Source organism: Mustela putorius, unplaced genomic scaffold (genome assembly GCF_011764305.1).
Source record: "Mustela putorius furo isolate JIRA1106 unplaced genomic scaffold, ASM1176430v1.1 tig00003853_pilon_pilon_pilon, whole genome shotgun sequence".
NCBI classification, from domain to species: domain Eukaryota; kingdom Metazoa; phylum Chordata; class Mammalia; order Carnivora; family Mustelidae; genus Mustela; species Mustela putorius.
In genome coordinates this window covers 2,082,915-2,219,160 of record NW_025422005.1, presented here as the reverse complement: position 1 = coordinate 2,219,160, position 136,246 = coordinate 2,082,915, and the positions used below count along the sequence as shown (strand labels likewise).

General features: G+C 58.9%; 6 protein-coding genes and 3 long non-coding RNA genes across 31 annotated transcripts; 4 read left to right on the top strand and 5 right to left on the bottom strand.

The window, feature by feature from the left end:
- Window positions 1-53,453: 53,453 nt before the first annotated feature.
- On the bottom strand, window positions 53,454-57,249 carry LOC101677261. The gene is made up of 3 exons (XR_001182166.2): window positions 57,023-57,249; window positions 55,437-56,450; window positions 53,454-54,833 (listed from the first exon to the last, which is right to left on the bottom strand). It is a non-coding gene; the product is annotated as an uncharacterized LOC101677261 (long non-coding RNA).
- A 6-nt stretch (window positions 57,250-57,255) lies between these two features.
- CUNH1orf174 (chromosome unknown C1orf174 homolog) lies at window positions 57,256-65,072 on the top strand. The gene is made up of 4 exons (XM_004768704.3): window positions 57,256-57,384; window positions 62,678-62,788; window positions 63,639-64,115; window positions 64,494-65,072. Exons 1-4 carry the CDS (start codon window positions 57,370-57,372, stop codon window positions 64,602-64,604), a joined length of 714 nt encoding a protein of 237 aa, XP_004768761.1. The 5' UTR covers window positions 57,256-57,369; the 3' UTR covers window positions 64,605-65,072.
- A 2,026-nt stretch (window positions 65,073-67,098) lies between these two features.
- DFFB (DNA fragmentation factor subunit beta) lies at window positions 67,099-79,888 on the bottom strand. 7 transcript variants are annotated; one of them, XR_006601628.1, is made up of 8 exons: window positions 79,756-79,888; window positions 78,793-78,919; window positions 75,040-75,228; window positions 74,183-74,262; window positions 73,736-73,906; window positions 71,922-72,022; window positions 69,636-69,728; window positions 68,226-68,360 (listed from the first exon to the last, which is right to left on the bottom strand). XR_006601628.1 is itself a non-coding variant. In XM_045063616.1 (8 exons), exons 1-7 carry the CDS (start codon window positions 79,876-79,878, stop codon window positions 69,660-69,662), a joined length of 930 nt encoding a protein of 309 aa, XP_044919551.1. In that variant the 5' UTR covers window positions 79,879-79,888; the 3' UTR covers window positions 68,226-68,360; window positions 69,636-69,659. The 7 variants fall into 7 exon arrangements, 4 of the variants coding, with proteins under 4 accessions (XP_044919548.1, XP_044919551.1, XP_044919550.1 ...); XM_045063616.1 differs by having other exon boundaries at window positions 69,636-69,798; XR_006601626.1 differs by lacking the exon at window positions 69,636-69,728 and adding an exon at window positions 68,452-68,736 and having other exon boundaries at window positions 68,229-68,360.
- Window positions 68,936-72,361, top strand: LOC123387290. Its single transcript, XR_006601634.1, has 2 exons — window positions 68,936-69,170; window positions 71,421-72,361. It is a non-coding gene; the product is annotated as an uncharacterized LOC123387290 (long non-coding RNA).
- Window positions 79,889-80,355: 467 nt separating the features above from the next.
- CEP104 (centrosomal protein 104) lies at window positions 80,356-114,501 on the top strand. Of its 5 annotated transcripts, none has more exons than XM_045063608.1 (22): window positions 80,357-80,570; window positions 84,327-84,452; window positions 87,045-87,218; window positions 87,570-87,708; window positions 88,926-88,988; window positions 89,482-89,558; window positions 91,932-92,100; window positions 92,529-92,684; window positions 93,636-93,857; window positions 95,548-95,745; window positions 96,285-96,452; window positions 97,033-97,206; window positions 98,351-98,527; window positions 101,544-101,789; window positions 102,204-102,311; window positions 106,083-106,119; window positions 106,508-106,574; window positions 107,001-107,109; window positions 108,648-108,786; window positions 108,953-109,020; window positions 111,028-111,118; window positions 112,020-114,501. In XM_045063608.1, the coding sequence occupies exons 2-22, from the start codon at window positions 84,340-84,342 to the stop codon at window positions 112,130-112,132; spliced, it is 2,808 nt and encodes a 935-aa protein (XP_044919543.1). In that variant the 5' UTR covers window positions 80,357-80,570; window positions 84,327-84,339; the 3' UTR covers window positions 112,133-114,501. The 5 variants fall into 5 exon arrangements, with proteins under 5 accessions (XP_044919545.1, XP_044919543.1, XP_044919542.1 ...); XM_045063607.1 differs by having other exon boundaries at window positions 112,017-114,501; XM_045063611.1 differs by having other exon boundaries at window positions 80,358-80,570; window positions 101,583-101,789.
- LOC106007426 lies at window positions 114,497-120,424 on the bottom strand. 6 transcript variants are annotated; one of them, XR_006601630.1, is made up of 3 exons: window positions 120,336-120,424; window positions 116,291-117,249; window positions 114,497-115,682 (listed from the first exon to the last, which is right to left on the bottom strand). It is a non-coding gene; the product is annotated as an uncharacterized LOC106007426 (long non-coding RNA). The 6 variants fall into 6 exon arrangements; XR_006601633.1 differs by having other exon boundaries at window positions 116,291-117,279; window positions 120,336-120,383; XR_006601632.1 differs by lacking the exon at window positions 120,336-120,424 and having other exon boundaries at window positions 116,291-116,402; window positions 116,946-117,600.
- A 14-nt stretch (window positions 120,425-120,438) lies between these two features.
- On the top strand, window positions 120,439-130,964 carry LRRC47 (leucine rich repeat containing 47). Its single transcript, XM_045063612.1, has 7 exons — window positions 120,439-121,077; window positions 126,069-126,527; window positions 127,183-127,299; window positions 127,954-128,069; window positions 128,592-128,694; window positions 128,951-129,040; window positions 129,159-130,964. Exons 1-7 carry the CDS (start codon window positions 120,454-120,456, stop codon window positions 129,405-129,407), a joined length of 1,758 nt encoding a protein of 585 aa, XP_044919547.1. The 5' UTR covers window positions 120,439-120,453; the 3' UTR covers window positions 129,408-130,964.
- On the bottom strand, window positions 121,282-123,173 carry LOC106007425. Its single transcript, XM_013064666.2, has 2 exons — window positions 123,040-123,173; window positions 121,282-122,732 (listed from the first exon to the last, which is right to left on the bottom strand). Exons 1-2 carry the CDS (start codon window positions 123,087-123,089, stop codon window positions 121,373-121,375), a joined length of 1,410 nt encoding a protein of 469 aa, XP_012920120.1. The 5' UTR covers window positions 123,090-123,173; the 3' UTR covers window positions 121,282-121,372.
- Window positions 130,965-132,780: 1,816 nt separating the features above from the next.
- Window positions 132,781-135,831, bottom strand: SMIM1 (small integral membrane protein 1 (Vel blood group)). 8 transcript variants are annotated; one of them, XM_045063624.1, is made up of 5 exons: window positions 135,737-135,831; window positions 135,286-135,469; window positions 134,869-134,941; window positions 133,611-133,864; window positions 132,781-133,349 (listed from the first exon to the last, which is right to left on the bottom strand). In XM_045063624.1, exons 4-5 carry the CDS (start codon window positions 133,718-133,720, stop codon window positions 133,223-133,225), a joined length of 237 nt encoding a protein of 78 aa, XP_044919559.1. In that variant the 5' UTR covers window positions 133,721-133,864; window positions 134,869-134,941; window positions 135,286-135,469; window positions 135,737-135,831; the 3' UTR covers window positions 132,781-133,222. The 8 variants fall into 8 exon arrangements, with proteins under 8 accessions (XP_044919559.1, XP_044919557.1, XP_044919558.1 ...); XM_045063622.1 differs by having other exon boundaries at window positions 133,611-133,729; XM_045063623.1 differs by having other exon boundaries at window positions 135,312-135,469.
- Window positions 135,832-136,246: the final 415 nt, after the last annotated feature.

Here is a 136,246-nt window from a genome sequence, read left to right as displayed (position 1 = left end):
CATCTCCTTCACCCCTCTAACCCCATCCACAAGGACAGATGCACGCACGGATGCACGGATGGACGGATGGATGGTTGGACGGACGGATGGATGGATGGATGGACGGATGGATGGATGGATGGACGGATGGATGGTTGGACGGACGGATGGATGGATGGATGGATGGACAGACGGATGGATGGATGGACGGACGGACGGATGGATGGATGGATGGACGGATGGATGGATGGATGGACGGATGGACGGATGGATGGTTGGATGGACGGATGGATGGATGGATGGACGGATGGATGGATGGATGGACGGATGGATGGATGGATGGTTGGACGGACGGATGGATGGGTGGATGGATGGATGGATGGATGGGTGGGTGGATGTCCAGGGATCTCCTCACGTACCACACTGCCCTTGAAACACAAACTTGTTTAAATAAAATACTGTAGCTGTTACACATGGAGAGCAAAGCAGCGAGCGAAAACGCCCTCTCACCATGAAGACATGGCTTGCTCAAGAAGGACACACCAGAGAAGGAAGCACACAGGGCAAACCCCTAGTCCTCTGTGAGCCTCAGATGCCCACAGGGATGTTCCCAGGGGACTTGATGGGCTGTAAAGTCCAGTCATTTAATGATCAAATTAAACAAGATTTCATTTTCCAAAACCAGAGGCTCAAAAAGGCTGTCACTCCAGTTCCCTGAAATGCTAGGATTTGGCCTCTGGGTCCCGTTATCCCTGTAGACTGTGTAGTTCGGGAACCTTGCCAGCGCCACTCCAGAGCAAGAAGCAACTGGACTGAGGTTGGTTCAGGGAGCGGCTCTCCTCCAGGAGGTCCGCTGGGGGCTTAGCCTCCAGACATGAGGGGACCCCAAAATGCAGGGTCACACACCTGACCAAGGCCTCCACCAGCCTGGATGGACGTGGCTCTTGGTTCTCGTTAGGGCCAAGTCCCTGCTGAGAGCAGGTCCTCTACCTTCCTGGACTAACGCCTCGTTGATAGCCCTCAGGGGAGAAGGGACTTCATTACACCAGATTAATAAAACGTAAGTACGGGCTCTGAAATCCGAGAACAGCTGGTTTACATGCTAAAGAGGCCGCAAGGAGGAAGGCCCAGGATCTCCCGTCCCACCCAGTGCCACCGGGGCCTGGCGGCTCACTGCACGGGAGTCGTGCTCTTTCGGTGGGACGTATACCCCACAGGTAGCCCTCGCCTTGTGGAACAGATTCATTTCTAGCAACGAAGATTGGTTGGGTGAATCTGATTTCCTTTTGACTTTGATACTAACAATACAAACAGGACATGTTCCCACAGAGAGGGAAAAGCATGAACTATTAGGGCTGGCGAAGCAGCATGGTCTTTGCCTAGCCAGGGGGGGCGGTGGGAGTGGGTGGGGGCTACAGGACATGCCCCTGCAAGGAGAGACTCTGCTTCCCAGCAGAACCAAGGCCAGAGCCAGCCTGGGCCCGGCACCTTGCGCCCAGGGAGTCCTCAGGACGTATTGATGGACTGCAACGGGCACAGGTCCCAGCGCGCACAGCTAACCAACCTTGCCCTCCTCACCCCCGTGGAGGTTGGCTGCACCCTTTGCTGACCCCCATGCCCACTCTACCCCGACTCTTAAAACCCTCCCACTGTGACTTCGGAGCCCATAGCCAGTCATGGCCGGAATGCCCCATATCCTCAGACTATTGTCTGGAGACCCCTCATGCTCTTGCTCTGTGGGGTCTTGGCCCTCCCCTGCAGTCCCTGCTCCCGCCGACACCCTCTGAGCACACACCTGGAGGTAGGGGAGGTGGCCTCCTTGCTTTTCACTCTGGCTTTCTGAAGATACCAGTTAGTTTGGCTGCGTAGCAAGTGACCCCAAAGCCTCATGGCGCTAGAACTAACACGTGTGTTCTTTCTTGGGATTCTGTGCCTGGCGAACTTGGTGGTCTAAGCTCTTCCTGGCTGATCGCCGCAGGGCTCCCTCGAAGGTCTGTAGCTGGCTAGCACCTGGATCGCCCGGCGTGGCCTCCTCACCCGTCTGATGTCCGGCAGACTGTCTGCCGGCTCCTTGGTTCTCCTCCTGCTACCGCACCTCGTCTTCCAGAGGCTGACCCGGGCTTGTGCCGGTGGTGGCCTCAGGTCTGTGGGCACAGAGAGAAGACTCATCTAGAAATGGTATTTCTAGCCATTGCTGCTAAGTCACATGGCCAAGCCCAGTGTCTGTATGGAGACCCCACCGAGAGCATGGATTCAGGGAGAGGAATTCCTGGAGTCTCTTTTACGAGCAGCCTGGCCCAGAGACCCTGTTCCCTCCTTCTGGGTCGAAACCATCCTCTTCAAGTACCGTGTCCTCGTTAAAGGCAAAGGCTGCCCCCTGACCTTTCTGGACTCTGCATCATGCGGCTCAGAGAGGATGTAGAAAACAGACCGTGAAGACACCTCACTGGAATTTACACCGAGTGGACCCCTAACCCCTGACAGTGTCTCCCGCGGGGGCCTGTCACACCACCCCCTGCCCACTCCGCTGGGATGACCGCTGTCCAAATCGCTACAAAAGTCATTGCAATCCAGGGGGAACCTGCAGACACGCCTGCCACCTCCCTGCGTGGGTGGCTGCACTCCCTCCCACCTCCTCTCCGGTCACCGCGGACGTCCCCTCCAACGCCAGCCCTCCTCGGTCTGCACACTCCTCTCCTGCCCCCATCAGACGTTCAGCAAAACTTTCTCCTCTTCTGCACCATCACTGACTCCTCTCCGCTGTGTTATTCCCGACAATACGGGAAATTTTCTGGGCATCCTTTTCCCCAGCTCGGAAAACTGACAAGCACACAGAGAGAAAGCTCGCCTTCCACTCCACGTGCCCGTCTGCTCCCCTCCACCGAGGAGGGCCACCGGAGCTGTCCGCCCTCAGCCTCTCCACCTCCCCTGCCTTCCTGTCCAGAGCCCACCACCTCCAGCCACGCCTCCACCACAGCTGCCCCAGTGCTGGCGATCGGGTACCTGCACCCTGTGGGTCAGCCATCAACTCCCGGTCCTGGCGCTCTGTGACTCGTCAGCAGAACGTGACCCCACCCATGGCCCCCACCAGCCCGGCATGTTCTCCTCACCTGGCCACCAGGACGCCAACCCTTCCTGCTTCCCAGTGCTTCTCTGCTCTGCTCCAGACCACCACGTGTGGCCGCACAGGTTGTGCACTGCACAACTCCAGGGGCATAATGTGCTCGGCAACATGGATGCCCTGCCTTTGCCCGCTCCCTCCTGTCCCAACGTTGGAGGACCCCGGTTTTCATTCTTGGAGCGCTCCTTGTCTCTCCTCACCCTCACTCTGAGGGTGGCCTTGTGCAATCTCATGCCTGCCCTCAGGACCCCAAATATGTATCCTCAGGCCTTGATCTTCCCCAAATGCTTTCCTGCCAATTGTCCAGTAACTGTACTTGGATGTTAAGCAAGAATTTTGTCTTTCACATATCCAAAACCAAATTCCTCATCCTTATCCCCAAAACGGGTCCTTTGACCGTCTCCCCATCGCGGCCACTGGCGACTCCATCTCTCAGCAATGCCAGCCCAAACAGTGAAGTAAGATGATGTCACTCTCTCTGCTCCAAACCCTCACGTGGCTTCCTGGCTCACTCGGAGGAAGAGCCTGGCTCACCAAAACCACCCTTGAGCACCTGGCCTCCACGCCGCTCCTTGAACTGGGCGGACACAGTCCTGTCTCAGGGCCTTTGCACCTGCTGTGTCCTCTTCCTGGAATGCCGTCTCCCCACGTGTCAGCATGGCTCCTTCCTCGCCTCCTTCTGGTCTTCCTTTATCCACACTTTGACAGAAAGGCCCCGCTCAGATGCCTCGTTTTAAGCTGCAGCTCACCTCCTTACCTGCTTTTGCGCTCCAGCTTCTGCGCAGGGCTCACCGTGGAACAGGAGCATAGATCTACCTTCTCAACAGCTGTTCTTCCCCCGCCGGAATGTCAACTCCACGAAGGCAGGGACTTGTCTATTTTGCTAATCGCTGCGTCCTAGACAGCAGTGTCTGGCACACACAGTAGCACTCAGTAACTTCTAAACGAACGGAGAAATGAATGTTTGAGTGAACCGTCCGGCTTCGAGGACGCACCATCGCCAGCTGGCACAGTTCGCTGGCTCCACCTCCCGGGTTTGTCTCCTCTTGTAACCCTGGGCTCAGCCAGCCAGCCTGACCACCGAGGGCATCAGACGCTCAGCCCCACCCAGCTCCCAGTGTGGGTCCTGGAGTGTTTGCCAGCAGCCGGGCAAGGGCACCGAGCCGTAAAGAAGCCCTAGAAGCACTCCTGCCCTGCCCTGGGTGTCTAGGCCAAGGGGAGGCGTGCGTGTGCAGACATGTGCGTGCACTCTTGTACACATATGTGCGTGTGGGTGTGCGCAGGTGCCTGTGTGCACGCCATGTGTGCATGTGTCGGATGTTAAGAGGCAGCCTGCCCCTTACTCATTCCTAGCTTCACACTGTCCTCATGCCACGTCACAGTCCTGAGGGAAAAGGGCATCCTGGTTGTCCCCATCCTGGGATGGATCTATAAGGTACCTTGTCCTCTGGAGCAATGAGAAAAGAGTCTGCTGCCCTCCCTGGCCATGCTCCCTGGCATAAGAACCACTTCCCACACTGGCCACACTGGGCTGTGGGTATGGTGCCTGATGCCCACTCTGGCCACACTCTCTGCCGCAGGACCCACTTCCTGCTCTGCCCACCTCCAGCTGTAGGATCCACATTCTACTCAACACACACTTCTGGTCCAGTGAGCAGGTCTTCCTCGTGACGTCCTCTCTTTGAAGACAAATGCTTGCTTACCTCACTGCTGATGGTGGCCTCCTCCATCAGAGTCCCCACTCGCCCCAATTGCTCACTGCATGCCAGAGCGGGAGCCCTCCTGCCCCCCTGAGACAGAAATAACAACACGCCTGATGGGCTTCTGGGCAGCAAAGCTTGGTTCACTCTGTCCTTTTGCCTTTCTTTTAAAGTCTGAATAAAAATGCTTCCCAGCTCTGTGTTTAACCTAGAGCCAATCCTGGCCCTCAATGAGCAGGAGTTTCCCAGCATTTCTGAGATAATGGCAGTGGGTGCTCGGGCCCCACAGCAACTGATTCCCCAGGACATCACAAGTTGTGGATTGCTATGTGTTCAGTCCCCGAGTCTCCCCTGGATTCTGTGGGGAAGTGGTTCCCAGAAATGTGCTAGGAATCTCAAACGTCTGGTCAGCATGGGGGGTGGTGAGGGGGTCTCTGAACTGAGGTGAGAGAGACATTCTCTGCAAAAGGACTTGTTCTGGACAGTAGAGTTGAGAATGTGTCATTGGTTAAGTCCCTGATACTTCAGCAGTCTGCTTATATCCATAGAGCCTTGGTCCCAAATACCACTGACCCTCCGCATGATCTTAGGTGAGCACTTCACCTCCATGTGCTTCAGTTTCCCCATCTGTGTGATAGGGCGGCAGGAATTGCCACCTACCCTATAAGCTATTGTGAGGAATTAATGCATTAATGCATATAAAGTATTTCAAACTGGGGGCGCCTGGGTGGCTCTGTGGGTTAAAGCCTCTGCCTTCGGCTCAGGTCATGATCCCAGGGTCCTGGGGTCAAGACCCACATCAGGGGTCCCTGCTCCGTGTGGAGCCTGCTTCCCCTTCTCTCTCTGCCTGCCTCTCTGTCTACTTGTGATCTCTGTCTGTCAAATAAATAAATAAAATATTTTTTTAAAAAAGTATTTCAGGGCACCTGAGTGGCTCAGTTGGTTAAGCAACTGCCTTCAGCTCAGGTCATGATCCCGGAGTTCCGTGATCGAGTCCCGCATCGGGCTCCCAGCTTCATGGGGAGTCTGCTTCTCCCTCTGACCTTCTCCCCTCTTGTGCTCTCTCTCACTGTCTCTCTCTCTCTCTCTCTCTCTCAAATAAATAAATTCTTTTAAAAAAGGTATTTCAAACTGTCCTTAGAGCATATAAGCTTTTATAACTATTATTTCAGAAATGCAGGGGTTGGATCAGGTACCAGGTGAACACATTTTCCAACTGGTCTGGAGCCCAGATATACTATTCTCAGTTCTCATGAGCCAGTCACCAGGACTTTCAACCCAAACCTCTACAAGATACTGACCAGCAGGAAAAGGGAGATGCTGCCAAGAGCTGGCTCCTTTTTGATCTTTATTTAAAGGGGATTAGGAAATCCTGCAGTATTGAAAAAACCTACAGTGGGGCTACTGTAAGGATAGAACTTCTAAAGCAGACAGATCAAAGAGGCAGTAGCTCCTGGTGCTTCCAACATCTGAAGCCATCCTCATAATCACTCCTCAGGCTGCCTCGAGGTCAGCGGATGACTGCGTGGTTCATCGTCCCCAAACCCGTGGACTTTCCCAGTGATGAAACCACAGAGTTTGGCTTTCTCCCTACAATTAGGAAAAGGGAAAGGAACAAACTTTCACTGAGCACTCAGTTGTGTGCCCCATACGAGGCCAGCATGTTGCCTGTGTCACCTCATTAATCCCTATGACAACCCTATGAGGTGAAGAGTATTGTGCCCTTGATTCAAATGAGGAAGCCAGTGCTCAGAGAGACTTAATAACTTGCTCAAGGTCACACTACTTGACTAATGGCCGGCCAAGACCATTCCAGGGTTGCCCCCAGCACACACTTTCTTCCCACTGCCCACTGCGGAAATAGCCTTCGATCCTGAGCTCTGAGGAAACTGAAAAACAGATTGGGAATTATTTACATTCTTAAACTCCATATCCCTCATTTTTCCTCACTGGGTCCCAGGGGCTTGAGAGCCAAGAAGCAATGACCGGCTACCCCTGCATTTAATGATGTGCTCAGGATGTCCCACCCCAGCGACCACCTGCTCACAAGTTTTCCCTCTGCCTGCACATCCCTCTGTCTTCACATCCACCCGCACCCTGGGTGTTCAGTCCCCTCATAATGGGTCTTCTGCAGGTAACAAGGTCAAAGCTACTGCACAGTTTTCATAGAGCCACATGCAGCCTTTAGCAGGTGCTCCAGGGCCCCTCACTCATGAAAGGTGAACATTATGTCTCTTTTATAGCTCGTAGACCTATAACTCAAGGGTGCTGCAGGCAGAAGGAAAAACCTGGGCAGACTTCAGAAGTGGAAGAAAAAGTAATACCCTTTATTGGTGAGCCGTTAAAACTCTCCCACAGGGGAACACTTTGTTTTTGGTGAACCAGCTGATGTTTGTCTCCAGGAGCCCAAACTGAGAAAAATGGAGCAGCCACTACTTATCCCAGCCAGAGATTACAGTGTCCTGACCTGACACCCCCTGAGGTTCTAGAAGACTACTCGACCAAAATACAAAAAAAAAAAAAAAAAAAAAAAACCAGAATCGACATGATGTTTTCTCCACTCACAGATGCAACAGCTGGTTGTCTGATTTTTCCCCGCCACAAACAAGAGTTGACAAACAAGTCACAGACAGACTCCCAGCTGGTGTACTGCCCTCTGCTCTCCTGGCACAGATGCTGTGTGCCACCATTAGTGTAAATCCATAGGGATTTTAGAGGTTAGGCTGAAGTGACAAGACCATAGGTAAAGGAAATAACATTTCTGAGGCAAATGCACAGTGTACGGCAGGCAAGGCATAGTGCATCGTCAGACTGATGACGTAGGCAAATGTTTTGGAAGCATTTTGGATCCAAATCTACTTGTCAGGAGTAGCAGACCCTGGTGGTGTTCCACAACTTAGCTCCTCAGCACACCTGACTTCAGCACTGTGGGTGTGGACAGATCCCCTGTCTCCCCCAGACTTGTACCCCTCAGCATGCCTGACTTCAGCACTGTGGGTGTGGACAGATCCCCTGTCTCCTCCAGACTTGTACCCCTCAGCATGCCTGACTTCAGCACTGTGGGTGTGGACAGATCCCCTGTCTCCCCCAGACTTGTACCCCTCAGCATGCCTGACTTCAGCACTGTGGGTGTGGACAGATCCCCTGTCTCCCCCAGACTTGTACCCCTCAGCATGCCTGACTTCAGCACTGTGGGTGTGGACAGATCCCCTGTCTCCCCCAGACTTGTACCCCTCAGCATGCCTGACTTCAGCACTGGGGGTGTGGACAGTTCCCCCATGTCTCCAACAGACCCGTTTGCACCAGGGCTCTCTGCCCTGGCTTCAGCACAGCCCATGGTGTGGGGAAGATCACCCTTTTTAAGGCAACCTTAAAAAAATTCCGATGAGAGTGGATGGATAAATGGCCCTGTCTCACTCTCTTCAGAGGCACAATAACAAAAGGCATTCTGCACGACGCTTACAGGGTCCCCAGTGGGATGGAAGGTCAGCTGAACACAACGGTAATGATTTTCGTAGCAAATTCTTTCATCGGATTTTCCTTCTGCCCTGTTTCATTCCCACTATCCCTGCTCCTACTCCTTGGGATCACTTCTCCATTAAAGCTCTCATACCCTTTCTGAGGACTCCAAACCAAACTTAGAAAGCTGACCCTCAGAATGGAATCCTGGAATTTGATTACTCCCTTGTAAGACAGCAACAAGGACCCCGTTTGAAGGTGACAAATGAGTGATGACAATTCCTGGTAGGCAGTAGCACCACAGCTATGAACACCCTCACCTGTAGAGCGTTGAATAAGCTACAGGTGGCAGCACTGGCTTATACAGTAACTAGCCCTGGTAGTGTGTGGAAGCAATGGTAGTTGTAAGGCTGGGAGTTTGCTGGCTTTTGTTAACTGCTTTAGACTTGATGAAAGAAAAGGACAAGCTCAGGTCAGCCAACTGTCAGCTCAGGGTATGCCAACTGTCAGCTCAGGGTATGCCATCAGAGACAGAAAGCCTCCATGACTGCATTTAAAGTGACCTTCACCCCCGTAGCAAGAGGACAGATGGGATTCAAGACCAGGCATGTAATTACTCTGAAGGTCAGAAAACTATAAGGGACTGAATGTGTAGCCTTGAGAGGTTTCTAAGGTCCTGGGCTGATGGAGTGGAACACTGAGCCAAGGGCGGAGATATTTGGATGACTGCAACTAAGAATCTTTTCCTTTGTACTGTTCTTACTCATTTTCCCCATTCCCCTAAACCCATCTCTAGCGACTACAAATCTGTTCTCTGTATCTATGAGCTTGTTTTGCTTTTTAGACTCCACATATAAGAGAGATCATATGATATTTGTCTTTCTCTGTATGACTTGTTTCACTTACATAATGCCCTTGAGATCCATCTATGTTGTTGCAAATGGCAATATTTCATTCTTTTATGGCTGAGTAATATTCCATCATATATATATATATACACCACATCTTCTTTATCCATTCATCCATCAATGGACACTTGGGTTGCTTCCACATCTTGGCTATTAAAACTAATGCTACAATGAACAGATAGGTGCATATATCTTTACTATGTATTGCTTTTATTTTCTTCTGATAAATAGCCAGCAGTGGGATTGCTGGGTCATACAGTGGTTTTTGTTTTCAATTTTGGGGGAACCCCCAGAGTTTTCCATGGTGGCTGCACCAATTTACACTCTCACGATGCACAGTGTTTCTTTTTTTCATAGCCTGACCAGCACTTGTTACTCCTTGTCTTTTTTTTTTTTATCATAGCCATCCTAAGAGGTATGAGGTGACATCTCATTGCAATTTAGATTTGCATTCCCCTGACGATGAGTGATGTTAAGCATCACTGTTGGTCATCTGCATGTCATCATTGGAAAAATGTCTACTCAGAACTGCCCACTTTTTAATCAGATTGTTTGAGTTATTAAGTTGTACTAATTTGTTATAAATTTTGGAATTCGTCCCTTATCAGAAATATGATTTGAAAATCTTTTGTCTCATTCAGTAAGTTGATTTTTCATTTTGTTATGGTTTCCTTTGTTGTGCATAAGCTTTTTAGTTTGATGTATTCCCATTTCTTTATTTTTGCTTTTGTTGCTTTTGCTCTTGGTGCCAAATTTCTTAAATCATCACCAAGACCAACATCAAAGGGTGGATTTTCTGTTTTCTTCTAGGAGTTTCATGGTTTCATGTCTTATGTTCCAGTCTTTAACGCACTTGGAGTTCATTTTTTTGTGTGGTGGAAGATGATAATGGAATTTCATTCTTTTGCATGTGACTTTTCAGTTTTCCCAACACCGTTTACTGAAGATAAATTTTCCCCACTATATATTCTTGGCTCCTTTATCGTAAATTAATTGACTATATACGCATGGGTTTATTTGATGTAAATGAGGTATTAAAGTCCATACTGTATTGCACTGTTGTTTATTTCCCCGTTAGGTCTGTTAATATCTGCTTTACATATTCATTGAGCACATTGTTGAGCACACGTAGGTTTACAAGTGTCACATCTTCTTGTCGAATTGATCATCATCCGAATCTCACACCCTTCTCTGCTTCTCATTACAGTCTCTGCTTTAAAGCCTATTTTTTCTGAGGTAAGTGTAACTATATCCAGCTCTCCTTTGGGTTCCATTTGCGTGGAATATCTTTGTTCATCCTTTCACTTTCAGTTGGTGTATGTCGTGACATCTAAAGTGAGTCTTGCAGGCAGCATACAGATGAGTCTTTTTTTTTTTTAATCGATTCAGCCACTCTATGTCTTTTGCTTGGAGCATTCAGTCCATTTACACTTAAAGTAATTGATAAGCATGTACTTACTGCCATTTGATAATTGTTTATTAGCAGGTTTTGTTTTGTTTTGTTTTTTTAGTTCCTATCCGTTCCTTTCTTTTTATTTGCTCTTTTTCTGTGTGGTTTGATGACTGTCCCCCCCCCCCCCTTTTTTTTTTTTTTTTTTTTTGAGAAACAGAGAGAGAGCACACGCATGCACAAGTGGGAGGGGGCAGAGGGAGAGAGAGAGACTCTTAAGCAGGTTCCATGATCAGTGTGGAGCCTGATGCTGAGCTTAATCTCAGACCCCTGAGATCTCAACCTGAGATGAAATCAGGAGTCAAACATTCAACCAACTGAGCCACTCAGGCACCCTCGATGACTTTAATGGTATGCTTATATTCCTTTCTCTTTATCATTTGTGTACTTACTACAGGTTTTTGTGTTGTGGTTACCAGACGCTTGCATATAATAATTTAAATCTATAATAGTGTATTTGAAGTTGATAAGGACTTAAGTTTGACCCCATTATATGTCTTTTTATCTTACCTTAACTAATTATTGTAATTTTAGTTACAAACAAAAGTTAGTACTCTTGTCTTTTAATCTTCATGCTAGCTTTATAAGTGATTAATCCACTGTCCTTATTATATATTTCCCTTTCCACTGAAATTTATTCTTTCATATATTTTGTTGTTACTAATTAGCACCTTTTCTTTTTAACTTAATGAAATCCCTTTAATATTTCTTATAAAGGGGGCACCTGGGTGGTTCGTTGGTTAAGCCTCTGCCTCCAGCTCAGGTCATGATCTCAGGGTCCTGGGATTGAGCCCCACATCTTCTCAATGGGGAGCCTGCTTCCTCCTCTCTCTCTACCTGCTGCTCTGCCTATTTGTGATCTCTGTCTCTCAGTCAAATAAATAAATTATATTTTTTAAAAGTATTTCTTATAATGCTGGGTTGGTGGTGATGAACTCCTTTAGCTTTTGCTTGTCTGGATAAACATGTATCTCTCCTTAAATTCTACCTGGTAACCTTGCCAGGTTAGAGTATTCTTTTTACTTTAAAACTTTTTTTAAGATTTTATTTATTTATTTGACAGAGAGAGATCACAAGCAGGCAGAGAGGCAGGCAGAGAGAGAGGAGGAAGCAGGCTCCCCACTGAGCAGAGAGCCCGACGTGGGGCTCAATCCCAGGCCCCTGGTATCATGACCTGAGCTGAAGGCAAAAGCTTTTACCCACTGAGCCACCAGACACCCCCAGATAGAGCATTCTTGGTTGGAAGTTTATTCTTTCAGCACTTTGATTATATCATGTCACTTTCTTCTGGCCTGCAAAGTTTCGGCTGAAAAATCTGCTAGTAGCCTTATAGGGGTTACCTTGTATGTAACAAGTTGTTTTTCTCTTGTTTCTTTTAATATTATGTCTTTGTCTCTAATTTTGGACTTAGTGTGGGTCTCTTTGGGTTCTTCTCATTAGAACTCTCTGGCTTTCTGGATATAGATGTTTATTTCCTTTCTTAGGTTAGGGAAGTTTGCAGCCATTATTTCTTCAAATAAAATTTCTACCCCTTTTTCTCTCTTTTCTCCTTCTGGAAGCCCTATGATACAAATGTAGATAGTCTGTGTGACGTTGTCCTGAAAGTCCCTTAAATGATCTTCACTTTTTTTTTTTTTTCATTCTTTTTTCTTTCTGTTGCTCTGCTTGGGTAAGTTCTGCTGCCTTGTCTTCAAATTCACTGATTCTTTATTCTGCTTCATCTAGTCTGATGTCAAACATCTCTAGTACATTTTTCATCTCAGTTATTGTCTTTAGTTCTGCAGCTTCTATTTGGTACTTTCTAATATTTTCCATTTGTTTGCTGAAGTTCTCACCATGCCCAACCATTCTTTTTGGCAGGCAGCGAGCATTTTTATGACCATTATTTTGAACTTTTATCAGGCAAATTACTTATCTCCATTCCATTCAGGTCTTTTCTGAAATTTTTTCTTGTTCTTTCATTTGGAACATATTCCTCTGTTCCTTACTTTGCTTGACTCTCTATGTTAGTTTCTAAGCAATAGATGACAAACCTCCTTTCCCAGTCATGAAGGAGTGGCTTCATGTAGGAGAAGAAGCTTGTCATTCAATCCTGCCCCAGCTCTTTGTTGTCTGTCAAATCTCTGTGATTGTCTAAATAGCCTATTATATTTTTAGCAGCTCCCAGTAGCTGAGGATATGCCAAGACCTGTTAGGATCTCAGTACCTGGATCCAGGCTATTTGGAGGCCAGACCATTTGGTAGCAATTTTTTTAAAATGTGTAAATATGTATAGTCCTGTGGGATCAAAAGTGTAAACCCGACCAGGCACACCAAGGCCAGGTGATGCCCCCCTGGGCAGCAGCCACAAGAACAGGGACAGCAGACATAAAAGCGAGGGCACCAGGTGCATGTGAACTCCTTTCCAGGAGGCACTGGTGCTCTGGAGCACAGCAGAGGGAGAATGAAGGTAACACCCACATTCTGAGGCATCTGGAGAGAATAACAGTCAGCCCCTAAATATCTGTTTAATTAGAAGACTGCCCTTCATGCCACAGCCAGGATAACTAGCTATTCCAAGCCTCCTTCACAGAAAGACAGATCAGGATCTGTTGCCTCTTACTGTGTCCTGGGGGTCATAGCTCTTTAATAAGAGTTCTTTCTCCATTTGTTGCAGTCCTGTGGGACCCACAAGTATAAGTCCCACTGGCCACCATAACCAGGTGCCGTAGAGGTGTCTGCTGGCAGCACCTGCAAAAATCAGGGCACCAGAGGTCTGAGATCTGTTCTGGGTGACACCGATTATTCCAGTCCCATGGAATGACAACACAAGTTCCCCTGCCCCCCCCCCCAGCATTAGGCAGTCAAGAGAAGCCCCCTGGGCAGTGTCTGCAATGACTGGGGCAGCAGCACATGTAAAGGGTCCCTTCCAGGAGGTAATGATGCTCTGGAGCATGGGGAGGGGAAAGTGTGAAGGTGGTGCCCACCAGCCCTGTCCCCAGAGAGAAAGGTGGCACCCACCAGCCCTGTCCCCAGAGAGTGTTCCAGTAGAACACTGCTAGACACACGTGTTACTTTAGATGCCTCCCCTCAGATCCACATTTTAATGTAAGCAGGTGACCCTCATCCACTTCAAGTCTGGGTGTGATTGGCTGCCCCTGACAGAGGAGGCTTCATGTAGATTATACTCTCCTTGGATAGGCCACATGTGGATATGTGCCTGGTCCAGGAATGATCTCTTTTCATTAATTGGCATTGATTGTCAGTGATTTAAAACACAGAAATACATTAAAATCATGACAATTCTCGATTTCTGCCATTTGCTGGGGATAAAGTTCTTGGATTACCTCGGTTTGTCTCAGCTTACAAAGTCCCCCATGAAGGGGCACCTGGGTGGCTCCGTGGGTTAAAGCCTCTGCCTTCAACTCAGGTCATGATCTCAGGGTCCTGGGATCAAGTCCCACATGGGGCTCTCTGCTCAGCAGGGAGCCTGCTTCCTCCTCTCTCTCTGCCTGCCTCTCTGCCTACTTGGGATCTCTGTCTGTCAAATAAATAAATAAAATATTCAAAAACAAAAACAAACAAACAAAAACAACGTCCCCCATGAAGAGGTTCCTCCTAACTTCTGTGACCACATATCCCCATCCCAACACTACATGTCCAGTCCAGTCACTCCATTCTTAGGAGACCCACGCTCCCTCTCACCTTCTGGCCAAAGCCCCAGGACTTAGCCATCTGGAGGAAGACTATCTCACCTGAGTCTATTCCTAATTATTCTTCAGCTTCCCTGATGCCCCCTCTGCCAGGATGTGCTGGGTATCCCTCCTAGATGTTCCCATGCTTAGCCCACATATCATAATTATGACACTATTTTGATGTGATCTACTGACTTGTGCACATAAACCACAGTACTATAAGCTTTATGAAAATGAAGACTGTGTCTCACCTACTCCTATAACCCCAGAATCTAGCACTTTTTAGGGCACATGGCTGGTGCTCAGTAAATAACCGTTAGGAAGAGGTTGGTCCAAAAGACTCATACCTACAAGTGTCATTATAGTCAGCTCAAGAATGTGCTACTTTCCTACAGATGTTACAACAAAGCACCACAAGCTGACTAGCTTGAAACAAAAGAAATTAATGCTCTCATAATTCTGGCAGCCTGAAGTCCAAATCCAGGTGTCAGCAGATGCTCCATCTGAGGCTCTGGACAGATCCTTCCTTACCTTTTCCTGGACTGGCCGTCAATCTTTGGCGTTCCTTGGCTTGCAGCTTCATCACCCCGATCTCTGCCTCTGTCATCAGATGACCTTCTCCTTGTGTCTCTGTCTTTTCATAGTGTTTTCCTCTTCTTATGAGGACACCAGTTGCTGTGAACTGAATTGTCTCCCCAATATTCCTATTTATTATCACAACCACATTCCTGATGAATAACAGAGGCTCAGAAAGTTTTGGGAACGCCCTCTCTTGGTCATTTTGGGGCTGCTGTAACAAAATACCACAGACCAGGCAACTGGAGTCTGAGCTGGGGACAGCGGCAGATCCAGTATCCAGTGACAGCCTGCGTCCTGGTTTGCAAATGGCTGTCTTCTTGCTGTGTCCTCACATGGTGAAGAGCAGAACAGAAAGCAACCTCTCTACTGAAAGAGACATGAACCTCACCCCTGAGGGCTCCACCTTCCCGACTCAATCAACTCTCAAAGGCCCCCCCTCCTACAAACATTAAGATTTTAACATGTGAACTGGGGGGTGGGGTGGCACACATTCAGTCCATAGCACAACCCCTAAACCACCCTGCCCCAGGGGGACAGCGAGGGCACCTGGTCTATCACAGGTGAACAGCAACCCCCAGGCCAGTCATTGCACATCAGCTGAGGCCCGCCAGGAAGATTGACAGTGTTAAATTTCTGAATACTTTTAATGTATGCCAAAAGAACATATTCTTTTCCCATTTTTTCTTAAGGAAGGCAGCAAGATACAGCAAAAGCACCCCCAGCGAGGGCTCTGAAATGGGAGCATTTGCTGTGTGGCTTTGAGTGACATGTGTGTGCTCTCCGTGCCTGAGCGGTCAGACCTGTGAACCCAGCCTCACTACTCAGCAACCTGTGAAGAGCCACACGTGCACACATTTCTGCAGCCTGGGGCACTCGTGGCCTGAGAGACACTCTTCTCTTGGTCACCGCACAAGCCACCAGCTTCCTTGGAGTATCACCCTAGCTCAGACTGCTCCAGGAGGCGGTGGGAGGGTTAGAGGGAGTCTGCAGGGGGTGGAGCCTGCTCACTCTGCCCAGGAGGAGCTCATGTTAAGGCTTCAGGGATTTTAGGAGGCAGTTGTTCAAACATAGCCATATTACAAATTAAAGTATGCAAATTCACAACTCAAACAAAGGTAATAAGGACTCAAGATCCCTCACTCCCTGATGAGGGTACCACATGCCACTATTTTCTGTGCCCTGAGGTTACCGTGTGTTTTCCTGGGGACACTCCAGGGCCGTGCCTCACTGTCCGCCTCCTCCCAGCTCTGCTTCTCCCGATGTACCCCCAGGGGAGCTGCCGCTGAACCATGGCAGAATTTACACCATGGGAAGCAGCCGTCACTATAAATCAAGGCTTGATTTATCAGTGCCAAGGAGGCAGATCAAACTTGAAAGTGTGTTCTGGGTGCAGTCATTGGATACACAGCAGAGAACACAAACCATGCAAAAATATCCTCCCAATATTTGAAAACCATCATCTAGTTCAGCTAAGGAGTCACCCACATCGTCGAAAAACTGTCCATGTCCAGACACGCAGCTCTGTCCTTTTACTTGTCTTACTCACCAGCATAAACAGAAGTGCGAGCTCACATTCATGGCAGAGCCACGCTCGTTCATCAATGGCAGGCACTGGCTGACTGAAAGATGCAAGAGCTTGGCAAAAATCAACAAGAGCAATCTGTGAGAATCAATTGACCATATGGAATTTACAGTAAAGAGTATTGTATATTTTATTAGTACTTGTAAATTGTGTGCTGTGTATCCTCTTTGTCAGTAAAAACACACATCCACTTGTATGCACAGGTGTGCATACATTTTGTCAGAGAGCTAATTGTTGTACGTCATCAGCACACCTCTGACTCCGAGCACGGCCAACCTTGACCTTCTGGACCCTTACGCCTTCATTCTCTGTGGTCAACAACTCAGCTCTGGTCCTAGAAATGTTGCAGTCACTGGCCTCAACCACGTGGGGTTGCAGGACCCAATGCCAGAACCCGAGTCTCTATGAGGCTGGCTGAAGGCTCTGGGCCCCATGGTGGGGGGCAGGATCTGTCGTTTGGGACCAGTCACCAGGAGGAACCCTCATTTCTGCATGAAGCTGTATCACCGTCCATCTGTGGACCCGCCTGCTTCTAGCGGTAGGCAGGCAGACAGGTGGGAATAGGCTGACACACCTGCAGCCCAGAGATGCTCCTTTCAAGCTGATGTGCCTTGACAAAGACTCTCTCTTTGCCCAAACTCTTGTCTGCCTCCCCCAAGTCTGTATGACTCGACCTCAACCATCCCTGCAGAGCCTGCCTCGTCCAGTCGTAGCAGGAATCCTGCAACATCAGCTTGGAGGGAACTCCTACCCTGGATATCTGGATATCTGATAGGGTTCCCACACCCCACCATCCCCAGGGGATATCTGGACACCTTTGCCTGTCGTCAGCAGAAGCCTGTCTGGTCTGTTTCACCAGAACATCCTCACTCCTGAAGTCCCTCTCGGTAATTTCCATGCACTGCCCTGGCCTGTCCCCACGTGCCCTCGCTGTCCTCAGAGTTGAGACCAGTTCTCCCCTGAGCTCTCCTTTCCCTACTGCAGAGATCAGGAATAAAATCTGATGTTACCACCCGCACTGCCGCCCGGGGCAGCCTCCCCCAGGGCCCCACGTGAGTGTCCAGCTGGACATGCTGGACCCAGTGGTGGGCTTTCCTGACAAGAGAATTTGGCTTTTTTAAAATTTTGGTACAGTATACATAAAATTTACCAGCATAATTATTTGTAAATGCACAACTCAGGTGCATGAAGCCCGTTCAGGCTCTTCCGCAACCATCCCCACCACCATCTCCAGACTGAAACTCTGTCCCCACTGAACACCAAGCCCTGCTGCAGGTCCAGCACCTACCCTTCCACCTCCTAACTTTATGGATCCGACCACCCTGGGGTCCTCACAAAGTGGGGTCATGCTTCGGGGACTGGCTTTTGTCACCAAGACTGGTGTCCTCCAGGTCCATCCATGTTATAGCAGGTGTCGGCTCTTCCTGCTTTTTAGGTTGAACGATACGCTGCCGTGTGGCTCTACCCTGGTTTGTGTGTCTGCTCACTGCCAGCGAACCCTTGGGTTGTTTCCACAGTTTGGCTGTTACGAGTAACACTGCTATGGACACACGTGTACAGACACCTGCTCAAGTCCCTGCTTTTAATTATTTGCGGAATGATAAGGGCCAGAAGTGGAAATGCCGGATCATACGGTAACTTTGTTTTTAATGTTGTGAGAAGCCGCCACACTGTTTTCCACAGCGGCTGCACCAGTTAGCATTCCCACCAATAGTGCAAGGCCCCTGTTCCTCCACATCCTTGCCAACGTGTCTTGTTTTCTGTGGTTTTGGGAAGGGAGCCATCCCAATGAGGGGGGCAATCTTTCATCATGCTCATTTGCATTTCCATGATGATTAGTGACATGAAGCATCTTCTCATATGTCTGTTGGCCAACTGTATGTCTTCTTTGGAGGAAAGTCTATTCAAGTCCCTTGCCCGTCTTCTGAATAGGATTGTTTGGGGTTTTGGTGTTGAGTTGTAGGAGTTCTTTATATATACTGTATATTAACCCCTTCTCAGATCTGTGATTTGCAAATATTTTCTCCCCCTCTAGGTGTTGTCCTTTTACTCTGTCAACAGCATCCCTTGATGCACAGAAGGATTTTTACTTTGAAACAGTCCAGGAAATTTGGCTTTGAATTTCAAACCACAGCTAATTTCAACTACTATGGCCTGCCCCATAGTAGGTTCTGGTGCCCAAAGAAAGAGCCAATGTTGTCTGCAGTCAGCAGGGTGGACAGACTGGCAAAGAGACAATAACAAACTGTCATGCCTCAGTTATGGCACCCAACACAATGTGCTCTAGAAAACACACACACACACACACACACACACACGTGCACACAAACACAGCCTCATAGCTAAGGAAACACCTGGGTCCTTGCATAACCAAAGTGACCCTAGGACTGTCAGCCAGCAAAGGGTGTCTCTCTCAGCCCCCCTAAGAAACAAAAGTCACCATGGAGAGCCCAGCAGACCCAAGGAGGCCGCAGGAATGAGAGGAATGTGCTGGGTACTCCCGTCTTCACCCCCAGGACTGCACCCCCAGAACCTCACTGAGGCCTCGTGATCTGCTGGGGACGTGACCACCGTCGGGCTCATGACTTGCCCCCCCACACCCCAGGCCCATCTGTGGAAGGGAATAATGATCCATTTGTATTCATAAAACTATTGCCGAGAAGATTAATTAAAAGGCGAGGGTATTTTTAACCATCTGTACTAATTTAGGGGAAGAATTTAGAAATATAATTGTATTATCTGTAACTGAGGAATTCACAGATCCCTCTTGGAATCAGAATATTAATGTGTCTCTCAAAGAGACTCAGCAACATGAGCAAATCACGGCTGCCATTCCTCCTAAATTAGCCCAATTAAAGAAGGATAATTTTAAATGTTTGGCTTCAGGGGCAGGGGGTGGGGGAGTGGAGTCACACAAAAGCAAGAAGACCAGGCTTTCTCCCCCAAGTCTGAGGAAGCCACATCTTGGACACAAAGCTGAAGGTGGGCCCCATGGCCACTGCCCTGGTCCCCAAGGGCTGGGATTCAAGCCCAAGAAGGTGGGAATGGATGTTCTCCTGTAAATAATGCAGCAGAGAAATCATAACAGCCTTGGGGATGCGAGGGATGTGTTCAGAGATGCAGCCCAGGGCCAGCTGAGTGGGTCCTCAGAGCTTGGAGTTGGTGACCCTAAGCCTCTGTCCCCATGGGGCCCACGGAAAGCACCAGCCCTCAGTGTGGCTAAACTAGTCATGTATTGAAAGACACAAAGGAATAAAGCCCCAGGGCACGTTTGAACAAGAGGGCAATTGGGAAGGTTTTTGCTGGGTGGTGGTGCCTGGGGACAGGGAATGGTCCTTCCGCAGACGCCAGGCTGTGCCGCCATGCTTGGACTCACACTGGCAGGGGAGCCAAGCTGGCGGACTCCGCTGGGCCGTGGGGAGGCCAGAACTTTCACACCAGGTCAGAGGCCGCACAGGAGCACAGGCGCTCCCGGCCGCAGAAGGGCTAAGGAGACGGACGGGATTTCCCGTGTGCCACGGCCTGGGGGCGAGGAGGGTGAGGAGGGCGAGGAGCTGACTCGGACGGCACACGCCCCACCAAGCTCCTCCTGCAGACTTCCTGAGCATCCTCCCAAGGCCTTCAGGATTCAGCGGCTTCGCTGAATTTCCTCACACACGTTCACATACCTGCTGTCAGTTAGCTGCTCACCAAGGGATGCTGTACCAGGGGGGGTAGCGTGATCTACAAGTACATATGCATGAGCACACGTGCCCTTGCATGCAATCATGCGTGGGTGTGCACACACCTGAATGCACACGTGGCCATGTGCCCATGTGCTTGCACACGTGCCCTTTCTTGCACATGTGTGGGTTGTGTGCACGCATGCAGATACACATGTGGGTTCATGAGTGCATACATGTGCACACGTGCCCTTGCATGTGCACACGCATGAATGTGCTCATGTGTGCAAACACACGTGTGTGTCCATGTGTCCGCGTGCTTGCACACATGCCCTTGCATGCACACATATGTGGGTGTGTGCACACATGCAGATACACATGTGGGTACATGAGTACACACACATGCACATGTGCCCTTGCATGCACACACATAAATGTGCTCGTGTGTGCAAACACACTTCTGGGTCCATGCGTGACATGCATGCACATGTGCCCTTGCCCACACACGTGTATGGGTGTGCACAGGCATGTGTGGGTACACGAGTGCACACACGTGCACGTGTATACACACAGGCTTTGCAACAAGGGTTCAAATCTTGGTGCTGACCCGTACTAGCAATGTGACTTTGGGGAAGCTTTGGAACCCTTGCTGAGCATCCATTGAGAGGGTAAAATCCCAGGCCACAGGGTTGGTAGAAACGTGGATTCTAGTGGCCGATTTGTTTCAAGAAAGCACAGCTGACAGTCAGGACCCTGACTCCGCGTGCCCCACCCCACCACTCTCATACGCCCTGAAATGGGGGAGGCGTCCTCGGAGTGTGCGAGCAGGGACTCGTCCTCCTAAAGGACCAGGGAGATGGTTGCTCGGGTGCAACAAAGCAGGCAGAATGGCTTACAGCCAGCCACGCGTGCTGGCGGCGCTCTCCCGGCATCGGCGCATGCCCGGCCCCGCCAAGGTGGACCTTCTGCAGGTGTCCGCAGGCAAGCGTCGCGCACAGAAAACGAAAGGACAGCTGCGTCCAAGAGGCTCTGCGAGACACTGGGCGGGGGGCGAGCTGGACCCACACCTGCCCCTCCTGGTGCACCAGGGGACAACAGGGTCCAAGTGTCCCCCCACCACTGAGCAGTAAACCCCCCCACACTCCACCGCAAACAGCCACTTGTCCGTTACCGTGTCCCCCACCCCATCCGGCTCAGCCCAGGACTTGCAGCTGTGGCTTCCAGAGTGAATGCATGTTTTTCGTCAAATGGGACCAACATGTGTGCACTGAGCGCCTACTGAATACAAGGCCCTAGGTCATGCCGAGGTCAGGGAGAACTGAGCTAAGTGAGGTTTCAGGGCCGAGCACAGCTCCTCAGCCCGTCGGAGACAAAGCGAAGGAATTCCAGGGGGCAGGGACTGAATACACTGGGGAGAAGCTGGGCAGCGAGAGTCCCTGGGCCCCCGCAGACGTGCGGTAGAGAAGGCTGGTGGAGCTGCTGTCATGTCACCGAGCAGGCCTTTGGAGCTCTTGCCCCAGAGCTTGGTGGCAGTTAGGGTAGCGTGGACCCCCCCTTGGACACACACCATCAAGTCCCAGGGGGACAAACTGAGGCCAAGGGGATAGGAGCTCAAGGTCATGACCCAGGACCTCCGTTCTAGGCCCCAGTTAGTTCTAGGGGGAGAGATCCCCCCATAGGCCACCCTCAGCCCCATCTTGCTTACCAGGAAGCTGCGTTTGCACCCACGAGGTCCTCTACGACTTCCCTGGGAGCTGCGACTTCCCTGGGAGCTGCCCTGCCAAAGGCTCTGCAGGGGACAGTGACCCTTGGGGCAACCCTGCCAGGGCTCTGCCCCCTCCACTGACACTCCACCCACCCCTGCATCTGTCCTTCCAGCAGCCCCCAGAGGTTCCCACATGCCACCACCGCTTCATCCGACAAGCACTCACGACTACCTGCCCCGGGTCAGCCTTCAGGCTCGGACCTGCAGACCTGGGGGCTCTGGGGAGTCCCGTGTGTGGCCTTGCTCCCACCTGCTGCATACGCACCACCAACTTCCCCTTCCCCTGGGCTGGCACCGATCCACTGGTCCCAACTGTCCATCCATCCGTCTGTCTCTGTCACTGTCGCTCATGTCCCCACGATGTAGTGTGATGTAACAGAAACAGCGGGGTCCGTTCGTAATGTAGACGAATCACTTCTGGACAGGACAGAGGCAGGACGTAAGTTTCACGGCCATCGGAAGGGAGCCGGGTTGGAGCGGGGGGCTGGGATGAGGAGCGGCTGAGCGCGGGGAGGGTCCGGACAGAGGGGGTGAGTGGCTCACGGGTCTGGGATCTCCCTGGCGGTGGGCTATGGACTGAGGTGTGTCCCCCAGATTCCTGTGCGAAGCCCCACCCCCAGTGGGGTGATACTGGAGTAGGGCCCTTGGGGGGTCGTTACTATTAGATGAGATCATGGGAGGCAGGCCCCGTGATGGGATTAGCGCCTTTGTGAGAAGGGGAGAGACACCAGGGCTTGGTCTCTCCCCACGTGGGCGAGACAGGCCGCTGTCAGTAAGCCAGGAAGAGGGTTCTCCCCGCAGCCCAACCGTGGAGACACCCTGACCTCGGACGTCCCGGCCTCCAGAACCGTGAGAGCTAAGTGTCCAGGTTCAAGCCTCCAGCCTGCAGAATTTTGGAACTGAGCCGGGACAAGAGCATCTCTGTCCCACTCGTGTCCGGGGAACAGCACACACGGGGTCGGGAAGGGTCTTCTCCTCTTCCCTTGTTTGGGAGAAACTGTGAAGGTTTGCTATGAGTTCTTAAGTGTTGGGCAGAATTCAGCAGTGAGGCTACTGGGCAGAGGCCTGTGTGGTGTGTTCAAGGCAGAACAGTCAGGAGGTCAGTGTCACTGGGGGGCAGAGAGCAGCAGGTGCGTGCAGGGCCCAGCGGCCACAGGAAGGAGGGCGTGCGTGGCGCGGGGAGAGGCGGCCACATCTGTCTGCGCGGTACAGGAGCCCCCGGCTTCCAGCGTGGCTGGGAAGGTTCTGGCAGGACAGGAATGGAGACTAGGAGGCCAAGTGGGTATTAGTGGGCGGAGGGGCTGGTATTAGTGGGGGGTGGTCTCATCACACGGCACACATGAGCTCATCAGGGTGGGCCCTGGGATTTGGGTCCCCTCTCTGGAGACCAGGGCCAGTGCCCAGAATCAGCCCAAGGTCACCTTGGGGACAGGCCATGTCTTTGGCCCCCCCTCCCTCCCAGGATCCTGCCCACCTGGCTTCCCACAGTGGGGTCCTGGGCTCCAGGAGGACTCCGGAACCCACGTGCCATGCTCTCCGGAACAATCTGCTCACCACAAGCCATGAGGCCCCTTGAAGTCGTCAGAGTGGCTGCACAGAGAGTGAAGAAAAAGGAAAAAAAAAAACAATTTACAATTGCAAATTGGAACTCGTCTCTCCAAGCGCGCACGGTAATCTAGCTCACGAGACAGATGGCAAAGAAGCGTTCCAGGAACATGTTATAACACATCACTGAACAGCCAAGAGCAGACGGGTTCCAGAAGGGCCGGCTGCCTGTCATTCCACCTTGAGGGGCTGGGACAGGTGGCGGGAGCTGGCCCCATCCACCGCGCTCTTCTCTTCTGACCATCCCTCAGCCCCTGATGCTCCCTGCAGGGCCGTCAGAGCCACAGCCTCAGGGCTCCAAGACCCCCAAGTCAGAGATGCGGGAATCGCCACCCTGTGCAGCTGTTTACGGGGGCAGGGGGGCCAGACGCTGGGACAGCAAGTCCGGGAGGCGAGCCTGAGTGCAGCTCGGGTGGGGGCGCTGTGGGAGGAGGGGCGGACGGAGGGAGACAGCAAAGCCCAATGAGGAAGGAGAGAAGCACCCCCTCCCCGGGTCACTCTGCTTTATGCAAATGAGAACAGGTGTACCAAAACCTGGAGCATCTGCCGGCCAAGACACACATCCTCGGTTCGCCAGCCCCGCAGGCACGGCCCTCCTGACGCCCAGACGCTGCTCTTTTTAGGGGGAAACGCAGGGCTACCCCCGTGGATGGGTGTTATGAAGCGTGTTCCTTCGCAGGGTGATTGAGGGGCTGTCACTGAGAGCAGCAGCAACGGCACAGCAAATCCAGCCACACCTGCGGAAGGAGGCCACGTGTGGGTGACCCGGTCTCGGGGCGGCAGCTGGGGGGTAGTGGGTGCATTAGTAGCTGGACACCGGGCTCTGGCCTGACTTGGGGGCTGGTGGGGATGCTGGATAACAGGAGGATGGCAAGATGGCCAGGCGAGACCCCAACGCCGGAGCGGGGGACCAGTGGACAGGAGGTCTACCCGGGTAGGACTGGAGTGTAGGTACAGCGGAGGGACAGAGGGGACAAAGCTGGGACAGCTGGAGTTTCCATTAGAACGAAGGACTCTGAAGTCTTCCACGGCTGAGTCTTCAAAGCAAGCTAGAAATTGTGAACGACACGGAAACAGAAAGCGTGTACAAGCAGAAAAACCAAACCACACGCGCGCCCGCAGGCGGGATGGAGAGAGGCAGGGGAGGCGGCGCAGGGAAGGGGGGCGAGAGGGGGCGGCCGGCCCCGCGCCAGGACCTGCCTTTTCTGGTGACTGCTTTGCTCCCGGCCGCCGCCGTGGGGGTGTTGGGAAGCACGAAGGATCCGGAAGGTTCTCAGGACCCAGCGCTGCTCTGTGAGATGTTAACTGTTTCCAACATAAATCCAATACATTTCACAAACAATTTCCTTAATGCACCGCCTGCTCCTCCCTGAGAGAACAGAAGTGATTAATAACGTTAACAATGAAAATGGAAAACCCCCAAAGATCATTTGCAGCCTTGCCAAGCCGCACTTGGATTTGAATCAGACCAGCAGACTTCACTGCACCGAGAAGGTCTTGGAGGGACACAAGCCCCCCAGCCGCCCAGGCCTGCTCTTCTGCAGAGACGGCCCGTGGGGCTGGACTTCTCTCGAAGGAGACCCTTCTGCCCCCAAGCTCGGGCCACACCTGGCCTCGTCCCACGGCCCTGGAGAACGGGACACCACTGGGTTCCGGGGGTATGGCCTGTGGTGGCCACACGGGCGGGTGTCTGGCAGGCTTCTCTGGGGCGCCGTCCCAGCAAGCGGGACTCCATGCTCCCTCCCTCATTTCACATTTGTGAATTGTGACGTTAACTCTGCAAATACCGACGGAGAGCTCTTGCGAGCCCTCGGCAGGGGAAAATGAAGGCCCTTGGCCGGGTTCCTGTCTCGGCCTCTGTCTGACTCAGGCTTCACAGGAGGCCGTGTGCTCCTGCTTCCTCCAGCCCGGAGACACCAGCAGGCTGGACACAGAGGCCACTGGTTCAAATCCCGACCCGCTGCCTTTCCACCTTGCAGAGTCACTCCATCTGTGTGCTAGTGTGCTGGGGTAAAACGCCACAGGCTGGGTGGCTTAAAGCAACAGAAATCTCTTCGCTCAGCACTCCGGACACGGGTGACCCAAGGTGCAGGTGTTGGCAGCCTGGTTCCCCCAGGGGTCCCTTTCCCCAGCTCAGGGATGGATGCTGTCTCCCTGTCCACACAGAGTTCTCCCTGGCCACATGCCCTGTCCCAACTTACCTCTGAGGGCCCAGGCCCTACTGGGTCACGGTTCCTCTTGATGGTCCGTCTATAAAGACCTATCTCCAGATAGGGTCATGTTGGCAGATGCTGGGGGTTAGTGCAGCGGCACGTGGATTTAGGGGCACACAGCAACTGTCTCGGAGCCTGGCTGTCCCTGCAGCCGCTCCAACCCCCTCCCAGAGTCTGGCAGGACCCTGCCGGCGCGCGTAAGCAGTTTTCTGGCCTAGGACAGGAAAGCACAGCTGTCTGGCAGGGCGGGCAGCGGACGCTAGCGGGTGCTCGACCAGCAGAGAAAACCCTGCAAGAAAAGCCAAGTTCCCTTGAAGAGGGTGAGCGTAAGGTCAGAAACCTGGTATCCGACCAACCCACGTCTCCCCACTAATTACACCGCCTGCCTGGCCAGCGGCATGAGACGCTAACCGACACCAGCTCTTCGGAGGTAACAAAACAAGACCAAAAAAAATTTTGAAATAAAAAAAGGCAGCCCCTCGGTGGGAGGGTTTTTGGCGCTGCATCTGAATTCCATGATGAATAATTTATATAAAGGCTTTATTGGAGCCCAGCGTTGCACAGTAAATGCTCCATGAGAACATACGCAAACATTTCAACATCAATTTCTCTCTGGTGGATTCGGCTGACAGCCCAAACCAGATTTGAGTTGCTACATTGCTTATTTACGAAAAATATCATAATCTTACTTTGATTTGCATTTTTCCAGGCATTCGCGGGGTGCTGAATTTGCGAGGTACGGGCCACGAACGCAGCTGCTCCTGTTGGATCCAGCAGGGAAGGGGGGTCCCGAATTCGGGAGCGGGACGTGAGGAGGGGCTTTCTGCCTGCACACAGCAAGGAGAACAGGGACAAGGAGGGAAAAAACCACCTGGTTTCTGGGCGGGGTGGGGCAGGCACGAGGCTTGAGCACGCCAGTCAGTCAGGTTGGGAAGACAGCGCCCCGGTGCAGGCTTGGCCAGGAGGCCTCCGAGAAGGTTCAGACCCTCCCCTCACCGGGTTGCGAGGCTGTCGGAGTTTTCACTGCCCCCAGGGAAGTCAGCGGGTCTTAAGGAGGCGATGCGGGCAGTGTGGCCAGCCCAGCAGATGTGTGTCGGGTGGACGGGTACATGGACGTGCGTAGCCCAGCACCTGCCTCGAGCAGGCCGCCACTGAGAACTGTCACTGTCTCCGTGGGCAGGAAGGGGTGGTCTTGACCCCATTGCAGCAAGCAGGGGTGCCCCTCACCCCCACACTTGCTGTCCCCGAAGTTCATGGAGCCTCAGCTTTAATGCATTCTTAATATTTTGTTTTTCTCATTCATGGATTCTTTACTGTTCTACTGAATGTCCTCCTGAGGATCTCTCGGTCTCCTGGCTCTGTGCAAGTCCAGAGGAATTGGACTGGGGGTGTGGGGAGGGGATGGGGACCAGGGGGCCTCCGAACATGGGGTCTGCCCTTCCCACCTCAACCGGGGGCAGGGGGTGATCCTGGTTTCCACACAGCCAGAACCACCAGCATTTCAAGAACTCTTGGATGTGGCTGAGGGTCCCTAAGCAGCCCATGCTTTCTGCCCACTGAGGAGTGACAGCCCTGGGTGGGAGGGAGGGGCAAAGATGGGGGACTGTGGGACATCACCAGGGTCCTAGAAGCCACAGAAACACCCCATCTTGAAAAGACCTTGGTGGTCATCCTCAGGCATGGTAACCTGGCTGGGGACATGGAGTAGCAACCAGCTGCGTTGCTGACCAGCTGGGCAACTTTGAGCAAGTTTCTTTGTTTCTCCATGTCTTCATTCCCTCATCTCAAGGATGGAATGATTGCAGTCCCTTCCCAAATGGACATTGGGAGGGTCTCCGATGGGGCCATGCCTGTGCAGCTCAAGGCACAGCGCCAATGTAGAGCCAGACGTACACTAAAGAAATGTAGGTGGTGGCACATGCTTATTCTGGGGAGAAAGGAGGGACACCTAGAGTGTAGGTGACTTCCCATCATCCTTCAGTGTGTCACTAGGGGACAGGTCACCTGTGGCCTTCCCCAGTGCTCCCCACAGGTGGTCTCATGTCCAGCTCTCCTTTGCACTGCCCATAGACTTGGGTAGCCAATTCCATCTGTCATTCTGTCTGAATCCTGACCAGCCAATCACAGTATGCCATCAACCTCGCCAGTGATTATCTCGGCCAATCAGCACAGGAAATCTGCTGGTGACTATTATAGGTACAGGCAGGGACACATGGTCTAGGCTGGCCAATCAGAGTGATGAGAAGAACTCGAACTCGATCTTTCTTCCTCTGGGTGTTGTCCAGTCAGCAGCTGGCAGCACACATCTGAAGGCCATGAGGGAGGCTGCCTGGAGACAGGGAGAGGCAGAGTCAAGGGAATCACACAACAGTGAAGCCAGAGCCGTGATGGCACCATGCCTGCAGCTGACATCACCTCTGAACCCATGCTTGCATGAGATGATGCATCCCTTTATGCTTAACCCATCCTGGGCTGGCATTTCCATGACTCAGGATCCAAGCTATCCTCACTGGCACAAGTCTGAGAGTCATTCATTCACTCACACCACCTTCACCGAGAATCCAGCACACTGGGGGACTCTCTCTTTAGTGCAAGGAATTAAAAAAGCAAGTAAGAAAAAGTCTTCTGCCCCAAGTGCTTACAGTACAGGGTCTGTAACAGGCAGGTGCTATCCAGGTGAGTGAAGGACAATGAGGGAGAGTCTGACCAAGCTTGGCTAGAGGGGCCAGGGGAACAGGGTCAGGGAAGTTCTCAGCAGAGGCAGACCTGTGAGCCGTGCTGGTGTTCCTTCCTCATAGTCCCTCAGACAGACCATCTGACTACTGAGAAATGCCCCCATGTCTAAAGTTAGAGGGTCTCAAATATGGCCAGACCTCCACGGCCCCTCAAATGTCCAAGCCTCATCCAAGTATGAGTCAGGAAAGGAGCACAGGTGATAAAGGAGAAAAGAGGAATGGCCAGATTAAGGTTATTGCCAGAATTTTATTCTAAGCTTTGAGTAAGTTCACTTCTGTTTTCGAAGACCCACATGAAGTACTTTCAGATTCAATTTAAACTCATCCCTCACCATCCTAGAAAGGTCCATGAGAAGAGCTTCCTGTGGGAAGCAGGGGGTCTCCCTGTTGAAGCCTAAACCTATCCTCTAATGAGGCAGAGCCCTGAAGTGGCCGAGACTGGCACTGCCTGGGAATGACCTCACCACTCACTAGTTAAGTGACCTCTGCAAGATTCAATTATGCCCTGTGGAAAACGGGATGACAGAAGTTCTAGTTAATGTGAGGAATCTACGGATAAGATAAACAATGTTCTTAGCACGGTTCCTGGTATGCAGAGGGTGCTCAATAAGTATATTATTTTCTAGACACTTTCACTCTAATTTAATGGTCAATCCATGAGGATTAATCCATCTGGCCAGTTGGTATAACAGGGATTTACCTTCCTGACTCGAAACAAAAAAAATGAAAAATATATGAAACAAGAGTTTTTATTCCATGGACATCGGGCAACAAAGGAAAGCACTTTCTAAGACATGGGAAATAAACAATGTGAGCCTGAAGATCTCCCCAGCTTGCTGCATTGGGTGAGTTTCCAGACGGCAGCATAGGCACAGGGAACCCAGGTGGAGGCCAAGGGACCCTGAGTGGAGAAGACAGAGCTAAGAGGCATCCAGGGTTCCCAGGACACAGCACTGGAGAGGAGAAAGCTGCAGAGAGAGCTCTGGAGAACTGGAGAAGACCCCCTTCAAGGAGTGGTAAGTGTGTGTGGGTGAGGAAACTACCCACAGCCAGGGAAAGAAGCTCCCAAAAAGGATTAGCAGGAACCGTGCCCAGCGCTCACACAAGGCTGAGAATTACCGCTCCCACCACCAGACTGGGAAATTCCATAATTCACAGGACACTGAGTAGAATACCATAAGGGTCTTACCTCCACCATGGGGGATCTGTTACCCCCTAGACCAGATACTGATCTCTGGGGTGATTGCTAGGGAGAACCGTTACTGATTTGACAATCCCAACTAACAGATCTTAGAAATGAGATCTGAAAGGATCGGAATGTTCCCAAGTAATTTAACTGGATCCCAGAACAAAGCTCAGGGATGTTTTAGATCTATTAAAAAGAAAATCCAGTAACTAGCAATGTACAATTTGAATGTCTGGCATCCAATCAAAAATTCCTGGGAATGCAAAGAAGCATGAAAATATGATTCATGATAAAAGGAAAAATCAATGAAATCAGAGCTGACATATCTGTTAGAATTCACAGACAAGAACATTTATTACATGGAGACATGGAGGAATGGTGAAAATTGGTGAAGGGGATTGAGAGGTATAAACATCCAGTTATAAAACAAATAACTCAGGGGGAGAAAAAGTACAGCATAAGGAATATAGTCAATACTAATATTGTAATAACATTGTAATGACATTGTAATAACATTGTGTGGTGACAGATGGGAACCACACTTCCTGTAGTGAGCATGGAGTAAGGTACAGAACTTGTTGAATCGTGATGTTACACACCTGAAACTAATATAACACTGTATGCCAACAACACTTCAATTTAAAAAAAAAAAAAAAAAAACTACTGTGTGTCTGAAAAGAAACCTAGCAGATTTCAACGGTCCTTGCTCCCAAATAAAGAAGTAGAGCTGCCACAGCCAACCCAATATTGAAAGAGAAGAACAAAGTTGGAGGACGGACACCACCTGACTTTAAGACTTATTATAAATCTACAGCAATCAAGACAATGTGGCATCAGTGAAAAAGAAGACACATAAATGAATGGAACAGAATAAAGAGCCCAGAAACAGAGCCCTAGGAAGATACTCAACTGATCTCTGACAAGGAGCAAAGGCATTACAATGAAGCAAAGACTGCTTTAGCAAATTACGCTGCAACAACCTGACATCCACGGGCTGAAAAGTGAATTTAGACTCAGGACTTACACACTTCACAGAAATGAACTCAAAATGAATCATAGATATAAATGTAAATGCAAAGCTATAAAATCTTTGGCAGATGACAGGAGAAAACCTAGCTGGCTTTTGATTGGGTGATTCCTTTGTAGAGATAACACCACAGACACAATCCATGACAGAATTAATTAAAAAACTGAACTTTATTAAAATTAAAAACTTCTGCCCTGGGAAAGACAATGTCAAGAGAATGAAAAGACAAGCTCAGACCAGGAGAAAATATTTGCAAAACACACATCAGATAAAGGACTCTTGCCCAAAATATACCAGGGGGAAAAAAAACTCTTAAATCTCAACAATAAGAAAACAAACTATCCCATCTTAAAATTAGCAAAAAAAAATAATAATTTCAAAAAACGACCAGAGAATTAGCAAGCTGAGAAACAACTTCACAGAGCCCTGATATGGCATAACTGGACTCACCAAAGACGAGGAGCACCAAACCTATTTAAAGAAATAATGGCTTAAAATATTCCAAATTTGATTTTTAAAAAAACTATAGACCTATAGATTCAAGAAGCTCAATGAACTTCCAGCCCAGGAAACATAAAGGCACATCATTTGTTTAACCTCAATGATAAAGAGAAACTTACAAAATTATCCAGAGGAAAAAGACATGTTACACAAAGAAAAACAAAGGTGAGAATGACAGCAGATTTCTTATTGCAAACAATGGAAGCAAGGAGACAATGTATCAACATCTCTAAACTACTGATTTTTTTTAAAAACTGTCAACTTGGAATTTTACACGTGAATTACCTTTTTTTAAGAATGAGAATTCTTTTTTGTATTTGCATATAGTTGATACAATATGTTACATTAGTTTCAGGTGTACGACATAGTGATTAGACAAATCTGTAACTTGTGCTACACTCACAAATGTGGCCACCACCTGTCACCACACAACACTGTTGCAATACCATTGACCATATTCCCTATGCTGTACCTTTTCATCCCCGTGACTCAGTCATTCCATAAGCAGAAGTCTTTTTTTTTTAAGATTTTATTTATTTATCAGGGGGTGGGTGGCGAGCACACAAGCAGGCAGAGACAGAGGGAGAAGCAGGCTCCCTGCCGAGCAAGGAGCCCGATGTGGGACTCGATCCCAGGACGCTGGGATCATGACCTGAGCCGAAGGCAGCTGCTTAACCAACTGAGCCACCCAGGCGTCCCAAGCAGAAGTCTTATACAGTGAAATTATCTTTAAAAAATAAAGGCAAGGATTCCAACCTCAGGTAAGATAAAGTAAGCACACTCCACCTGGTCTCTCCCACTAAAGGCAACTGTAGCACCTGGACACATATATGGACCAGTTATTTAAGAGTTTCCAAAAGTAAATAGTAGCAGGCAGATTGAGAAAGAAAACCAGACTTTTTAAGTACCAAAAGCAGGCACAGGTACAGAGGGAACTTAAGGAAAGCCTTCTAATTCTGACTGAAGGAGCAGAGCCTCCTGATGCTCAGAGAAAGCATGGACATCCCACATCTTTTCTCTCCTATTTTCTCATGCCCCAGTCCCCACGTGATCCTGTGGCAGGACCACACTAGAAATGAATAAGAGCCAAAATTCTGAGGCAGAGGAAATGTCCTCTCCAGTTAGTGGATCTAGGATCTTAAGAGGGCAGGGAAAGACCCACTGATTTTTTCCCTCTGTCTTTCTCCATCACTGGCACCAGGTAAGGACATAGTCACAGAAGTTCATAAGGGCAGGGTCACTAGAGCCCTAAATTCCTGGCCAGAGACTAAAAAGGGCCAGGGATTATGGATAAGACTGTGGAGAAGGGAAAGCTCTGGAAAGCAACCCCATAAAGTTGCTAAGAACCCCTGGACTCACCTCCCCAGCCACATGTGGCATGAATCTGATCCTAGATGGTATACCAAACACTTGGAGAACTGAACCACCTCTAGCTCAAAGATTGGCCCCATGGCAGAGCTCACATGAGACAGATTCGAAGGACGTTCCAAAGGCTTTGAGAACTGAACTGACCTTGGAGCCACAACCCACAGAAGATACGTTGGAACACGTGGCTGGAACCCAAACAAGCTTATTCTTTGCTGAAACAAAAACACCACCACTCCTCAGAGTATATAAACAAAGCACAGAATGTTATAATATTCACAATGTCCAGGATACAACCCAAAATTACATGGTATATGATGAACCAGGAAAATCTCAACTCACACGGAGAAAATCAACAATCATCACCAACGCCAAGATGGCACAGCTGTTCCGATGATCTGACAAAGACTTTAAAGCCGCTATTATAAAAATTCTCCAAAAGGCAAACACGAGTCCTCTTAAAACAAAAGGGAAAATACAAGGTCTTACTTAGCAAAGTAAAAGACATAGATAAAAACCAAATGGAAACTTTAGAACTGAAAAAATAAAATTGAAATGTTAAAACTCACTGGACAGGGCCAGAGTCGATCAGATACAGCAAATGAAAGAGTCAGTAAAGATCACGATAGATCAACAGAAATGATCAGATCGTAACAATGCAGGAATAACAGTTGGAAAACTAAAGAGAAATGCAGGGATCTATGTGACAATTAAGAAAGGATGTCTACCCTTCCTGTCACCAGGGTCCCCGCAGGAGGAGAAGAAGAGCCCAGGGCGGAAAGAGTATTTAACGGCTGGGAGCTTCTCGAGTTTTGCAAGAGACATAGACCTATGCCCGCAGAACCTCAGTGGACCACAGACGGGACCAGCCCAGAGACACTCCCTTCTCTTCGGCCAGTACTTAGCAGTGGGCAATGACGAACAGACACGGCTCTCCCGCTCCCAGGACACACCCAGATGGGGAAGCCGCTGCAGCACATTGAGTCGAGGGACAGGCCACTGCTCGAGTCACCTTGGCCTCTCTCCTTTCCTGCAACTTTCTTCTCCGTCTCTAGCAGATCCAGCACCTGGACAGGTGTGCCTGCAGCTTCCTTCCGGCTGGGGGCGGGGAAGGACTGAGAGAAGCTAGAGCCGCCACGGGTGTTTCCCACTCTGGCCCTGCCTCCCAGGGTCCGCCTCCCCTCCCCCGGCTCTCCCCAGCCTCCAGAGGTACCCTGGATTCCTTCTGCTTCCCTTACATGCCACCATGGCTTCACCCCACAGTTCTTGGTACCTTTAGCCACACGTGTGCCCTGCGCCCCTTTTCCCCCGTGAGACCGTGCAGGATGGTGACTTGGGTGCTTGTATCCAAGGGAACTAGGAACAGTGTGAGCCCTCCTCCCCGAAGACCCCAGCATATTTGGACCAGAGCACAGGGTCTCTGGTTTCCTCCTTGGGGGCAGAGAGACCTTGACCCCACCCCTAACCTGTAAAGCAGCCGAGGTCAGAAAGGACAAAGGAATCCGAGAGATGCAGAGGAAGTGTCTCCAGGCCAGTGGGGGGGACACACTGACTTACCGTAGCTGCTCATGGCTCAGCTGCTCTTGTCTTTGGCCCCCAGCAGCCCCACCCCAGCTCTGGGACCCGCTGAACCTTTTCTCCTCCTGCCTGGAGGGGAACGCCACATGCAGACACACTTGTAATGTTTTCAGCCCACTCAGTCCTGTCTGCCTCGGGTCTGGAGAAGAGCACAGCTCGGGCTGCTGGAGTCAACCCCTCCCAACGACCAGCTTTCACCCACCCCCACTCCTCCTCATTTACAGGGGACAGCCGAGAGGCCCAGGTATTGCCGAGTGACCACACCTTTCGGTTGGCTAGCAATTCCCATGCAATTTCGCCCCAGCACCTTACCCAACCCTCCGCTTCCTCTTTCTCTTGACATAACAGTCGGAATCACACCCTCATCACCAGTCCGGCTCGGCAGGAAACCAGGATGGGTCTGAGGTGCTGCCCTGCCCACAGGCTAGTCGGTCAGCCGGCCACAGCTTTACCACATGTTCAGGCAGAAAAGCACAACACCACCCGCAGGGTTAGCTCCCAGAGCAGGGAATCCACGAGGGTCCGTCCCCCCCCCCACCCCGCCCACATGAAGAACCCCACAGGTACAAGACTTGGGGCCCCTTTGGGGGGCTGGCATGACTGCCCATCCCTCCCTCCCAAGAGACCTTATCCTTACTCGGGAATGAAAACCCCACCCCAGCTGGAGAGGGAAGGCCTTTAGGATTCCTGCCCTGGCTCCCCAGCAGACATCCCCGAGAGCGGCATGTTTCTGTCCCATCAGCTTGACAAGGCCCTCTGCCCCTCGAGCCCCAGACTGTGCAGACCCTGACGCACTTGTGGAGCATTATTTTCCCCAAATTAAGGACATAGTTGGAGGGACTTGTTTCTAGGCTGTGATTGAAGTAGAACGGGCAAGGAGGGTCATCCGGCCCCTGGTGGGCTCCTCCAGAGGCCACCCACATACACAGCTGGGGACGGACGGCAGTGGCTAGAGGGACCTCAGAACGGAGCAGCTTGCTGTGGGGAAGACGGGGCTCTCCCACCGAGGCAGTCCCCAGGTGTCTAGTTCTTGCAGGGAAGGAACTGGGGTCTGTGTGCACGGAGGTCCCAAGGCGACCTCACCTTGAGGGCAGGAGTGGGAGCGCTGGGCACCGTGTCCCCACGGTATCATACTGGACGGCTCTCCAGGTAAAGCAGGGGCCCCCAGGCTGGGGACCATTGGACCACTTGGCTGCCAAGTGTCCTGTCTCCTGAGGCGAGCAATGTCCTTGACACTCCCTCACTCTTCCCAGCGGGAGCACAGCCCCTGGAGTTGGACATCTGACGTTCAAGTCTCAGCTCTGCCACTTGCCCCCTGTGGGACCGTGGGCAAGTGTCCCCCTGCCCGTGTTGATCACATGGAGGAAATGGCAGTGCCCGCTTGTCTGAGCACCCAGTGAGCTAGCGGAGAGCTTCGTACAGTGCTGACTACCCAGAAAACGCTCGGTGGCTTCTAGAAACTGTCCCCTAGACTCGGTCTCTCAACCAGAAAGTGTGGCTGAGTACAGACCAGCTCTTCCCCGCCCCCTGGTCACTGCCACCAGCAAGGACCTCTCTACCCTCCTCTCCCCCAGTGAGGACTCCCCTCTGCCCACTTCTTCTCCAGTCGGGGTGGGGAGGGGACTTAGATCCCAGACGTGTACTCACCCCCAGGTCTGGAGGCCGAGCTCGAAGAAGATCACAGCCCAAGGTGGGCTCCCCTTGGCTTGCAGCCATCTTCATATCTCTGTAGCGCTCTCGCTGTCCGGGTTTCCCCTAGGAGGACACCATCCTACTAGATTAGGGCCTCGGCCAACCTGGATTGCCTCCTTAAAGACCCTCTTTCTAAATAGGATCTTGTTCTGAGATAGAACCTCAGGGCCTCAGCCTGTGGATTTGGGGACACCGTGCCCCTGCCGCCAGCTCTGGGTTAGCTGCCTCTCCCGCGTGTGTGCTGGTGCAGAAGGGGAAGGGTGCTCGCATCTCCGAGTGCCACGACCTGGGGACAGGTGGAGCACAGCAGCTGGGCCAGGCCCCAGGTGGGCTGAGGAAGCGTGTGGCCCCCGAGCTGCCTGCTGTGCCTGTCTTCTGCTCCACTGTCCTCGCAGAGAGAAGCCTCTTGATACTTGCAGCTCTGGGAGTGGAGGAGTTGCGCAGAGAAGGGGCGCGGGGAGCCAGTGTCCCGGCAGCTCTGCGCCCGGCAGAGGCAGACATTACCAACAGAGCTCAGGTGGGCTCCCCGGCCGCCAGCCCAGCCTCGGGGCACCGCCAGCCTCTGCACATCTGCCAAGAGGAGGAGGCCAGAAGTTGAGCTCCCAAATTATCTGGGTCCCAATTTCCCTTGCCAAGAAAAACAAAGCCATCCGGCATTAGCTCCCGGGTTATTTATTGTCTGTTCTCACTGTCTGTCTCTGGCTCTGATAATTACCCACGGCGCTGGTGGCCGCCTCAGAGGGAGCCCGGGGACCCTGGTGACTCGCAGCTGGCCCCAGCACGACCCCGAAAACACCGAGGGTCACCAGCTAGAGGCCTGTCAGCACACCCCGGGAGTGGGGTTCCCCTACCTCCCTGCTGAGACCACTGGGAGGCATTCCGAGAGGTACTATTGGTGGGAACTTAATAAACTGCGGCATGAAATATTTATCCACTTATACCAGCTTAAGTAATTTAAGTTTGCTGGAAATCAGCATCATGTTTTCATTTTTAATGAGCCTTCTGTAAAGCAGCCCCTTCTGTCTCTGTCAGGTGTCGGGGCAGGAGCTTCCACAGCCCGATGCAATTTTAATCTCCCTCCTCAAACAATGCTGAATAATGCGCCGTTTGCAGAAACCTTGCCCCAGGCCAGAGGGGAGCTTGGCCTTTGGTCAAAGCAGGTCCCAAGTTGGCTAACGTGTCCCCTCGCTGCTCCCCTCCTCTCAGAACGCCAGGGACGCTGGTCACTGCTTAAGCAGAACCCCCAGGGGCTGTGGTTGGCTGAATGATGGCCCCCAAACCTGCCCCCACCCTCATCCCCACAACCTGTAAACGTGTCCCCATACGTGGCAAAGGGGACATGGCAGATTTGAGTAAAGACCTCGAGGTGGGGATGATCGTGCAGCATGTGGGCGGACCCAATGTCATCACGGGTCCCTAGAAGAGGGAGGGGTGTGTCACAGAGAGGAGATGTTTTGCAGATGGGGGAAGGGTCTGCAAGCCAAGGAATGGGGGAAAAGCAAAGCAAGAGTCTGGCCTAGAGCATCCAGAAGGAGCACAGCCCTGCGGGCCGCTGGAGACTTCTGACCTCCAGCCCAAGCCCCTCCGAGCGTGGTCATCAGCCACAACAGCAGTAGGAAACGACACAATGAGTTTCTCTCTTCCAACCCCCCAACCAGTTGGTTCACACTGGCCACCCCGGTTCCGCAGATGCCGGGCTTCAAACCACCACCCACCGTGTCCTGGCCCTGGGCCTCGGGCAGGTGCCTGAGTTCTCTCGAAGACAATGCCGGATCCCTGGGCGGCCAGAACGGGCTGTGAGCGGCACCCACAGTCCTGCCCCCTCTCAGAGCGGCCTGGGGATAGAGGGGACCGAGAGTCACATGGGAAGTGGGAATGCCTTCCTCATCAGTGCTGTCCGTGTGCCTGGACAGCACCTCCAGCAGAAACGGAGGAAGGAGCTCCCACGCTCTGTTAGGAGTGATGACAGCGGGAGGCAGACGACAAGGCTCCCGGTGGAGGGAGGATTGGGGCCAGGATCCCACGGTGACTCCCCCTGCGAGTCACTGTCTAGGACAATAACCTGGGAAGCCTCCACCTCCCTCCCAAGCCTAGCACCGCCTCAAAGAGAGAACTGAGCTCCCGGAACATTTCGATTCATTCTGAGCCATGGGGGGAGCAGACAGGTCCCCTGCCCTCCGGAAGCCTGAGGTCGGAGGTTGGGGTGGCGGCACACTGCTGGGCCGCAGTGAGCTCCTGGAGGCAGGAATGCTGGGGAGGGTCCCACCTGCAGTCAGGGAGGGCTTCCTGGAGGAGAGGGTGACTAGGTACACACTGCTCCAAGTTAAGAAAGGTGTTTGCCGTCATCTTGGAGACAGATGAGTCTGCGTCTCACTGTGACTCTACCCATGAGAGGTGCTAAGGACCAGCCCGGGTGGAGGAGGGCCGCAGGGGAGGGAGCAGGTCCAAGAGGCTGCTTTCCTTGAGGGGCCAGGAAGTGTAGGGACTTGAAGGGACTGGCTGGTTTGGGCCTGGGGGCCTGGAAAAACAGAGGCCTGAGGGCCTGCAGAAGGTCAGAGCCACGCTGGGGCATCCAGGAGTGACGCCGGCCTGGGACCACAGACTTTGAGGACCAGGCAGGACATCTGCGGGCAGACAGGGGCCGCTGTCGCCTGGGGTCTGCTCAGCAGACAGGGAAGAGTCAGAACCAGATGGAGGAGCCTGCCGGCCTCCAGCCAGGAGCCCTCTCCGGAGAGCAGACCCAGTGCTTCCCATGCGAGATTTCATCTCCCATCTCTTGTTCTCCCCATGGTTGAGAGCAGGGGAGACACACCTGTCATTGTCCTCGCCCACAGTGACAGGCCCTGCCTGAAAATCTGTCCGGGGAATGTGTGGGGGCGGCTTCCTGCCAGAGGGGGGCGTAGGCAAGGGGGGGCCCCTTGCCAGACGAGGGAGGGGGAAGGTGCCGGGGGCGGCATTCCTGGGCGGGGCAGCATGGCCTGATTCTGCTCCTCAGAGATATCCTAAGGCCAGTCTCTCTGGCAAAACCCCGGGGACGGCAAAGCTCACACAGGCCCACCGGGGAAGTCGGTGCACGGCTCAGCAGGAGCTGTCTGTGTGTCCGTAATGACCTCGGGCTTTCTCTTCACCCTCCAACTCTGAGAGGGCCTTACCGCCCCTCCACCATGGAGGGATGTGGGGTGCCACGTCCACAAGTGACCCTGACCTGTCTGGACCCCAGGTGGGCTGGGACAGAGGCTCCCCCTCCTCGTGGCCAACAGTCTGCTTCCAACTGCGGCTCCCCATGGACCCACAGGGCCAGGGTCCTCAGGCAGGGTCCTCAGGGTCACGGGGCAGCCGGTGTTTCCAGACACAGCCAATTTCTCTCACGTGCACGATAAAAAGCTAGGTGTGTGGGGAGGCGCTGTGTCCGGGCTCTTCCTCTGGGACACAGCTCAGCCGGGACGCTGCTGTCACTGCCAGGCGCACAGTGGAGTCTTCCCCCACCACCCCCTAGCCAAGCCAACCCCTTCACCCACGCCAGGTGATGTTGAGCGATGTGGCCCAAACCCCGACCCGTCACTGGGGAGAAGGAGGTCCATATTCCGATCTCCCTCTTCTTGTAAGGACAGCAGTCACTGGATGAGGACCCTCCCTAACCCTGCTGGCCTCACCATAACCTGATGCCATCTGCAAATAAGCTCACATTCACAGGTACCAGGGTTTGGACTCGAGCATCTCTGTTTGGGGGGAGCGGGGCCTTCAGCCCCCTATAGCCAGGAACATCATACCAGAGTGAAACCTCCAGATGAAAGAACCTGGCACCACGCCAAAGGGACGGCACCGGAGTCCAACTGTGCCTCTGGGTTTAGCAGTCACTCGCCAGGAAGTCCCAAGGACGGAAGAACATGACAAAGCACACCATGAGGACGCAGTCAGCGAACCCAGAGTGTGGTCACTCCCCAGCTCAGGGGCCCCAGTCCTTCACAGAAAAAGTGTAAGGGAAAGCCAGGGACAGATGTGGAGCCCGTCTGTTACAAGAGGCACGGAGATAGGTCAGCTTTAAAATAATGGGTAAGACTAAACCACATTCCATTTGTTGACACGGGTTGGCGCGCCAGGGCTGTAGAAAACTAGTTTTCTGTACAGGTGCTCTGTTTTACAATGAAAACGGTTTGGGGGAGGTGGGCAAGGAGGGGCAGAGGGAAAGGGAGAGAATCTCACAGACTCCATGCTGAGTGCAGAGGCCGACACGGGACGGGGCTCCGTCTCACCACCTGAGATCATGACCTCAGCCGAAATCAAGAGTCAGACGCCTGTGTGGCTCAGGCATGGAGCGTCTGCCTTCGGCTCCAGTCATGGTCGACAGGCCCTGGGATCGAGCCCCCGACTGGGCTCCCTGCGCAGCGGGAAGCCAGCTTCCCCCTCTCCCACCACCCCTGCTTATGTTCCCTCTCTCACTGTCTCTCTGTCAAATGAATAAATAAAATCTTAAAAAAAAAAAAAAAAGAGAGTCAGACGTGTAACTGACTGAGCCACCCAGGCACCACCCCTACAATGAAAAGGTTTTTAAAGTTAACTACTCTAATTAATATTACGATTACCATCATCTCCATCCCCGACCTCACAACCCTTAAATCATTCCACGGATATTTCCAAAGAGTCGCCTGTGTCTGGCACTGCGCTGGGTGCTAAGCGTCGGGGATGAGAAAAGCTGACTTGGTCCCTGGCCTCATAGAACTTTCCACTGGGGGCAGGTGGGTGGTGGACAGGTCACCATCCATCCAGGTAAAAACGGCATACCCGTCCCAAGCTGCTGGGCTGGGGGAGGCCCTAAGTCTGCAGACAGCACATGAAGCCTCGGGTGGACATTAACGTGCAGACGTTCCCCTTTCCCACTGAAGAGAGAGTGCAGGAGCACCCCGGGGGCTCAGTTGGTGAAGCGTCTGCCTCCGGCTCAGGTCATGATCTCGGGGTCCTGGGGTCGAGTCCCGCATCGGGCTCCCTGCTCAGTGGGGAGCCTGCTTCTCCCTCTGCCCCTCCCCCCAGCCACGACCACGACTCCTGCTCTTTTTCTCACATAAATAAATAAGTACTGTTTTTAAAAAGGGACAGAATGCATTCTGCTTCATGGGAAGGCTCGGAAGAGGCAGCAGCTAGCCTGTGACGACGATCACCCCGTCCTGGCATGTCCCTTCCCAGGAGGGAGCCACCGCAGGTGTCTCTGTTGTCCCCACCCCACCGCATGTGGATGAAACAAAGGAAGTCCTGGCTGGCACCCTGGAAAGCTGTTGGCTGATGCACGATCCACACACGGAAATGAATTTTCGGTGTTCAGGGCAGAGTGGGGCGACGCTATCCACCCACGCCACCAGCGCCCGAGAGCAGAGAGCACTGGTCTCCTCTGTCAGCCCAGAAAGTCCCTGCGGCCCCATCCCCGTTCATCGCCGCTGTCCAAGAGCCTCACTTTCCTGTTGGGGACACCTGATCCAGGAGGATCTGTCCTAATCCGGCGTCTGCGGTCTCTAAAGTGGAGGTCAGGCCTGGTTGCCATCCCCAAGGCCCTTGACACGTCACTACCCACCGTCACCCCCAACCCTACTAACATGGACAGGAAGAAATGTCCGCCGGCCAACTCCAGGGAACAGGGGCAGAGGGGCTGGCACGCAGGTTCCTGTCAGTCTCTGACCGAAGACGTCTCCCAGCCCACCTGCCTCAAGGGGAACCAGGACAGTCCCAGGCAGCAGGCTGGGAAGACCGCGGAGCAATCCCAGGAGAGGGAGGGACGGGGGAGCTGCTCCTGCATGGTCAGAAGCACCACTGGGACGGGACAGTCGGTGTCTGTCTCCTTCCCCCTGGGCTGATGGCAGCTCATTTCAGTGAGTGGAAGTGGATCTTTCTCCAACAGTTCTACCCGCTGACCGAAACGTCCCTGGAATTGAAGCAGGTGCACCATCCCCGGGGGTGACTTACCCCTGCTTCCTGGTGTCCCAGCCGGCCACCTTGCTCGCAAGCTAAAGTGGCAGAGGACATGGGGGTCTGCAGATAAGCCCAGCCCCCACTCCCTGCCCCTGCCCTCTCACAGAGCATCTTTTCCAGAGCAGGAAAGACCCTAGCCATCCGCTGTCACTGTTGGGAAGCGGGGTGTCTCGACACAGATGACTTTTAAGCCCTATTTGGTAAAGGAAAAAGACTGTCCCTGCCAAAGCAGCTGATGTCTGTGGGCTTGGAGTCAATGTCAGGAGCTGCCCTGCACGCGGGCCTTCCTGGCACACAAAGGCTTCCTCTGAATGAGGAGGAGCCCTGCGTGAGCCACGAAGCCACAAATAGCCCTGCATAGGGGGAGCCCTTTGTCGCTGGTGAGTCGCCTGACGGGGGTCCAGAGGCGGGCGGGAGGCAACCGGGGGCGTGCTGCCGCTAGGGCTCGGGATCCCGCAGGCGCCACGCTTCTGTCGCAGCGGCCCTTTCCCTCCTCTTTGGCGAGTCCCTGGGGCGGGGATCCTAGAAAGAAGTCCCAGTCCTATTAAGCAGCCTCGCGGCAGGGCTGCGGTCTCGGCGGTGGCCACAATCCGACATCACTCCCCCCACCCTGGCCGTTTGCAGTGGGTGTTTTTGGATGCGAATGCTACCTGGAATTAGCTCAGGGGTTTCGTAGGAAATCTGCCACATGAATGTCATGAACCAGGTCTGGAGGCTTCCATGCCCCCACGAGCTGATTCCGCTTCTGCTTATTCCTCAAAAGGAGGTTAAGCACCGACTCCCACTCCCGGGCCAAAAGCGCAATGTAATCCGGATGGCTTCCCGTGTGACCTTCACAAGGCAACCGCACGAAGAAAGCCAGGACCGGGGCCCCCTCCAGAACGCTGGCAGCCCCGTCCTCGTGCACGATCCTCGGAGCTGAGCAGAGCCAGAGTCTGCCGCCAGGCCTGGGGCTCGCAGCTCCGGGATCTGCCCTTGCTTCCCGGGCCAGGGCCCATGGGGGTGGCTTCTCCCCGGACCGCCTGAATCCCACTGTCCTAACCCGTGCCCTCCTGCTTTCAGAGGAGGACCTGAGACGCAGAGGGGTTAAGTAGCAAGGTCAAGTTCACACAGCAATTTAGCTGCAGGGCTAAGCCCTTCCTGAGATGGGTGGGAATCTGCCCGAGATAATTCACACGTGTTGTCAGGCCCCAGGCAGCAGTGTTTTATAGCTGCCAGGAAGCACGGAGGGTGCTGCCCACTGCCCCCCGCCCGTGCTCTCTGGTCACTTCTAGTCGATCCTAGAATTCCTGAAATCCAAAGGGCTGTGGCTTTAGTGCCGGGGTTTTATGACCTCCGGCCCCCATGAGCATGCCTCAAAAGGGAGATGTCTGTGCGAGGTGTCGGAAGAAGGGTCCCCGCCACAGGTGCGCTCAGCTCCTTCCTCACACAGTTGTGTGTGGCTTGTGGCCTGGGGTCTCCCGGTGCCAGAGCAGCCGCCCCGTCCACACAAGAGCCTCCGGGACGACCCCAGCCAGGCTGCCCCACCCGCTGTCCCCCGCATCCCGGGATGGGGAACTACGTGCCCCGGGGTTCGTCTACCCGGCGTGCTGTCGTCGGCGGAACACGGGCTCGCCCACTGTCTCCCTTGAGTCTCAGAAGAGCCTCAGCGGAAGGCATTTTTATCTGCACTTTACTGCGAGGACCCCAGGCCACGCGGTAAGTAAGTGGCAGAGCCCAGATTCCAACCCCAGCTCTCTGCTTAGCACAAAGGAGATACCGATGTAGAGAGCAAGGAGGTGCCTTAAAAATGCCAATTTTGAAGCGCTCCCTGTCATCCAGCTTTTGGAGGGGGTCTCTGAGGGGAGGTCTCCGAGGGGGATGGGCAGACCCTACCACCCCTCTTCCCGCCCAAGCTCTGAACTGAACACCAAATCAGACGGACGAGCCAGTGTGCGGAGAAGCAAAACCTCACCGTGGTCCCGAAGGGCTGGGGCACAGCTTTGTGGAGGAGCCCAGCAGGCTCCCTGCCCCCCACAGTCTGGGCAGAGAGGAACGAGGGAGGGGACCCAGTGCCTTCGGCTCATGGCGAGTCCTCTTCTGTCTGCATACCGGCAAAGGCGGGCCAAGGGCTGACCCCTCTCCCCAGGAGGTCCGCTGCGCTGGGGAGGGACAGAGCAAGGACGGGAGGCCCGAGCTTTCCATGGAGGGACATCGGTCCCCCGGAAGGAATGTCAGGAGCAGGTAGTGGCGACCCCCCCAGACGCCCAGGCCTCCCCATGATGCAGAGACGACGGCCAGAGCGCCCCGTGAGCCTGGACAGGTTTACAGAATGACGAGATGCCCCGCCCGGGCCAGCGCCCTCTCCGCACGAGGAGGCCTCACCTCCGCCGAGGGCTGCCCGTGGGGCCGGTCAAGAAAGCAGAAGTACCATCCGGCAGTTTCTCGTGGGAATTATGCCTTCTGGGAATGTGGGGTGGGGAGTGGCTGGGAGTGAAGGTCCCGAGGCAGGGGAGTGGGGAGAAGCAGCAGCAGCGGGGGGGGGGGGGGGGGCCAGGGTCCCCGGAGCCGAGGCCAAGAGAGGCCGGCCCCAAGAGGGGCCGCACACAGGTTCTGCGGGGGCCTGGCCAAGCCCAGCAAAGATGCCGTGTCTGAGCCCATCCACATGTGGCCGCCAGGGCCCCCCCCGAGAGCCACAGCTCCGGCTGAGTTGCTCCCGCAGGACGCACACTGGCCAACTCCATCTGCCAGAGGCAGATTCCAGCCTTCGTGGGAGGGCCCAGCGAGGGGACAAGAGACGCCCCAGCCCCCCGGTTGGCGTGGCAGAGGTAAAGGAGTCTGAATTCTGGGGAATGGAGGGAGTCCGTGCCTCTCGGGGGCTGCACGGGACCGGGGAGGGACTGGGGAGGTACGGGACCAGGGAGGAGGGAGACACGCGGTGGAGGGCCCAGCACGCACAGAGGCCAAGGGACGCTTCAGGACGGCAGTCGGGCTCTCTCTTCCTTCCCTTTCTGGAGGTCTTCGGGAGCCAAGGCGGCCGAGAAGCACCACAGAGCAGGAGCATGTCGGTCAGGCCAGGGGAGGAAGCTGGGGAGAGCAGGGGCTGGGGCACCGGGCAGAATAGCGCTGGGGGGCAGAGGGCATGCGTGGTGTGTGTCGTGCTGTAAAGGAAAGGCTTTCTTGGGGACAGTGTGGGTGAGTGGGCACGGCCTCGGTCCAGCAGACTCCCCGGGTCCAGAGGGACGCTCCTTTGCTGGCTGCACCGCCTCCGTGACCAGGCTTCCGTCGCAGAGAAGCCCAGTGTGCCCTGCCCTGGCGCAGCAAGCAGGGCTCTCCAAAGAAACAAAATCAAAATGACGGGTGTACATGTGGGGAGAGGTTTGGTTCAAGGAACTGGTCACACAGCTGGGGAAGCTGCAAACCCCAGGTCTGTGAGCTGGCCAGGAGTCCGCAGACCCAAATCCGTCTGCCACAGAATTCCCTGTTGCTTAGGAGACTCGGGTCTTTTGTTCTGGCAAGACCTTCAACTGATTGGACGAGGCCCACCACATCATGGAGGGCAGTCGGCTTCACTCATTACCCGGGCACCATGGCCCAGCCAACCTAACACGTGAAATAAACAGCCATGTCTGTTCTTAAGACCGTGCCCTGCGTGTCGGTCTTTGCCAGTCCTGGGCCACAGTCAGGAACCGGTTGTATATCCCAGTGGTAGGACGGTGGGGGTGGGGTGCCCAGTAGGATGGCTGCCTCTGGGCCTCAGAGCCACCCTCAGAGGCCAGACAGCTCAGGAACCCCACGGGGCCGTCTCCCCGGTCCTCACACGTCCGTGGCGGGTTCACCAGCCCCTCGTGCTCCAACCCAGACTCCCGGCTTCCGACGCACCACATGCTGTGAATGCCCAGCGCCTTCCCGCACCGCCGACCTCCTACCTGTCCCCGTCTGACCCCGGCCGCCCCCATCGCCCTTAGGGGGGCCCAGCGCGCTGTGCAGTCCGCTTAGCTGCCTGTCGATATTGATGTCCATCCCCCCGGCCAGACCCTCTCCTTCCCAGGGCAGGCCCTGGGAGCCGCTCACGCCCACTGTTGACCCCACAACCCGGCCCAGAATGGACGCGCCATCCATGCGTGTTAAATGAACCATATTCTGTCCTAAGCCTGTCCCATCGAGGCCCCAGACCAGGCTGCCCGCTTTCCATGCACCACTCTCGACCCTGACACAACCATCTCGTCTCCCTTCCTCGGGGTCAGAAGCCTGACCGGCAGGAGCTGGACAACCCTGGGGAGAGGCGTCTGTGCTGGTTCACCTGTGAGGGGAGTGAATTTCGGAGCTGTGTCCGGAGCACTGAGTCCCCTCTGCTTGGCCTCCGTCCACACCCGCAGGGCCGGCGGCTCCCGGGCATCAAAGGCCGTGTTGCTTACAGGTGCTGCTCACCAGGGCCGTGGGGTCTAGAGCTGGGAGTGTGGCCGGGACAGAAAGAAGCTTGTGCCAGACGTCTACTCCTCAGCCCCACTCCCGAGCTCCTCTCTACAGAGAGGGTCCCACTCGGGTCACTGGAGGCCCCAAAACAGTCCGACGGCGGAGTCACAAGAGAGGGCCACCCTGACCCCACGGCCAGCAGCGGGCCCCGGACGGCAGGCCAGAGGCAGACCTCCACATCTCACCTCTGCTCTGGCTCCACTCACCACCAGACAGACTGTCGCAGAAACACGAGGGGCACAGGCTCTCCCTTGGTCCTCATGTGGGTCCTGGCAGCAGCTCAGGACCACAACCCAGAGGAACCCTGTGCCTCTGATGGGCCTCTGGGTTCTGGCAAAGAGATGCCCGCAGCCCCAGGTGACCCCTGTGCCCGCTGGTCTGACAGCAGGTGTGGGTGCTCAGGTCCTGCCCCGTCTCTTGGCCTTGGTTAACTGGAGATTTGGGATAAAGTTGCCAGGTGTGTATCCCGGGGCAGTAGGGGGTTGGGAACCCCCAAGGCGGAGTGCCTGTGGGGACTGTCCACCTTCAGTCAAGGCTGGCCTCTCCGGGGGGCCTAAGGGGCACGGCTGCACGGGGCCGCGGCTGCTGGACTCCGTCCTCCCGCTGAGCTGGGGGGTGGCCGTGTGCCCCGGAGAGGAGCTGAGGGAGGAGCGCGGTCTGAGACGCAGGACTGGAAGGAAAGGGGCGGGAGTAGAAGGGAGAGCGTAGCCGCTGGAGTGGAAGCCACACAGACAGAACTCAGCCCTGCGTGCAGGGGGACCCACAGCCCCCCAGGAGCAGGCCAGCCCACGGCCCCTGCACCTCCACCACTCTGGGCCTCGTGTTTTCCTTCCTGACCGAGCGGTTTGGGCCAGCACATCCCTCCCCCCATCACCACTCATCAGAACCCCACAGAGGAAGAGAGGTTTTCCAGAAGGCACCCGCGGGGCGGGGAGCGCAGAGAGGGAAAGTCTGCAACCCTGACCTGGGTCTCAGGTCCTGGCTCTGCCCTCTGGGTCTGAGTGGCAGAGGCCACGTGGGCGTGGGGCCGGGGGGCGGGGGGGGACCCCTCGCATGGTGCCCCGCAGTGACCCCCGCCACCCCCCAGAAGAGCCTCACAGCGGGACTGGGCTGGGGGCGGCAGAGTGTGGGGGAGGGCAGGGTGAGCCAACTCCACCGGCCCCCAGGACTCCAAGCACAGAAGGCCCCCAGGAGCCTCCGGGAGGATCAGATCAGCGTGGCCCCCAGGCCCACAGGGTGGCTGTGCAGGTGGTGGGGGGAGGGCGGACCCTGCTGGTGGCAGGCACGGGAGCTGAGCTCCAAGGCCGTGAACCTGCCCTGAGCACCACTGCCCCCTGTGCAGGATTCCAGGTCAACACGCTGACATCACGCCCCGCACCCGCGGGGTGCCGGGAACCCAAGAGGAACTTTCCCTGCACTGGACCCTGGCCCGCCGGGCTCCGAAGGTCATCAGGGACGGGGACGGAGCGGCTTTCCCTGCCCTGCACCTGCCGCCCTCCTCCCCACAGCAGCGGCTCTGGCGGCGGCCGTTCCCGGTCTCATCCTGCCCCCTGCTGTCGGGACCGGACACCAGCCTCGGCCGGGCCAGCGGCAGGGACGACTCCCCCAGCCCGCCGCCCTCTCCTCAGCCAGAGCACGACACAAGGCACTTCCCCTCCCTGGGGGACAGGGGGCCGCTCCCCTGCAGCTCCCCACGTGGTGGGCAAGTCCCGGCAGGGGCAGGATATCTAATCCAGAACCGGACACTACCCCCTCCTTGCAATGGGGTCTCGGGCCCGTGACCTCGCCTCCTCGTGCCTCCGTCTCCGCAGGTGTAGATGGTGCAGGGAGAGACCCCCATCTCTAGGGTGCTCCGAAAATCAAACGAGCCGATGCACGGAGGAAGTCTGGAACCGCGCCAGGCACGACGGAACTGCCCTCGCAGCCCGTGTGTACTCGCGCATCAGCGTGGGGCTCAGACGCCCAGCGTCCCCAGGGTCACCCGACTTGGTTATTCCATCCCCAGTCACCGGGGACCTGCTAGGGGCCCAGCTTTGTCCCAGCACACCCCACCTCTGCATTAGCCACCTTTGCGGGTGGACACCCCTTCCTCTACAACGGTGACCACCCCCGTGCTGGCCAGTAGTTGGGGTGGCTGACGGTACAGAGCTGGGGTCCCACGGCAGGAGAGCTGCCCAAGTCAGAAGGCTTGAGAGGTAATGGATGTCCCGGCCCGGACCGCCAGGCCTCAGCAGCAGCTTTATCAGAAAGCTGGACGCATCCGACACTGCAAAGTTTCAAAAGCTGGGGAAAGCCCCCATGGAGACTCTTGAGCTGAAAATGTCACCATCTGACACAGCACGATGCCCTGGGCCACATCAGGTGACCGCCAGCTCAGGTGCTACTGGGCACGGAACCAACAAAGGTTTACTGACCACGTCGCTGTTTAAAACTCCAGGCAGTAAGCGAACGGCGAGGACAACATCTTCCCTTTGGACACAGAGAAAATCAGTTTGCAGCTGGTGGAGACCGCTGGCCTCCGGGGGGGCATAAGGGGCGTCGCTGTGGGCTGGGTGGGCAGAAGGGCCTCACTTGGGTCCCGGCAGGGCTGTGCCTCCCCCGCGGCCCGGGGACCCGTGCGCCATCCCATCAGCGAGCTGGCGGGAGCTGTGGTACGGCTCACTGCGGTCTGGCAGCCCCTGGGCTTTCGCTGGCCTCACCACGGAGCCGAGCAAATATTAAAACATCGTTATCTGTGTGCCTCTCCGCTGGAAGATTGCGTCCTCACAGCAACGGAATCAAAAATTTTTAGCAAATTAAAAAATTATTCAAAAGAACATTTCTCTCTCACCAAGAAAAAGGCAGGGTGCCTCTCATTTTCCTGAGAGGAAAAATGTTCTATAAAACCTTCCCCCTTTGTAATCAGGTGCACACAATGGGCATTAGTTCTGGGGAATTCAGCAGAAATCGAGAGAAAAGAGATAAGAAAGGTCCAACCAGCCTATGGTGAGGGGAGGGGGGAGTTACAGACCCACCGGGACACTCTAGTTCATCTTCTCCGTGGGGAGGGGGCTTTTCATCTGGTCTTTGTCCCCCACTTCTGGACAGTCCCCTCTACAATGTCCTGCTTTCCTGGAGGCCTTGGGTCGCCCTGGGCAACCCAACAGGGAGACGCAGAGCGGTGGGCTCAGCGTAGGGCTGGCTGTGCGGAGACACCAGCCCTGAGATGTAGGGTGGGGCTTCGGGTCCCAGGTGCCCATCACCGGGAGACTGAGACCAGCAACGCCGGCGACCAACCAGTCAATGATCAGTGATCGCTCATGACCACAGCTCCGTGAGGCAGCCCTGACGCATGAGCCTGTGGGGCAGTGAGGCTCGGGAGGGCTTCCTGGAAGCAATCCTTCCTGTGTGTTGTCACAGAGCAATGCTGACGGTGACAGGTCCTGACCCCGCGGGAGGGACAACGAGAACACACGCTGGGCACTTGCCAGGAGTCTGCGGATGCGTCTCTTCCTTGGGCTGAGGTCAGTCTGTGTCCTTTCCCTGTCCTTTCCTTGGGAGAGCCCTCGGGGCATTCCGTGACTCCTTCTAGAGAATTAAGCCAACCTGAGGGTAGTCTTGGGGAACCCCAAGTTTGCAGCTGAAGCAGCTGAAGTGAGGTCTTGTGGGGACTGCGTCTTTTTTTTTTTTAATAAGCTTTACTCATTTTTTTTTAAATGATTTTATTTATTTATCAGAGAGAGAAAGGGGGAGAGAGCGAGCAAAGGCAGACAGAATGGCAGGCAGAGGCAGAGGGAGAAGCAGGCTCCCTGCCGAGCAAGGAGCCCGATGTGGGACTCGATCCCAGGATGCTGGGATCATGACCTGAGCTGAAGGCAGCTGCTTAACCCACTGAGCCACCCAGGGTTCCCGGGACTGTGACCTTTAACTTTGAAGCTAACTCGTGCCGTGTGTGTGAGTGAGACAGACAGACAGCCAGAGCAAGAGACAGAGGATGAGTCTCGGTCCCCAGCCCCTCGTCCGGGACGACGGCGTCTTCTGGAATCCCGAAGTTCTATCCCTATCCCGGGATTGGCGGATTCAAGGGAGAAGATGACCCCCACCTTTCCACCTCTAAATTCACGCCAACTGTGCTACTTTGAAAGTGTCCAAGAGTTCCAGATGGTTCAGTCATAAAACCCTTGACAGGGTACAAACCTTGTTAGCTGCTCCCCGTCCGTGAGCCAGCCACCCTACGAACCCAGAGACGCGTGTGGAGACCAGATAACAAAGCGGCCCCGCCTTCCGCTCTGTGCCGGGACGTCGCCAGGGCGGCTGGAGCACGACAGAGCAGAAGCGCTCCTTCGCGCCGCCGGGAGGGGGCCGGGAGGGATCCAGCCGTGGCAGCAGCGCGGCCCGACACGCAAGGTTACCTCGCTGACATGGGCTCGCACCTGCTAGCTGCGGCGATCGAGGACGCCGGCAACCTCGGCTGCGCCGCTTCAACACCGTACGGTGTCACGCACCTGGCGTTTAGCTGCCTCCAGACGCGCTGACCCGCATCTGTTCTGGATTCTGGGCAAGAGGGATGCCAGCCGCCGGGACACCACGAGGCTGGCGCCCTTCAAGGAGAGCGGGGATTCCTCGTGCCCGGGAGCCCGCCAGAGTGAGCGGAGGCTGACCATGCGCCGGGCGGCTCCCCGTGCCCAGGGAGCGAGGAAGACCTCCAGTGACCCACCCGGGCCGGTGAAGGCGCAGAGGCCCTTCCCGCATCCCTCGGGACTGTGGTGGACTGGGAACAGCCTCCCCGGGTTGACCTACAGCCTCACGTCAGGTATGGTTTTGAGAGTGAGCCTCCTCCGTCGGATACCCTTCCCTGCTCCCCTGTGCCAGCCACCACCTGTGTGCTACGGGGAAGGACGGGGCTCCCCCAGACTTCACCGTGTTTCCCAGTAAATACCGTTGATGCAACACCTCTCCAGTCCCACGTCCTGGAAGGCAGGACTGGGCATGGGAATGGCGTGAATTCGGTGTGGTTGAAAGGCCACGGGAAGGAAGGGCTTCTTGCACGGCTGGGCCCTCTGGGGGTGGCACTTCTGCTGTCCTGAGCTGCTCTCCCCCGCCTGCCCTCCAGCTGCCCTTGCTTCATCCGCCGATCGGACAGCCGTGGTGGGGGGCACCTGATGCCATCTCTGCAGACCAGAGGAAACTCACTCGCTGATTTGGCATCTGATGGAATTCGGGTGCTCGAGGCCACTGCCAGACACCGACCTACACTCATGGTCAGCTGTTCCTGGTGCTGCTGGGTCCATGCCCTGCCAGAATGGGACATCAGTGCGACGTGGCGGGGCCCCCGCTGGGCCTTCTCCCGGGTGGCTGGCGGTGGAGTCCTACCAGCGCTCGGGACTGGTTGCCTGGAGCTCCGACCACTCCAACAGAACTCATCCCTGGGCAGCCACAGACCACCTTGTGGTCAGGGAGGGGAAAAGCACCACCAATTAGCGATCATCCCATTTGTGGACAAATCTCGTTCCTTGGCAGCCGTCCCTAACGTGTCACTGACGCTCAGCCGAATGAACCAACAGGGCAAGGGGACAGGGAAGCTTTTGTGCGTGGGAGGCAGGGACCAGCCCGCTGCGAGCGCCTGATTCACACACCTCGGCTCCACAGTCCGAACCTCGCTTGGCGGTTAATATGTTCATAAGCTGATTTCCACCCTTGCCGCCCTGCTTGCTGGAGGGCAAGGCAGCTCTCGAATGGGGCTTTTCATCTTCGTGTTTCCTTCCCGCCTGCCCAAAGGTTCTCAGAAAATGGCATTTTCCTCATCTCACTGGGAAGTTCGCCTTTTCCAGGCTCTGCAAATCCCAGGCTCTTTAGTCAAAGGACATTGTAACTGTGGGTCCCCTCCCCCCACACACATACACACACTGCGTGCAGCGAGCCACTGGAAGCTTCCAGGCCAGGGGGACGTCGGGGTTCGGGGTCTGAACAGTCCACGGGGACGGCAGCCCGTGTGCACCCCGTAGGACTGTTTTCTGTGCGTCTCTGTGTCGTCAGAGCAAACTAGCACACTTCTCTGCTCACTTTACGAGGGTTTCTGTCCGCCCAAGACCGCAGCCGCCCCCCTCCCCTTAGCGGAGAGCGCCCACAGCTTCCCGAGGCCAGGGCCCCAGCGGCGGGCCGGCCATGCTTCTCACGGTGCCGAGGCCCACACGCAGGGCTCCGTCAGTGTTTCCTGAATGAAACGCGCGTACGGGGTAGCAGTCACGACGAGCCGAGGAGTTGTAAGGCGACATTCCTGGCTGATTCCAGCCGATTTTCCCTGGCCCAACGTTGGGGGAATGTGGAGGCATCGTAAGGATTCTCCTCGTGCACATTTATATCCGACTCCTTCCCAAAATGACTTTGAGCTGCTCTCAATAACAGAAGAGCTGTGGGGTTTTAGGACACACACCTAATTCCAGAAAAGACAGAAGGCAAGAATTGAAAGCCAAGTGGACAGAAAAAGCAGTGTCAAGGAATGCTGAGTAAGGACCTCTGGGGGGTGGGGGGTGGGGGGTGGGGGTGCTGTCCCCAGGTGACCACAGCAGCGAGCATGGAGGGCACCGGCTCCCCAGTCTGCGAGGGGCCAGAGGAGAAGCTGGCCCTGGATGACGACCTTCCGCTGACCGTGAACTCACTGAAGCATGAGCACGTGTGATCACCCACGCGGCCACACGCCTCCCAGCAAGGTGTGGGGGAGTCGCCGCAGAATACGGCCAATTGTTCCCAAACATTTTAATGCCACAGACTGTTTGGTTAGCCTGCAAAGTGAGCTACAAAGATCCCATCCGTGCTGAGCTCGGGGCGAGCCCTGTGAAGGGGCAGCATCAGGTTGCACCAGGCCCCCCACCCCCGGCAGCCCCTCACCCCTGCACAGGTACATGCACCTGTCCCCTCCGCGTCCGGCTCCAGCTCTGTGTGCACACGTGCTCTGCACGCCGCTGCCTCCTCTGCCTCCTCCAGGAAGCTCTTCTCGCCTAACCTAACCCCATCCTGCTCAACACTGGCTGTCAGCCCTCAGGACGCCCGGGGCTCTTCCCGGTGCCCGCAGCAGGAGCTCCCCCTTCCTCTCTCGTGCCCTCTGTGGCCTGGAGCCGCACACCCTCCTTACCCCCAGCCGGGGCCCGGCGAGTCTGCGTGGAACCAGCCACGTGAGGAGCGGAGCTATCTCACCAGCAGACGGCTGTCTGGCCGCAGCGCTTTGCTTGTCCAGACACGGACGCTGAAAAACCAGGCCGCGAGCTTTCCCTTTATTTTTCTCATCAATGCTTCCACGTATGGCATCCCTGTATAAGCAGATCTGTTTTCCAGAGTGGTGTAGGCTCACAGCAAAACCGAAGAGATACTCAGATCTCCCCAAGTCCCCTGTCCGCCCACTACCGACACCCGCCCAGCACGGGACGGACGTGATGGTCGATGAACCTACGTTCACACGTCATCCTCCAGTGTCCACAGTCCATGCCACGGTGCGTTCTTGGTGGCGTCTATCCCATGGGTTTGGACAAAACCAGAAATTGCTCACCCAGAGTCGCTTCACTGCCCTGAAGGTCCCATGTCCTCAGCTCATCTGCCTGCCGCGCCTGTCCCTGGGGAACACTGACCTGGATGCCCTGTCTAGGTTTGCCTTTTCCAGAACGTCCCCGGCTGGAGTCCTCTGACGGGCTCCTTTCTCTTAGCGCGACGCATTCGCGGTTCCTTCCCGTCTCTCCACGGCTGGATGGCTCGTGCCTTTTCAGCGCTGAATAATATTCCGTTGTCTGGATCGACCATTTTCTTCATCCACTCGCCTTTTCTAAAAGACGTCTTGATGGGTTCCAAGTTTTAGCAATTACAAATAAGGCTGGTAGCAACGTGCTGGTGCAGCAGGCTTTCGCATGGACCTGAGGGAGCGTGACTGCGGACCCCACGGTAGGAAGGTGCCCCGTTCTGTAAGAAACCACCGACCTGTCTTCCAAAGCGGCCATGCCGTGTTGGATCCCACCAGCAGTGAGAGTTCCTGCTGCTCCACATTCTTCTGTGACCTTTTCCGCTTGTGGTTTTCCCCTCACTTTTTAGGAAAACTATTCTGTCTTTTAACCATAAAGGGTCAGCATGTAAGAAACGATCCTTCGTCACACAGGCCACCATCTGTGGGTAAGGAGACACGCTCCAGGCCAGAAGGACCTCGGCTAACGAAACCACCGACTTAAACAACTGAAAATCCTCTCCAACCTTCTCGCCAGCCCCGCAGTGTTTGTGGAAGGCAAACACTGAGCTGTGAACATAGCGGAGTGTTGGGCGGTGAGCCTGGGTTACGGGTGAGAACACAGAGTCTCCTCCCCATCTTCAATCCGCAACCCCCTCCTATGCATTCTTCCCACCAGCCATCCCTCCAACATGTCCCTCCAGCATGTCCCGGGCACTCAGCCGGGCTCTGGGGCCACGGTTGTGAGCTAAACACGGGCCTCGGCTTCCGGGACCTGGAAGGCGGGGGCGCAGCTAGTCTGGAAGAGGGAAAGGAAGCACATGGGAGGAGGGAGAGAACCCAAGAGCATCTCCTGCAGCAGCTCTGGGCTTCCCGCCTTGCAGGGAGGGACGGCCTTGGGCCAGGCGGGGGCTCCTGCCTGCTTCCTCCCGCTGGACCTGAAAGGGGCTTCATCCTGGAGGGAAGCAATGATCCTGAATAATTCCCGCTGTCACTTCCTACAATGAGCCTTATCGGACCCCCGCACCCCCGTGCGCTATCCCCTGAGCACCCATTCCCACCCCCCCGCCTCCACCCCCACCCCCAGCTAGACTACAAACATGACAAAGGCAGGTGCACCACCATTGTAACTCGGCCTAGCTCAGTCCCAGGCACAGAGCAGGAGCTCAGCAAACACTGAATGAGGGAGTGGGCAGGAGCTCAGCAAACACACCGAATGAGGGAGAGGGCAAGCAGGAGGGAAGAGAGGCGAGCTGCAGGCAAAGCAGAAGGCTAACTAAAGCTGTGGGGAGGAGACGCAGCGTGTGGGCAGCGGGAGATGGCTGCTGATGCCCCTCCCCGCAAGGACCCCCAGTTTAGGCTGATCTGAGGTTCCGGGGGAGTTAGCCAGGGAGATGGATGGGGGCTGGGGAGAGCAGAAGGCACAGCGCAGCGCCAGGTGGGGAAGGGGACCCGCTGCACTCTGGGAGCCAGGAGGGGAGAGTGGGAGCAGCAGAAGGCGAGGGCAGCCGGGCTGGATGGGTCTGGAGGAAGGGCCGGGGGGGGGGGGGGACCTCACCTGCGCCACCTTCACTCAGCGAACATTCCCGGAGCTCCTGCTGTGTGCTGGGCCTTCCAGGCCATGTGACGTCCGGTTCTTGATCCTAGAAGCAGTGAGGCAGCCCCCGGAGGTTCAGGAGGGGGTCAGGCCACCACTGGTGAGTGACCAGTCTGTTGCTGTGGGCACTGTGGGCAAGAGGAGAAGGGGGACCCGCCGCACGGTCTAGAATTACCAGGAATGGTCATTGATCGGAGACGGACGAGGAAGGAGGGTTAGCTGACCGGGAGGCCCTGGGCGTCAGGCTGGAGCAGCTGCGGGGCTAGAAACACCGTTCACACAACCTTTGCAACCAGAGTTGAAGCCCTTGGAGAGGCAGAACTCCAGCGGCACCCAGTTCTCCGGCCTGTCCGAGTCAGGCGTGCCCAAGCAGGGGGCCCGGCATCCGCTGACGCCAGAGCAACTGGAGAGTCAGAAACTGGCCGGTGGTCGTCAAGTGCCAACCGACGAGAAGTGGAGTTCTGAAGGGCTCCGGAATAAAAGCACGGAACCCAGCTTATTAGGAAACCAGTCTCAGCAGAAGTGGGACAGGTGAGGTGTTTAACACGGCTGGGCCTTGGGTTTCCCTCCAGCGGCTGCCAGTGATTAGATCAGTTTCCTTTCCAAACGGACTTCCCTGCCAGGCCCCATTCGTCTTCTCCCTTCCACACAGGCCGTGGGAAATAAGGCCGCGGGCAACGCAGCCCCGAGAAGGGAGAAGGATCCAGCAGGCCGCCAGGCAGACGAGCGCGCGTGAGCGTGCACACCAGCCCCGTGCATGCCGGAACCAGAGCCCAGCGGCCTCCCTGAAGGGGCTCGGGCTGGTCAGCACCGCAGGGAGGAGCCGGCGGGATCCGTCTGGCGGGGAACGACGCGCACGGGCACCCTCAGATCGGCCACGGGCCGAAGCTCAACACGGGTCACTTTTCAGCCTTTCACAGCTGAACTGGAGAATCTAGTGCATCCGACAAAACTGCCTGACCTGGACGTTCTCACCTGTAAAAACAGTTGTAAACACGGCTTGCACTGATTGCAAAGCCTCCTGTGGCTGGGGCTGCCACGGTGCGAGCTGCGGGGTCCGGCTGCTGCCCCTCGGGCCTGAGGGGCGAGAGGACAGGGCTGGTGTCCCTCAGCCCTGGTTGGGGGGTTACTGAGGGGCGAGAGGACAGGGCTGGTGACCCTCAGCCCTGGTTGGGGGGTTACTGAGGGGCGAGAGGACAGGGCTGGTGTCCCTCAGCCCTGGTTGGGGGGTTACTGAGGGGCGAGAGGACAGGGCTGGTGGCCTTCGGTCGGAGGCGCGGGGCTGGGGAGGCGTCCTGGACCCGAGCTGGGCGCCTGGCGTGCTTAAAGGCAAGGCTGGATTTTTCTGTCTTTAAAACTCTCAACGGCGGCCACTGGCCTTAACGCAGGGTCCCTGAGCCCCGGGGAGGAAGGGCCGTCCGAGGGCGGCCTGCGGTCCACCTCGGGGCCGGAGCCGGGCCACGCGGGGGCTCGCCGGCCCCCAGGCCAAGCGCACTGCGGCAAAGTCGCGACGCTCACACCGCGGGGCCCAGAGCCTGGACACCGACCTCCGCCGGGGCCTCCGGGGAACAAGCACTTCCCGCCTTCCCCGGGACACGCGGCCGGCGCGTCGGGCGATGCCCCTCACAAACATGGCCGCCGCCCCGCCTAACCGCGACGACCGCGGAGGCCGCCCGGCGGGTGCCCCTCACAAACATGGCCGCCGCTGCGCACGGCGCGGACTTTGTTGGGTCACGCGCAGGGCACGCCGGGCTGTGATTGGTCAACCTTCGGGTGGCGTCGGACGCCGGGGCGCGGGCCGCGGGCCGCGGGGTCGCCGCTCCTTTGAGAAGCGTTAGGCCGGGACGTGGGGACTCGGGGCGGTGCTGGGGGCGGCAGCGCGCCGCTCACACCCATGAGGAGCCGGAAGGTGAGGGGCCGAGGCCGGCGGGGGGGCTGCGCCGAAGAGCCCGGGGCTCCGGCCACCCATCGTCTGGGGAGCTAAGGAGTGACCGCAGTGCGCCCAGGGCCGAGGGGCGGCACCCGCTCGGCCGCCTCGGGGTAGGGCCTCCAGACCACGCCGCCGGGGGAGCGGGGGTATCCTGGTCACGGCCCCGCCGGGTACGGTGCAGCCCGATCGCTGTCTGGGGTGGGGCTCCCAGAGCGCCCCGGGGGGCGGGGCATCCCGGGTCACGCCCTCGGTGTAGGGAGCTCCCAGACCGCGCCGGGGGCGTGGGGGGGCGGGGGGCGGGGAGCAGCCTGGGTCACGCCCCCCCACCCCCGGGTAAGGGGCTCCCAGATCCCGGCCTGCGAGGCGGGCATCCTGGGTCACTGCCCCGGACAGAGGGCCGCCAGGTCTCATCCCAGGAAAGGGTCCGGAGCCGGTCTGGACCCCGGGAACCGCTGCCACTACCGCAGCCCTTGGTTTCCGTCTAGGCGGCCGGCAGCTCGGGGGCCGCGTGGGGTGGGAGGACACCGGCCCGGCCGCCGGTGCCCGCACTGGGGACCCCGCGGGGCTCCGCCGCTGGGTGTTGGGGTGCGGGGGGGTTTCAGCAACTTGACCTCCTGCGCGCAGTTGCTGGGCCCGTTCGCAGGTTCCGACGGGCTGGGGCGCTCGCGGGCCGTGCTGCTTCCGTGGCCTTGAAGCTCGTCCGCTTTCTTCTGTTCTCGCTTAAAGGCCTCGCGGTGGATATTCTGTAACGCGGCTCTTGAGTGACTCGTTCGCTACTGTGTAACGTTTTGTTCCCAGCGCTTGCTCTGGGCTCTGCCACACGGAATCCGGAATCCGCGCAGGTCTGTGGCTGCCTGGCCCCCGCGCGACGTGCCTGTGCCTTTATTCCTTGGCCCGCTGTCTCGGGGTCGCACACCTGTTCCCTCTGAGGGTCGGCAGCCGCAGTCCTGCCGGGTCCTCTGTCCCCTGCCGGCATCTCCTCAGCCAGCGCAGCCGGACCCGGCCGTGCCCTTCATGCGGGTGCCGCCAGGGCACATCCCTTTACGCGTGTCCGCAGCTGCTTCCGACGCCAGTTGAGAGGAGGACGTCCGCCTGGAAACGGGGTTCTGCAAGGACAGTATGACCTCCCCAGTGCTCGCTCACCAGGGATCGCGGACTGTCCTTCAGCACTCCTCGTAGGACGGGGCTGCTGACCGCTGGTCCCCCCGCTGGCCGCAGGTCCCCCCGCCGGCCGCAGGTCCCCCCGCCGGCCGCAGGTCCCCCCGCTGGCCTGGCGGTGCCTGTCCCGCAGCCGTTCTTGAAGGACGGCTTTGCTCAGGGCGGGATTCCTGGTTGGGGATGTTTCTTAGAGATCCTGGAGTTGTGTGACTGTATCCACTGATGCTGCCAAGTTAGTGACGGGTTTCTGGAGCTCCAGCTAAGGGAGGGTCGTTCTCCGAGCCGTCTTCCAGGTGTCTTTGGTCCCTGGCTTTCCGGACTCAGCGCCGTGTGCCTTGGCGGACCTCGTTGCATTTCTCCTGTTGGGAACGGAGTCCTTAGATTCCTGTTGTGTTGGTCGCTATTTTTCAATAAATTTGGGGAGCTTCAGCCGTTATTTCTCTGTCTTTTCTGTTCCTTTCCATCCTGGTACGCCCCTTACACGTATGTTGGTGCCCTTACGTGTGTCCAGGGTATTCTCGAAGACTTCCTTTCTCACTCTCTTTTCTCTCTGTCCAGTTCTTTACTTGTGCTTTCTCGTAGCTCTTGAACAGGCCCCAAATGGCCACTTTCAAGTCTTTTTCAGATAAAGTCAAACAAACCCAGCCACTGTCGCTGGCTGTATTCCAGGGTACAGGTCTGCTCTTCTGTTTCCTTGCATGCTCCACAACTTTTTGTCACATCTGGGCTTTTCAGAGAACTTAGCAATTCTGGGTTCCCCACGGCTTGTGGCTGTTGGTAGGTGTTTTGTTTTAGTGATTGGGCTGATGCTTCTGTTGGACGCTTTATTCCCCTCTCCCCAGGTGGCGGTCAGTCCACTGCCCGGGCAGCACCTTCACCCTGGGGGACGCTCTCCTGCTGCTCACAGACCACACCTGGCGCTTAAACTCCCATGGATTGCTGGGTTTGCCCGAGTCGCCTGGGGCCTAACTTGCTCTGCAAACTAATCCGTCACTGGGTGGCGGCTTTGAAGGCTAAGGCCTGGCTTCCGAGTCGTGTTTGGTGCTTGCTCCAACGCCAGGAGGGCTCCTCCGGCTGCGGGATTCCCCGCGTCTCTCCTGCAGACTGTCTGGCCTGAAGTTTATCTTGGTTCTGTCGTAGCTGCCTTTTTTCCACATCCTCTGCGGTTCCTGAGACCTCCTAAGGCCAGACCTTCTCCGTACTCCTGCAGAGGAGGTCAGTTCTGAGGGGAGAGACAAGAGCCCTCTGTTGTAACGCCTGCCTCCCCTGCGGGCAAAGTCTCAGAGTCAAACGCTCCGTCGAGGGACCTTGACAGGCTTCACTGCAAGACACCTGTGTCACACCCAGAGCACTCTTGGAGAAGCGACGGTGCAGCAGCCCGAGCCCCCCTGGGCCTGCTTCTCCAGGCCTGGAACCACCTCCACAAGCAGGGCAAGGGTGAGGGGCCCCAGTCTTCTTGGTGCTCTGCCCAGGCTGTCCCACGGCTGTGGTCTGGACAGAAGGAAGCCCCCTCTTCTCAGCCCCCCCCACACACACCCCCGGGACTTAGCGTGGGAACAGTGGGACGAGGACAGAGTCAGAAAGGCTGACATCCCGCGCCAGGTGGGAGGAGACCTCTGTCCGGGAGCGTGTGGGCGCCCCGTTCCTTGGCCATGGGGTCTAGAGTCACACACTGCTGAGTTCTGCCGGGGGTCCTGAGTGAGTGGTCCTTCGCTTTGTGCTTTGCCCATTTCCAAAAGGCTTAAATGGTTTTTCATACTTTGTGCCAGTTTTATAGGGGTCAGCGGGATTCCTCATGCTGTCTTGCCCTTTTGGGAAACCACATTTTTGCCTTTGACGTCCGTTTTTAACCAGTCTGCCTGGAAGGCGGACGACCTCAGCAGCGGAAGTTCTTCCTTTGGGGATTACGTGGACGCCGCCGGCTCTCCGAAGCAGAAGAAGCTGCTAGATGCTTGACGTGCCGGAGCGGGCTCCTTGGGGGTTCCGCCCGAGACTGAACCAAACCATCGCGCATCCGGTTTGGCTGCAGCTCTCGGGTGGATGACGGGCGGGACCAGAACCACCACAGCTCCAGAGCATTGGCCTGGACCCACCAGGGTGTGTCTTCAGGGGCCTGGAAAGTTGAAGATGAACACGCCCACCCAGGGAGCCTGGTGCCTCCTACGATGACAGACAGTTCCTGCCTCGGAGATGAAGACAGAAAGCCTCTGGAAGCGCACGGTGTCAGAGAAGAGCCAGGACGCCGCCCACCCCTGCTCAGCCCCCGCGGAGCTGCCGAGCAGCTTCACGCGGCAGCTCTTGGAGCTCACATGAGCGCCGTGCGCGATGACACAGGGCAAGGAGAACTTTAGGCCACACAGCACTCGGCTGACCTCACACAGGCTCCTCCACGGAGCCATCCTCGTCTTAAAGCTGCTCCTTGAAAGCTGTTGAAGCGGCAGGCACAGCGCCTGCCACGTCAGCACTCGGTGACACTCGGTGACAGCAGCAGCTGTCCTCGGGGCCATTTGTCCGTCCTTCCGTCCCCCACTGCGCCCAGCCAAGCACAGTCGCATGGGAAAGTGTTAGGAGGACTTTTAACAGAAGAGAAGACGGTTGGTGGCCTGGGATGGACGTGGCCCTTCCCTCCCGGGGAGAGAGCTCCGGGCCGTGTGCTGGTACAGGGCGGGGGGGGGGGTTCCAGAGCCTCTGCAGGCTCCGCTCCCCACACGTGGCTGCGCCTCCACAGCTGCCGGGTTTCAGCAAACACGCTCTTGACACGGCGCGGGCCCAGGCCCAGTGCTCCCACGCGCCAGGCCCTCTACCTGGTCCCGAGCTCTTTGCCCCTGCTGTGCGCACAGCTGGGAGGGTACCTGTCCTTCCGCGGGCCGCTGCCTCTCCTTTCCCTTGCATTTGAACGCCCTCCGGGACATTCCCGCTGTCACTCAGCCTGGGTGAGCCGCCACCTCCCAGGGCCTCTGGAAAGCCATGGCTGGGGTGGGGGGCGGCAGGACAGCGCGGTACAGGCTCTACGCTGGCCTTTGATGAGTCTCAGCTGTGGAACCTGCCACCCTTGGCCCAGCCCCGGGGCCCGCACATCTGGGGCCTGCTGGGACGCTAGCCCGCGGGCCCCCCACCCGCGTGCCCACGGGTCCTCGCCCACTGCTGCGCGACAGACCTTTATTGTCAGGCTTCAGGCTGAGCTTCAAACGGATCGTCCTCTCAGTGCATTTGGTATCCGTTCCAGAACGGAAAAAGGAATGAGTGGAAAACTGGGGAAACTCAAGGCAGGTGTGTGCTTTAGGGAGCGGGGGGGCTGCACCAAGGCGACCTGGTTTGGCCAGAGGCACGTGGGTTCTCAGTTTTTAGTGTTTGGGGTCATTCCTTCCTTGTCGTTAGGAGACTGCGTTGCATTCAGAGTAAACCAGACACAGACTGCTAAGTCGGTCACGTTAGCCACAACTTAACTGCTTTAATCCAGCAGAGTCGGGCTGTTTCCACCTCTACGGGGCGGAGGGGGGCTTTGTTTTTCCTGTGCCCTTTTACGGAGAACTTGTACACCGTATAAAAGTTGGAGAACCTTCTGAGAAAGGGGATGTGTGCCTTCTGAACACATCTGAAGCTGACTTAATGCCGACGAACTCCCAAGTGGAGGTTCCTCCAAATGTGTGCCGTGAAGGGGACACACCGCCCCGAGCTTCCAAGACGGTAGCGAAGAACAGATGTGTGTTGTCTTTTTTTTTCTTTTTTTTTTTTTTTTAGAGATTTATTTCTTTGACAGAGAGAGATAGCACAAGTAGGCAGAGAGGCAGGGGGGTGGGTGGGGGTGGGGAGAAGCAGGCTCCCCGCTGAACAGAGAGCCCAATGCGGGGCTTGATCCCAGAACCCTGAGATCATGACCTGAGCTTAAGGCAGATGCTTAACCCACTGAGCCACCCAGGCGCCGCAGAACAGATGTGCATCTTAAACCCGAAGCAGTTCTGTCTGTTTGCACACGGCCCCAGGTGTTTTTCCAGGAGGAGGAGGAGGAGATGGGGCGGGAGGGACCCCGCATCGGTTTCTTCGGGTGGGGACGCCCCGTGCCCACGCTCACGTCCCCGAAGAGCACTGACTGACGCTCTGGGACCTGCTCTAGCTCGCAGGTGCCGTGCGGTCCTCAGCGCGCCTCCGAGCCCGCCGCTGCTCAGCCAGGTTGGCCTCTGCCCGGGAAGCCGGCCCCGCCACGTCTGCCGGGACGCTATGCCAGGTGAGCCTCGCCAGCACAGAGACGCCGGGACTTGACTGGGGTCCGTTCCTGTACAAAACATTGGTCCTGAGGTGTGTAGGCAAGAGCGGGGTTGCTGACCCCGCAGAGGGACTTCGAGCGCTGTGATCACGGGGTCTGAGAAAGCTGCGCTCTGTGGGCTGGGGCCGTGTCCTTGGAGCGCTCCCCCGGCAGGGGACACACGGGGCTCACGCTCTGTCCCCACACGCCCCTCTTCCAGTCACTCTGGGAACTCAGCCCTATAGCCTTCCGCCTGAGGTCGCTGGCACAGAGCCACGCCCCGTCCCCCTGCAGTCTTGGGGAGCGAGCTTTGCCCCGCAGCCCTGGTACCCAGAGTCACTGGAAGGCCGACCTCCCCCACATCCTGCTCAGGGGTCTGGCTCGACTCGGTCTGACTCCCGCAGCTCACACGGTTCCGCGTCGTGTGCTGCTCTAAAGACCGTGACGTCCCTTTAGTGGTGTTTGCGAGCCCCTGCTCTGCCCAGAACGCCTTCATGCGGCTTACGTTCTAGCAGGCCTGCGTGGGAACTGGATGTCTGTTGGCATTTTATCCTCCATCCATACCTGCTTCGGAGGTTCCCTCGGGCACTCCCCAGGCCCGCGGGTGAGCCAGCACGGATGGGAGCCGAGGCCGGTGTGTCTACAGTTTCCCAGCCACCGGCTTAAATTCTGTGCCTTTGGAGGCCGTGACCTAACCCTGTCCTCCAGGGTGTGGCAGCAGCATCTGGATTGTTCAGGAACGCTAGCCTCTGGGATCGAGATGTTCTGGATTCTCTCCCTGCCCCGTAATCCTAGGTGTGTCTGGTTTCCTCTTACACTTTTCTCTTGACAGGCCTCGTCACGCAAAGCTGCCGACAGGCGAATTTCCAAGAAGTTCAAGTATGACAGAGGCCATCTTGTGAAATCAGAATTACAGAAACTTGTCCCGAAGGGTGAAAGCCTTGGGCTGCCCAAGATCCCCCCCAGGAACCCTTGTAACAATGAGTCTCTGGGGTTCGCTGAAGACCAGGGGCTACCTCCAGGAAAGGGAGCTGGGGCTCCTGCCCAGCCGGAGGCCACAGGGCCCCCCCTCGGGGCCCGCACAGCTGTGGGCGACGCCAGCCCTGCAGAGACTGAGGATGGCCTGTGCCTGCCCACACCCGGGGTCCTTCCAGGGGAGGAGCCTTACGGCAGCCACGCCACACGGGGCGGGTCGGCGGAGCAGGCACCGAGGCCCCTGCTACAGACGGACGACAGCGTCTTTCTGGACGAGGACAGCAACCAGCCCATGCCCGTGGGCCGGTTCTTCGGAAACGTGGAGCTCATGCAGGTAAGATGGGCGCCCCCGCACGGGCTGCACACGGGGTCAGCTCACGGCCTGCGTGTGGCACTGCCTCAGGACAGGCCCCATTCCTGGTGAGGAGGGGACACACCGGCCACCTGGGAGCAGCCCCTCCCTGTCCTGAGCAGGGGATCCTTGCCCGGGCGCGGCCTCTGCTGGGAGGCCTCTCCCCCCTTGCTCGGCCATCGGGGTGGGGGCTGGTGCGGACTCTGGGCCGCCCCCTCGCTCAAGGGAGGAGAGCAGCTGCCCCCACACCTGCTGGCTGTCCTCTCCCCTCGGATCCGCTGGGGGCAGGGCGAGCCCTCCCCTGGGGTGCTCACCAGTGCGACGGGCCGGCGGCGGCTGAGGTGACTCTTCTCCCTCCAGGACCTTCCTCCAGTGTCTTCGTCCTGTCCTTCGATGAGCAGACGGGAGCTCCGGAAAATGCACTTCAGAGCCAAAGATGACGACGACGACGACGACGGAGCCGAGATGTAGAGAAGCTGCACGGCGGTTCCTTGCGCATTTAACACCCTTAGTAGTTTTGACAGTTTAGCAAGTGACGAGATTTATATCAATTGTCTCCCAAGAAAATGTGTTCTTAGCCAGATGCTGAAACGGACCCATGAAGGTCCTCGGGCAGGACAACGGGTGCCTGGAGCGTCGACACTCGTGACCCGGAGCCATCTCTCAGACTGGCCTCCGCGGCTCCACGCCTTTTCTGGAGTCTGCGGCCGCGCTGCCTGGGGTCCGTGGGAGAGACCCTTCCCAAGAACACGCCTCCCTCGGCTCTCTGGCTTGGCTAAGGCATGAGTTTATTTTCCATTATCAGAAGCGGGTCACTCTTGTGATCGAGTCAGTGCCAGCTCTTGAAGGCGCCTCCTTTACCCTGTACACGGAGCTGCGGTTTACCTCGGAAACTTGCAAAGTACGTATAATAGAGAAATAAAATATATTTTGAAAATACTTGTAAAGAAATCTTTGTTTCTAAAACCAAAGACTTGGAGGACACGAATCCTGTCTTCCGGGTGTCGGGCCGGGTTGGCCTTTGTGCCCGCTCACTGCGGGGAGGGGACACCAGCGAGGGGAGAGCTGAGGCCACGGGCTAGAAGGGACAGCACGCACACCCCCGTGTGGATCGAGGGGTTCCCGAGACCGCCGTAGTGGGCCACGCAGTCCTCGCCCCGTGTGGGGACGAGGCCCGATGTCCCCAAGAGCTGTGGCCCCCCTCCGTGGTGTAACCAGTTACAGAGATTACAGAGCGCTGGGGAGAGAACACAGCAGGGAGCCCGGGTCCCCCGTGACCAACGCCAGGAGAAAAGCTGCCTCCAGCTCAGGACGACGGGGACCGAACCGTGCAACACGTGACGTCTCCTCTGGAGCTGCGCCCGCACCCTGGTCCCTCGCCCGTGGTTCTAGTTACCCACGCTCCGCCGCCGGGCGGAAGCCAGGGTCCTCCTGGGACGCTTCGTCAGAAGATCCGAAGCAGCCCGACGCCGTCGCCTGCCCACGCTGTCGTCTGCCCATGCCGCTCAGGGCCGTCACGTGCGCATCCTCCCGTCCCCGTCCCGGGAGAAGGGCAAGCGCAGGCCCAGGAGAGCTCGAGGCCGCGGACCTCTAACCTCACGGCCGCGCCTCACTGTGACTGCTCGTTCCCTCCTGTGCCTCGGTCCCGGTTCCAGGTGACCTCAGGGGTGTGTACAGGACGGGGCTGGCAGTGAAGGGCTCGGGACCAGCCGCACAGGCAGCCACTGGGGGTCTTGGAAGGGACCCCCCGCCGGTAACACATTTCTGACTTAGTAATAACAGCAGCTCAATTTAACCCTATGAATTTCTAGAAACACTCGAACGTTGGTCTTCGCACGATGACGTGCCCGTGGCTGGGGGAGCAGTGTCGGAACTAGGAGAGCCGTCCTGCCACGCTGTCCCCAGCGCCCGTTGTGCAGGGGACCCTCAGACCCACTCCCCTAGGACTCAGGAGAGAAGCCACGATGCTCACAGTCCCGTTTATCACAGGGAAGCCACCCGCAGGGAAAATGCCAGAGGAACAGCCTCCTACAGTGGTTCTCGGGGCAGCACGGACGCAGGCTTCATCCTCCAGGCACCCGAGAAGCTCACCCGGGCCCTACTGGGGTCAGTCACACAGGCTTGGAGTGCCCACCTGGGACTGAAATGCCCCCCGCTGTCCCCGGTCTCACCTCCTCAGCCCCTGCCTTGCTCGCACCCCTCACTGGGCTCCTTCAGCCCTGACCCTGGACTCTGCACGGCCGCTGCCCATCCCAGCTGCCAGAGGCGCCTGCAGGACCGCGGCCTGGAGCTCCTCCCTCGGCAGCCTGGCCCAAGAGCCCGCGGCGAGTGGAGGCCCTGCCAGCACCAGGGACCCGGCGCCCCGATGTCACCACAGTCACACACCCACAGCAGGGACCCTACACTCCCAGCTCCTAGAGTTTTCCCTCCCTTCTTTGGTTGAAAACAATGAACCCCTATTTTGCCAAGAGGTTGAGCCACCGACTCACCTGGGAGCCTCAGGGTCCCCTAACCACCAGGTGATGACCCCCCTGCCTCCCATCTGAACCCGGCACCCAGGCTGCAGGCCCCAACACAAGCAAACTCAACCACACGGCAACCGCGGCAGCCCTGCAGCTGCTGCTCCAAGCCGAAGACTGGATTTCCGAGTCCTGCCTCCCGAGGGGACGTAAGTGCCCATCAAGAGGGTGAGCAGGAGCTCACAGAGGGCCGTGCGGGTGGCAGCAGAAGTCCCAGCATATCAGATCTCAGATCCTAGCCCGGCAGGAGGCCCTCGCACTGCTGCTGGGCTGGGGAAGGAGGGGCCACAGGACAGCTCGACAGGCAGACAAGGGCCAGGCAGGCTTTCCGGCACCCCCGCCTGTGCGCTTCCCCGAGCGGCCAGCTGAACAGCACGTGCTCGGTGCCCGCACGGGGCTGGCTCGTCCTGACACCTGTTTCAGTAAAGAAAATGCAATGACGTGTGTCGTTTTTTCAAAATCACTGACCCTTTATTTTCATCCTTATCATTCCCAGAGAGTGCCAACTTTCGATGGGTCACTTCTGAAAAATCTTTGTTGGTTTTTACAATTATACAAAAGTAAAAATTCAGGTATTACAATCTGCAGGACTTTAAGAAGTCAATTTTAAAAAATTATGAAATAAGTGCTTATTTCAAAAACTTCAGGTTTTACAAAACACAAGATTTAGAAAATTAGCCCTTTCTAATCTGGAGCACCCCCACCACATCTCCAGGGTTACTGTCCAGAAGGCACGTTTCCTCACAGACTCCCGTGTGCAGAAACACGCACGTGTGACACACACAAAGGCGGTTATAAGATCAGGTCACGGTCCACGTGGGGAAGCCACTGAGCGCCTTGTGCCCTGCCACACGGCCCCCTGTTTCCGCACAGAAACATACCAGCGTGTCGACGGGGAAGATGCCTGACCATTTCTGATTGACAAGAACAGCAATGTCCTGTGCTCCGGCACCAGACCACAGTCAGCCCTTCCCCTACGAAGACATGCTGGAGGGTCTCCCACTCTCTGCCACCAGAAATGACAGTCCTTGCACGTGCTTTACCGAATTCAAACGTTTTACCCCAAATGGGCTGCAACCCTTGGGAGCAATCAGAAAAGCCGAGAGGGCAGAGCTCTGCATGTGTCGCGGGAGCGCCGGTCCTGCCGAGCGCGGACACAGACCACTTGTCCCTCAGGCCAGCGCAGCCACGTCTGGCCTGACTCCGGGCCAGTGGGGAGGCCACTCTGTGTGTGCACGGCAGTGGGGCCATTGGGGCGGCGGGGCTCGAGCTGAGGACGATGCCTCGTTCCTGCCCACCCACACGTGTCCTGGCTGTGCGGCAACAGGTCCTCTGGCACTGGAGCTCAGCAGTGCAAAACCCGCTTCAGAGACGTAGCGGGGACCTCTGAAGTCTCCAGGAGCCACGCAGTGACAAGAACACAAACAACGGGCATCGCACCCGGGGAGGAGGCGCGGCCGCCCGTCACGCCTGTCACTGGCCCCTGCGGGCCGGTCGCCGCCTCTTCGGCTTTGTCCGCGGTCTGTAGAGCCTGCGTGGGTCGCAGCTGAGCTTGTGGGTAGTTTTCTTATGGCAGGCGATGTGGACCAGCTTCAGGTTCTCCGAGGTGAAGAGTAGGTCGTAAAAGTACTCCCAGGCCACTTCCCTGCCGTCTCGCGCTGTCACGGCTTCCGCCAGCGTGGGGACGACCGTGCGCTTCTTCTCGATTCTGCATAGTGAGGGAGAGCCGGTCACGGGGCGCCAGCGCCCTCCGCGGCCCCTGCCAGGACATCCGTCACAGCAGTGCAGAGACAGTTCACCTGGCTTCTCCTCGGCCACCGCGGCCGAGCCAGCAACCGCGGCCGAGCCAGCAACCAGCGTGGGGGCTCACGGGACAGACACAAGTGCGACGGTTCAGAATTCACAAGGAGCCACACTTGGAAACACCCCGGAGGAGCAGCATGGCAGGGACACCTCATCTCGCCGTCAGCAGGAGAACAGGGGGACGGTCCACTGGGGCACCACCGCACACAGCCACGCACGCTGGCCCGGCCTAGAAGCGGCAGCCTGGCTTGTCTCCCGCAGGACGGCTGGGACCACGACCTCTTTAAGTCCCGGGAAGGAGGAGAGGAAGGGGTAGATCCCGGTGGCCTCGGTCCCCACCAATGCCCGTCCTCACGGTGCTGCCGGAGCGAGCGCCTGCCTGCCAGAACCCCAGAAGTAAAGCTTCCCCTCGTCCTCCCTGGAGAGCGTTGGGAGAAGGGCCGAATGTCTGTCCAGCTCCAACCTCATGCTGTGTGTGTCCATGCTGCTTGGCATAAAACTGTTTCACTTACAAACCAGCCATTCAAGGCCCGCACACTAGCAAGTACGGAAGCCTGCGGGCTGATGAGGAGGGACGCTGGCGGACCAACTGCACAGACCCGTGTCCCGCAGCACAGAGAAACGCCAAACACAAGGGAAGAAGTGGATACTCGAGATCACAAGAAAGAGGGGGCCCCACTGCCAGAAACAGAGACGTCCACACCTGACCCGCAGGGTAAGCCACCACCCTGCAGTGCACCAGGGCCACGGTCCAAAATGGGGCCAAAGGGGAGAGCCGGGAGGTGGGACTGAGACCCCACTGCAGTCGTGAGTGCGGGAAGGGGAGTGGCGGGGAGCCCCGGGCTCTGGGGAGGGAGAAAAAGCCACCACATCGGCCACCTACTGTGGCATCCCCAGCCCCACCACCGGGGCTTGTGGGGGTGGGTGTGGCCGGGTTCCCGCTGATCCTGAAACTCTTGTGGCTGTGCTGGCTGGAGGGCAGCCTGGGGGCCGGGCTTCCTCCCCAGGGAACAGGCCTCGGTGACCAGGGGCATGTCAGGCATCTGCTGGAGCCACACAGCTGAGCCTGACCCACGTGGGGTTGGGGGGTTCCCAAGGGGCAGGCAGCGGGGGACAGGATGCAGGAGCACAACAACACAAGCATTTCCAGTCACCCAGAAAGCCAGGACCCTCGGCTCACCCTTCAGGGACACACAGTCCGACCTCACGCCGCCGCTCGTGTGGGAGCCAAGCAGGAAGTCAATACTCCGTGGTTTCGGAGCCACTGAAAGCTCTGGGTATGCGGCAGAAACAAAGGCAAAACCACTCTGTGGGGACAGGACACGCCAGCGCACACAGAACATCTACAAAAAACAATCCCGCTGACAGGAAACTCGGAACCCAGACACACCGACATCACGAGGAGCGCACGGCAGTGGGCAAGGACCCCCGAGAAAGACCCGGCCACAGCCTCTGAAACAGACAGCTGACAACTCGGGAGAGCTCCCGAGACCACCCTCTCTGCCGACGCCAACTCTAAGGCCCAGGGCTCCCGAGACCACCCACAGGATTGAGAGTGCGCGACAGGCTCCGCCTCCCAGCCGAGGTTTACGGTCACGAGGACGCAAGTGAAAATCAGCCAAGGACAGGGGCCCACAGGGTAGAGTCCAGGAAAGCCCCGGGTGCAGAGTTCCCGCCGCCCCCTCCCCACAGAGGGCACAGACCCCCTTTGGGGGATGTCAGAACAAAGAAGGTGAGTCCCAGTCAGAACAGAGGGAAAGGCCTGCGCCCGCACACGCTCTGCGGTCAAGGACAAAGGTGCTGGACCACGGCCACCGAAGAGGCAGAGAGTAGCCGACGCCCGGAGACTGTGCCGTCCGCCTTCCACGCCTGAAGGGGGACCCTGATGCCCCAGAGAAGCAGGCGACAGTCCAGGCTACAGGGCCGTCTTCCCAGGCGGGAGAGCGCGGACCGCCCACGGACCCGCACGGACACCGGGCGTCGGAAATCGGAAAGGAGCCCAGAGGTCAGATGCGCAGGGAAGCCGCCGGCCTGCTGGAAGGCCTATGAGCCATATTTACTGAGAAAACATGCTCGAAGCCACGGTGTTGGGGGACAGTGCTCCCGCCTCTGCCGCCTGGCCTGCCCTCTGCTCCAGGCTGGCTGGTCCCACCCCTTAAACCCGGGACCGAGCCCACCACCCATGTCCACACACCGCAGCGAGTCACAGAAAGGAGCAGCCGATGAGCTGGAGAGGCGCACGTCATCTTTAGGCGCTCGGTGCCTGTCAGAAGGGGTGAGACCCTGCACCCTCCCTAGAGGGGCGCTCACCCAGTGGCCCAGGCACCAGGACGGCCCTTCTCCCCCCGATGTGCACCCCAGTCCCCGGAGCCCGGGGAATTGCAGGCGGGACCCGAGAATCGGCTTCCTGACCAGTCCCCAGAGCGCGTGTGCCGCCTGCCCACGGCCCGCCCCGCCACGGCCCGGAACGGGAGACCACGCAGGCCTGTCCCGCGCCAGGCTCGCCCCAGGCTGCGTTGTAACGTGGAAACTCAGACCACACACGCCTACCGGCCCGGGAACGCGGGCACCGCTCTGCACCGGAAGACACACGCCCCCGAGCTGTAGGCGCATCCTGTGAGGGTCCGGGAGGCTGCGGAGGCGCGGTGTGGTGTCCCCACGAGGGACCGCGCTCGTCCCTTCTCCAACTCAGACCCCAGGGACCCGCCGCAGCAACAGCTGTCAGAAGGGCACGGACAAAGGTCAGAGGAGCAATTCCTGGGGGCGGAACGGGTGGATCCCCAAGGGCAGGAAGGCGGCCTCCACTGTGCCCCCAACGTCCCCTGTGCACTCGGTAAAGGGGGGCCGTCTCCTTGAAGGGCACGGGAAGACCTCGGTCTTCAACAAGGAGAGACAAGGCCGTCACTATATTCCAGGAAAGTGTCTCCCCTAAGAGAACACAATTCTATTTCTGCCCTTTTCTTAGAACGAGCTCCTCCACACAGAACAATCTGCGGCCTTCGCTCTCCAGGCGGAAGCAGGGACGCCCTGCACACTGCATCGGAGCCCCCGCTGCATCGGAGCCCCCGCTCTGGGCTCGTCCTGATGGAGGTGGAGAGACCCCCTCCCACAGCAACCGAGTGCAATGCAGGACAGCGCCTTCTGGGCCCCACAGATGGGAGCTGGACGAGACACAGGGGACATGTGCCAGGTCCCACGGCGTGGATGGGGATCTGGGCCAACCCGTCAGAGCCCCTCACGGGAAAGGACACCGATCCCCGCAGGTCAGGAGCGCACAGCTGGCACCCCGCTCAGCCGGCACACCCAGGACACGGCAGGGCCCGTAACCCAGGAGCTGAGCACAGCAAACACGAGGCAGCCGGCCAGCCACGGACACCATGGCAGGGACAGGCCCCAGCAGGTGCTCTTGGGGTCCGCGAACGCAGTTCTCAACAACAGTCCTGACCCCTCCGAAAGCCGTACTCACATGTGGTCCAGGTTCCACGTGCTGAAGAGGACACGGCTCTCCCTGTTACCGTAGGGATTGATGGAGTGTTTGGATGCACAGGCGTCCACGTCGAAAGGGCCCTAGGTCACAAGAGAACACGGTCGACAGAGTGAGCTCAGCACTCACCCTCTGGTCTCACGTCAAGCTGGAGGGGCTGAAAAGGCCCACCAGGAGGATTCAGTCCTAGTAGGCGGCTGCTGCCTGGGGGTGCCTTTAGGGGCACCTGGGGGGCTCGGTCGTTAAGCATCTGCCTTCGGCTCAGATCGTGATCCCAGGGTCCTGGGATCGAGCCCCGCATCAGGCTCCCTGCTCAGCGGGGAGCCTGCTTCCCCCTCTCTCTCTCTGCTGCTCCCCCTGCTTCTGCGCTCTCTTTCCTTGTCCGTCAACTAGCTAAACAAATAAATTTAAAAAGCACCGTCTTTGGGAAGGTCCCTTTTCCCTCGTGACCCTTAGTATGACACTCCGCGTTGGCCAAGGGACAAGGTATTGTCATATTGTCAAGCTCCTGCCATTGTGAGGAACGTCAGACGTCGAATAGTCTGGACTGCCCGGCGTCGGTGTGCCTGTGGCAGTCTGTCGGCGCTCCTGGCCATGCCCCATCTTCAGTCACTCCTTCACAGATGTCGGCTGAGCACACGCCAGAGGCCATGGCACCCGCGCCCCCCACCATCCTAGGATCGTCACCCCACGGCTTGCGGCTCCCAACAGAGCCCACAGCCCCCACTCCCCCACCCCTGTTGCCTCACAGGGTCACTTGTCCTCTCCTACTGTCTCGTTTAACCCGGCTTTAAAGCATCACCTCCACCCTGAAGCCCCCAGCTTGCCCCACCCAGGGCTGGCCTGTCCCCCAAAGGCCTGCACAGCTCCCAGCTCCACACCCACTGTCCTCGCTCACATACAGACCTTGGGCCTCAGGCCTCCCGACGAGGACAGGGTGAAGCCTTTCGTCTCTGCTCCTCCCCCGTGGAGCACCTGAGCTCAGGTGAGGCCCCCGGAGAGGACCTGAGGTCATTCGGAGCCCCACACACAGCTGGCTGGAAGCAGCAGTGTTCTGCTAGTCAGGGCCCATCACCCGCACAAGCAACTGCCTAGGCAGAAGCACGGGGAGCCCGTCTGTGGGAGGGAGGCCGGGAGGCCGCGCCTGCCTCCAGGGCCGGCTGTGTACCCTCCAGCCACCAGCAGGGGGAAGAGATTGTGCTGGAAACGCAAAGGGGCCCAGGTACTCGCCGGAGCCCAGCGGCCAGGAGTCCCCGCCCGTCCTTGCAGAGCCCCTAGCTCCAAGCCCCAGACTCGTGACCCTGCTCAGTAGCCCCTACTGGAAAGTGGTGCCTCTGCAATTTCTCCGGGTCTCCGGGAAGAGGCCCAGATGCTGCTTCTGGCTGCTGTGACACGCCCCCGCCCCAGCCCAGGTCATGTCTGGCCGCAAATCCTAAAATCTGAGCTGCCACCTAGAAAGTGGTTTCAGAAGCTGGGAACTGTCTTTATGCACCCATCCCCCCTCTCCCAACGGGAGCCAAAGAGAGGCCTCCACTCGGGACGCAGCCGTGCACTCCCAGCCCCATCAGTGGTTCTCAAAGGAGGGCCCAGAGCAGCGGCAGGGCCGGGGAGGCTGTCGGAAGGGCTGCTGGACCAGCAGCAGGGCCGGGAAATGGGGTGTGGTGCGACAGCCGTCAGGCAGGGAAAGGGGTTCCGATGCCATTGAAGTTGGAGAGCAGTGGCTGAGATGCCCGGAGGGAAGCCAGGGGAGGGCGGGTGCAGCTGCCGCCTGGGCAGCCCCGGGACCCTGGGCGCACCTGGCAGCAGAACCAGCCCTCTGGCGTGCAGAGCCGGTGGCCGGCCTTGGCGCCTCTGTCGAAGTAGGTGCCGTGGTACTGCGCCGCCCTGAGCTCCCGGCCCATGACGGCCACGATGCGGGAGTACTCCTCCTGGGCCTCCACGCTGACCACAGAGGCGTAAGAGCTCACCTGGAAGAAACCGGGGACCCTGCTGGATGCTGACACATGACACCCCAAAGCCCACAGTTGGGGGGGGCTTCACCGCCCCCGCCCCGTGTCCCCCGTCCACCTGCATACCCCGTGCCCCAGCACCCGCACCCCACGCCCCATATGCCCACACCTGCACACCCTGTGCCCCCTGCACCCCTCGCACCCCGTACCCTGTGCCCCATGCACTCCACACCCCCCACACCCTGTGCCCCACATGCCCGCACCCCTGCACGCCCCACTCCCCCCGCACCCCACCTCTCTCAGGTAGCTCCGGATCCGGCTCTCACAGCTGTACCTCAGGTACCCAGACTTAGTCCTGAACCGAGACTCCAAACCTGCCAGGATCGAGAGGAGACCCAACCACTCCGGGATCCGCGGCCCTGCCCTCCCGGCGGCAGCCTGTGGGCACCGCTGGCCTCGTCTGAGAAACGTGTCCTGCTCGCAGGCTCCGGTTCTCTTTGCCTGGGGAGGGGATCCCCAGACCCCCGTGTGGGCATCTGGACGCCACCGAGGGCCTGCTGCTCCTGCCCCACAGCCCCCTCATGCACAGGGCTGCAGACTCCTGGGGCTGCTCCAACCCGCCCACAGGCCAGTGACAGAACAGCAAATGGGGTCCAGGCACGCAGCAGAATGTGAGCCAGCCTGAAGGAGCGAGCCTGGGACACATGGGGACAGCACACGTGGCCTTGAGGGCCGGTGCAGAGTGAGACCAGCCAGGCCGAGGACACCCGCTGTGTGACCGCGAGTGAGGCCCAAGGAGGATCAGATCAGAGACAAAGCGAGCAAGCGCGGGCACCGGGGCAGACGTGGGGGACAGTGTCTACAGTGGAGGAACCTGAGAAAGTTCTGGAGACAGACGGTGATGACGGCTGCTCGCCAAGGTGAACGTACCCAACCCCCAGAAACTACACACTCACACGGGTTAACACGGAAAACTTCATGTTGCGCACACGTCCCCAGAGTTCCGAAATAGAAAGGCCAGCCCCAGGGCTGTGAGAGCAGGGGAGCCCAGCAAGGCCCCGGCCCGGGAGCTGCAGTGGGGATCCAGTCCCCCCTGTGCGGGGCTCTGAGCCCACCCACCCCCCGACCCCCAACCCCCAACCCCCAGCTACCTTCGAACCACGGCGGGTCCTCGGCCCTGGTCTCGGCCGCGATGTTCTCGCTGACGGTGTGCAGGAGGTCGGCCAGCAGCTTCTGCCGCAGCGGGGCCTGCTCGTCCGACAGCAGCTGCCGCGCGGCCTGGATCAGCCCCTCATGCGGCTTGTGGAAGGCGCTGAGGAGGCGACGGAGGTCACTCACGTCTGCAGACAGAAGAGGACAGAAAAGCCCGCAGCCCTCGAGCACGGTGTTGGGGAGACACGGAGCTGCCGGCCGTCCAGCCCCGCCTCGCTGCTGGGACTGCCCAGCCTCAGAGATGTCCTGGGTCCCAGTCCTTGCCCAGACACCGGCGAGCCGCTGCCCACGCCTGGGCCTGTGCACCTGCCCTGCAGGTGGTGCGAGGTCGGATCTGGCGGGAGCCACGCCAAGCGAGTGGCTGCCCTTGTCTCCCTACACAAAACCTCCCACGTCCTTGGGCTTCCTTCTAGACCTCCCCCTGGGTCTCCCCGCCACGGCGCTGCCCCGGGGGGCCTCCCACACACCCCTGCTCACACCCCTGCTCACACCCCTGCTCTCACCCCTGGCTCACACCCCTGCTCTCATCCCTGCTCTCACCCCTGCTCACACCCCTGCTCACACCCCTGCTCTCTGCGGAGCAAGCACTGAGCACGTGGGGCACCCAAGTCTACCAAGAGCCTCGGAGACGCCTCGGCCAGCAGAGACGGCAGCACAGGGAACTAAGACGCGCCCCGCCCAGCAGCGTTGCGCCGGGAACCAGAGGCTGTTCGGTGCACCACAATCAACCGGTATCACCCACCCTTGATGGGCTAAAGAAAAAAAAATCCTGGACCACAGCCGCTGCTGCAGAAAGACTGCAGAGAAACGCTCCCAGCATGAGGGCTTGGAGAGAAGTTTCTGGACTTCACGGAGAGCATGAGCACAAGAGGAAAGCGCAGAGAACGTGGGCTTCGTCAAAACGGAAAACCTGCGCTCCGTGAAGGAGCCTGCTCCGGGCTGCAAAGACCAGCGACAGCGCGGCGGGAAACGCCCATGAGCCACACGCCTCCCACCACGCATCCAGAACACACGGTGGGAAAAGACCAAAACACAATAGTTGCAAACTCCAGTGAGAAGACGGACCAAAGACAAATGCACAGAGACACTTCCCCAGAGAGGACAGCCAGACGGCCGACTAGCTCAGGGAAGGAGCCAACTGCACGTCCCACAGGAGCGCAAAGTCGCCCGCGCGGAGACAGCTCTGCACACCCATCGGGGTGGCTGCACGGGAGACAGCCACACCGCCCGAAGCGGGACACGGGACAGGGGCCGCCGCTCTGCAACAGTCCGTTCCTCTGTTTGAACAAAACCACTTCATTGAGACGGGTCCCCGCCCCTCACAATCCACCATGTGAGAGGCACAACCCCGTGTCTCCTAGTCCTCGAAAAACAGGCAAAGGTTACATACTCCACCGTGGGAACACACCACACTCCCCCTAACTGTCTCTCGGGGGCGCTATCTGGGGCTACACCTTTTGGCCACGATGAGTAAAGCATCTAATAACCACCGTGCGCCAGTTTTCCCGTGAACTTGCGCTTTCGGTCCTCTGGGGTGCACGCTAGAAGTGGGGCCGCGGGGTCACAGCTGACTCTGCTGGATCATCGGGGGACCATGGTGAGCCCATCCCCCAGGGCGGCGGCACCGCCTCACGCCCTCCAGCAACGGGCAAGCATCCCAGTCCCTCCAGGTGCTCAGCAGCCCGTGCCCAGCCCCGTGGGGTGTAGGGTGCCCCCCTCGGTGCAGTCTGCATTTCCCGGGGGGCGAACACTGTGGAGCATCTTGCTATGTGCTTGTTTGCCATCGGAGTATCTTCCTTGGAGAAATGTCTACTCACAACGTCTGCCCGATTTTAAACTGGGTTTCCCTTGGCCGATGGGCCGGAGGACTTCATTTACTCTGGTACAAGCCCGTTACCAGATACGTGATTTGCTCATTTCTCCAATCCTGCAGGTGATCTTTTCACCGCCTTGATGGGGCCACAAAAGTCTTGCATTCTGAAGTCAAATGTATCTACTTTTTTCCTCTGGGTGTTCACGTGTCTCGTGTCACGTGTAAGAACCCTTAGTCAAGTTCAAGGTCATGAACAGTGACTGCCCTGTTTTCTTCTGAGGGTTTTAGATTTCTAGTTCTTGCACTGAGGTCACTCACCTATCTTGAGTTGATTTTTGTGTATGGTGCCAGGCGAGGGTCAGGCCCACTCTTCGGCATGTGGGTGTCCCACAGTCCCGGCGACATCTGGTAAAGGGGGGATTCTTGTCGCAGCGGACGGTCTTGGCACCCCTGGCACCTTCAGCTGATCACAGACACATCAGTTCATTTCCGGACCATCTTTCAATCCCGTGTCTCGACTACCACTGCTTTGTAGTAAGTTTTTAAATTAGGAAGTGTGAGGCTCCTCCTGTGTTCTTTCTCAAGAATGTTCTGGCTATTCTGAGTCCCTTGAAATTACATATGAATCATGGATTAGAATCAGCTTGTTGATTTCTGCAAAGGAACGAGCCGGAGTTCCTCGAGGGGCCGGGACGACTTGCAGACCAGTCTGGGGAGTGCTGACGTCTTAATGGGGTCAAACTTTCTGACCCATAAACACACTGTATTTTCCCATGGATTTAAATCCTTTTCTTGCAACAATGTTTTATACGCTTCAGAACAGAAGTGTTGCACTTCTTTTGTTACATTTATTCCTAAATATTTTACTCTTTTTGATACTATTGTGGATATAATTGTTCCCTTAATTTCATGTTTAGGGCACTCGTTCCAAGTTGGGTTTTGGGTGTATAAAACCTCCAGTGCGATGTTACAGAGAAGTGATGAGAGCGGACACTGTCGTCTTGAAAAATTAAATGCACACTTATGCCATGACCCAGCCCCTGTACTCCTGACTTGTATTCCGAAGGAATGCAAACGGGTGTCCACACAAAAACCTGTACGTGACTGGCCACGCAGGCTTCATACGTAATAGCCCCAAACTGGAAAGCAAAACGTCTCTCAGCTGGCAAACGGGTAAACAAACAGGCCCAGCCGCGACACGGAGCGCCACGCAACGGTCCACCGGAACTCACGGCACGTGGACGCTCGCTCTCAGGGGCTTACTGCAGAGTGAGAAAAGCCCATCTCAAATGATCACACACCGTGTGATTCCATTTCCTTCATGTTCTCGAAATGACAATGTTACAGAGACAAGAACACGTCAGTGCTTGCCAAGAGGAGGGACAGCAGGGCTGGGAGGGGCAGGCGTGGTTACAAAGGGGCAGCGAGCGGGAGAACTTTGCTGGCAGGGGGGCACACTGGCAAACACCAACACAGACCAGACACCGGGCACAGCCCCAGCGACCACCCCTTCCCTAGGAACTGAACGGCTGGCCAGTCTGCGGGGAATACGGCCCCTCTCTCCGGTGGGCCTCACTGGCAAAGCAGCGCAGGCCCCAGCCCGCCAGTCCCTCCCTTCTGCCCTTGGGAGTTACTAGGACAGTCAAATGAACATAAAATTTAAATAATGTCAAAAAGAAGAAAGGTCACCTGAAACACCCAACTGGACAACGGGGTTCCTGGACAAGAGGAGCGGCAGCTCTCCCTGATGCTGGGGGCTCCCCCTTCCGAGTTCTGTGCGGGAAGACCCCCGGCAGGTCGGTGTCCGCGCCCCCCGCCCCCCAGCACCTGCAAGGCCAGTCCGGCTTCCCTGCCACGCTCCCGCATCCGCGCCACTTACAGCCTTGCCAGGTCTGGCCCGCGCTGAGAAGCACCAGCTCCGAGCCGTCGGGGACGCTCCAGAAGTCATCAGCGGTCAGCTCCGTGCCGTCTTCGTACAGGCACAGGCGGGAGCCGGCGACAGGGAGCTGCGGGGACGCAGGGCGGGAGGCTTCGGTGGCGGGTCCCGGGGGCCGTTCCGTGCGCCGCGCTCCCCCAGGCCCCGAAGGGCCGCCGCGCACATGCCACCGGCAGGCGGAGACCCGGCGGAGCGCGGAAGCAGACACCCTGCGTGCGGGTCGCTCCGACGCACAAGCCACGGGGCCGTGGATCACGGCGGGGGCGCCGTGCGGGACTCGCCACGCTCGCTCTCTGGACAGGAGCGCCCGAGGCCCGAACCCCAGGCTGTTTCCGAGAACAAGGCCCGAGGCCCCCACTCGCCCGCGGGCACCGCGTCAGCAGGACGCACCCCCGGGCGTCGGCCACACGCGCTCGGCGCACCCCGCTTCCTCGGCGGCCACGGCGCGGGTCGGCTCCTCCGGGAAGGGACTCGGGGCCGCGGGCGGACACCGGCAAGCGGTCGGCTCCAGGCCGGCAGCGCCGCGCACACCCACCCGCGCGCCGCGGCGGTCCGGGGCCGGCCGGGAGAACCGCGGCGGTCGGGGCCGGCAGAGCGACGGGCGAACCCGCGGGGACCGGGGCGCCGGGAGGCCTCTCGGGGGCCCGCAGCTCCGCCCCGCCCGCTGCGGAGGGGGAAACTGAGGCCCGCGCAGGCGCACGCGGCGGACGAGCAGGCGCGCGCGGGGAGCGCGCCGAGACCCTCGGGCAGAGCCGCCGCCGCCCCCCTCGTCGTCGCGGCCCGCGGCGGGAGGCGCGGCCCCGGGAGCCCCCACGCACCGCCGCGCAGCGGGCTCAGGGGCGGGGACGCGCCCCCAGGCCACGGCCCCCGCACGGCCCCCGCCCCCGCGTCCCCCCGCGCGGGCACCTGCAGGAGGAGGCAGCCCTTCCGCAGCACGTCCTGGCAGCTGCTCCCCGCCACCCCGACCTTCTGGGGGCCGTGCAGGGCCCGCAGCTTGAACGTCTTGGGCCTCCGGGACGCCGCAGACATCCTCGGGGCCTCCGACCCCGCCGGCGGGTCCGCGCGCACGCCGCAGAGATCAGCCGAGCGGCGGGGGTCCCGCGACCTGGGGCCTCTGCTGCCGGGACCGAGGGCGCGCGGAGTGCCCCGGAAACTCCATTACCCAGAAGGCCAGGGAGCGCGGAGGCGCGGCCTCGCCTTGTGCGCAGGCGCCGTCCCCCAGAGACTCCATTTCCCAGAAGGTCCGGGGAAACGGAGGCGCGGCTCCGCCTTGTGCGCAGGCGCCGTCCCCTAGAGACTCCATTTCCCAGAAGGTCCGGGGAAACGGAGGCGCGGCTCCGCCTTGTGCGCAGGCGCCGTCCCCCAGAGACTCCATTTCCCAGAAGGTCCGGGGAAACGGAAGCGCGGCCTCGCCTTGTGCGCAGGCGCTGTCCCCTAGAGACTCCATTTCCCAGAAGGTCCGGGGAAACGGAGGCGCGGCTCCGCCTTGTGCGCAGGCGCGGCCGGGCCGGGCTGGCCCGGTTGTCATGAGAGCGGCGCCGGCGGCCCTGGCGCTGGGCGCGGGAGGCCGGGGCTGCTCGTCCGCGGCCACCGCTGCGGCTCGGGGGTACAGGACGGCGGAGGAGGCGCCTCCTGAGCTCCGGCAGGCGCTGCCGAGGGGCGGCGAAGGGCCCTGGGACGGTGCAGGCGCCGAGGTCCGGGCAGGCCTTCGGTCCTGACAGGTACCCGGACCCCGGCCGCGCGCGGACCCGGGAGGCGCGGCCCCGGGATGCGCGGACCCGGGATGCGCGGACCCGGGATGCGCGGCCGGCGGGGTGGGCGCGGCCGGCGGAGTCGGGGCCGGGGGCTGGGCCGGGGGCGCGGGCCGGAGCCGGGGCCGGGAGCCCGGCCGGGGGCGGGCGCCGCCCCGCGCAGCCGCAGGTCCGCTGTGCCGAGGCCTCCAGCGGGCGCCGCGGTCAGCGTCGGGTCGGCTCGGCGCGTCCGGACCCCCGCGTTCCGCTGGCCCAGACCCCGCCCGGTGCGGGTCCGGCCCCTCCCGCACGCCCTGCGGCGGCCCCGTCTCGCCGGGCTCGGCGGCCACTGACCGACGGTATCCGCTCGTGTCCCGCTCGGGCCTCCGCAAAGAGAAGCGTGGACGCGGGGGTGTTCGGGCTTGATCCGTGGGTGCCGCGTCCTGGTACGTGACTGACCGGCGCCCGCTGCCTGCGCGAGGGAAGCCTTGGGCCCCGTCGGTGGGCGCAGGGCCGAGCAGGGCCGAGCAGGGCAGCCAGGACGTCGCGGGCAGCAGCTTGCCGGCCGCTTGCTAATGGCTGAGTCTGCCAGAGCTTTGATTTTTCCCAACATGTCAGTGGTGATTTTTATAGTCCGACGGCGGTGTCCTTCGGGCCGGGCCAGCGGCCTGCAACACTCCCGAGGCTCTCCCGAAAGGGACCCTGGGGTCCGGGGTGGCAGGGCTCTGGAAGAGGGCGGCCAGAGAGGAACCCTTCCCGGCTGCTTGAAGCGAGGCAGAAAGGTCGTGCTTGCGGCGCCCAGGCCTGGCTCCTGCCGGGCTCCCAGATGCCCGAGCTCTGTTACTGAATTGTTTGAGGCAGGAGGCTCTCGCGGCGCGATCCGTGGACGCCTCTGTTGGGACTTCAGAGGTCCTGCTTTGAGTCTGAGAACCTTAGACTGAGTGTTTGGTCAGGATCAGACCCTGGCTCCCAGTCCGCTGAAGGCACTGTGCCTGCGGGGCTTCCCAGCCCTTCACCCCGAGCAGGGCCTCCCTGGGCCTCCGTTCCCACATCTCTAGGGTCCTGTGACAACAGACCTGTGTCAGAGCTGTGACGAAGGTCTTAGCGGGTGTCTAGGGCTGAGGACCGTCCCCGGCGCACGGTAAGTGCTTTAAAGGTAGCACCACCTGCGAGCCAGAGTGGGCGTAAGAGAATGTGTCCACACGCGAGCGGGCGTCTCGAGTGGTATTTCAGGTTCTAGAATGTCAAGAGACCTCGTCCCCTTCAGCTGAAAATATTAGTAGACGCCCACTCACTTCAAGGTGGGCCGGGGGCAGTGGGCCCTGCTCTTAAAGGCGATCGAAGGATTTGAGAAACTCAGAGCAGAGAGACAGACGTGAGGTTGGCAGGCCTTGGGGATTCCGAGAGCAGGTGGGTTGGGACACAGTCGGCCCTTCGGCGCTGGGCAGGAGCCCGTCAGGAGCCCGTCAGGAGCTCTGCGTCACGACACGGATGCGGCCGGCCCTGCTTGGGCTTGAGAGGGAACCCGGGACAATGGGGGTGGGGGGCTCCCCGTGCAGAGACCTGGCCGCGGTCGTGGTCATGCTCTAGAGAAGACGGTGGGCTCCGTCACAATCCGTCATCTGAAAGGCAGGACCGAGGGGACTTGGCTCGTGGTGGGTGGACGTGGGGAGGAGGAGACGCAGGGTACGTCTGGGCTGAAAGCGCCGGCTCTGGGAGGAGCTGCGGGTGTGGAGGACAGATCCCGTTCCCTTGGGAGCACGGGTCAGCAGCCCGCCTGCGGACAGCCTCACTGTCCGTCTCGGTGCTTGCTTTCCTGTATGTTCTGCGTGCGGTTACCCCCGCGTTCCTCTGCTCTACTGTGACACTGTCCCGCTTGTGTCAGGAATTACCGTCTTTAATAACGGGCTGTTACTCTGTTAGTAATGCTTTTGTTCAGACGCTCGAAGAAGCCGTGGCAGGTACCAGCCAGGAATTCATTTATTGGTGTAGGTCGTTGGAGGTTCTGGATGGAAGGGAACGTTCTAGATCAGGCATCAGGGATATTAAGATAAGCAGAATCGTACAGGATACGTTTCTATGTTCCCTGCTATTCAGGATTTCAGTTGATGGTATGGCCTATCCCAGAGAAGGTGCTGGAAAATTCTTTATTTTCTGTCTTAGTGAGGGCTCTTCTTGTTGCAGATACGTAAAGCTAGCCCAAACTGGCTTGCTGAAGGGGATTTGACTGGCTCAGGAACTGGAAAATAACCAGAAGTTTACAAGTAATTTGGGCCTTAAATGTGGCTGAACCTCAGGGTTCCCAAGGCAGCTGTTTCCCCGTGTCAGCCTGCTCTCTGGCAAGACCCCCCCCCCGGTAGCCGCCAGTAGCCCCCCAGAAATACTCTACAGCTCCAGCCTCAGCAGGAAGAAGGCTTCTCGGGGCACCTGGGTGGCTCAGTGGGTTAAAGCCTCTGCTTTCAGCTCAGGTCATGATCCCAGGGTCCTGAGGTCAAGTCCTGCATCGGGCTCCGTGCTCAGCGGGGAGCCTGCTTCCTCCTCTCTCTCTGCCTCTCTGCCTGCTTGTGGTCTCTGTCTGTCAAATAAATAAAATCTTATTTAAAAAAGAAGAAGAAGAAGGCTTCTCGTTCCCTTGTAGCCCCAGCAGAGTCCAGGGGGCGGAGCCACACGGGTCTAGCTCGGGGCCTCCTCCCGCGCTCCCACCCCTGAACCAGCCGCTGAGGTGGGACGCGGACCCCGCAGACTGGCCCGGCCCGGGAGCGGTGCCGGCGGAAGCTGCCACTGAGGTGCTGTTCTCAAGCCCGGACCGGACGGGTGCTGACCCAGCTGAACCGGCCGTCACAGCCTCCGTCCTCAAAATGATGCTCCGCTCCGAGCGGTTCGCCAAACAATGACATAGAAAATTCATCCGACCGGTGTTTGAGTGCCTCACGCAGGCCGCGGGTGCCCATCTCTTCCCCCGGCGCGGAGCTCCCCTAGTCGCCCTCCCTGCTCCGGCCGCGCGTTTGCATCCCGCAGCTACCGACCGTGCTGTTGATTAAACTGCTCCTTTCCTCCTTATTTTGGTGTAACTTGTTAGCACACTGGTTACGGTCATTTCTTAACTAACGTAAAAAACTTGGTGCTTATATCTTAACAAAACTCTTCGGTTTTGCCCTAACAAAGTGCCACAAAGTGGGCGCCTTAGAACGTCAGAACTGTGCTCCGGAGGCTAGAAACCTGCTCTCCAGGTGTCCTCGGGGCCTGCTCTTTGTAAAGGCTCCATGGGAGGGTCCTGCCTGCCTCGCCCCCCTTCTGGTGCGGACCGCAGTCCTGGCTGTTCCCTGGGCTGGTCTCCTTGTCTGTGTCTCTCGGACGGACCCCTGCTTTCCTGGCGGGGCCCACCTACTCCCGCACCACCTCGTCTTCCTCCCGTTACGTGTGTTTCTGACAAAGCTCGTACCCGCAGTGGTGGGAGTTAGGACTACATCCTGTTTGAGGGGATGCCATTCAACCCACAACGCTGGTCAAGTTTTTAGGACAGACATTTGGAAAAAGTCAAGATAAATGGTACCTTAAGTAGAGGTAGAGGCTCCTATGAGAAACACTCAAACCAAAAATCTGGCTTTTTTCAAAGCAGTGGGAAAATCCTGGTGTGTTGGGGATGATTTTGTCTCTGGGCAAGGCTGAGCCAACACATTCGGTGTTTGTTGTAAAAGGTTCCCGGGTTCCTCTGTCTCAAAGAAGTCTTTCCTGTCCTGTACCCAGCCCAGTGCCCAGGATGCCCCACAAGATTGGCTTCGTTGTCGTCAGCTCCTCTGGACATGAAGACGGCTTCAGCGCCCGGGAACTAATGATCCACGCGCCAACCGTCAGCGGCTGGAGGTCACCGAGGTGGGCCAGGCTGGGACCGTGGGCCGGGGCGGCGGGCTGCCTTCCTCCAAGACTTGTGCTTTGTGTCTCAACTCGGGCCTCAGAACCGCACGCTGTCTGTGCGGTGATGGGCTGGGTTGTTTCCATCTTTATATGTTTCTAAAGAAAATTTCGGGGGCCTTTATCCCTAAAAGATTAACTGACCTTCACTTAAGAAATATGCCACAGAGTTCAGGGAGAAGGGACTGCACACGGCTGTTAGGCGGCTTCCCTGGCGGCTCACTGGGCCTCCTGTCCCATGCACGTTCTGTGCCAGGCCCCCCGGTGTCACAGCTGTGCTCCTGTGGGTGAGATTTTGTGAACCCCAAACTTCAACCAAGAGCGTCTCTTTCTAGCGATTATCTGGAATATTTCTATGCCTTTACAAATGCCCCCGGCTTGAGTAACGGGATACTAGTTAGTATCTCTCTGTGGCCTTCTCTGAAAGTAAGCCTTCTTTGAGAGGTCTTCGGTCTTCGCCAAGGGTAGAGTCCTGGGTGTTCAGGAGCCCAGGGGCCTGCTCGGGCTCCCTGCCCGTGAGGCCGGCTCCCCATCCCGGTGTGGTCCCTCCCAGTCCCTGCCTCTCATGTTCCCCACCGTCCTGTCATCTCTTAGTGTCCCTGAAGGACAGCTGTGATGCATGCTTGAGCCCTTCAAATGACATTTGAATAACACAGTCCTAGACCCATTTTTTGAAGGATCTTAAAAAACATACAACTTCCAAATTTTGTCCATGGTTTTCTTTGAACCACTTTGGAGGGGTCCATAAGTGTCTTCGTGCCCGGAGTGACCTCAACGGCGGTCGTACCGGACTTGGGCAGCATTCGAGGGCAGCAAATACCTTATGCACCTGGGGCTGCGCTTGACCGCCGTGGGGACTGAGGAGGCTCGTGTCACAAGCCTGTCCTCACTGTCCTCCTGCCCCGGGCGCATCTCTTAGGAGCGTTTCACCTCTGATAACTCCAGGCAGCCCCACCTCTGGGGTGAGAGTCCACTTGATCTGCGCTCACCCACCCCCTCCTCACCGCATGCCCTCCCCCAGCACCCCTGCGCACTCCCGGTTAGACGCGGCGGCTGCACAGACCGTCCTGCGCTCAGCCTGGTGTCCCCGTGCGCTCTCCCCTCCTCTCCTCTGTCGTGCTGCTGTGAGACTCGCTGGGCAGCAGTGGGTGAAGAGGGTCCCGGGGGCTGTTGGGGCCACTGCCCAGTGGGCAAAGCAGGGGGATGAGGAGACGGGCTGCCACGGGTGAAGGAGGGTGGCTGGTGCCAGGAGTTTGTTTTTCTGTCACACCCCGTGCCCCTCAGGTGTCCGCACGGAGATGGCAGTCACCAGCTGAGTGATGGGCCTGGACCTGGGGTCTAGTTGAGGTTCCTAGACAAGCAGGAGGTTTTTAAAGCCAGGGTCAGTGTAGGGAGGGGAAGGAGCCTGGAACCCAGCCCAGGAGCAGTGCAGGCCTGGACAGACGTCGTACGGGCTCAGGCCTGTGGGCTGCGTGAAGCCGGGACCAGGAAGTACACCTGCACACAGCATCGTGGGGCGCAGCGGTGGCCTTGGCAAGAGTAAGCTGTGGAGATACAGGCCAAGTGCCCTGGAGAGGGCTGGGGAGGGGGTGCATGACAGAACAGCGCAGGTTTTGCCAGGGCAAGCAAGTGCTGGCATGGGACTGAGAGGGGTGTGGGCTCACAGGAGGGCTTTCCTAAAGTGGGGTTTCTAGAGTGTGTTTGTGTGTTGATGGGCGTGATGGGGAGGGAAAAGCCCCGGTGGGGGTAGGCAGGCTCTGCTGCCGTCCAGGGGAGTGAGCGGGGGATGGGGCACCGGCAGGAAAGCTGGTCCGTTTGGGGAGCAGTGAAGGCAGCCCCATTCGAGGCCCGTTTTCTCGTTTTCTCGGTGGAGGCGGGGGCCGCTGGGAAAGGTGGCGGAGGGAGAGGGAGCCTGGCCAGTGGGCTGGAGTGGACTCCCCCACGAGGCCGCTGGGCCCTTTGCAGCTGTTCTGTCCTTTGCGGCTCGCCTCCCAGGGCCTTCAGCACCCTACTCTTCTAACAACGCAGCGCTTGCCAGCTCGACACGCGTAGCAGCCGCCGTGTGGGCGCTGGGCTCTGCGGCTCAGCCATGAGCAGCTCCTGCAGCCAACGCTTTGGCTGTCCAGCCCGTTCTCATGCAGGCTGCTAATGTGCTCTGTCACTTAGGAGGCGAAACTAGCTCGCCCGTGGACAGCGCGGGCTTCTCCTGCAGACCCCTGAGCTCGCGCAGTAGACACCCCCGCTCGGAGTCCCTGAGCAAGTGGCTTTCCGGAACCGTGGGTTCCTGCACGGAGCGCTTTGGCTCTGCCCTTCCCACCACTATAGCCACTTAACACGGTGTGTCTGTCTCGTGCTGAAGGTCATTGCAGACCGTTCATTTCAGACCATTTTCCAGCTGCCAAAAGCTTGATTCCCTCGGGGGGGGGGGGGGCAGGCAGATCCACTTCGAATGGGAGCTTCGGCCCCTGCAGACGGCCAGGCGGCGTGCGGGGCGCCGTGCACGCTGCTGGGAGCCCGCGCGGACTGCGAGAGACCCCACGTGTTTGCTTTCAGGTTTTGCCAGTTTCCACAAGAAATCGTTCTTCAGATGGTGGAGAGGTGTCGGATCAGGAAGCTGCAGCTGCTGGCCCACCAGTACATGATCGCGAGCAAGGTGGAGTTCTACGTCAGCGAGAGCCTGCCCGAGTACTTCGTGCCCTACCAGGCCGAGCGGTTCCGGAGACTCGGGTAGGTGACACGGAAGGCTCGTGACGGGAACTCTTAACCCGACGCTGCATGTGCGAGCGGCGGGAGCGAAGGGCCCGCCTGTGCCGTCGGTCCTGGGCCAGGCTCCCGTGTGGGTCTGAGCCGCTGCCTCCGGGGACACACTCGGAAGCTGCGCTGTCGGTGACAGCAGGCGTCCGTCTCTGCTCTTCAGATGCAGAACTTGTTCCCGGAAAGCTGGGTAGACTACAGTTTCCGGGCTTTTCCCCACGCGTTTCCGTGCTAGACTTGACTTTGACTGAAACCCGTTGAGTTCCGTTCCGTTGCGCGCACGTTTTCCGCCCGCGTGATTCGGGCGTGCGCTGTCCCTTTCAGCTACGTCTCTCTCTGCGACAACGAGAAGACGGGCTGCAAAGCCCGGGAGCTGAAGTCCGTCTACGTGGATGCGGTGGGACAGTTCCTGAAGCTGATTTTTCACGAGAACCACGTCAACAAGTACAACGTATACAACCAGGTGAGACGCGCCTCGCCGTGACCGCACCCACCTCCTCGCAGCGTCGCGGGGAGCCAGCGGCATTGCAGATCTCGGTTAAGTTGCTGGCGTTTGTGGAGGAGTGAGAGGCCGTCCGGGAGCCGTGCCGCCAGGAGCCGCTGCCCCTCGCAAGGGGGCACGCCGGGCGCCGGGCCGACCCAGGTGTGGGGGGCGCTCAGGCTGGCGGGTCGCCCCAACCCAGGGCCTTCGCGTGAGGGACAGGATCCGTTCTGCCGTGAGACGGTGATGTTGTGGTGATGTCAGGTTTCAAGTCTCTATCCTCTGCTGCTTTTTACAATTCTGTACCGTGTCCACTTGAAAACTTAGAACTGCCTCCGCGGCTGGTGGTGTTTCTGTGACGTGACGCTCTTCTGGACACACCCGCTAACGCTCCACAAGACGAATCCCCTGCATGGACTCGGAGCTGGGGTTTCACGGTGGCAGCCCAGCTCCGGGCCCTCACTCTTGTCTCTCCCGCCGTCCTGCGCCACTTTTCCGTTCCTTTCTCTCGTCGCTCAGTTCTGTTTCGGCACGACTCACGTAGTAGAAACAGTCGTGTCCGAAGCAGAGTCTTCAGTCACGTCCCGCTGACAGCACCTCCCACCCCCGTAAGAGGAGGCTGTCCCCGAACCAGAGTTGCACAGCCAGCATGGGAGCTGGGGACAGCTCTGAGGTGCGGTTCCATGGCTCGGTCCGCTGCAGTGCGCGACCGCAACCCCGAAGACTGTCGGCCCCACAGTTACACCCCGTCACTCACTTCGGCCGCACTGATGCTTGAGGGAGGGAGCGTGTGGGAAGGGGAGTCCTCCGCCTTCAAGGGGAACCACAGACCCAGACAGACTGAGCCGTGCTGGCGCAGGCTTTCGGTCCCTTGTCCGGTTTTCCGACGTGGAGCAGATGGGACCCCATGCTGGACTCCGCGGCGACGGGTCCATGCGATGCTCTGTTAAAACCGGAGAGGTTGTGAGCCGTGACCATCTTAACGTACTTTAGATGTTGAAATAATCCGATTAGGCGCTAGAACATTAACTTACATCGTTTACGAGAACTAGTAACGGTGAACGTCTAACGTGACATTTCACAGGTCACACGCCGGTGCCTGTCATCCCTTCTGCACGGGGGCGCACACGGCGCGCAGCAAAGGTGTGCGTCGCCGCGAGCGTTTCACACTTAATCTCCCCCGCTTCCCTCTCCCTTAGGTCGCTCTGGTTGCAGTGAATATCATCGGAGACCCTGCGGACTTTGGTGATGAAAGCAACATTGTAAGTTTGGGGAGTTTCATTCTTAAAGAAGAAAATGTATTCCTAAAAACAGAGGATTGATTATTTTTGTCATAAAAAGTGTGAAAATCTTTATGAAATGGTTGACTAACTAGCTGATAATTTTTGGCAGTTGTAGCGTATTAAACTTTATTTTACTCAAGAATTTTAACTGTGCCGGGGCGCCTGGGTGGCTCAGTGGGTTAAGCCTCTGCCTTCGGCTCACGTCATGATCTCAGGGTCCTGGGATCGAGTCCCGCATCGGGCTCTCTGCTCACGGAGAACCTGCTTCCCTTCCTCTCTCTGCCTCTCTGCCTGCTTGTGATCTCTGTCAAATAAATAAAATCTTTAAAAAAAAAAAAATTTAACTGTGTCTCCAAAGACTAGGATTCTTGAAGCCTGCAGATGTCTTTATATCACACACCACCTCTTGGTTCAGGCTTCACATTGTTCCTGTTTTCCTCTGAGACACTAAGCAGAGCTTTTTCTCCCAAAGACCTCTAGAGAGAAGCTGATTGACCATTACCTGGGGCACAACAGCGAGGATCCAGCTCTGGAAGGAACTTGTACCGGGTAAGAGTCTCCCCACAAGGCCATCGCTCCTAGGACTCTCCTCAGAGGGGCCGAAGTGTGAGTCACCTGCAGAGGATTGTGGGTTCGAGACCCTCTGGATTCCGTTTGGAGCTAGATAAGCCACTGATGGGATTGCCTTAAAGACTCTTAAAGATTAAGGTCACTGTTGGACTTAGCACAGCTGCATTTATGGCCCAGCGGAGACCGCTCCATTTCCTGTGTGCTCACGTCCTGCTTGCGGGCTCCTCCGTGCGGGTGAGAGGTCTGTTGCCATCCTGTGATATTTTATTGGCACAGCCAGCGTCACAGGCAAGAATGGAAGGAATCGGTGAACCCAGATCATCAGTCACTAGAGCGTCATCCGATGTCCACTTAAGCCCTCCCCACTCTCCTCCGCCCCGTGACGGTGTGGCTCCTGCCTGCCTCGGGCTGGTGTCCTCGTGAAGCCCGGGCTGCAGGCCCAGGGGAGGCTCCCCCAGAAGCAGGGCTCACTGTCCACTGGCTCGCACACTTGGCACAGCCAGTGGCTCCAGAGTGACCGCAGAAAGAATCTCTCCATGTTTTCTGCAAGCGCAAGAGCCCGGCTTCGGCATGAATCGCCTTGCCATTGGTTTGGACGGTCTTGCTTCCTGTGGAGCCTCCCTGGGCCTCCAGCCTGGCTGCCACGGGGCGGCTGTCAGTACGGAGGGCTTGAGCAGTAGGGGCTGGCCCTGAACGTGTATAAAATGGTGAGGAGAGTGACCTCTCCCCTACGCAGCCCTCGGTCCCGCAGCTTCTCCCTGTGCCTGGCAGTGACAGCAGTGCCCTCCTTACCTGTCTGGGTGGGGACCGCCACACTGTCCCCACCGCCTGTCGGCCCCACCCCTGGGACAGCTCTTCGGCTCTGCCCTCAGTGAAGCTCCAGCGGCAGACGGCAGGCAGCCTACCCAGCGACCAGTCTGAGGGTCTCCCGTGGGGGTCATTTGGGTCACTCGGACTCTGATTAAATGAGCTGAGGGCAGTGCGGCCCCACACATGCCCCACGAGTTCCTGATCAAGTTGGTCCCTGGGACAGGCCGACTGCGGTTTGTGTGTCCTGACTCCTCCGCAGGGCTTTCCGGTCTGTGGAAGGCTTGTGTGCGGGGCCCAGCCAGGGCCACCGCTGGGGGGCGTTCGTGAGTCGAGCAAGACCTGTTCTGGGGAAGCTGCCAAGGCCTTGGAACTGTGAGTCCCAGGCTGGACGATGACGCGTTTTTCTGTGCAGCGTTTTCATAACGAAGTCTTTGTTCTCATCTCTAGGACTTGAAGGCAAAGTAACTCTGACTTAGAAGTACGGTATGTGTTTCGGTAGAAATGGTTAACCTTGTGCCAGTACCAAAGTGTGTTGCTCTTTGGTCCTCATGAGATTAACTGATGTTCTGAGCTGCGGAGGCTGAGCCCACCACCAGGCCTGGTGGAGCTGCTCTAATGCGTGTCCTGATCTCCAGGAGTCGGGAAGTGTTGGGGGGAACGTGTGATCGTTCCGAGAAACCATGTCATCCTGGGTCCTGTTTCAGTCTATGTTTAGACAACGGAATCTTTTGTGATAAGTAATACTGCCATGGAGACTTGCCCGCATCTAAAGGTATCCACGTCACCGCCAATGACTGGCTTACTCTGTGCAGCTGGTGCGGCAGGCAGAGACTTGGAGCGTGTCCTCAGTCCGCACTGCTGTTGGGCGCTGAGCCCGGCGCTGCGCCATCAGGCCCGGGAGAAAGCTGCGGCCGCTGTAGGGTTTGGAAGGAGGAATGAGACGATGAGGAATGGGCTGCTCGGGTCACTAAGCAGCGCTGCGGCCACTGGGAGGACCTTTCTGCTCTCCCAGGACTTGGGATACTGCGCAGCCTGACCTCTGAGCTGAGGACACGGTGTAGCCTGCCTGCATCTTGGTGCAGTCGCTGTGGTGCTGGTGCCAAATGCGGACGCCTGGACCACCCAGAACCCACCGAGTCAGCCTCTCTGAGGATGGGGCCTGGCAGTCTGCTTTGGCTTGGGCTTTCCCCTAGCCTACAAGGGATTCATGGGCACGGTTGCATCCCTGATGCCCAGAACAGAGCTGGGCAGAGTTTACACTCGAAGTATTTATGGAAGAATGACTGCACCAAAGGCTCAGATGCCCCTGGGGCTGTTTAACTAATGTCCAGGAGACATGCCTGCCCGTAAGAGCTGGGTGGCCTGAGGCCCCTTCCTGATTTTTCTGAGCCTCCACTGTCTCGGCAGGAATGCCCCAGGAGCAGGTGTATGGGCTGCTACAGCTGCGACCGAACCCCTAGCAGGAGCACAGAGGGCTCTCTGTACCACCGCCCTGGCCCCCATGGCAAAGTTAGCTCTAAAATGTTCATTTTTTTCCTTTAGGAAATCTGACTATATTTCTCCGCTCGACGACTTAGCTTTTGACATGTACCAAGATCCAGAAGTAGCCCAGATCATACGGAAATTAGATGAGAGGAAACGTGAAGCTGTCCAGAAGGAGCGTTATGACTATGCCAAGAAGCTAAAACAAGCTATTGCTGATTTGCAAAAGGTACTGCTCCTGGAGAGAACTGTCTTTGCTCGGACGTGGGAGAAGGTGCTCAGTGGTCCTGACCACTGGCGCAGCAGAGGCGTAGGTCGCTGAAAGCTTTAGACACTAGCGTGGGTCCGAGGAGGTCAGCAGAATAAAGTTAGGGACGGATGAGCGCCTAGATGAAATGTGAGTGAAGCCCATGCTTAGCTTGTCTCGATGCCGTCCTCAGATGCCACACGGCCATCCTAAAGGGATAGACACACTGAGACGTCTCCTGTCCCCGAGAATTTGCGCAGTGCAGGCCAGCGCAGCCGCCGTCGCGGGGCCTGGACGCAGCGCCCCCACCCCCCAAGCAGGCTCCGTGGGCGGGCGGCAGCCCCGTGCCTCGCTGCACACCAGCGGGGGCGGAGGCACGTTTGAAGCGACAGGGCCCCCGTGTGCTTCAGGTCGGGGAGCGGCTCGGGCGGTTCGAGGTGGAGAAGCGCTGTGCGGTGGAGAGGGAGGACTACGACCTGGCCAAGGAGAAGAAGCTGCAGATGGAGCGTTTCCGCAGCCGGGTGTACGAGCAGCTGCAGCGGCACAGCCTCGTGGACGCCGAGCCGGTGGGTGCCCGGCCCCGCCCCACGGACCCCTGTGTCCTCCAGGGGTGCAGGGGAGCGCACACAGCTCCGTCACGGGCAGGCCACTGTTCCGACGGGCAGCGGCAGCTCCGGCACCCCTGTCGGAGGCGCTGCTGGGCGCACGCTCGCAGGCAGACTCGGGGCAGGGGGGTGAGGGGACAGGCCCGGGATCTCGCCTCTCCTCCCCGGCTCGCCCTCCTCGTCTGTAAGATGACCTGAGGGCAGTGCTGCCCCACGTACACCCCACGAGTGGCCACGGTGCGGGGGGGGGGGTTGTGTGAGGAGAACCCTAACAGCCTCGGCTTGTCGAGACCATGTGGCCTGGGAGACGCTCCGCCACTGAACTCTAGAAGCCGCAGAGCAGCAGGTGTGCAACCCGCATGGCACATTCACGCAGGACAGGACAGACCCTGGAGCCACGCTGCCTGGGCTCTGATGCGGCCCCCTTGCTGGCAGTGTGATCTCAGGGTCCTTCCTTAGCCGCTCTGCCTCAGTTTCCATCTCCCATTTATGGGGTAACATTGTGCATTAAATGAGAACATCTGTCTGGGACGTTTACTACCGTGGCAGGCACACGGTAGCCATGGTGCAATGACCCAAAACAGCCTGCTCTTGCCCCCATGGGGTACATGGCCACGCCAGGGCAGGGGACGCCCAGGTGCTTCCTGCCCCACGTGCCGCGTCCTTGCTGACAGGTGTGTGTGCGTGCTTCCACACTGGGTCACCTGGGCCCCGGGCTTGCCATCACGCTGGCGCCCAGATGTGCTCTGTAGGGCACACATCTGCCGTCAAGAGACAGCGGAAAGCCTGGGATAGGACTGGGGGCACGATGGACGCAGGTTGTCACTCCGCCTTCCTAAATGCTTATGTCACCCTCTCCCCCCGAAGGGTGTGGCAGCAGCACTGAGAGTGAAGTGCCCCGTCTTTCCCCAGATGCAGAGGGCTTCTGACCTGCCCCTCCACCCCCTGGCTCACTCTACCAGTCCTCGCCACCCACAGCCAGTGCCATCTCTACCGCAAGAAGAAAGTGCACCAGAAAGCCGGTTTGCAGAACCTTGCCTTCAGGACAAGCCTCCAGCGCAGCCCCGGGGCCCTTCTCAGCACTCTGCAGTGGACCTCTCACCGCCCGCCGCAGACCCCCATCTCAAGACCCACGTAGGTAACTCGGTTTTGGGTTGTGCGCGGTTCATTGAGCAGACACACGGGGAGGACCCGCGTGGTGCCAAGGGTGCATGACGGCAGAACCGTCCTGGCCTGCGTTCCAGGAGAGGGTAAATGTTGACGCCAGAGCGTGGTGGCAGAGCAGCCAGCAGGTAACGATATGTCACTGGAGGTCCTGTCCGCAGTCAGAAGTGTCAGGCCCCCCCTGCTTCTGTCCCATCAGCCGGTCGTCCGGGACACCCCATTCTTCTGAGCCTCTGCTTTCCTCTCTGTACAAATGTGTAAGCATCTGCTTGAAGGTTTGTTTCCGGGGACAAACGAGACCGTGTTTGTAGGGTGCCCGGCACGAACCGGCTGCAGGAGAACCTCCACACGAGTCACGCTTGGTTACCGTGCTTGGAGGGTTTCTGTGCTGTGAGTCCCAGAGCACCTCGCTCAGACGGGGGCCGCTCGGGACGTCAGAGCTCGTGGAGGCTTCTGGGCTCGGCAGCTCCGCGGTGTCCTCAGCAGCTGCTCTCGTCCTGCCCGTCCTGTCCATTTCCGTGGCTCCCAGTCTCCCCGGCGCTGGAGCTGCCCCACGCCCTCAGCTTCACGTCTGCGCACTGTCCCCTCGGAGCAGGAGCGCGTCCCACTCTGAGCAAGAGTCTCTGAGTCTGTCAGTCACGTGCCCGCCTCCAAGCGAGGATGAAGACTGAAGGAGGACCTCGCTGGAGCCCCAGCCGGCGTGCAGGGCGGCGTGGCCGGTGGACTGTGGGGAGGGAGACGGGCCTTGGGTGGGCAGGGGCAGGTGGGTGCTGCAGCCCGAGGCCGGGAAAGCCAGCGAGGACGGCACTGGCGCTGCTGCCCTCCCAGGGCACCGTTCTCCCCGCTGGGAGCATCTCCTCTGGAACATCATTACGCCGAGTCACGTTGAATCCTTTGCTCTAAAATACCCTAATTTTCCCTTTGTCTGCATGTCAGCGTGTTTTGTTTTACAGCAGAGTAGATTTTAGAACACGAGTAACTCACCTGCGTGCCCAGTTAATAACTAGGCGGGTGTCCATTGTGAGTGTCACTGGGACACCTGCCTCAGAAAAGGGCTCTGGAATCTGTTCCCACCTAATTTCCCCAAAGGTTACCACCTGTGTACGTGTCAGACGGCCTGGGGATGGAAGCCCCAGGAGGTGGGGTGTCCGTGTCGCCCATCGCATGGCGGGGGCCCAGCGAGCCTCTGTGGGGTTGGGGGGTGCGTGTGGCAGACTGCCGTCCACCCAGAGCACAGGAAGACTGTGAAGGCTCGTGAGCTTGGCTGTCTGCTTTAGTATCCATCTGCCAGGTAACGATCACATTTAAAATGAGGCCTGATACCTATTTCTAAGTCACAGACTAAGGAAAAGAACAGAAGTCTTGTCAGGGAAGAAAACATAATCACTTTACCACTGTTTAAGCTTCCTGTCCGCTGAACTGCGGTCACTAGTGCTGGGTGGCAGCCGAGGCTGAGTCTGGGTCGCTTTTCCGTTGGGTCTGCAGTGCGCTCAGTAAGGTGTGGAAACTGTGATCTCATGTTTTCAGCTGAATTCTGTCGTATAAATTATTCTGATCTGATGCACCTGCTGTCGTGCAGAGCAGAAGGCCTGCGGTGTAGACATGGTGGCGGCAGGCGGGGAGCCCGGCGAGCTCTGCAACTGCCCTTCCTCTCCCGTAGCTCCCGTCTGTGCCCTACGACGAGCGGCCCCTTCCTGCCTCGCGGAAGCAGCCGGCAGCGGCCGCCCTGGAACCTGAAAAGAGTGACACTGATATCAGCGAGGCTCCCAGAGGAGGAGCCGCTGGAGAGCCGGAGCCCTTGACTGAGAAGGCCCTGCGGGAGGCCGGCCCCGCCGTGGATGTGCTGGGAGAAAGCCTGGTAGGCCGAGCGCCGCGGGCGGGTCCGCCGATAGGAAATGTCCAGGGACGCACCCTGGGCCTTGTGACATCGTTGGCTTCCCTTTGGCCTCCGTATTCGGCCAAAGTCTTTCAATGATTATTGATTCTATAAAACACCAGAAACAGGCTAGAATTTAAGATTCTCTGAATGCATGTTCCTTTTAGACTGGGGGTTTCTGCTCGTACTGACAGAGCCGGGGTTGAACATCTGCCCCTCCCGGAATACCGGCCCGTCCCAGGGGAGATGGTGGCAGAGAGACCAGAAGACAGAGGCATCTCCGCACAGAAACGAGCCCAGTGGGTTTCCCCTGGTTCCCAGGATTTCTCTTCACGGAACTTCTACTTACCGTATTTTAACAGGCTTCAGGCTTCAGCATTCAGTGTTAGAGAAATCACTTCCCTAAACACACACGCTTATTCTGTTCCCAGAGACTTTTCTCGGCATGTCGGGTTGCGCGGTGTCGGGGGGCGGTGTCGCTGCTGTGCCCGCTGAGTCGGGCGGCCTCCGCTCTGTGGCAGGTCGCAGGGGCCTACTCCAGGACGTGGTCCTACCGGGAGGACGCGTTGCTCGCCCTGTACAAGCGGCTGATGGAGACGCCCACCGGGACCCCGAAGGAGGAGCTGAAGAGCACACTGCGCGCCTCGGTCTTCCTTGTGAGAAGGGCCCTCAGGGACATAGTGACCCCGGTGAGTGCCCTCCACCCTCAGAGTCCCCGCTGCGGTGCCCCAGGGGCTCGGGTGGCCCGGGGGTAGCACAGCGTGTCACTAGGCATGAAGGTTCTCCAGCAAGAAACGTGGTCAGCGAAGAGCCTGTGCCGTCTGTCCTCAGTTGGCCATGTGCGCTGTCCTTGACCGCCATCAACCTCCCCGCGCCCTAGAAGCCAGGGTCCGCAGAGGCCCGGCTCCCGAGGACCGATGAAATGCTCGGTTCCCGATTTTCCTTTTCGCGGAACCCGAGGAGCTTGGCTTTATTCTGGATTCCCTGGGCCGTGAGAGTGAGCACACCCGGCGCACACCGCTGCACAGCCGCAGCTGGGAGGGCTCGGGGTGCGGCCTCCAGGCCACCGCCGCCGTCTGACACGCGAGATGAGAGCGCGCCCCTTCAGGACGCGGCGCCGCGTTCAGCAGGTGGTTTCCAGCTCGCTGTCTGCAGCCTCTGGGGCGGTGCGGATGGTCCAGCGTGACGCTGGTGTTTGTCACCGGGGTCAGTGTTTTCCTTGCCGGAGCGCAGTCCGGGAACTTCTCTGCTTTGACCGCTTTTTTCTAGGTTTTTCAGGCTTCTTTAAAATTGTTGAAAATGATGATTACGCAGTACATTCCTAAACACAAACTGAGTAAGCTTGAGACCGCTCACTGTGTGGAAAGAACCATCCCCGTCCTGCTCACCAGGACTGGAGACTCTTCTGCTCGCCTCCGAGTCGTCGCCTCGAATTTTATTCAGGTACGAACTTCGTCGTAAACTTCGAAACAGTCAGTAAGGGGCCCGTTAGGACGCTATTTGTGTGAATACCTTACCAGTTCCTGCTCTCCTGAGAGCGTTACCGATCCTCCTCGTGACCCCCCGTCCTGCTCGCCTGGTGCTCCGAGAGCCGGAGTCCGCCTCTGATGGGATCCTGACGCGTCGGATACCGCTCCGTTCCGGACGCGCTGGGAGCTTCCGGCAGAAGAACGTGGAAAACCAAATGGGAATAGAAAACTGGGGGTAAAGAGATAGTTGTGGAATGACTCCGTCTGAATAGTTTTGTTCGTTCAACAGGCGTGCCTCCTCCAGGCCAGGTGTTGTGGGGAAAGCGAGAGCGCTCTGGGGGTTCGGACCCTGAGTGAGACCCGAGCGCCGGCTTCAGCAGGTCCCCGGGTTCCTCCCGAGTCCATCAACACTCCGCAGCTTTCCCGCTGTCTCGGAGGGTCACAGTTCCAGTGTGAAGAGCACTTCCCACTTCCTTTAACCTGAGCTCTGGGGGAGGGTGGGGGGAAGTGGGCTAGACTGACGGGGAGGTGACGCGGTGCCCCAGTCCTACATGAGCCACCTGGGAGCTCCCAAGACTGATTTCTGGGTGTGTCGCGGCCCACGTGCTTCGGCCTCTCATCAGTGCGCCTCCTGCGTCGGGTGCCCGAAGGCTGAACACCTTACTCATGGGAAGACTTGCTCCTTCCGTGGGCCTCCCACACCCCTGTGAGCCCAGAGGGGTCTCACCACCCAGAGACCGTGCACCGCTACCCTCTAGGCCGACAGATCATAAATAGTGACACGGTATCATTTGATTTAGAACTTTAGAAACTAGAAAACCTTTTTCCTGAAGTTGGGAAATTGTGAGGAGTGAAATCTTTAGTTTTAGATCACATTTCTTGTAAAGGCGTCATTTGTCTGTGAGTGATCATGTTTTATTTTTTTATGATTTGGGGTTTTGTTTTTAATCATTATATCTTAAATAGAATACACGCGCATTAGAGATAAACTATTTTACCGCCATATTTTACTCCCTATTTTTTCCTTTGACGTTGACCTCAAGGACTGAACTGAAGTATACTGAGCTGCCTCTAGCGTCTTCCAGTGCAGATTAACACAGTCATGTTGGTTTTCATAGGAAATGGCTTTGTTCAAGGAAGTCAAGGCTCTCCAAATTATCCCTTCGCACTTGGTGCAGCCGTTAAAAGCCAACACTTCGAACCATCTGGCCATGAGCCAGGTAGGCCTCCTGGCCCGGCTTCTGAAAGACCTGGGCACCGGGAGCTCGGGCTTCTCTGTCGACAGCGTGATGAAGGTAAGCGCACCTCTGGTGCCGTGCGGCCGAGGCCTGGGCGCTTGCGATGGGCCTGGAGCGGGGGGTGGGGGGGGGGTCTGGTCCGTCCGTGTCTGTTGAGAGAGCGAACGAGTCAACAGCTACAGAGAAGTAGCCACCGCTTCACCTAGCAGAGGGGGCACCACAAGGCTTCCGGCTCCTCACTCTACCGCGGGGCGGCACACATATGCGGACGCTGGTCCACGGTGGTGGACAGACTGCAGAGAACCCGTGTCCGTAAGAGAGAAGCACAGAGTCCCTGAGCACGCCCCGTGATGCAGCGAGACTAGCACGGACGTTCTGGGAGAGAGACCACCAGCACCAGCGCAAGGAGTCCCTCCCTAATTTCAGATGTGGGGGAAGGGAGTGCGGAGCGCGGCCTGCGCATGGCCAGACGCCGAGCTGTGACGCTCTCACGACAGCTTGTCCCCGGCAGCCCCCCCACGAGCGCTCTGTGTTCGCTCCCGTCCGTGAGGGAAGGGGTGGGTCTCCGTGGATCCCACGTGTGCAGCGACTCGGAAGCCTGGACTGGGTCCTCATGGAGTCACATGTGCCATCAGGAGAGGCAGGAGCAAGTCAGGCCACTTCCATCCCTGTGTTTTCTCTACGGAAGTGTGATTTAGACGCTGAAGTAGAGAAGCCTTCGGACAGCCCCTCCCCTGGCTTCTGGAGCTCCGTGCCCCACTCACCGCACGCATGGCCTCATCTGGGTCCCTTTTCTGGTTTTCCTTCATCCTCCTGATCTCGTGAACTTTGGGGTGTCCAGGCCTCCTTTGTCATTTCTGTGCACACACCCTCACTCGGTGACCCACCCGTGGAAGACACAGTCTCTGCGCCTGCCCTCCCCGGACGCCTGACGCCTCCAGCAAGCCGTGTCCGCCCCTCGTCCCGACGGAGCGCCTGCCTCGCCTCCGACCTGCTCCGTCTCAGCCGTCCTGTTTCTGTAAATGGCAGTGGTGTTCTCTGTGCTCAGCTAGTGCCGTGGGCTCTTCCTGCGGATACATCCAGATGCTGGCCGGGCGCCCCCACTCCCCTGCTGGCCTCAGGTCCGGTCCCCATCATCACTCGCCTGGCCACCGCTGCCGGGTCCCCAATGGACTTCTCCTCCTGACTCGCCCTGAGTCACGTGGACCACTCTCTGTCTTGCCTCCAAGTGCAGTTTCCTGCCCCGCACCGGTCTGTTCCCATTACACAGCGCCCTGCTTCGAGATGCCGGCGTGGGCGTCCGTCCCAGTGCGCTGCAGAGGCAAACACACATCTCAGCGGGGTAGATCGGGGAGCGTCGGTCACACTCCCGGGTGGTCCCATGCAGCTTGCCAGGAGAGCGGTCCCTGTGCCCCACGCCGGCCTTCGGGCCCCCGTCTCCTTCCATTAGGACACCACCAGCTTCTCCCATGACTCCGAGGTCACCGAACAGACGAAGTGGGTCGGGGTGGTGAGGGAGTCTTTACGGGCCGGGCTGCTCCCACCCGCCCTTCCCCGATGGGCACTTGGGCCCGGGACACGTGGCATAGCTGTGCCCGTGGAAGAAGGCAGCCGGCTGGTGAAGGCGCCGCTGTGTCTGGGTCCCCCTGCACGTGGGAAGGACGGATCCAGCTGGAGCAAAGCGGAGAAAGAAGCGAATGGAAGTTGGAAGTAGGGTTGGGTCCGGCAGGAGCGGAGTCCCCGGGGTCCGGCAGGAGCGGAGTCCCCGCGTGGCCGACGGGATTGGGCTCTGGCGTAGCCGCAGGAGGGCTGGCTGCATGCAGAGTGGGGAAAGTGCATCCTCTCCACGGACGAGGTCCGCTTGAAGCCTGACTGGATGCTGGAGTTTGAGAGACAGGAGCGACGTATGAAACTGCCCCTTGACGTCCGAGAAGCTGAACTGACCAGAAATGCCTCAGGTCGGGTCACCGTGTGCTGCCCAGGACGCCCATGGCACCTGTCGGGGCAAGTGTGGCGCGGGGCCAGTCAGCATGCTTCTCGGGTCTGCGGGCCCGCTCCGTCTGGCCCGTGACGACACAGGAAGAAGGGGTCCCGGAAGTGACTTAGTGACGGACACGTGGGGCAGGAAAGCCTGGAGGTGACAGATGGGAGAAGACGGTGGTGGGTCCAAAGCGGACCAGAGGCCCCAGTGGGGCTGAGGAATTGTCCCACAGAGAAGTGGGACAGGCAGAAGGTGAGCTGCAGAGGGCGGGACTCCTGGAGGCCGGGACTCCTCGGGGCAGTGCCGCAGCCGGTGGCCAGGCCCGGGGTAGAACCAGGAGCCTGTAGCCGGCCGAGACGGTGGGCAGTGCGAGGCCAGTGCCCAGAGCCCCACGGGCAGAAGTCGACTTTCTGAGCATGGTCGGGACCGCGCGGGATGGGACAAACGTGTCACGGCGGGTCCTTGTGGCACCGCACGGCAGAGCAGCCGAAGCGCAGCATGGCCGACGAGCGTCCGCGGCAGGAATGTGGGTGGGAGAAGGGAGGTCTCACAGAAGGACAAGCCGGTGTTCTGCTTAGAGGGTCCCCAAGACAAGCCGGTGTTCTGCTTAGAGGACCCCCAAGACCCGCGTGTGCGCCAGCATGCACGCGCGCACACACACACGTGAGCGCGCGCCTGGGCTCTGGGCGGGACCCCGAGGCTTCTGCTGCCCTGTTTCGTTTCTTAAAGATCGAAGCAGACATGGCCAGATTACAGCGTCGGTTAACGTGGGTGGTGGACACGGGAAGGTTCTTGTGTCCTCTTCTCTGTGACTGGAAGATTTTATAATATGTAATTTAATCTGAGCCTACGCGAGGATGGAACCTAGAAAATGTTTGTTGGCCTGTGAGCGCGGAGCTGCGTGCGTGCAGCCAGGAGCTGCGTGCGTGCAGCCAGCGCGAGCTCCGCGGCGCGCATGAGGCAAACGGAGAGGAACTCGGTGTCGTGATAGCCAGAATTCGGTGCGTGGTGGGCTTTTTGTTCCTTTTCAAACTTGTGTAATGTGCCTCTATTTCTTTTATGCTGGGGAAAAATAAACTCTGTTGTTGTCAGACTCCGTCACCACAAGAACCCCTCCCGACCCGTGTTCAGTTTTCAGTGAGCGCCCTGGAGCACAGAGTGTACGAGGTCCGGGAGGCCGCGGTTCGAGTCATTTTGGACATGTATAAGCAGCACCGGGCTCTTATTCTGGACTACCTCCCTCCAGACGACACCACCACGCGCAAGAATGTTCTCTACAAAACAATTTTTGAGGGATTTGCTAAAATCGATGGCAGACCTACAGATGCTGAAATTAGGGTAAGTCAACTTCTATGGAATTACGACTTAATCCTCTGTTGAAGTTGTTTGGTCACCCAATAACCCGACAGATTGCTCAAGGAGCTTCAGGTGCAGGAGACCAGGGGAAGGTCGTCTCCCGAGCTCAGATCCTGGCTGCTCCACACCCTGCCTGGGAGACTCCGTCTCCCCGTATGCGAACAAGAACAGTGACGGCTGGGTGGACGTGTGTGGTTTTGCCCATTTATCGGGGAAGCCGGGCGAGGTGCTTTGAGCCCAGTTGTATCGTTGGTCTCAGTAACTGCCGTACCGTGTAAGAAACGTAATTCATGTGCCATAGTGCTCTCCCGATTCGTAAGACCACCCTAAAGTGCTCTTCTAATGGCATTTTATTCTAATTTTATTCTAATTCTAATAATCTAATGTCCATACCAGGCACAGAAGAAAGCAGCTACAGAAGAAGCTGAAAAACGAAAGAAAGACGAGATCAAAGCTCTGCAAGGGCAGTTGGCCGCACTCAAGGACGCCGAGGTCGACACCCAGGTCGGGAAGGCCACCATCTCCCCTACCCACACGCTCGCGGACGCCCCGACTGCTGTCCCACAGACACATACACGGCCTGCCTGCTTTCCTCTCACAGGGCAATGTAGATGAGACCTGTAGGCTATGTTGCTTTTTAAAAACGAGCTTCGGGTTGCATAAAAGGAACCGTCCGTCAGCTCGTTGGAATTAGGCACTGATTCCAGGGAGGGGCGTGAGCTGCTGGCGATGGTTAGAGAGGAAACTCCGGGGCTAAAGGCAGGAGGTGCAGGACAGAGTTCTCTTCGCAGCTCCTAGCCTCCCTCAGAGGCAAAGGACCAAAAGAAGCTTGTAAGTGAAGATCCGATTTCCATGCACTGAAGAAGGCAGGTTTCAGGGATCTGTTCCCCCTCAGGAAGTCCCTGGTCCTCAGCCTCCGGGAGACGTCGTCCAGGGGGTCAGAGAGTGATTGCCCTGTTTCTGGGATTCCTACCAGTTTCAGGATGTTCACTTGGTCATTCAGGCCCTTAAGTCGAAAGAAAAGGGGAGCGGGTGGGAGGAGCCATCAGGGAGCACGAGGTTTCAGGGGTGCAGGGAGAGAAGGTTCTAGAGTGTGCTGCATGGCCCGTCCCTGGTGACGGGACCGCCCTGTGCCCACACAGGCTGCTAGGAGGTCGGAGCTCGCGGTGAGGGTTCTTGCCACGGCTCAGAGAGAGAGAGAGCAGCGGAGTGCGTGCTGGCGTGCCGTGCCGGGGCCCGGAGCCGTGGTGGCGATTCGGGAGGCGCTGGCCACTGGGAAGAAGAGGACAGAGCGGAGGGGCTGCGGGGGAGGGCTCCTGGGGGTGGCGCCGCACACCATGCAGTCACGGTGGTTTGGGGTTTTTTTTTTAAGATTTTATTTATTTTGAGCAAGAGAAGTGGGGGAAAGGCAGTGGGAAAGGGAGAAGGCGGCTCCCCGCGGAGCAGGAGCCGACGCAGGGCTCGTTCCCAGGACCCGGGGATCATGACCGGAGCCGAACACAGATGCTTGATGACTGACCACCCCGCCCAGGCGTCCTTCAAGCATGGTCCTTCAGGGCATCCATGTTTCTTCCGATTCTCACAGCCGCCTGCCAAAGCAGGTCCAACTTCTTAATGTTATACAAATGAAGAAACAAATTTATTTATATTTTGAGAGAGGAAGAGAGAGCGTGAGTGGGGGAAGGGACAGAGAGGGAGAGAGAATCTCAAGCAGGCTCCGCACCCAGCACAGGGCCCAACACAGGGCTTGATCTCACGACCCTGAGATCATGACCTGAGCCAAAATCAGGAGTCAGACGCTTAACCCACTGAGCCACCCAGGTGCCCCAGTGGGGAAGCAAATGTTTAGAACTGAAGTGACTTAAAGCACAGATCTCTCAGGGGTTGGCCAGGACAGCCGGGCTGTGCTGCTTACCAGCTCCTCCCCATCACAGCACTGAGCCACAGTGAGTCCTGCACCCCATGGTGTGGGTTCCACTGAGGCCACGTGCGCCCCACAGGAATCTGCGGGCATGCTGCCGGGTAACCTCATCCTTCAGCTTTCCCGGCACCTTCATCACTTCTTCTCCGTTTGTCACGTGTTTGCTGAGCACCTGCTCAGTGCCAGGCATGGTGCTGGGCTCCAGGAATAAGCCGGGAACAAAACCAAGTCCTGTCCCCTCCCCAGGGCCACGGCTCCAAGAGGCAGAGACTGTGAAAGAAAGTGCAGCACAGGGTAGAGCGCACAGCGGGCGTGGACGTCAGCGCGCTGTCTTCGAACGGTCGCCGACAGTGCTGGGATCTCTTTCTCTGTTGTTTTTATCGCCGTAAAATATTCATAGCATGTTTTAACCCATGTTAACAGTATCCAAACGTATACTCCGTGCCACTCAGTGCCCTCACGGGGTTAGCACCAGGCCCACCATCCAGCTCCAACACTTCCGTGAATGACAGAGAATTTTTAGACTGTCTGATTGCTCCAGAGTTTTAGAAAAAAAGGATTTCAAAGTTCCTGATAGGTTTCCTAAGCTCTTCGAAGCACCAAGAAGGTAAAACTTGAAACTAAAGTTCTGCTTTCAGCATTGTTTACTTTGTCTCCCTGCAAAACGCACAAATCCATCTCTCAAGAGGTTTTGGTGCCTAAAATCCAGTGCCCCTGAGTTTGCCTGCTGTGTAGGCACCGAAATCGTGTGAGCCAGGTGCCGGCCTCACGTAGTCTGCCGTCCCTCACCAGCTCTAGTGTCGTATTCTGCGCTGTGTCTTCTTCTCCGGGCCTGGCCGTGACATAAGTCCGTTACTATGATGCGAAGCTTGAGTCTCTGCAGATGCAGCAGACCCGTAGCCATGTTTGTAGCCCGTCCCTCACATGCTAGTGTAGGGCCGCCCACTGTCCCTCTTCTCTGAAACCGAGAGTCCAAGAAGGCCTTTAACCTCTGCCCCAGACCAGGCCGGTTGGTCCCCAGGGTGCTGTGAGGTGTTCCCGACATGGTCAGTCTTTGTAGGGATGATAGCCGTGTGCAGAGAGCTGAGGAGGAGACATGCTAACGTGGCTCCCAGAGCTCTGGCCGGGGGAGGACTGTGGACAGCCCAGGAGCTGCAGGGGGAAGGCCTGAGCCCTGCGCAGCTGGCCACCCGTAGTGACACTCAGCGGTTCGTGAGGGACCCCTCTGCCCACTCCACGCATTGGAGCTCCCCTGCGCACGTAGCTCCCCAGACACTGTCTGACCCAGAGAGGGGCCTGGCGGGAGGAGCAAGGCCCATCACACCGGTGGCTGCCTCGCTGCCCGGTGTCTGTCTCAGCATGGGGACGCTAGTATGCCAAGTTACCCACTGAGTCCCCAAGCGTGCTGGGGACCATGTGTGCCAGAGCACGGAACAGACAGAAATCTCTGTTGTCGGGGACCCTCACCTCTTTCAGTGGCGTCTGATGGTGATGAGGACACACAAGGGAGTGTGTAAGAGTCGCCAGGGCCGACGAAGGGCTCCAGGAGGGGCTGCTGGCTGACACCTTGCCCTCCGGGGACTGGGGTGGGGCGAGACCGGGCCAGAGGAGGAGAGGGCGGAGCTTGGGTGCCAGGGTCCTTGGAGGGGCGGTTGGAGCCCGGTGGCTGGTGTCCAGAGACCACTGCAGACACGAGAGGAGGGGACAGGTGACTTAGGAAGCCGGCTGGGAGTCTCGAGCAGGAGTAAATTAGCCTGGCGAGGCTTTCACGGGCCCACCGGCTCTTGCATGGCAGGGCCCCCGGAAGCAGGGCCCCCAAGCTGGTGAGAGGAGGCCTGGCCTGAATGGAGAGAGTGGGAAACGTCCGTGGCCTCCACAGTGTGCGCCGGGGGCTCCGGAGCCCGATCTGCAGCCAGGCAGGCTGGGGCAGCTGCTCAGCCTGGGCAGGAGAGGTTGGGTCCTGGGACCTTCAAGGAGAGAGGACTCGAACCCTTGGTCACCCCCACGGAGGGCTGTGAGCCTGAGAACCGGGAAGAGCATACCTAGCGTGAGAGCCAGGAACGGGGAGGCAGCTAGGGCGATGGGGCTCGTGGGGCGCCCCAGGCATCCGGGGACAAGGGTGATAATCATGTGCTGCCCAGAGCCCAGGGCACTGAGGACGGTGAGCCACTGGGAAGCAGCAGCAGGGCAGGAGCCCGTGGCGGGGCTTGTGAGGGGAAAGCACACGTTGGGGCGTTGACGGCGCACAGAGCTGTTACTTGTTGGTGGAAAGTTGGAAAACAGAAGCACTTATTCTCCTGGACAGACTCTCGCGTGCAGCCATCTGTCCCTGACCTCTCTGTTTCTGTTCTCAGGGCAAAGGAGCCCCCCCGGTGGAGGCGGACAGTCAGGGTAGGTACCGGGCACGGGGCTCCCGGCAGCGGCCGCCTCTGTCCCCGAGCAGGTGCCGGGGATGGAAGATGAACACCACCCTTGTCGCCTAGTGTGCTTTGGGGTTTTTTTTAAGATTCATTGGTTTGAGAGACAGCTCGCTCCCAGGAGCCGGGGGGGGGGGAGGCGGGGGGAGAGAGAGGCCGAGCACAGAGCCCGACACAGGGCTTAATCCCACGACCCCGTGACCATGACCCACGCCAACACCGAGAGTCGGACCCTCACCGATGGGGGCACCCAGACGCCCCTCGACTCGTAGCTCCTAAACGTGTTTCCCATCAGAGTGGCTACTACCCGTTTGGAGACGTTGACAGGAAGTTACTTTAAATGATTTCTTGTCTCGTTTCAGACACACAAGGAGGGAAAGCTGCCCCACGGCCGGCTGCGGAAGGCCCAGATAACCACTACTTGGAGAAGTGAGTAACGTGTCTCTAGCGCGGCCCGTGCGCAGGGAAGTGTTTCCTCGAGCGCGGCCGGCTTCTGTCAGCCGACCGGCTCCTCCCGTCATCCGTCATCCCTAGGGAAGAGCGACGGCCCTCCCGACCCACGGGCCCCCTTTGCCCCCAGAGACGTCAGCAGCCCGTTGGTCAGACACGGAGCACTGTGACCGCAGATACTTTCCCCTTTGAGTCAGATGTCCTTGTCCTCGTGACCTCGCTGGTGGCTGTGCTAGGTCATGCTGGCAGGGCAGAAGCTCAGGGGACCTTGAGCCTATTTGTCCCCAACACCCGCTCCTCCTACCGTGCGAGCAGGCTGTGCCCCCGCGGACCCGCGGCCAGGGCGGGCGTGCGCCTTCCTGGACGATTCCCGAGCCTGCGTCCGCGGCTTGTGTTCTCTTCCAGCCTGTGCATCTTCTGCGGGGAGAGGAGCGAGGCCTTCACGGAGGAGGGGCTGGACCTGCACTACTGGAAGCACTGTCTCATGCTGACGAGGTGCGGCTACTGCAAGCAGGTCAGTGCCGCGCGGCCCGAGCTCGGCGTCTCGGAGGCCAGCTCCCTGGCCCTCAAAGCCACCACCTCTCCCCGCAGAGTCACCACCGTCCCGATTCCTGACCCCACAAGTCGGTGTTGCTCACTTCTTGAGTTGATACAAACGGAACCGTACAAACCGTAACCATCTTGTGTCCTGCTGGTCTTCCTGCTTTGTCGCAGGCTGTTTGACAGTCCAGGGCCCATCCCTCCGCCCTGCTGTTTTTGGAAATCGGGCCGTGTCCCGTTTGAGGCTTCCATGAAGAGTGTTCCTCCGGGCGCTCCAGTGTCCGTCTGCCGAGGCACCTGTGACAGCTCTGCTTGGGGTGCACCCTGGGGGTGGAGAGGCCGGGCGCACCTGCAGGGCTGCGGGGCTGACGCAGGCAGTGCTCGGAGGGGCCGCACGTCCACGCCCCGGCCAGGGCCACCTCCGTGCTTCCTGCCACTGGTGAGGTGCGGCACGTGGCTGTCTGTCTACTGACTGTTCAGCTGTCCTGTTCTAGAAAATACCTTCTAGTCTCCCGGTGCTGAGGTTTTTTTAAACATTTTATTTATTTATGTTTACACGGGAGAGCGGGAGAGCAAGAGCGAGGGGAGGGGCCGGAGGGAGAAGCAGACTCTCTGCTGAGCCTGACACTGGGCTCTGTCCCGGGACCCCGGGCCGAGACAGATGCTCCACCCGCTGAGCCACCCGGACACCCGCTGGCTCGTGTTTTCAGTTAGATAGCTCGCCGGCCTTGCTCTCCTGATCTGTGGTCACTGGTGATGTGTCCGCACCACAGTCCTTGCCAGATTCAGAGCCCACAGCCGGCCTCTCCCACTTGGGGTCCAGCCTGCTCGTCGTCCTGATGTGTCCTTTGAGTTTAACCTTGTCTACCTTGGGGGCGCCTGGGTGGCTCAGTGGGTTAAGCCTCTGCCTTCGGCTCGGATCATGCTCCCAGGGTCCCAGGATTGAGTCCCGCATCGGGCTCCCTGCTCAGCGGGAAGCCTGCGTCCCCCTCCACCTGGCACTCCACTGCTTGTGCCTCCACGGTCTCTGACTCTCTCTCTGACAAATAAATAAAATCTTAAAGAGAAAGAAATATTCTCTTATCCCCCAAATGTGGATCTCTCCTGATGCAGCGGCCTTTCTTTCAATAACAGAGGAGAGCCGAGGAGAAGGAAATCCGCCTCCGCCTCCTGCCGCTCCTCCTGGGGTCCTGCGCGCATCCGCACGTCCTCACTCACGTCAGGGAGTGGGGACTTTGAACGCAGAGGCCACACGGCTGAGCTGTCCTGCGCTTACCCCCGTGCCCTCTGGAGCTAACCGCCGCTCCTCCAGCGCACCCTTCGCTGTGGCCTCTAGTGCCAGCGCAGGAACCTGACGAGGGGACGCGGGGGTGGAGCAGGGCCCCGGGAACGACGGTGGCCCCTGTGCGGGCTGGTGGGGTGGCGTGTGTGAGTTGGGGGGGCACAGGCCGGCGGGGGCAGCCCGCTCCCGTGTTCCCAGACACGCGCTTCCTTCTGCGTTTCCGGACGCAGGTGGTGGAGATCTCCAGCCTGACGGAGCACTTGCTGACGGAGTGCGACAGGAAAGACGGGTTTGGAAGGTGTTACCGCTGCAGCGAGGCCGTGCTGAAGGAAGAGCTGCCCAGACACATAAAAACGAAGGAGTGTAACCGTGAGTGCAGGCTCGGGCGGTGCCCTCGGCGTCCGTGGTGCCGTCCGTGTCCGCGGTGCCCTGCCCAGGGGCCCTGCCGGGGATGGGGCGTCCGGCCTGGTGTCTCCCGCTGCTTGCGCGGCTCTCACGGGAGGGACTAAATCTTGTCTCATTCATGCCATTGCAGCTGCCAAACCAGAGAAGCTGGCAAACCGGTGTCCGCTGTGCCATGAGAACTTCTCCCCGGGAGAGGAGGTGAGGGCCCGGCGCGGGGGTGGCCAGCCACACATGGGTTGCAGTGGCGAGCTTGTTGAGGCCGGGCCGTGATTAGGGCCCAGGGAGCGTTCAGGGAGCTCCCGGTCTGTTCCCACGCTGCTGGAACGGTTACTGTGCTTACCTGTCCGCTCAGGTGGTTTCCTCCCTCAGCACTGTGGACCCACGGGGGCGGGGGCCCTCGGCTCTGGGGTGGTGAGTGCGAGGGGCTTTGGCCTCTGTCCAGTCTCCACACTCTGGGTGCTGGGGTCCCAGATGGCGTCCCGGCCAGACCATAGCACACCAGTCCTTTGTCGTGACTGAGCCCAAGCCCAGTGCAGCCTGGAAACTGCAGGTCACAGTGAATGCGGGCTGTCCTCCTGTGCCCCCTTACCCGCCACGCGGACTCCAGCCTGGTGCACCGGGGCAGGGCCATCCGCCACCAGGTAGTGCGGCTTCGGAGGCCTGCCTCTGCTCGGCCACTTCGGCTCCGACACCCTTAACCACTGCCACCGGCCGTCCACCACGGTGTCCTGCTGCTGGGCTCTCCCTATGCCAGCCCTCTGGGACGGGGCACCACGAGACAGCTCAGACCCAGCTGCGCTCGGCAGAAATCTCGCGCACCCCGCAGTCAGCCCTGTACCTGGTGTCCCTCCGTCTCAGAAGATGCCAGAGACGTAAGGAAGCACACAGCAGAGCACAGGCGCCCGCGGGCAGGCTTCGCGTCCCACCCCCCGCTTGAATGACGGGCGCACATTCCGGCTGCACCCGCCGTGTGCCGCCTTCTCGCGCGCCTGGGGCCACAGCCAGCAGCGCGTCCCTTCTCTGCACGCGGCAGCAGCAGGTGCGGACGCGCTCCCGCGGGGCTCACGCCTCCAGCCTCGGCGCAGTGGCCGACGCCGCACAAGGGCCCTTCCTCATCCAGCTCTTTCCCCCCGGTGGGAGACGCTGCTGGCCCGCAGGGTTTCGCGTGGCCGGGTCTGCCGGTGGCACCCCCTGCTGTCGCTCGATGGGCTCTCATCCCCTCCGTTTGCTGTGAATTGGAGGTTGGCCGGGTCAGATGCACCTTCGAGTTTTAAAACTTAGTTTCTCCTGCGGTGTTCGTAGCTGGTGGCGCGTTCTTCCGTAGCCAGCGGGTTCTGAAAACTAAGTCCTGTGACGACTTGAAGTACTTGGCTCGTTCCAGGCTCTGTAAAGCGGGACATACGGAGGGACCCAGAGCCCTGCTGTCCCTGCCCCTGCTCAGTGCCCCTCCCGCCTTACAGGGCTCACTTCTTTCTGACGGCTTGGCCTGGTTAAAGGATGCCTGCGTGGTCCGCACAGGCACATGTTCTCTCTCGCCGTTTATTTTATAATCTCACGCCCTTGCGTCTGTGCTCCGCTGGCTCCCATGGCACTGACGCTGCCCTGGGACACCCGCCCCTCCTCTGGCTGCTGTGTGCTGCGCCGGCTCTGAGTGTCGCAGCCCCTGGCCCTCTTCCTGCCATGCCCTCCAGTCCCCGGGGAGCGGCAGCCTGGCTCCTGGCTCCCAGCTGTGAGGCAGTCAGCAGGCCTCTCCTTCCCCTCTGCTTCCTCAGCGTCCGGTCCTCCGTGCCGGCTGGCGTGTGGCCGCACCCTGTTCCTGTCTCACGGTTTCTGGGGTCAGGAGTTGTGGGCACAGCAGAACGTCTCTGTGGCTCAGGGTCTCACCAGGCTGCGTTCCCGTGTGGGGCCGGGCGGGGAGGGGACGGTCCAGACTCACCCGGTGGCCGGCGGAAGTCCTCTTTGTCACACAGGGACCGAAGTCCCCACTTTCTTGCTGGCGTCAACCGGGGCTGCGGTCTGCTGCTGGAGGCCCTCACAGCCCTGTGCCCCGTGGGCCGGCACAAGGGCGCGCACTCCTGTGACAGCGCTCCAGCTGCCGGGTCGGTCCGGGGTCGTGGCTGCCCCTGGTTTCGGCTCTGGCCAGAACTCGTCTCACTTGTCCCTCGGTTGCCTGGTTGACACCGTGTGCCTCCTGCTTTGTTTCAGGCGTGGAAAGCTCACCTCATGGGCCCGGCCGGCTGCACGATGAACCTGCGTAAGACCCACGTGCTGCACAGGGTGCCCGCTCCGCCGCCAGGTAAGGCCCGCGCCCTTCTGCATGTCAGCACCCGCGTGGCAACGTCCCCTCTCCCCATGGCACTCAGTCCTTGTGTTCTGGCTCCGGCTCTTGCCGAGGAGGCTACTTGTATGACCAGAACTGCCTTTTCCGCACCAAATTCTTGCCGTGGGTCCTGCCCTTCCCGGAGGCTCCCCAAGGGCGTCCTCGAGGCGGCAGATGCCAAGCCCTGAGTGTCCTCGGGCTACAGAGCCCGGTTCTCGGCATCTTTGTCCGTCACCGAGCAGAGTATTTAGAAACGCCAAATGAAATAGCGGATGCACAGATAATGCCCCGTTCCATGAATCATAATATTCTCTCTTTTATGTCAGATTTAGAGTGCCTTTCAGGAAAATACATGTTTCATTAGAAAACTAGTCCTGGCCGAAGCACGGCTGGAGGCACAGGTTTACGTTAGGGAACCTTAGTGTGAAAGCAAGAGAGTCACTGACACGAGTGTGACGAGACGTGGGTCCTGGGCTATGTCCGTGCCGGGTGCCGGTGACGGACGCCACCTGGCAGCAGCCTCCTCCATAAAGGAGGAACTCGGCACTTGGAGGGGCCGGCCTGAGGGTCAGCCTGGAAATGAAGCTCTTGTCACACGGCCACTCCTTTTCATTTCCGGAGCTGAGTCTCTGAAGCCCGAGCGGGTGAGCGGCCCGCTCTCCGCCGTCCCTCCCTGGCGTCCGGCGTCTCCTCCTCCGAGCCCTTCTCCGTCCTCTTCTGCCGGCTCACGAGCCCGTCCTCCGCGGCCGGTGCGGCCACCTGCGGACCGAGGGGCCACTGTGGCGTCCCCGTGGCCTCGTGGCCTCGCACTCTGTTCACGTCTTGTCTCCCTCGTAACGCAGGGCCTGTGTTGTGTGTGTGTGTGTGTGTCCAGCAGGTAAAGGCCCAGCCGTGGCCAAGGCAGGGACCTCGGGATCAAAGGTCGGAAGCAAGATCCCTACCCCGAAGGGACTGGGCAAAAGCTCCGGGAGGACCTACACGAAGCGGTGACATGGCGGTGACACGACACGCGTCCTGCCTCCTTTGTCCCCGCAAGGAGCGGAGCAAGTTTCCTGACTGAACCATTTCTCCTAAAATCCACCCTTGGATATGGTGACCGTCCCCCACCCCCGCTGACCCTCGGCTCTCGGCCGTGCTGGTCCTGACTTGCTGCACCGGCCGTGGGGCCGACGGAGATCCTACGTCCCAGGGTCAGGTCTGGACCCGCCGTGGCTTCGAGCCGCCAGGCGTCTGCCCCCCCAGCCCAGCACGCACAGGAGAGCGCCCGTCTGTTCGGGGGGTGCCGACGAGATGCCCGCGCGGGCAGGCCCTCTTCCCAAGTGCTTGCAGTGATTCCCATAAAGACTTCCCCAGAAACCGCGGGCCTGTTCATCTCTCTCACACCTGGCCAAATTCCCGCCGGGCCGTGGCCCCCCAGCAGCGGTGACCATGAGTGTCCCCGGGTGCCTTACCCCAGCGGGGCGCACACTGCCTGCCCCTGCCCGGTGCGCCTCCTCACCGTGTCTGCAGAGCCCGTGCTCCCCGCTGTCACAGGTCACTGGGCATGGGCCCCCTGTGCCCCTCGCCCAGCCAGAGGCCCGTGAGGAGTGCGCGGTCCACAGCTGTCCGCACCCTCCCGTGGCAGCGCCCCCCCGCGGTAGCCCCCCAGCAGCCGTCCCCCCGCGGCAGTCCCCCCACCCGCGGCAGTCACCCCCACGGCAGTCCCCTGGGGGAGCTGAGGTGGGCACTGTGAGGCTCCAAGGCAGGGCCGCGCCGGGGGTGCTCACATCCCTTACCTGCGTGCCGCCCTCAGCAGAACTACAAGGTGACTGTCACGGGTCCTGTGCTCGCCTGCCCACAGTGTCGGCCGGAGCGCCCCGCTCTTGAACCCCAGAGGCAGACGTGGCACCGCTCTTGACTCCGGCGTGGGGCATCTGCTTCTTCACGCGTGTCACCAGTCGGCCCCGCGGACCCAGCGTGTCTGCCTCGGGCCTGCCCCTCGCTCGTCTGCGTTGGAATTGGGGCTCCAAGTTCATTTGCTCGGCTCGTCCCATGATACTTACGCACCAGACGTCATTTCAAACGAAGACACCAGACCTCAAAGTCCAGCCCCCTCGCAGCTTCCCCACCTGCCGTTGGGCAGGGGAGCGGTTCCGCGTGCTTCCCGTGCGGGTGGCCGGGCTGACGGGCCGGTGTGGGTCTGCAGGGAGGGCCCTGTGTCTCCCCGCAGCCGAATCTCCCGGGGGCCCGAGGCGGCTGGCCCTTCCTGTCCCACCGTGCAGCCGGGACGTGTCCCCCTCCTCCTGAGCGCCCGGCGGCCTTTCCCAACTGAGACCCGGGGTGACAGATGAAGAGTGGGCTCGGTGATTAGTGTGTAAATAAATATTGAGTTTCCGGCCATGTGAAACCACAAAGTGTGTCTTAGAAAACCCTTAACAGCTGTCGGGGCAGTGCACTCCCTCAGTCCGTCCGAGACCGTGAATTTGCACGACTCACTCTCCGTCCCGGGAAGGCTAATACCTTCTCGTACGCAGCAAGAGTGAGACCGAGAGAATTACCGAAACCAGTGACCCAACCTAGCCACGAAAGCGCCCGGGGAGAGAGGACGCAGACCTCCAGTGGGCAGCGCGGAGCGCGGATGCCGGCAGATGGCGCTCGGGCCTTTCTGGCCCCGGGGACAGCGGCTGGACCTGCGGCCCGTCGTCCTCCACGCGCGGACCAGCCGCTTCCGTCACGCGAGCTAGTGAAGGAACCATTCCTTCCTCTCCGACCAACACTTCCAAATACAGATGTCTTATTTCTATATATTGTAACTTGAAAAAGCATTTGTAAAGATATTTAATTTTAGTGATTGGCAAGCAAAATCGGGTGCATTTAAGACCAGTTAGCGCTGCCAGTTACAGAAGACTCGAGCGGTGGGATTGAAATGAACCCGGGCAGGGACTTGTGGCTGCTGAAAGCCTTGCAGAGCTACGGACTAGTAAGGAACCACAAGTAAAAAACAAAAAAATTGGAAGGAACTGTAAGATCCCTTGGCCATTTATAAATAAATCTGTAAATTTGGGACAGGAATTAATAATTGACTTTCACTCCTGAATATGTTGTGCATATTTAACTATTTATTTCTATTATTTTCATATTTCAGGATATTTTATCAAGCTAATTTAAAAGAAATGTGTCTATAAATTTGGCACCAGAATACACATGTAAATACTTTTAATGAGAATTTGCAACTTTTTAATGTTTTAACATAGTTTTCTATTTGTCTTTATTTCAGGCACCAGAGTTATAATATCTAACTAATATATTTTTTTTGTTATTTTAGGGCCTAGGGGTCCCCTCACCCTGAGCATATGAACATAATAAAAAGGTCACTCAGTGTTCTGTCACTTTTATTTCAAGTTTACCATTAAAAGGCAAACGGAGTGTCTTCCACTCTGGGGCGCAGGCCAGGGGCGCGGCCGGGGGAGCCGTGGGAGGGGCAGGGAGTCCGCTGCGGGGACGGGGCGGAGCCGGCCCCACGCTGCAGGGGATGCGTGGCCACGAGCTCCCTGCTGAACAAGGTGAAAGACAGTCAGCTCCCTGGGACTGGGAGGACGTGGTCGCCCAGCTGTGCCTGCGGGTGGAGTCGGAGTGTCCCTCTGACCGTCTCGCTGTGCCCGCGGTGCGGTCGCACGCCTGCGCCCCTTGTCCAGAGGGACTTAGCGGCCAGCACGGAGATCTTGCTTTCAAATGAGCAAAAAGGCAGTATTTTCTCTGTTCATTTGTGGAGTGACTTAAAGCTTTTATCAATCTGGGGAATCATAAAATTGCCTCCGTTTTGAAGTTACAATGTGCAGGTTTTCCCTTCCACGAATACTGTTCACGTAAAGCCAACGGCACTGTGTTTCCTCCTGGTTTGGGGACCAGGGCCCTGTGTGACGGAAGGGCCAGGCGTGTGAGTCGCAGGGTGGGCGTGGAAGAGCGCACGTTCCCGAGAAGCGCTCCACTCACCCCTGCAGGGGTGTCGGAGAAGAAGGAGCCCCTCCCTCCGTGAGCTGCTGGAATTGGGTGTGCTCTTGTGCCATTGCATGTTTGCTCTTAAAAACCAGGTCGGTTCTCCCGAAAGCCGAGCTTGTGGTACCCAGCAGCCTTCCTGGCTCTCGCCGCTCCGGAGGGCTTCCACGCCCCCACCCCAGCCGCTGGGCCGTGAGCTGAGCCCCCTGCATCTGGGATGTAGTTGGAGTGACCTGCAAACTGCTCCTGCAGGGGCAGAGCGTCCCCCTTGGGGTCTTCCAGAATCCTTGCAAGGACCAGTGAGTTTATCGTCAGTGGCAGGCGGGGACACCGGCCCCCTGGAAGTCAGCGGCCCCAGATGAGAACTCTGGATCCTGATAGACCCAGGAGGCCTGTGGACAACAGCTCGTAGCCCCTGCCTCGGTTTCCCCTTAAGGAGTGGAGCCAAGGAGAAGGTGCTGATGAGGCCCAGCCTGGCCAGTGGGTCTTCAAGTTCGGGGAGGGAGCCGGCCCCTAAGCCGAGGGCCCCAAGCCCCCAAGCCCTTCATCCCGCATTAGCCGGGGCCTGCAGGGGTAGGAAGAGGAGAGACTGAGGTGGGGACCACCACCAGCCCGAAGGCCGCAGCACTCCACCCAGCTTCCCAGGCCCCAGGCCCACCCACCTGAGCCCGCAAGTGCTGGGATTGCAGGGGAGGGGCAGGGAGAGTGGGGAGGGCCCAGGTCAGATGCCCCATGGAGTGAATCTCCCTGTGCACAGAAGCAGCTCACCCCCGAGCAACAAGCAACGGTCTTGTCTGGCTCGGGTCCTGCAGGTTGCAGACTCCCCAGGAGAGGTGCCCTGGCTCCTCTCAGTGTCTCGGAGGGAGTCCAGAGAGGGAGGGGTGGTGTCCTGCCTGAAGGTGGGGTCATCACGGGAACCAGTGCCAGGGGTCTGGATAAAGACCTTTCTCTCCCCTTGGAGTAGGCCTGTTTCCCAAATTCCGTGATCCTAGACTGGGGTGGGGGTTCCCCAGCAGTTGGGGGAGGCTGAGGGCGAGCCTGAAAGGGTCCAAGCCTCATTCTGGGCGGGGCCAGGCCAGGAGCAGGGCCAGGAACAGCAAAAAATCACAACCTGTCTTCTTCCTACTGGAAGTTTTAGAAGTTTGCTTTTTCACACTGCCCTCGGCCACCGACCTGGAGCTGTCCTGTATTTTCTGTTCCTGAATGAGGTGGAGATTTGTGAAACCAGACGCAAACACAACAGCTAGACCATCGAGCATTTGACTCTGTTCCAATCATGACGTCTCTATAGAAACAGAAAACCAGGAGACATTTATTCACAACATGCAACCCAGAAAGAGCTGGTGCCCAAAAGACACATCATTAGGAAAGGCCAAGGGGCCTCCGCCTGGCTTTGGGAGTGCAAATAGGGAACCAGTTCCAGAACACAGCACGCAGGGCTCTGTTGCCACGGCGACAAGCTATCACGAGTGCCGGGACTCAGGGCACCCAGGACTAAGACCAGGGCTCAGCCAGGTACAGGGGTCCCAGGGGGATCCAGTCCTCGCAATCCCAGCTTCCAGCGGCCCCCACTTTCCCAAGCTCAGGGGCTCTCCCTCCCTGCTCAAGGACAGCCCCGCGCCCCGCGCGGCCATTCCTCTGGTCCCTGGTCTCCACCTTCCTCCTCTACTGGTTAAGGGCCCTGTGAGCTCACCGGGGCCACAAGACGGTCTCCCCGTCGCAACGTCCCTGAGACTCCAAGTTCCCTGTGCCCTAAAACCTACCACATTCACAGGTTCTGGGATTAGGATGTGGACCTCTCTGGGGGCCGCCATTCCGCCCAACGCACCTGTGAGGACGCCATCTGTCTAACATCCATGTTGCTTTTCTTTTTTAATATTTTGGCTCCTAATAATGTTTTTTTTTTTGAGCTGTGGACAGAACCTGTTATTAGTTTCTTATTTACAGGCCATATCAGTGCTCCTGGTAGTATCATTAAAAGACCATCTTACCTACCTTAGAAAATGCCCATCTTTTCAACTGTAGCCATTTCCTGCCTGTGGCTGCTACAGTGTGCGTTTCACTCAGCATCGTTTGCCTACCAGGTTGTCCTCTGCTTTTTGCCACAATTCCAAGCTGCCTGATGAATTCCCCTTTCATAAGAAGAAAGCCTATTCAGAGAACTAAGTTCAAATGGTCAAGATTCAGTTGTTTTATCAAATGCACCAGTGTTGAGAGATTTGCCAGCTATCTAAAGCCAAAATCCGATGGTTATCACCCAAATACTATTAATTTACCAGTTACTACATGCTATTATCAAATCACCACAGTAATCTTTAAAGAGCTTTTTTCATCCTGTTCATTACTTCCAATTATCATTCAATATTCCATTTTTGGAATGACACTTAGAAAAACCTCCAGGGGCGCCTGGGTGGCTCAGTGGGTTAAAGCCTCTGCCTTCAGCTCAGGTCATGATCCCAGGGTCCTGGGATTGAGCCCCGCATCGGACTCTCTGCTCAGCAGGGAGCCTGCTTCCCTTCCTCTTTCTGCCTGCCTCTCTGCTTACTGGTGGTCTCTGTCAAATAAATAAATAAAATCTTAAAAAAAAAAGAAAGAAAAGAAAAGAAAAACCTCCAAAACACCTTCAAACTAAAAACAAAGCTTACCCTACACTCCACTAAATTATCTAATTGAGTATCTGCCCATCACATCTCTTCAAACTGGGCTTAATCTCCAGTGCATAATGTTCCCTCTTCACCCAAACTTGCTCTTTGAAGATGAAAATTCCTATTTTAAGTGGATTTCTAGTTCTTAAGTGACCGTAGAAAACTTCTAGACTTTCTTCTAAAATCTAGAGAAAAATGAACTCTACCATTAAGAATGTTACTGAATGCCTCGTGTTTTAGGTACTTTAAACTACTTCACAATATTTATAAATGGGACATTAAGCATTCCAGTAAGTAGGAAGTTAAAATGTGACAATGTAGCAACAAGTTTACTCCCTAGTGATAGAAAGTAAGTTTTATATGCAACACACTATCTTTGGTATTATAGAATTTCTTAAAGATTTTATTTATTTATTTGACAGAGACACGGCGAGAGCAGGGAACACAAGCAGGGGGAGTGGGAGAGGGAGAAGCACTGAGCCCACCAGGCGCCGTACATTGGTTTGCCAAAAGGCCCTCAGCACCTGGAAGATATGCGGAGAAAGTTTAACAAAGACGAGTGATGGCAATACCAGGAAAAAAAGAACAATACTAGCATTATCAGTATTTATGTCACATAAAAACAGTATTTGCACTAAAAATGGTTCACAATTCATGTGACACAACTACCAAGGCAACTAACAGCCCATGCATTTAGAGTAACATATAAACAAATCACAAAACGTGGAATGAACCGTAAATTCATAAACGTCAAGACTGAGTGCAATTAATCATTCAATAGATAAAATAAGTTGATAAAACTTACAAAAATATTTTTTAAATACACTAAATATGCAAGCGGGAAAATGCGGTTAGTGATACCCATTCTCAAATGAAACCGCATTTTCTTTTCAGTACATGTATGTGGAGTTCTCAGAAAGTGTACTGTAAGCCCCACGGGACGAGTGTGGAGCCCCTGAAAACGTCGGCAGGGTTCCCGGTCCCGGGCTGTTGAGCACAATGGCCTCGAAGCAACCGGACCCCACGATCCCCAGGGGCAGAGGTGAGGAGCCCTGAACGCCTGTAACCCTTGGGTCCCCTTCCTGCGCCTGACGGTGACCAGCACGAACGCCCTGCTCCTCCCTTATCCCATGACGGACGCCCCACGTGCCTACACAAGCACACTTTATGGCTTCAGGACACGTGCCCTCTCTCTGTACTCCTCTGCCATGCCCGGAGGCATCTGTTCTTGCTTTTCTGATAAAAATCAAAAGCTACGTGCAGAATCCAGCCCCCGTCTCTCCCGGAGGCAGCCTGGCGCCACGCGCAGATCCTTGTCTGAGAACTTCATTTCATTCAGTGCATGACGATCTAGGAGCTGCCCAAATGAGGGCAACTTCCTCCTTTTTTGATTATTCTTTTAAGAGAGCGGGAGACTGTGGGAGCAGGGAGGGGCTGAGGGAGAGAGAACCGCAAGTGGACTCCAAGTGGACTCCACACCCGGTGGTCGTGAGATCATGATGACCGGAGCCAAAAGAAGAGTCAGAAACTTAACCATCAGGCTAAGCCTCCCAGGCGCCCCGGACTGCTCAAGGTTGGACCCGCGTTAGGGGGTCCATCACTGCTCAGGGTCGGACCCGGGTTAGGGGGTCCATCACTGCTCAGGGTCGGACCTGGGGGGGGTCCATCACTGCTCAGGGTCAGACCTGGGGGGGTCCATCACAGCTCAGGGTCGGACCTGGGGGGGTCCATCACTGCTCAGGGTCGGACCCGGGTTGGGGGGGTCCATCACTGCTCAGGGTCGGACCTGGGGGGGGTCCATCACTGCTCAGGGTCAGACCCGGGTTAGGGGGTCCATCACTGCTCAGGGTCGGACCTGGGGGGGGTCATCACTGCTCAGGGTCAGACCCGGGTTAGGGGGTCCATCACTGCTCAGGGTCGGACCTGGGGGGGGTCATCACTGCTCAGGGTCGGACCTGGGGGGGGTCCATCACAGCTCAGGGTCAGACCCGGGCTGGGGGGTCCATCACTGCTCAGGGTCGGACCTGGGGGGGGTCCATCACAGCTCAGGGTCAGACCCGGGCTGGGGGGTCCATCACTGCTCAGGGTCAGACCTGGGGGGGTCCGTCACGGCTCAGGGTCGGACCCGGGCTGGGGGGTCCATCACTGCTCAGGGTCAGACCCGGGCTGGTGGGTCCATCACTGCTCAGGGTCAGACCCGGGTTAGGGGGTCCATCACTGCTCAAGGTCAGACCCGGGTTAGGGGGTCCATCACAGCTCAGGGTCAGACCCGGGCTGGGGGGTCCATCACAGCTCAGGGTCAGACCCGGGCTGGGGGGTCCATCACAGCTCAGGGTCAGACCCGGGCTGGGGGGTCCATCACTGCTCAGGGTCGGACCTGGGGGGGCCCGTCACGGCTCAGGGTCGGACCCGGGTTGGGGGATCCGTCACTGCTCGGGGTCCGACCGGGGTGGGGGAGGGGTGACCCCGTCGGGCTGCGGGTCCCGGCCCGTCCCCCCCAACCCCGGGCAGCCCCAAACGCGCGCGTAGACTCTTCCCTCCACCGGGAACCTCCCCGCCGCCTTCTCCCGGACCTGCCCGGGGCGCTCCTCTCCCCGACGCTGCCGCCGCGGGGCCGCCCCTTCCGGTCCTGGCCGGAAGTGACGCGCCATGCCCCGGAAGTGCCCCGGGAGAGGCGGAAGCGGCGGCGCGATGGCGGCGGCGGCGGCGGCCCCGGCGCCCGAGGCCTGGCCCGAGCTGGAGCTGGCGGAGCGCGAGCGGCGGCGCGAGCTGCTGCTGACGGGGCCGGGGCTGGAGCGGCGGGTGCGCGCGGCGGGCGGGCGGCTGCCGCCGCGGCTCTTCTCGCTGCCGCTGCTGCACTACCTGGAGGTGAGCGGCTGCGGGAGCCTGCGCGAGCCGGGCCCGGGGCTGGCGCAGGGCCTCCCGCAGCTGCACAGCCTCGTGCTGCGGCGCAACGCGCTGGGGCCCGGCCTGAGCCCCGAGCTCGGCCCGCTGCCCGCGCTGCGCGTGCTCGACCTGTCGGGCAACGCGCTGGAGGCGCTGCCGCCGGGCCAGGGCCTGGGCCCCGCCGAGCCGCCGGGGCTGCCGCAGCTGCAGAGCCTCAACCTCAGCGGCAACCGGCTGCGCGAGCTGCCCGCCGACCTGGCGCGCTGCGCCCCGCGCCTGCAGAGCCTCAACCTCGCGGGCAACCGGCTGCGCGCCTTCCCCGCCGAGCTCTTCCGGCCCGGCGCGCTGCCGCTGCTCAGCGAACTGGCGGCCGCCGACAACCGCCTGCGGGAGCTCAGCCCGGACATCGCGCACCTGGCCTCGCTCAAGGTCAGCGGCCGCCGGGCGCGGCGCGGCGCGGCGGGGAGGGGCCGTCGGGGCCGGGGCCTGCGGCCTGCGAGCCGGGCCGGCCTGTCCCGCCTCCGGGCCCCGGGCCGCCCGCTGCCGGGCGGGAGTGGCAGGCGCGGGCCGCGGTCGGGAGCAGCCCAGCGGCCGAGCCCCCGTCCCCGTCCGCGTCTCCGGCTGCAGACACGTGCGATCGTGGCGGGGTCGGCCCCGGGCGCGGCTCCGCGTGAGGCCGCAGGTGTCCGCGCAGTGCCGCTCCCGGGCGGACGTTCCTAGTCGCTCAGAGGCCGGCGGGGCTGCCGCAGGCCACTAGTGCTTCGGGCTGTCCTCTAGACCCCACCGCCCGGGGGCTGCTTACCTCCCCCTCCCCAGGCCCCAGCGCACTGCAGGGCAGACGGGGCCGCTGAGGCGAGCAGGCCTGCGGGAGCCGGACCCTGCCCGGCCTCGCCCACCTCCAGCTCAGAGGCCCCCGGAGCCCTGCCTCCCCGTCGCCCTGTTTCAGCCTTAAAGAGGCAGATTTGTGGTGCTTCTTCCTCCTAGTTTTCATCCGTGAACGCAGACGTCGTGAAGCGGGAAAGCACGGGCTTGTGTCGCAGAGGTTCCTCTCGGTATCGTCCGCTGACCTCGCGGGTCCGTCCGTCTGCACAGATCTGAGTGCTTGTGTGCGCGTAGGGGGGTGTGGACGTGTGTGCAGTGAGGACAGGAGGGCCTCGTGCTTGCTGGCGTCTGCAGACGAGGCTGTGGGGTGACGCCGGGCGCGGTGGCTGTCCAGGGCGGGAGGCTTCGCTTTGGGGCTGACGTGTGACAGGCCACGTGCGACCTCGTGTGCTTGCCTCGTGTGCCTCGTGTGCTCCCATCTGTCCGATCTCGGCTGCCCAGGGGGTCCGTGTACCAGACACGCAGCCGAGGACGGCTCTCCTGAGCGCAGGATCGGTTGGTCTGTTTCTCTCCCGATCCGGAATGTCTTCCCGGCGGTTAGGTTTGTTTTCAGTGTTCTCTGCGACGGGTGCCCACCAGGGACGTCCGTGGCCGTCGCGTGTCCCAACACCATCACTCGCGGGTGTCGTCCCTGCGGAACCCCCACGCGCTGTTGCCCGGCGTCCGTCGATCTCTGCCACCTGAAGAGCCTGTCCGTCGCGGAGGGTGCGGTGCCACGGCTGGTTGAGATCCCCTTTGGGTTTCGATGTCCTCCAGGGGCCTTTCTGCACTGACGCCCCCGGGAGCAGTGCCCCGAGAACGGTGGGAAGCCGCGTTGCCGCGCGCTGGGGCTGCGCAGACAGACATCCTGTCCCGGCTCGTGCTGTGGGAAGGCTGGGGTGCCGAGAACTGACTCAGGCAGGAGGGTGGGCTCCCCCGGCATCCGGTGGCCGTGCCGCCGGCTCCTGCGCTGCGTCCCTGCGGCCGTGAACGGTGCAGTGCACGGGGCGGACTGCGGGCCTGGGCCAGAACCGCGGCAGTTGTCCCCTGTGCAGCGGGTCTCCGCCCGGGCTGGCTCGCTCACCAGTCCCGCTGGTCCACGGGCGGGCAGTCCGGCCTGGGCTCCGCTGCGACGCTCCGAAGACTGCGCTCTGTCCCGGATGTCCTGGTGCCGCTCCCGGCCCAGCAGGCTAGTCCACGTCTCACGTAGCGGCTCAGGGCTCCTGAGAGTGCAACCGCAAGAGCGCTCCCTGAGGGCAGGCTTGGAGCAACGGCCAGGCGTCCCCGCTACCCCTGGCAGGTGAAATAAGCCAAGCCCCATCGCCCGGTCCCTCAGGGCCACCGGAGCAGCCACACACGTGCTTCTGCTTGTCCCTCCCCTCACTTCCCGAGTGGGGAGACAAGTGCCTTGGTGCCCGCCCCCCACCGCCCCCGGGGAGCTGCCCCCGACCCAGGTTTGGGGAAGGCCTGACCCTCCTCCCCACTCCGCGCGCAGGGACAAGGGAGCCCAAGAGAAAACGGAGTACTCACCGTGCCGGGCCTCGCCGGCTGGACAGCCACCTGACTGAGCCGGGTTCCATCGACGTCCTGGTGTCTGGCCATTCAGCAGGGCGCCCCACGGGAGGCCCCAGAACGTGGGGGGGGTTCTCTCCAGGGGCATCTGTCCCTGCACTAGGCTTCTGTCACCCGTGGGACTCAGCTGCCAGGGCAGGGCTGGCCAAGGATGGCAGCCTCACATCACTCCCTGCAGCACGGGCGGCGGGCTGTGCTCTGCCCAGCCAGGGCTGACACATGTCCCCAGGGCTTCCTCCCCTCCTCCCGCACCCACCGGTGCCCACACCCCTTGGGGCCACCCACGTCACTCAGAGGTGGGAGTCCCCTGTGGTCAGGCTTCACAAAGAAGCTCCACTTGGATTGTGAGGTTTCGGTCCAGCGCCCAGACCCTGCAGTTTAGGAGTCCTTCCTCCGTGCCCTGTCTCCCCCCGTGGCCACAGCGGTGACGGGCTGCTCGGTGCCTGGGTGGGGTCTGGGTGCCCCCGCCAGGCATGCCCGCTGGAACGAAGCTAGAACAAAGACGGTTGCTAGCTCCCCTCGAGGTGGCCGAGGTGGCGTGTTAGTGTCAGGGTCGCACAGCTAGGATTGAGGACCCCCTCCCCAGCACACGGCCCGCAGCGGTGGTGTTCCCAGAGGCACTCAGTGGCCACGGCCAGCTCAGACATCTGTGTGACCTGCAGGAAGGGGGTAGGTGGGGTCTTTATGAGTCGCTCCGGGCAGCAGGCAGGTTTCGGGGCACACGTCGTGTGCAGTTAATTCCGCTCCGTGTGTCATAGCAATGGGGGTTGGCGTGCGCGGTGTGAGCCGGGCTTCCGGGCCAGAGACCTGCCCTCCTGCAGGCGGTGGGCGAACTCGCAGGACACTCCCCGCCCCCCCAGGGCTCCTCCTGTCGCTCCCTTGCTCCCGTTGCTCCCTTCCCGTTCTTTCCCAGGCGTGAACCCGCGCTGAGTCCGCTGCTCTTACCTGCCGGTGCCCACGTCGCCACAGGGCTCCCAGCTTCCAGAACCCCGATCTGCCGCCTCCCCCTCCCTGCCACATTCCCACGGGGCCCAGCTCGGGGCCTGAGGGACCCTCTGGGCTCTGACCACTGCCCCAGCTTACTGCTCTGAGATGTCCACGATGTGCTCGTCGCCCCTGAGAGAAGCCCCCCAACCCGGGACCCTCGCACTGTTGGCTGCCGGGGTGGGGGCGGCGGCGGGTGAGGCCCAGCCCCCCCAGCCTCCCCTCCTCGCTGCTCCTCTGCGGCCGGCACATGGCATCCACCTGGCTGGCCTGTTCCGTGCAGCTGCAACGGTGACCCCGATGGAGCCCTCAGGCTGACCAAAGCGTGGCGGACCCCAGAGCCGGTGTGTGCGGTGGAGCTAGGACAGGCCTCGCCAGACCTGACCTCAGGACGGCAGCCCTCGCTGTGGCTCACAAGCCCGGATGGTGGCCCTGGAAGGGCTCTCCTGTTGTCCATCTCCCCGCCGTTCCCAGTCCCCATTGGGTGAGGAGAAAGGCCTGGCGAGGCACAAAATGGCCACAGGTGTAGGAAATCGTGTTGCCCACAGCCCCTTGGGGCCTCTTGGTACCCCCCCAGGGTGACCAACGGCCAGGTCTGGCTTCCTCTCTTCATCCCCGGTCCTGAGTGCGAGACGGAAGCCTGTTGGAGCTGCTCGCTCTCTGCTGAGCCCTGGGAGAGGCTCCTCAGCGACATCGGGCCCTGGCCCGGTGTGACCCTGCGCGGAGTCTCCCCCGTCTCAGCAGCCACGGGATAGCCTCATCCACGGTGGGGGTCAGACTTGTCCCCTCCACCAGCCGTGCAAACGGCCTCGTCTGGACCGCCAGAGCCCCTGTTCCCTTCTCAGTTCGTGACCGAGTCTGTCACCAGTTTGGCTGGGCCTTTGAGTCCTGCAGGCCCCGGGCTGCAGCCGACCTCGCCCAGCGAGCGGTGCATGTGTTGTGGGGGGGAGGTGGGGGGAGGGCCAGGGGGAGGCGCCCCCAGCACTGGGCACACAGGCGCCCTCTGCTCCAGAGCTCTCCCCCGGCCGCCGCCGCTCGTCGCCTCACTTCCCCTGTGCTCCTCACAGCTGACCGGCTAACGGGCTTCTCCCGCGGCTGCCCCCGCCTGGTCTCCGCCGCGCCAAGCAGGGCCAGTGCAGGGCGCCCCGCTGGCCCAGGAGGAGGCCGAGAACGGCTGTCCGTGTGCAGTGTCCTGGGCCACAGTGCCGCTGGCTCGGGCAGGCTGGCTCGGGCAGGCTGGGAAGGGGCGGAGGGTGGCTGGGCTCTTCCTGGGGGGCCGGTCCTCCTCCCCACAGCTGCAGGAGGGAAACGGGCCTGCGCCAGCCCCTGCACTGGAAGACAGCTCCCTTAGTGTCCCTCCTGCCCCGCCAGGCTCTGGCGAGACGGCCCTGCGAGGTGGCTGTCGGTGGTTTCCGTCCTCTCGGCCAGTCTGATGCCAGCCGTGCGTTTTTGTCAGAGCCCGGTCGCTCGCAGTGCTGGAAGGTTCTGCGTGGGCCGTCACGAGCCTCTTCATAGCGCAGACAGCAGTGGCGCCGCACCATCTCCGGGTCAGGGTTGGGGGCGGAGAGCGCAGGCCAGTCGGAGCCCGGCGGCCGGCAGTGGAGTTGGCGCAGCGCATGGTGCTGCTGGGGGCCCTGTGTGTCCGTGCGGAGCGTCCCGCTTGTTACTCGCGCCGCGTTTTTCCCAACTCACTTAAAGAACGTGAGCCCCATTTTGTGGGGAACCTGTTGCTCATCTCAGGTGCTTGTCTGACTGTAACCACGTGTGTCCCTTGTCCCGAGCTCCTTTCTCTGCTCCCTTCATCCGTCGGGATAGTCGTCACCACAAGGAACCTTGCAAGGAGCAGGAAGTGTTTCGTGGGGGGCTGTTTGCGGCCGTCCCTGCGGCCACGTGGGCACAGTAGCAGGTGTCAGTCTGGGCGTGGAGCTGGGGACAGGCCACGTGGGGTGGGGCAGTGCTCCGGGGGGCGAGCTGTGACCACGCGCCCTCCGCCTCCCTCCCAGACGCTGGACCTGTCCAACAACCAGCTCAGCGAGGTCCCGGCGGAGCTGGCTGACTGCCCCAAGCTCAAGGAGGTCAATTTCCGGGGAAACAAGCTGACGGACCGGCGGCTGGAGAAGATGGTCCATGGCTGCCAGACCAAGTCCATCCTGGAGTACCTGCGCAGCGGAGGCCGCGGCGGCGGCCGGGGCAAGGGCAAGGCCGAGGGCCCCGAGAAGGAAGAGGCCCGCAGGAGGCGGCGCGAGAGGCGGAGGAGGGAGAGTGGCGAGGGGGAGGAGGAGGAGGTGGACCACGCCGGCAGGCTGCTGCTCCGGGTCCTGCACGTGTCTGAGAACCCTGCCCCGCTGACCGTGCAGGTCAGCCCCACGGTCAGGGACGTCCGGCCGTTCATCGTGGGCGCCGTCGTGAGAGGCATGGACCTGAAGCCTGGGAACGCACTCAGACGGTTCCTCACCTCCCAGGTGGGTGCCCACGGCCCACGAGGGGCTGGCGCAGGCGGCCCTAGGGCCGGTGCGGTGTCACAGTGCGTGAACACGGAGCGGGCCGGCCCTGGGCCTCGGTCGCAGGGATGGGTGCCGCCTGCTCCTCCGCAGACGCCTCTCCCGTCCTGCCTTGTTTCTGAGATCGGCATTTCCCGAGCTTCTGATGGCTTGGGGGATTTTCTCACATCTGGAATGGGTTGCACAGTCCCCTGCACGGTGGTATACAAACGGTCATGTCTTCCCAGCTGTTCCCACACTAGACGAACATCCTGATTTGTTTTCCTGTGCAGCTTGCCCAGCTTTTAAAGTAGGAGCCCCAGCTCCGATGTTTGCAGGCTGGCACGTGGCCCGCGGGGTGACGCAGCTCCCCCCACATCCGAGTCTCCCACGCCCCCAGCCAGGAGTTCAGAGCTCAAACGTCGGGGCTTCCAAGAAGAGCTTTGGAAGCCTGTTGTCGTTTGTTGAGACTCACATTTCAGTTCGGGGAGGCTTCTCGGTCTCAGAGCCTCCCTTACCGAAGGAAGGAATTCTACAGACGGCTTCCCAGTGCAGGACCCGCAGGATGCATTTGGGCCAGGGAGGCGGTGGGTGGGGGGCCGCACAGGTGCTGAGCTCCGCGGGTCTGCCGTTGCAGACGAAGCTCCACGAGGACGTCTGTGAGAAGAGGACGGCGGCCACCATCGCGACCCACGACCTCCAGGCCGTGCGCGGGCCCCTGCTCTATACGGCCCGCCCACCGCAGGACCTCAAGGTGATGTCCCCCGCTCCCTCTGCACTGTTTGCAGTTTCCTGGGACGCAGCCGCGCGTGTGCTCGGGCTGTGGTGAGCACTCCCGGGTCACACACGGGCCGTGTTTATAGTTTCCTTGGAAGTCCGCCTGTCGGAGGAGGGAGTGGTTAGAAAGTGGTTTCCTGTATTTCCTCAGCTTCCACCAAACCCTGTGGTTTGTGGACGGATTGCGGAACCCCTCGTTTGGAGTGGACAGGCGTGAGCTTGGGTTGTCCAAGTCCCTCCACGGGTCTGTTACTCCCTGTGGCGTCCAGGGTTCCCGGGGGCCGCCGTAGCCCTGGTGCCCAGCTGCACGCCTGGTTGCCTGGTTGCCTGGTGCCAGCCCCTGCCCCTCCCGTCTTGGACTTCCAGGGGCCCCAGGCCTGGGAGATGCCGTCACGTGTGGCATGGTGAAGGTTCAGCCCAGCTTGGAGAGGACCGGCATGTGTGGCCGTCAGGTCTCTGAGCAGCCTCCGTGGGCCCCACGTGCTCACCCCGCCGTCACAGGAGAATGGAGGGGGAGCCGAGGGGACACCGAGCCGACGTGCCATGAGCGGAGGACGGGCGTCGTGCGGTGGCGGTGGCTGTAAGGGGAGCCTGTCTCCATCTGAGCTCACCCGCAGGTGTCCACCCGCAGATCGTGCCCTTGGGGCGCAAAGAAGTCAAGGCCAAGGACCTGGTGCGGCAGTTGCAGCTGGAGGCGGAGGAGCACAGGAAGCAGAAGAAGAGGCAGAACCTGTCGGGCCTGCACAGGTCAGCGCGCCTCCCTCTGACCCCGCCCCACGGCAGCTCCGGCCTCGCCCCTAGGCTGCCCCAACTTGCGACTTGCCCTTATGGGTGTTAAGTGAAACCTCGCGGACGTCGCTCGCTGTGCTGGTAGGGATTCCGCGTGGGGCAGCGGCCGTGGCAGACAGCCTCTGCTCTGGCGGAGCTGGGGCTCAGGCGCTGCTCTGGGGGGATGAGGCTTTCTTTAGCACGCAGGCCCTCACCTGGAGGGACGGGGGTCCTCCTGCCCAAAGCACATGCACGGGGATGGGGGACGGCAAATGCGGTCACCTGACGCCAGGACAGCCACCCGGCCGACAGCGTCTTGCGCACATCCCCCGCCGCTGGGGCAGGGTGTGGGTGGCCCACTGCCCTAGACCCACGTGAGCACGGGCTTCAGCACGTCTCCCTCCCCGGCTCTCGGACGTCGTGACCTTCCACGGATCCGTCTCACGAGCTGGCATCGGTCCGGTGCTCCCATAGTTACGCCTCTGCGTTTCCTTCCCGCAGATACCTGCACTTACTGGACGGGAAGGACAGTTACCCCTGCCTTGTGGACGCGGATGGCGACGTGATCTCTTTCCCACCGATAACCAACAGCGAGAAGACGAAGGTAAGGCCGTGCGCTCCCTGCGTCGGTGGCTGCGGCACGGTGGCGTCCCGTCCACCCCCGGACCGTGCGGGCCCCGAGCCTGGGTCCCTGTCCCGCGTGGTGCTGCACCGAGAGTCACCGCGTGTGCGTCCCCGCTTCTCCTCTGGGAAGGGGACGGGCCTGGTTTGCGTGGCGCTGGTTTTCATAGGTTTTTCCTCCGAGCATTTGCTGATGTCTCTGGTAACTTTATTCTTCTCTGAAACTCTTCGGATTTAAGATTAAGAAAACAACTTCCGCTCTGTTTTTGGAAGTAACAAGTGCTGCGAGTCTGCAGACCTGTAAGCAGGTCATGGACGCCCTCGTGCTGGTGAGTCGTCCTGCCCAGTCGGCCCTCCGGCCCCAAGGCGCGGTCGGACCCCCGTGTTCCCGCCACCCCTCGCAGCCCCCACCCCCGGTCGCTCTGAAATGGTATTTTTCCTTTGCAGAAAATGGCAGAAATCAACAAGTACACGCTAGAAAATCAAGAGGACGGATCCCTTTCAGATCCCGACGCCGACGCGGTCTCCGGGCAGCCCCCGGACCCCAGCGGGAGCTCAGGTGCCGAAAAGGCCGGGAGCACCGCGCTGGTCGTGGAGCAGGTCCGGGTGCTGGACGAGGACGGGCACCTGAAGGTGGTGTACCCCTCCAAGACGGACCTGGGCCTCGCCGCGCCCCACGTGACCGTGATCCGCTGAGCCCTGGCGCCCGCGCCAGCCAGCCGCGTGGGTCCTCAGCTCTGCCAGTTGTGCTGACGTTAAGTCCCTCGTTTCTCTCCCCGGTGGTTTGCAAGACCTGCGCCTCCCCTGCGGCCGTCCAGCCAGTCCGTCCTGCCGCAGCGAGACCGCGTTGCCATGGACTTGAATTGTTTTGCCTTTCCACCGCCAAACTGTTCTACTGAGGCTTTTTACAAAATTCTCAAATATCAGAATTAACTGTTCAAAACATTCTGAAATCATGTGAACTCGGCCACTACCTTCATTCAGGGGAGGAAACACACAGATTGGCCTGGATCTTCAGCTCCAACCCAGGAACCTAAACCGCGTGTTTCAGCGGGCTGTGCCGGGATTTTTCTGCGATCTGGCGGCTTTGGAAACCTCAGCGTGCGGGGGCGCAGCCTCGAGGTGTGGAGAGACGCCCCATCCCTAACTAGTTGGCCCCAAATCGTTCTCTTTTTATGAAAAAAAAAAATCTTTTAGGTGACCTTAGAATTGGCAGCAGCATTTTTTTCTTGCTCTTGTGGTTGGACGTGTCTGGGTTAATGTCACAGGCCTCCCCCAGTGCAGCCCGGAGGGCGCAGCCCACATCAGAACATGTGGCTCGGGGCTCGCACGCAGCGCCCTGTCGTGGACTCGGTGTCCGTGGACTGGCCATTCTGCCGTCCACCAGCTCGAGGACAGACGGGGGTGTGTGCAGAAGGCAAAGTTGGAAGCCAACAACCACAAAACATGGCCGGTGAATGGCTCTTCAGCATTTTGTTTTAGGTTCTTTCCAGTTTTGAATGTCTTGGGCCCCACACCACGGCGTGAGTGTGTGTGTGTTTCTGTGTGCAAGTGCACGTGCATGCCCCTTCCTGGAACCCCAGGCCGCAGCCGGCCACAGGGTAGGGGTTTCACTGACCTCCCTGCTTGGTGGCCGGGCTGGGTTACAAAACACCGACTCTGGCTTTTGGTATTTTGTGACCCCATCGGTGTCACGTTCTGTGACCTGCAAGAGACAGTTCGTGTGTTCTGCTGACTTGGGGAGTGTTTGCGGGAGGCTCACTGAACCCGTGCATTTAGCCATCAAAACTGGACACAGGGAAGCAGGGGAGCTCACGGAGGCACGAGGTTCTCCCAGAGCTCAGCCAGGCTGCTTTCGAGGACCCAGCGGGCTCTCTGGACATCTCCAGGCCCTCCCGTCCCTGGGCTGACGGTGCCAGATGGTGGCTTTTCCTTGTTTTGTTAACCCCAGACCTAACCAACATCTGCTGGTGGCTCTGGCTTTGTTATCTCATGCGCCCTGGGCTCCCAGGGAGTGACTGCTGTGGGTGGGCTGGCTGGCGTGGGTCTGCGGCTGGGCGGGCCACATGCCGTCAGCTGTGACCTCGCTGACGTGGGCAGAACTGCCGGCCTGGTGCCTTTCGGACGCAGCCCAGCCCTGCGTGAGATGTGCGGATGCACTGAGCTTCCGACCAGAAACCAGACATCCTTCCTCTTTGCCGGTCCGGCCCGCTCATAAAAGTCCTTTAATAAAAACATCTGTGCCCCTCCCCAGCCATTCCTTCCTTGGCAGTATTTCAGGGTAGTGTCTGGGGGGAAACAGAGGACCTGAACCCCCCCTTCCCATCCCAGATCTTGCCAGCAAAAAGCAAGAGGCACTTAACAATCACACGGGCTCTGCCCAGGGAGGCTGCTGGACCCTCCAGGCCTAGAGTGGGCGTTGGACCCCCTCACAGGGGCACCTGTCCCCGGCAGGTCTCACTCATGAGTCAGATGTGCGAGGAAAGATCGCCTGACAACTCAGCAGGGGGCTGCCCCCTCCCTGGCCAGGGCCCCGGGGCCCACATCTGGCAGAGACAACTCACAAGGTGGCTTGTGGCCTGAGGGGCTCCGCCTGCAGCCTCCCAGCACATCAGCCCGGCGCTGGTGGGGCCCACGGCAGGGAACATGCGCGTGCGCCAGGGAGCCCCGCGGCACCTGCTCTGTCCTGACACCTGCTGGGCCTCGGGGTGCACGGAGCATGAAGGCTGGGTCTTAATGGCTTTTGTCATCAACTAGCCCACGCGGTGCCTCCCCTAAGCCAGGGAGGACCCACAGGGATCACTGGGCAGTGCCGGGCTGAGCTGGAGGGGCCAAGGGCACCATCCCGGGACTGGTTCCCCATAGTGCCCCTCGCATGTGGACCACATGTGCTTGCTGCCCCCACCTGCTCTGTGCCCCCTCCTCGCTGTACTTGGGCCCTGCCCCCAGCCCCTCTAGTCTGACCTGTCCCACACACTCACTGGGCTCTGCCTGGGGCTGCTGAGGCGGGGGGGGGGGGCCCTGAGGCCTGCTGGGCGTTTGGGAAGTGGGCAGGGGGTGGGGGAAGAGTGACCTCAGAAGTGCTGGGCAGGCAGCCGCCAGGGCCCTCCTCTTCTGTCCAGCACCCTGGCCAGGCTCTTGGCAGAGGCCGCACCCAGTCCTGGGGAGACCCAGCCCCTGCACCTCTGGGGAAACTGCCAATGTCCTAGAGCCCATGGAGGCTGTGCAGCCCAGCCGAGTCCCCCCCAGTGCGCCCCCAGTGGTGGCTCCAGGGTAAGGCTGGGTACATGCCAGCCGGCTGGCACCCCTCCGTCCTCGAGTGTGGCCTAACAGGGCCGGGAAACGGGTCTTGGAGACAGGTGCGGAGGCCCAGAGACTAGGGCTGACTGGACCAGCCCCTCTGCCCCTTAACCAGCTTCCCTACCTCACAGCCGGCCCCCATCACGCTTGGAGACCCCAACCCAGGCCAGGCCCACCAGGCACCCCTCCCTCCTGTGGGCAGAGCCAGGGACCACCGGCATGGTGCAGCCATCCCTAGCAGGCAGGCCAGTCTTGAGGGGTCTCTGTCCGCCCCTGCCAGTTTGGCATCTAACACCCAGGTGTGCCCTGTGACCTCCAGTCTCGGGGCCCAAGAGGACAGTGACTGTCTGGCATCTCCTGCCCTCAGCTGTCTGGGAAGCACTCTGCTAAGGTGTTTCTGGCAAAGGTTTTTGGGGCCTGAGCTGTGAACTTATAGTCTGGAGGTAGGGGTGAACAGAGGGGCCAGAGGACACCTACTGGGAACAAGGCAGGGGGACTGGACAGAAGCCCTGAGCCGAGAGGCCTTGTCCAAGGCCAGTCAGGTGAGGCAGGAACAGGTCCCACCAGTGGCCAGTCCTCGGGCCTGCCCCCAGGGGCTCACGTCCCACAAGAAGGTCTAGCCAGGCAGAGACACATTCCAAGGCCCAGAGCTGAGGGGGAGGGAGGACAGGCCCCTCCCACAAGCTTCCCACTGTGGTCTGAGTGCTCCCTAGCTGGCCTCACGCCAGGCAGGCGCCTGGGTCCCGGTGGAAGCGGCTGTCACCCATCCTTCATTCAACAGACTTTTAATGGCTGCCTTGGCGGGGAAGTGCCTTCCCATTGGATCCACTCCCTCAAGAGGGACACCCCCTTCACAGCATGGAAGACTGGGCCGTGGGCCCCAGGCCCGCCCGGGGAGGACCTCTCCCTGCAGGGGCTGTGGGGGCGGGTCCTGCAGTCCCAGCTCCAGCGAGCCCCTCTCCCAGCCACGCATGTCCCGGCTAGCCACGTGCCGCCAGGCATGTGCACCTGTGTGCCCACGTGCTGGCCAGTGACCACAGCACGGCGGGGGCAGGGGGGCTTCTGTCCAGAGAGAAGAGTCTTCTGTACACGAGGACCGTATATATGGGGTTCTTTGTACACAAAAGGGTGCTGGCATACAGGGGTCGGTCCGTCCAAGCCCACGTCCCCACGCACCAGCAGCCAGCCCCGAGCGTCCGTGCTGGGCAGCCTCATTTGCACTTGTGCACGTAGTAACCGGTGAGATAGCCAAGGATGAAGATGACCCAGAAGACGGCCACTCCGCCCAGCACCTTCATGGCAATGCCCAGCTTGCCCGAGCACAGCTTCTGGGAGATCCTAGGGAGAGAAGCACCCACACATGAGCCCGTCCCCAAGTAGACTGGGGGGCTAGGCTGGAAAGGAGAGGGCCCTGGGGCAGGGGGTCCCCGAAGGAGGGTGGCCTGTGCACTCTGCCGACTCGGGGGACAGGAGGGACCCCAGCGAGGGAGGTGCAGGGCCCGGGCTGGCCGGGACTGCCGGGGCTGGGGTGGGGCGCCCTGCAGCACAGAAGCCACCAAGGGACGAGGAGCCTCCTCCCGCGGGCCTGTGGGCCCTCACCGCTCCCAGCTCCAGGGCGCCTCTGCGCTGGACCCGGCCGCCACGTGGACCTCGTCCTGGCTGCGGTCATCCCACCTGCTGTACTGGACGCCGCTCTCCTGGGGCTGCATGCTGCAGGGCTGCGGAAGGAGGAAGGAGGGGCAGGAGGCGGGCCGAGGCACTCTCGGGCAGGGAGACCAAGGCAGGCGTGCGGGTGTCCGACTCCCCGTAACCCATGATCCCGGTGAGCGCAGCGGCTGGGGCTCTGTGTGGGGCTGCAGTGAAGGCCAGGGTCTGGGGGGGGGGGGCTTGTGGGCTGGCTCCCCCCTCCCCACCTCACCTGGCTTCCCAGGGGACCAGGACTCCAAGTGGTGGGGCCACTTGCTCAGGGTCACATGGGAGGAAGCCAAGGCAGAATTCCAACCCCAGGAGGCTGCAAACCCTTCCCTCAGGAATGTTAGAGGCTGTCCCCACCCAGGGGGAGGAGAGGGGGCTCTGGCATAGCTGAGGCCGCCCTGGCCGAAACCATGGGTCCTTGACCTCATAACTGCCTGCCTTCCCTCCCCATTCCTGACTGATAAGGCCCCGGAGCCTCTCCAGAGGCTGGGAAGACACGGCACGCGGCGGCGGCTGGTACGGGCCAGACCCTTCCCAGGAGGCTGGAGCGTCCAGAGCACCGGCAGCTGTGTCCTGTGTCCTCCAGCCGGACCCAGGGGCAGCCCCCCTCCCCGCCACTGCCTACAGGAAAAGCCAGAGCCTGTGGGTCCCTGGGCCTGCCGGGAGTGCAGGAGCTGGAGATGCAGGGGTCTCCCTGCTAGGGACCCCCTTCCACGGAACCCCGGAGAGAGGCTTAAAGGCACAGCAGGCCCACGAATGGCAAGAGGCTAACCCAGAAACTCAGGAGATGGCAGTTCGTACCCGCCCCCAACGCGCTTCTGCATCCACCCTTCCCCCATCCCAGGCCAGTGGGAGGAAGGAAGGGAGCTTGTCTCCGAACCACGAGACCTGCCTCTCAGGTCCCCGAAGGTCGTCTCAGGTCGGGGCACCTGCTTTGCCGTAGCCACTCAGTTCAGTGGCTGTTCTCAGGCTCAAGGGAGGCCGCGTGTCTGCACAGTGTGGGCTGCGCTTCCCCAGGTGTGTGTGGGAAAGGGGCTCCAGGCCGACTCTGGGGCTGCACACCTGACGTCCCCTCCTGCCGCCCGTGGGCAGAATCCCCATTCTGTCCCAGCAGCAATGTGCCACCCCAAATGACAGCCGGGGCCCAAGACAAGCTTAATACCTTGGCTCTTGCTTTCCCACGTCACCAGGAGGCCCGCAAAGGGCTGGAGCGCAGCGGAGCTCACGGTTTCTCACTTTGACCAAAAAAATAGCAGCCACTTTCCTCCTGCCCTCGCACGATGGCCGGAGCTGCAGCAGCCACACTGCAACCCAGATACCCCTGCAGCACCAGCCCTCACCCACTTTGGGCTTCTTGAGAAGAGTGAACCCCACCTGCTCAAGCCTGGGCTCCTGCGGCGGGCAGGGGAAAGTACTCCTGCCTGAGGTGGTGGCTCTGAAGCCACCTCGGCTGGACGGAGCCGCCAGAAGCTGGGGAGGTGCTCAGAGCGGGGATCCTGAGGGCCTGGCTCTCCAGCCCCCATCCCCCAGTACCTGGAGACACCCAAGCTGGGGACCCTCTGGGGCTACCACCGCATACCTCAGACCCCTTCTCCCCCAAAGCACCTGAGGCGCCCACAGCTTACGAAGGGAGAGTCCTGGCGTGGGGGCCCGGACTCCGGCGCCCAGGAAGGCGGTCAAGCGGTCAGAGCCCGGCCAGTGGATCTCACCCGCCTCCTCCCAGGCCGCAGGTCAAGGTCCGACGTGCAGCGGATCCCCGAGGCCTCAAAATTTAAAAAAAAAAAGAAAGAAACAAAATGAAGAAAAGGTGAAAGGTGAAGGGGAGAACCCTGCGAGCAGCGGGAGGGGAAGCGGGCGCCGGGGGGTCCCCGCTGCCAGCAGGAGCCGGCGGACATTTCCCGCACGCGGCCGCCGGGCCGGGTCAGCGCTACGAGCCCCGCCCCCCGCCCACCCCGCAGCTCCGGGACCCCCGGGCGGCCCCTCGCACGGCAGGTCGGACGCGGCAGGCCCACCTCCTCCGCCCGCCTCACCACGAAGCTGCCCTGGACGCGCGCTCCACCGCCCTCGGTCCCCCGCGCCGCGCAGACGTGTCCCGGAGGGAGGGGCGGGGCGGCCGGGGGCGGGGCGGCCGGGGGCGGGGCGGCCGGGGGCGGGGCGGCCGGGGGCGGGGCGGCCGGGGGCGGGGCGGCCGGGGGCGGGGCGGCCGGGGGCGGGGCGGCCGGGGGCGGGGCAGCGGCGAAGCCCGCTGTTCGGAGGGCGCGGCGGGAGGGCGAGCGTGCTGCCCGGGGAAAGGCTGTAGGGGCTGTAGGGGCTGCAGGGGAGAGGCGGGGCTGCGGGGGGAGCGGGGACGACGAGGGAGAGGGTGCCGGGGGGACGAGGGGTCGGCAGAGGAGGGGGGCCCCCGTGGGCTGGGGTCTGCAGGGGAGGGGGCTGCCCGGGCAGCAGGGCCCTCGGGGGTCCCAGGGGTGAGGGGGCCGGGCCACCCCCAGACCGCGCGGGTGCCGGGCACTGGTGCAGAAGCGGGCCCTGGAGCCTCCCGG

Bases quoted from the DNA above. Each gene is read 5' to 3' on its own strand.
- CUNH1orf174 (XM_004768704.3), top strand. The intron at 62,789-63,638 runs GTGAGCCTCGCC...TTCTCTTGACAG, and splicing joins CTGCCGGGACGCTATGCCAG to GCCTCGTCACGCAAAGCTGC. The intron at 64,116-64,493 runs GTAAGATGGGCG...TTCTCCCTCCAG, and splicing joins GAAACGTGGAGCTCATGCAG to GACCTTCCTCCAGTGTCTTC.
- DFFB (XM_045063613.1), bottom strand. From the start codon at position 79,878: ATGTCTGCGGCGTCCCGGAGGCCCAAGACGTTCAAGCTGCGGGCCCTG. The intron at 72,023-73,735 runs GTGCGCCCAGGG...CTTGTGACCTAG, and splicing joins AGGGCTGGTTCTGCTGCCAG to GGCCCTTTCGACGTGGACGC. The intron at 68,361-71,921 runs GTGAGTACGGCT...CTCACTATGCAG, and splicing joins ACGTGGAACCTGGACCACAT to AATCGAGAAGAAGCGCACGG.
- CEP104 (XM_045063607.1), top strand. From the start codon at position 84,340: ATGCCCCACAAGATTGGCTTCGTTGTCGTCAGCTCCTCTGGACATGAA. The intron at 84,453-87,044 runs GTGGGCCAGGCT...GTTTGCTTTCAG, and splicing joins AGCGGCTGGAGGTCACCGAG to GTTTTGCCAGTTTCCACAAG. The intron at 92,101-92,528 runs GTACTGCTCCTG...CGTGTGCTTCAG, and splicing joins CTATTGCTGATTTGCAAAAG to GTCGGGGAGCGGCTCGGGCG.
- LRRC47 (XM_045063612.1), top strand. From the start codon at position 120,454: ATGGCGGCGGCGGCGGCGGCCCCGGCGCCCGAGGCCTGGCCCGAGCTG. The intron at 121,078-126,068 runs GTCAGCGGCCGC...CCTCCCTCCCAG, and splicing joins CGCACCTGGCCTCGCTCAAG to ACGCTGGACCTGTCCAACAA. The intron at 127,300-127,953 runs GTGATGTCCCCC...GTCCACCCGCAG, and splicing joins GCCCACCGCAGGACCTCAAG to ATCGTGCCCTTGGGGCGCAA.
- LOC106007425 (XM_013064666.2), bottom strand. From the start codon at position 123,089: ATGGAACCCGGCTCAGTCAGGTGGCTGTCCAGCCGGCGAGGCCCGGCA. The intron at 122,733-123,039 runs GTGAGTACTCCG...TTGCACTCTCAG, and splicing joins AGCCGGCGAGGCCCGGCACG to GAGCCCTGAGCCGCTACGTG.
- SMIM1 (XM_045063624.1), bottom strand. From the start codon at position 133,720: ATGCAGCCCCAGGAGAGCGGCGTCCAGTACAGCAGGTGGGATGACCGC. The intron at 133,350-133,610 runs GTGAGGGCCCAC...TTCTCTCCCTAG, and splicing joins GCGCCCTGGAGCTGGGAGCG to GATCTCCCAGAAGCTGTGCT.